We start from the raw sequence: 106,564 nt of genomic DNA, 5'->3' as shown, positions 1-106,564 counted from the left end.
GAAGGAAGGAAGGAAGGAAGGAAGGAAGGAAGGAAGGAAGGAAGGAAGGAAGGAAGGAAGGAAGGAAGGAAGGAATTTTGGCTTAGGGATGGGAGAGCAGTGTGGAGGGGCCATGCCTGTCTCAGGAAGCCTCTGGCATGGCATGATCTTTGTTCTTTGGCCTCTTTACCTGCTCTTTTTACTCAGTCACTCAGTAGAGGCCCAGGGCTCTGTGGAGGGTTAAGACACGAACACAGACCGATACTGCACAATCCATTTCTGTGAGAAACACAGACTAATTCATAGACAGGAGGCACAGAGAGGTGTCCGGGGCCTGGGAGGAGGGGGGCTGGAGTGAAGCTAGCAGACTTGGGGCTTCTTTGGGGGGTGCTGAAAATGTCTAGCGGGTAGAGTTTCAGTGCTGAGAATGTTCTGGAAATGGATGGTGGTGACAGTTGCGCAACAACGTGAATGTATTCAATGCCATAGAATTTTGCCCTGAAAAATGGCTAAAATGGTAAATTCTTTTGCTGTACTTTAGCACACACAAAAAAGGCAATAAAAAAAATGAACAGAGATTACCACATGCTCAGAATCGTGGGCTGCAGAAGGAATCAGATGAGTCCGGAAGGCACTGTGGCTGGTGTGACCGGGGGCAACTTTGTGGAGCGGGGGATATTTGGGATGGGCCTTGAAGGACGGGGAGAAGGAGGGTGGGAAGATCTGGCAGAGGACGCAGGTGGGGGTGGGGAAGAGGACGGCCAGGAGGTAAGTCTGGCCCTGTGTATGTGTGCTTGGCTGGGGGTACACGCGGCCCCACACGGGGGACCCTGAAGCCCCGTCGCCTCCCCCCGCCCCCTGGCAGCCTGGACCTGAGCTCCTGGAAAGGCTCACGGGGAGGCTTCTGTCCAGGAAATAGGGGGCAGCCCACGGTACCCAGGGAATCCTAGCTCCTCGGGCCTGCTGAGTGGCGGGGTGAGGACGCCCCCACAAACGCAGGGTTCAGGGCTTCTTCACCCGGCCAGGCTGGACTACCCTGCAAGACTCTGGGCCTTGGGCCCAGACTCCCCCCGTTAGTGCCGGGGCCACGACGTCTGCAAGGTCAGGGCCGAACGCCCTGTGGGCACTAGAGTCCACATGACAAAGCAGAGTCTCCTGCAACCGCTGCCCTTTCCAGGCTCAGGCCCAGGGGAGCTAATCACAGCCACCTACCGAGTCCCTTCTCTGCCGGCACCGCACGGGGGTCTTCATGGGTATTACTTTATAATCCCGAGGGACGGACAAGTACTGGTACCCTCCCCATTTCACAGGCAAGGAAAATAGGGCTCAGAGAGGCTACATGGCCTGCCCAAAGCCAGAGCACTCAGGTTGGCATGTGACTGACTCTCAGTCCCTGAGCTCTGGGCTGGCTTCAGACCAGGGCTCGAGGGATGGCTTGGCCACTGTCCCTGTGTCCCACTCTCCTCCTGGGGCAGCGCCTCCCCCCAGCTCTGGAAAGCTTCCCTCTTCCTAGGCCTAGATGGTTTTGTCGCCCGTCCCTGCCAGCTCCTGGGGGGCACGGTCTCCAAGGCCCCAGCCCTCCCTGAGGTGAGGGGAGGCAGGGCTGCCCTGGACGGAAGCTGCCGCAGGAGGCTCCCATTGGTGCCACTCTCAGCACCTGTGCCAGCATTTTGGCCCAAAGAGGACAGGTTTCCCCTCCCATTGAGGACAGGAGTTCCTCCCACGTCTGTTCCCCACGAGTGGTTATGAGGTACTTCACTGCGTGCTTGCCCCAGGCCGGGCTCGGTGCTCACAACGCTGCAGGGGCAGCACCGGCACAGATGAGGAAACCGAGGCCCAGGGAGAAGTCGCACAGGTGCAGGTTGCAGAGCGATGCCCGGAACCCGGACTGCCCCACTACCAGAGCTGTGCAAGGAACCACAGACTGCTAGACTGGGGCCCTTAGAGGCCGTCTGGTCCAGTTACCGGGGTGGGGCCTGCGGCTCGTGGGTGATGATGCATCCAGTTTTCCTAGGACTTCTGTTCTACATACATGCTGACACGTTGCCACAAATCTTGTTAGTTCCAAGATAAACAAAAGTCATGTGTAAGTTTATGGTATGCTTTAAAAAACTGTTTAATCGAGGGGCACCTGGGTGGCTCAGTCGGTTAAGCGTCCAACTTCAGCTCAGGTCACGATCTCGCGGTTTGTGAGTTTGAGCCCCATTGGGGGTTCTGTGCTGCCAGCTCAGAGCCTGGAACCTGCTTCAGATTCTGTGAATCCCTCTCTCTGCCCCTCCCCCAACTCACACTCTGTCTCTCTCAAAAATAAATATTAAATAAAAAAATTTTTTTAAATGTTTGAGGCAAGTACCTTCTACTACGGTAGCCGTCACAATGCCACCGACACAGGAAGGTGAGCCTGCCCTCCGAGAGTGTGCCTGGCCCCCAACAGCTCACTCTATGTGGACATTGGCTGGCGCCTGGGGCAGCACGCTCAGTGTAACCGTGTCCTCTCAAAGATGGGGCAGGCAGAGGGTTTCCTGGCTGCCCCTGTGGCAACTTCTCATTTGTTTAGCTCTGGTCTGGACTTTGTGTTTACACCAGGGTGACCCTTCCGGCAAAAGCTGGCTGACCTCAAATTCCTCCACCCCGTTGAGCTCCAATGTACCCACCTGCAAAATGGGCTAAAAGTAATGTCACTAGAGAATCAGCATCCCCGACGGGGCAGGGAGAGCCCCTGGTATCTATGCTGACTCAAATGACGGCGGAGAAGGGGACAGAACGGGGATGGTGCGAGCCTTAGGCGCATACGGCGAGGGACACCCTTAGTGAACAAAAGGAGGCACTCCTGACCTCGCTGACACCGTCCACCGCTCAAGTGCCTGTCCCTCCTGGCACTGGGCACCAGTGGAAATGTCACAGGCTTTGGGGACAGACTTGGGCTTGAATTTGGGTTTAGCCGCTTCCTGAATGTCTCTCACTGAGCACGACAGCCACTAGCCACATACAACTATTTAAAATGTAGGGGCGCCGGCGTGGCTCAGTCAGTTCAGCGTCAGACTCCTGATTTCAGCTCAGATCGTGATCTCACCATTCGTTGTGAGATCGAGCACCACACGGAGCCTGTTTGGGATTCTCTCTCTGCCCCTCCCCTGCTCACAGGCACGTGCTCTCTCTCTCTCTCTCAAAATAAATAAGTATGTTTAAGACATAAATTAAAATAGAAAATTCGGTTTCTCGGTCACACTAGCCACATCTCAGGGGGTCAAAGCCACATCTGACCAATGACTCCCACACCAGGCAGCACAGAGCAGACCGTTTCCCTCATCACAGGGAATCCTACCGGGCAGGGCTCATCTGGTGACCCGAACGGGATGCGATGTCTGCGCTGGGGACGACGCGCACACAGCCCGGCCCGAGGCAGAGGGCAACGAATGGAAGTGCTCAGCCCGCCCCGGCCGCAAGGACTGAGCAGTGCCTTTCCCTGCAAAGTGCACGTAATGCTGGGTCGGGCTGCTCGGATCGCCGTCCTGCTGCGGACTTACTGGGTGACCAGGTGGGGTCGCCTCCCGGAGCCTCAATTTCCTCATTTGCAAAATAACGATTCATGCTCTTTTAGCCCCAGAGCACTGCTGCCAGAGCCGAGCAAGCACATGATTCCAAATGCTCTGAAGTATGGGGGCCACAGTGACAAAAGGGACAGCAGCCCAGTGGAGCGGGAAAAGCCCACGTCTGGTGCCAGACACCTGGACGGCAACTCCACCTCTGACCAGCTGAGGACGCTGGAGCCCAGAGAGGAGGCCGCGTCTGAGCTCCTTCGCTGCAAAAGGAGTAACGACGACGAGACTTAACCTTCCGTGTTGCCGTGAGGCCGGATAACGACCTGAGGACGGCAGAGCGCCACGAAGAGTAGGGCCTTATGGGCCTGCTGTTACCCGTGCAGGGAGGCCAAACACTAGGGAGGCCACGCCGGGCCAGGCGTTTGCCACCTGGTCTCCTCGCTGCGCTCCGCCTGCCCGAGTCCCGCTCCACCGGCCGGGAGCCCTCCCGCTGCTCCAAGCCGGCACACCCGCGGGGGACAGAACTGGAGGCACCAAACGGACCAAGACACCCTGTTCTGCTGATGCCAGAACAAGGGGCCACAGGGCCAGGACCTCGGGGTGTGCTCCAAGCTGAGAAGTCGGCCTGCAGTTGGTGGCACGCCCCTGGGCTGCAGGCTGTAGCTCCAGGCGGCTCGGCGGTGCAGCAGGAAGCAGCAGCAGGAGCGTGGCTCCCGGGCATCCAGACCCCAGCTCTGCTTCTGGTTTTGCTGCTCACCTAGTCACTCAGGCGTTTCCTGAGCCCCGGCCATGCACGACTCCAGGGGAATGGGGCATAGAGAGGCGGCTGAGGAGGCCCTGCCTTCCGGACACTCTGTCCAGCTCGCCCTCTCTTCCCTCTTCCTCCCCCACCCAGAAGCCCACCTTGCCTGAGCTTCAGAAGTACCAGTGGGGTCTCTGCATCGGGGCAGGGACCACTCCAGAGCTCTGGGGCCCCTGTTAGCATGAGTTGAATTTTTTTTTTAAGTTTATTTATCTTTGAGAAAGAGAGAGAGAGAGAGAGAGAGAAGCAGGCAGAGAGAGAGGGAGAGAAAGAATCTCAAGTAGGCTCTGCACTGTCAGCGCAGAGCCTGATGTGGGGCTCAAACTCATGAACCATGAGATCACAACCTGAGCTGTAATCAAGAGTCGGATGGATGTTTAACTGACTAAGCCACCTGGGTGCCCCACGAGTGGTATTTTTTTATTGAGCACTTTCTACATGCAATAACCTATACCAAAGCATTATATGTATTACCTTTAATCTCCACGATTACCCTAAGAGTTTTTATTACCTCCATTTACAGACAAGAAAAAAAAAAAAAAGAAGAAGAATCAAGGTAAAGAGAAGCTAATACCCAGGGTCACACATCTAACAAGGGACACAGCAGGGTATTGAATTTAGATCTGAATAGCTCGGAAGGGTGGCTCTGAACCACATTTCATATAGTGTTCTAATGAAATACTTTCCAATAACTTTGGCTGCCGTTCTGGAAAACATTTATCTTTTAGGAGCCCAGGATTAGGGGAGAGGTGGGGAAGTCAGAGAGGCCAACATGCTTCCCGGAGCTGTGTGGGTCCAGGAACCACCCTCGCATACCTGTGCCAGGCTGTGTAGGCCTCTGCTGCTCCTGTGGGGCTCAGGCTGGTCAGGTGACTGTCCTTCCACGCTCCAGGGACTGGAGTGAGCCTGGACTGAGGTGGCAAGTATTGACTGAGGGCTGGTGAAGCCGGGGTGGGCCCTTGGCCACAGACCAGCTAGTCCCAAAGCCAAGGCAAAGGGCATGACACCACATTTCTAGCGGATAAAAGCAGAGGTTTAGGCCTGACTGGCCATCTCGGGAGGGATGGGGGGAAGGGAAGGGAAAGGAGACAGCAGGCAGGGAGCCTTGCTAGGCCCTCTGACAACAGTCCGGGTACGGCAGGCCGGGCTGTCAGGGACTGGTAGTATAGCTGACTAGATATTTTCTGGCCGACTAGGTATTAAGCAAGAAATGCTTGGCAATTTCTTTTTTTTTAAAGGTTTTATTTTGAAGTAATCTCTACACCCAACGTGGGGCTCGAACTCACAACGCTGAGGGTCAAGAGTCACACGCTCTCCCGACGGAGCCAGCCAGGCGTCCCAGGCGAGAAATGCTTGGATATAGCGTCCACGTAAGAAAAAGCTCTGGAGTCAGAGTGCCTGTGTTCGAATCCCTGCTCACCAGCTCTGTCACTCATTAAGTGACTTCTCTGGTGTTGGTTTCCTCACCTGTAACACAGGTTAACAGCAGCGACGTCACAGCGCCGGGGAAGTAAAATTACACAAAGCTCTGTGTCCCAAGCGATTATTATGAGAATATTTCAAAAAAATATTAACCACTCCTATGTAAAAGAAAACAGAGACAGAGAGAGAGAGAGAGAGAGAGAGAGAGAGAGAGAGAAACACAGCATTTATAGGTACTTTAGGTCTCAGTCTGGACCGGCATGGATGCTTTTGGTTCTCGTTTCTCATAAATAATCTTTGGGCAACATGACTATCGATCCCCAGCACGACCCGACCTCTACAGCATCTGGCGTGGGACGGACGCCACAACAGGACCTCAGAGAGCCCAGAACTCCAGGGAGAACAGACCTTTTGCCATCAGGCACCAGAGGTGCCTGGTTAACTGTGTGCACGTGTGCGTCTCTGTGTGTTAACAGGAACGATGATGTACGGTTCTTGCCCTTGAAGGGGTCACGTTTCAGTGAGGGAGGATCTTAAGTCACCCTGTGACAGCCTGATAACCCCATACTCCCAAACCCACCCTCGCTCCTGCCTGACATGTCTCAGCCCATGGCGTGCGCGTGCACAGCCGCCCTGTTCCCCGTCTTACCTCCGCTCCCTGGGCTCACAGGCAGCTCCAGCCCCGGCCTCTCTGCAAGCGCTGGCTTTGGTCTGGACCCTGTGTCGAGCACAGAGGTTCCGACCTTAAAAGGAATGAAAAGCTGTTCGGTCGTGCGCCAGCCCCGTGGGCCCTCTTCCCACCCCCTGCCCATTTTTATCAGACCCTCCTGATGGCAGGTCTATGAAATCTTCCCTGGAGGGGGCTATGGGTCCCTGGACTGACCTTGTCCTGATGTGTTTGATCAGCTGTTTCTGGCCTACGCTGGGGGAACCAGTGCGGGAAGAGTGGCAGGAGTGGTGTTTGATCAGAGCAGCTGGGGAGCTCTGGGCCTGGCTAGCTGCTCTGAGCCTTCTGCTAATCTCTCCTCGTGAGGACAAAGGAAGGAGGGTGGCCTGGGGAACAGCCTCGCTGGCGGGGGGGGGGGGGGGGGGGGGGCGGGGGTTTCTCCCCGAGGGGCACGAGGGCAAGCCAGACAAGCAGCATCTACCAAGCACTTGAGTGCACCGTCTGGTGCGCTAAGTGTGCAAACAGACGCAGGTGTCTTAGTGGGCACGCGCTGACTGACAGGGCAGAAGATGGCACCGGGGCACAAGAATAAAGCCTAAAGAACGTTCACAAGAAGAAATAAACCTCCTTGTGGGTTTTTAAAGGTTTTATTTTTAAGTAATCTCTACACCCAACATGGGGCTCGAACTCACAACCCTGAGGTCGAGAGTTGCGTGTTCTACCGACCAAGCCAGCCAGGCACCCCCGAACCTGGTTTCTATGCCCATGTCCTAGACCCTCTATTCTAGGTGAAGCCTTGGGTACTGGAGTATTTCTCAGTGAAGGGTGAAGCCCTTTGGTCTAGGACAAGTTCACACAGAGGCAGCCAGAAGCTACATTTCTCTTTATACCCAAACACATCCCTGAGCACAAGCGTGGAGGGTAAGAGAAACAATGAACAGGAACACTCCAGAGGCAGGGTGGGAAGACCAGACATCATTACATACTCCGTGTTCCAACTCCCTGGTTCTCACCGGGTGCTGCCCCCACCTGTACTCAGACAAGACTCCTCGGCTGTGCTGCTGAGGGGCTCCGACAGTCCCTGCTCCACTTGGGATGTCCTGTCCCCCTCTAATCCCCATTCACTTGGGTCTGGGACAGAGGCCCCAGGATTACACGGTATGGCCCAGAGAGGGGAGTCTTACCTTGGTCTTGGGCACCCGGCACTCTATTCCAGGCCCTCTACCTTAAGGATGTGTTGGACGTACTCCTTCTTGCCCTTCTCTGCCCTCTCCCCCCAGGCTCTTTAAACGTGTTGCAAACATCATTTCCAAAGCATCTATATGCTGGTAGAAGTTTAGGAAGGCTTTGCCCAAGGTCATTCGTCTAGTTAGTCCACGCCCTTCCCACTGTGCTGCTTAGCCTCCTACAGCAGCCCCCAGGCCCAGGGCGGAGATAACTGGATTGTCAAGGGATCACTCGGCCCCATTTCCCACCTCTGCACACATTCACCTTCATGGCTGGAGCCCAGGGGTATGTTGACATCATCCAGAGCCACCCAGCACCCTGTAAGGATTATTGCTTACAACGGAGGGCTCCAGCCTCTCTCCAAAGACGGCTTAGGCAGGGGCACTCCTTCATAAAGGCCCTGTGGGGTCTGGACAGGGATCCATTCGAGCCACTCCAGGACTGTCCCAGGAGACGTGAGCACAGAGCCACCCTGCCCGCCTGCCTTTCCCCAGCCTCAGGGCTGACCTGACCTTAGAGGACCCCTGGATAGAACGCGCCTCCCCTTGCCTCTCACGCTGATTCTTCCCGCAGAAATGAGGTACATCCTGCCCGTGTGCGGCCTCTCGGTTTCCTCGTTGGCTGCCAGCAACGTGACATTTTCAGCTATTTACCACAAAAGGTTTCTGCTTATTTTATACTCATCCGCTCAGCACTTTGTGCTTTGGGGCAGTTGAGATTCAAGAGATAAATGAAAAGTGGTGGGTGTTAGAAGGTTCCCCGAGGGTTCAGAGAGAGAGAGAGAGAGAGAGAGAGAGAGGGAGGGAGGCAGGGGGAGGGAGGGAGAAGAGAAACATGAAGGTGCAGGAATGGACACCCGCCTCAGTGCCAGCCATCGCAGGGACCGGCTGACCGCCACGTGAAAGACTTCGCGAACAATTACCATCTCAACGCTAAACTCATTAAAGGCAGACCTGGAACCTCCCTACACTCCCTACAGTTCTGTGCGGCAGTAGCCCCCATTATAGATGGGAGTGGGGAGGGGGGAGGCTGAGAGGGTGTCTCCCCCAAGGTCACACAGTCAGAAAGTGGCACAGCTCGGACATACCCAGGTGGCGCACCTACGCCCATCCCTGAAACACTGCAGCACACTTGCTCCCTGGGAAGAGGGCTTCGGAAAGAGCCTCCACGTGACAGGACGGCATCCGTCCACCCCCCCCCCCCCCCCCCCGCAGGCCAGGCCGTGCTCGTGTGGCCTGAAGGCACAAGAGCCCTGAGGACACCAGGCCTATCAAGCCGGTGCCCATCTGACAGCTGGCCAGAACCAAAGAGGAAACAGGTCTGTAACATCACAGTCCATTTGAAACTCAGGCAGCACAAGATTTTCAAAGTACGTATTTTATTTATACAGAATAGTGCAAGTTAAATGAAAATAATGGTTTGTAATCTAATTTACACAGCACCAGGTGCTGGCTAGTTGTCCTGACCGTGGTGGGAGGTGTGGCTGGCCTTGGGAAGAGAAACGACGAACATTTCCACGGCTGGGACGCAATGTGAATTAGCCCAGGAAATAATTTTTCTCAACGTGATCCCCAGAACACAGGCGGCTTCCCTCGTCCTTAGAGGCACAGCTGTATGCGCAGGAAGTTTCTAAGTTCTGGCTGTGCTTTGAGCCTTTGGCCCAAGTCCTACCAGCCCCAAGGTTTTCCATGACAACAAAACAATCATCATCAACTTGCTTCCGATACCCTCTTCGACCCACAAATCTTCCTGTTAATCCCATTTCTTCCCTACGACTCAAGGGACCCTGGGATACACTGGACCAAGCGGAGCAGGGCTGAGGCTGCTGCTCTTTCTTTGGGAGGGATAATTAAAACATCCCAGCAATTTCTCTGTCACTGTCCAGCTTTCCAGTCCCGATTTAATAGAAATGCTGCTTGTCCCCTACAACCGGTCTATGCGAGGTTACCAGTTTCTTCCATCCCTTAGGCAATTCATAGATCTCAGGCACATTGAGATTTAAAGGCACAGCCCTCCCATCTCATTAATATGTCATCAGCCTGTGGAGACCGCGACATCACCTGCAGTGAGAAACTCTTAGGGCCCATCTCATCTTTCTCGATTCTGAGAGTACACCTGATTTACTGAAAACCATGAACAGAGTAGGCCACTTCCCCCACCCCCCCAACCCATTCACCCTGTCGGACTGGACCTCATTTTGTCCCTCAGCACCTGACCATCAGAGCTCTTCCCTGGGGCATGTGGCCAACGCCCGTGGTTGCTGGGAGAGGAGGGTCAGTGTTTCCGCACAGAAGCCCTGGACGGATCACGAGGATTCATCACGGAACCCAGGATTCACAGCATAGACCCTGGCACTCGCCGGGCTCAAAGGCTTCTAAGCATAAAGCTTCTGAGACAGAAGAGACAGGCTCTTTGCCTCAGCCCCTCTGCTGCCCTGCCGGCCCCAGGTGCTGCTCAGGTACTTGGGACGGTCCCATCTTCTTCGGGCAACCCTTGCTCTTGAATCTCCTATTTGTCGTCTCACTTACCTGGGATGGCAAATCCCGTTCCATACATGATCCCCATTATTCCCACAGAAGCAGACTCCAGCTTGGAATCTGACTGCCTTTCCACTCCTCACGGGCTGCTCCACGAGCTCTGGAAGCAGAGAAAGTCTGCGGTCCTACTGAACGTAGCCGGGAAGCCCACAGGCTCCTCCATTCCACCGCAAATGCGCCAGGGTTCAGCCTGGAGGCCAGCAGGGCGCACCCCTGGCAGACACCTCTGCCATGAGAAAGCAAGTGACGGGGGCCGAGGAGAGCACAATGACAATGTCCTCTGTGGCAGACATTCAGAAGGTCTCTTGGGCAGCAGTGGGAGCAAAGAACAAAAACAGCAGAGCTAGAAAAAGTCTTCCTACAATTAAAATCCACGCTTAGGCATCTCTGGGGAGGGACACTGTAAAATCACCGCCACGCAGTGCCCTGCAGAGGTCCACTCGGAGCAATGAGACTAAACTCAGGACGCACCTTTCCTCACTGTCGACTAGAAGCGGCACAGGGTCCGTGCCTCCTGCCGAACGGGCCACGGGGCAGGCGCACACCTAGCACAGGTCCGACCCCTCTGTTTGCTCCCAGCCAGTGAGCTGCGGGTCTGACGATTCTGGAGGAAATGTGTGGCTGTGCCACAATGTGGGGCTCCACCGGAGACCTGAGAAAGGATTTCTCGGTACTTGAAAAGATCTGGAACTTGGTTTAAAAACTTCAGCTTTCCTTCATCAGGAGACTTTTTTAAAAAGAAAAATCACTTTTCCCTACAGGCCCTTAGCAATTAAGTTTCTATTTGTTTTTCGACTAGAAGGGATTCTGACGGCGCTGCAATCCCCAGCCACCGCCGAGGCTCGTGAGGAGCGGCACTCTTGCCCGCCGGGCTGGCCCCCGTGGCCCTGTAGGCACGGGCCACTCCATTCTCTTCCGGAGGGTTTCGTCTGGTCCCAAGGGGCGATTCGGTGCCACTCTGCCAGTTGCAGATCAAGAGCTCTCCCGGTCTGACAGCTCACAGGACCGAAGAACCTTCAGAAGAGACCGCCGTGGCAGGAGCAGTGAGGCTTCATGTGGAGGCCACGTCTTAAGGGTCTGAGCACCATCTTCTGGTCAGGTTTTGGCTTTTGAGGACTTGCCTTTGAAAACTTCATTTACTCCACAATGGGAAGATCCCTGAGCCGACAAGCTCAAGGGACTTGCATATCAAAACGAGGACACGAGTGGAGGCAGGAGCAGTTAGCTGCCTGGTGTGCACAGGCCTGCGCTGGAGCTCACCACCCGCGCTCGGCCAGATGGCCGCAGCGAACGCCCTGGTCAGCGGCAAGGCTCCGCCTTCCGCCCTTCCAGCGGGGCGCGGAGGCGGTGAGGTCCTCACCAGGTCCCAAATTGACCCCCTGCCCCTGCTTGTACGGGATGACGCGAAATGTGCTCGGCAAGGAGGCGTGGGCTTGCGGGGGGCCGACGCAACCGGGCACTAGCTCCGCGGGGGGTCAAGCCCCTCGCCGTGGCAGGGAGCCCTGCCTGCTGTGTAAACACTGCACTAGCAGACTGAGACCTCCTGGCATCGAGGAAAGGAAGACAAATGCTAGTCGTTCCCTCCAAACGGCGGGAACCTACATCCATCTAATTGCACTTCATAATGGATTCCACAAACCATTAATTATCAGATTATATTTTAGGAACCGCACATAAAAAACTTGGTGAAATTCAGACCCCAAAGGCTCACGACCCTGTGGTAACAGCGGCAGCCTGGAGAGTCAGACGACAGGCCCCTCGCAAGGCAGGGGGCGCGTGGCCGGAGGAAGAGCCAGGGGCAATCACGGGCACCACCGCACCCGGCCCGGCACTGGTTCATTGGCCGTAACACCAGCTCCAGAGTGAGGGAGCCAGGCTTGCAGGCCACGTAGGCATTTCCCGCTCTGACTGGAAATAGGGGTGAGGGGAATGCAGGAAGGCTGCGGGAACCAGCCTTCAGGTACAGAACACCACGGAAAACATCCTGGAAAGGCAGGGATTGTCTTTGCGGCGGGACGGCCCCACACCGACTGCTTCCCGCAGAAACATGGCAAGGCCTCGTCTGGGGAAGGGCTGACGGTCCTGACGAGGTGGGACTCGGCATGGAAGAGAGGCCTTCCCGCGTTAACACGCCGCTCCCCATCCACCGGGAGTGGGCTGGGCCTCCCGAGCAGATGGAAGGATGACAGGGTGAGGAAGAGGCCAGTGTGCACCAGCCTGGGGGTCTCTGGATGGTCCGTTGTGCTTTGCTCTCATTTTTAGACGGCCAGAAGGCACCGGAAGCCCCGATCTGTGGGCCGCTGTCCCCCACACCCCTGCCATTCTGCACAGGGAAGGCTGCCCCCGATACGTGACCGCCGTCCCACAGGCACCTGCCATTCTGCAGGGAAGGCTGCCGGCACACAGCCCCTCTCTGGTGCCCTGGCCACCAGCTCCCGTCCCACTGCTCATCACAGAGGCCACTGCAGTAGGCCCGTCCCCTCTGAAGGGCAGTGGTGTCGGTGCCGATGACTCCAACACTGTTGGTTCTATGAGACCGAAGTGAGAGTGTTCCGGTTGGTGGAGGCTAAGATGCCCACTACTCGGGCCAGCCGGGGGCGGAGGGCAAAGGGCAAAGCTGCGGACCGTTCTCTCTGTGGCAAACGCAGGGCCCTCCCCTGGATGGGCAGCCGCTCACTTGGCCTCACCACAGATGAGGGTCACGGTACCATCTAGCAAATCCTCCACGGTCACCGCCACAAGCTCAGAGCTGGTCTGAGATGTCTGTGAATCCGGCAAGGTCACAAACACCTGTGACCCAGCAAGCTGGGTCTCCTCCAAGGTGATCACCTGCTCCGTCGGGGCCGCCGGCTCTGGGGTTTGGATCACCTGAAAGGGAAAGACCGCGAGACCGCTCTGGGCAGTGTCCACAGTGGGCTCCCCAGAATTTACGTGGTTTTCGTCTCATGCTGTAATGATGATATTTATGTTTTCACCTGAGGAGAGCAAGTCTAACACAGCAGCGATGCAAAAGAGAAGGCAGGCAAACAATTTAAATAACTCCGTGAGCTAAATTGCTATAATTTAGCTCAGTACGCCATCTCAGGGTGCCCGGACTCTATGATTACCCACCGGTGAACACGGGCTCAGTTTCTTACACTGGGTTTTCCTGCCTCGAGGATCACGCTGCAGAGGGGAGCGCCACTGAAAGGAATGCTACTGAAGGTGGCCGGTCTCAGGCTTGACCACAGAAACGCAAAGACTTATCGGAAGCCTTGGCTTGCCAAAGGCGGTGTCTCTGGCCCTCAGTCAGGCAAAGAGCCTTCCTTGGAGGCTGTGTGGCTATAGAACTTGGGAGCAGGGACGAGTGGAGGAAATGTGACTTCCGTCAGCTCCCTTGTGTGGCTCCCCAGGCTGGCAGCCCCCCTCCAAGGCCACACGGACTTCTTCCAAATCCGGGTCACCTGTTCCAGACGGCCTTCCCATCCCAGGGAGAGCCAGTCTGTGGGGAAACACCCATTTCCCGCCCGGACCTCCACGCTGATGCTCGTGGCCTGTGGAGCTCGGGACAGCTTGGTGCCCCCTGATACTCTGAAACCAGAGAGCCCGTAGTGGGCACAGCCGCCCTGGCCCTTGAGAATCAGCCCAGAGTGAGGAGCAGAGCGCTAGACCTGAGGGGGCAGAAGGGGGGAGGCCAAGCTCAGTCACCTGTCTGTGCTGTGGGGGTGAGGGGACTAATTCTGAGGTCTAATAAAAAATCACCCGGGATAGGAGTTTTCAAACTGTTTCTCCTTATTCTTTAGCATCAGAAACCTTTTTCTTCGCCCTCTTCATAAGACATCATAACTTACCAAGAATCCTAATATATAAAAAAGATCAAAGCAGAGCCATCCTGGGTGACACAGCAGCAGGGACTTCCCTGGAGCCTGCCCACCCGTCTTGCTCTCTGCTCGCACAGAGGCCCGTAAGAACACGGCTCACAAAGGACTCATCTGTGGGGCTGGACAGCAGGACGTTGAAGCAGTTAACGCTTCCGTTCCAGTCCACCCACAGACGATCGACAGAACTGGGTTTCTTTTCCTCCTCTACCCACCCTCGCTGGAGAAGACAGGAAGAGCAGGAAGAGGACCAGGGACACAGACAGGGGCTGGAGCAAGCTTAGTTTTGAAACATCAGAAGAGGCGAGCTTCCCCCCCGGAAAGGTGAATGGCCCTGACACACCCAATGTGTTTCGAAGGTGTCTCTGGCCCTGAAGGTGGTTGGTCTCAGGCTTCAACGGCCGGGGTCCCGACAGAGAGCTCACCCCCTCTTCTCTGAGGCCTCCCGCAGCTCCTGCCGTACCCCAGGGTGTTTTGCAGAAGATGGGGAGTGTGTGAATGAGGAGAAACCAAGCTTGTTGTGCTTTTGGAAATTCTCGTTCCAGGATCCCTCTACCCAGGGGCCATCTGCATGTGTTCGCCAGGAGACTAGAATTTTCTGTTTTGTTTGGTTAAGAGGTCCAGAGAGACTCTTCTACAAAGCCCTCTTGGTCGTGAATATAATTACTCAGGGGACCCTCTGGGAGCCTGAGAGAAAGGCCAGGTGGCGTGACAGAGCTGCCTCTAGAGAAGCCTTAGGAACCCCGTGTTAGCACCCTCGTATCCGAAGGCCCCAGCATCACCTGCCCCACCTGTGAGGCTGCTGCTTGAGTCTCAGAGCCCGTCACCTTTGGGTGTTCAGATTCCAAGTGGCCATCAAGCTGGGCCTGCGAGGTGAAGAGCTCCCCGCAGAGCTCACAGGGGAAGGTGCTCTCTGACTGCTTGAAGTGCTCCGTGGTGACGTGGTGTTGCAGTGCTCCCGGGAAGCGGAAAGTAGCCGCACAGTACAAGCACCTGAACGGCTGCGACCCTGGAAGAGGGGGACACAAAGGACGGGCTGGGGGTGGAACGACTGAGAGAAGGAAGAACAGGGACAGGGGAGAGGCCGCGCGGCCGGGATCAAGGTGTAGACGCAGATGTAGGTTCTGAGGGGCCTGAAGCTTGTAGCTTTGGGGATCCTCTTTAGGAAAAGCAACGCAACGTGAAAGATACAGGAATGGGCCCCCCGCAGGTGAGAGGCTCTGCAGCACAGCACCAGCACCAGATTCAGGCTCCAAGTGCCTCTGCTGAAGCCCATTCTTCACTTAACTGCAGGTAAGGGCTGCTGATACTACACTTCATCAGGTTCCAGAGGCACATTTTAACATCCCTGACGCGGAGCCAACGGCATCTCATGACTGCTGCGGGCCAGGCGGCGGGCGACGTACAATTACCAAAGGCTGCACGGGGACGGACATCTAAGGTGGCGGCACCAAGCCCTGCGGAGTGTGCGTCCAGGGCTTCGAAGGAAACCCCCGAGACGGGAGCAGCGCACGTTGCTAGCTCACAGGAACCAAATGGCTGAGGAGGGACGCGGTAAGCGGTGGATGCTCAGCTACCTCCCCAGAGCAGGACAAAGGGGGCTAGTTTTCCCTAACGCTCAGGGGACCAACACCGACGGCCTGCGTGTGCCCGTCCCCAGTGCTGCTGATGCAGAGCAGACATCACGCACGACGACACACGCCCTGGCGGTCAAACTGAGAGCTACTCTGAGAAGCGGCTGCTCACCGTGATTTCTGTCTACCTTCCTCCCGACGTGCACACACAGGAGTGGGTACAGCCTATATCACATTAAGTCCCAAACGGCACTGAGAATGGCCTGCAAATTCTAAGTGACAACTAAGTATAGTTTAATTGGCAGCAGTGTTTCTTTCTTAATGGCTCATTAAAAACTAGCATTTCAGGTTTCATGAGACACAGCCCTGACTACGATAATCACAGTGGCGCTTGAGGGATGCTCACTGGGGTCGCACCTCCCGTGTTCTCTGGGTACGAACACATTCAGTTTGCAGTGACGCCGTGAGGAAGGAGGCACTACGATTGTCCCCGTTTAATAGATGAGGAAACTGAGGCACACGTTAAGGGTCCTGGACCGCACACTGCACAGCCGTGGACGGTGGAGAAGAGCATCCCCGGGGCGGCGGGGCCCAGGAACATCGTGGAAGGGGCACTGACCTGAATGCTGGCACTTGATATGAACCTGCAGCAAGGCCGGTGTGGGGAAGAGCTCCTTACACTGGTCACACTCGTGGAACTTCGTATCTGCGGGGCACACAAGGAAAGAGGTGCTGGGAACGAACAAGAAGACGGCCCTCTCGGGCTGGAGAGGCACAGGGCTGGGGGTGGCGGTGATGGCGAACACTTAGCCAGCGTCTCCCCGGGGCCGGGAACCTCGTGCCTACGACCTGTTAGTGCGGTCTAGTGTAAAGAGCACCAGATCAGAACGGGCCGCCCGAGGAAAGTAGGGCTGCCGTGAGAGGGGAAGGAGAAGGCACCCACCAGAGCTCAGCGTGCACCTCGCACACAGGAGATGCTTCAAGCCCGCAGTGATTACCCCGCAGGCTGACCTGCGAGGTAGATATTAAGAACTTTCTGAAGAGAAGGAATCTGGCTCAGAAGAGAGCGGTCACCGGCCGAGGTCACGCAGCCGATCAGTGCCGGAGTCAGGAGTCCACCCAAGCCCGTCTGCCACTTCCCGGGTACCATCATGAACCACTGTCGCTCAGGGGCCCGTAGGAGCTTACGGTGCTCCAGGCCTCTGGGTCTGAGAACCACAGCCACTCAAGCTGCTGCTTACCGTTACCGACGGGCCAGTGCGGTGGTGTGCTGGGGCAGAATGAAGGCAGTTGCCACACCACACCACAGCCCCGGAAGTTGGGGTTGTGGACAGAGCTCAGGATGCTGTCATCTAGCCACTCCACCCGTCAGCTCCCACCCCATCTACAGGCACCCGAACTTCACCTGCATGCTCTGCTTTGATGTGCTTCTTGTGTTCAACGGTGTTGGAAAAGGTCTTGTCACAGGAGCCGCACTGGAGCGATGAAAATTTGGAAGATCGATGATTCTGAGCGGCAAACACATCAGGGTGGTGGGTCCGGTTGTGGTACCACAAACCAGACAATTGCTGCAAGGAATACGGCACATATTAAGTCTTGGAACGTTCCAACAAGCTGGAGAGTTCACCAGGCCCTCGTGAGACAAATGAGCTTATGGGTCTAGACCCACACTCTTACCTGTCACACTGAGAGCCCACGTGAGAGGAAAGGCTGGGGAACAAGGCACCTGTGTATTTGCCAAGAGGCTACTATGGGGCAGGGCTCAGCCTGGCCCTTCAGAAACTTTTCACCCCTCACAACAAACCTATGAGAGAGGGGCCAGACCTTTCTAGCGAGGTGGAAGCTGAGGCACAGAGGGGCTAAATGATTTGCCCAACATCATATGATTTAGTACAGAGCAGGGCCAGGATTCAAACCCTGGCCTTCCACCTGGAGTGTGTGGGCTGTATCCCACTGCCTCCCAGAGGCCCAGGGAAGCAGCAGAGACCCTCCTGGAGCAGGAGCATTTGTCGTCCCTGCTCCATAAGCAACTGCTACTCCTTTCTGGGCTCCAGAACAGCCCCGAGACACTGTGCCTACAGTTCCGCTTTCCTAGAGGCCAAGCCCAGGCCTTACTCAGCTCTGTAACCCTGACGTCACAGCACCAGCTCGGCACAAAGTTAGCGCTCCATTTCTGTTGAGCTGAAATTAGCTGCTGTGCTTCTCTCCGTATACCCAAATCTTACAGTTGTCACAAGAACCACTGTTTTCTCTGTAGTTTTAGAGTTGAGTTTCTCGTATGTGGTTTATTTTTAGTTCCATATGGGGTTTCCCTTCAATCATATACCAAATTCGAAGGTGAAAAAGCAGACCCCCTTCCCTGGGAGTTACACAACAACCACCACCCAGAAATTGTGCTAGATAAGGGAGTTCCAGGCAGTGTTACGCAGCCATCGTCACTCTCACATCCCTTAACACACAGGGTCAATGGGTTCCACAGAGTGTGAATGTCCGCAGGGAAAAGCAGCATTCAGTTCGTGACAAGGCTGAGACCTGAAAGGAGAGGTGTAGGAATTCTCGGCAATTAAAGCTCCCAACAGCATTACTCTGACCAGATCACCCTAGAGAGTCTGAGTAATTACAAGCTGCATCCTTCACGGGAAGCGGCCACATCAGCGTCTCCAGGGCTCCCAGCAGATCGAGGGGAGGGCAGCCTGGGGACAGGGGGAGGCGCTCCTGGCAGAGCCTGAGGTCACCTGGTAGGCCTTGTTGCAGATCCCGCAGCTGAAGGGCTTCCCCCCGACGTGGGTCACCATGTGCCGCTCCAGCATGGAAGGGGCGCTGAAGATCTTCCCGCACGTGGGGCAGGGGTGGTACTCCTTGGAGTGGACCTCGTGGATGTGCTTGCGATGGTCCTGCAGGGTGGGGAAGCTCATGCGGCATTTCTTGCAGTCGTAGGGATCTTCTATGTCTGGTGCCACAGGCCATCGTGAGAAGAGACGGAGGGGAAAAGATAGGACAGGCAGCAGTCAGTGAGACGCGGGCCGTGTGCAGCTCCAGGTGCCAGACTCCGTTCAGACGTCAGGCACGGCCGCAGACTCTGAGGACCAGCTGCGAGTGCGGTGGTCACCTGACTGCCCCCTACCTTCGTCCCGGGAGGAGGGACTCCCCCGAGGCCTCTGTACTAACCACCTCTGCGGCATCAAGCGGTTCATCCCGATTCCTCACGTTACACCCTACAAGTTAAATTCCGCGTAAGTACTTTGCACGGAGTAGTGCCCTTGCTCTTTCCCTGCTCGCGGTGGGCATTTCTGAGTTTTCTCGTTTTCTACAGAGATTTCCAGCAAACTCGCCGGAGCATGCTATCTCCTTAATTGTCAGCACATGACTGACAGGAAGAAGGCTTCCTCGCTCCTCGCCTTAGACTCAAGAAAAAAAACATTTTCAATGTTTAATGAGTGCCATGCAACAGGCATGTTTTAAGTGCCTTACACATATTAACTCCCTTTATCCTTCCAATAATCCTACGAGTGGGATCTATTATCATCCTGCTTTAGAGATTAGGAAAAGCAAGGCTTACAGACTGCCTGCGCAGTGACACAAGTGGGAATGGCTGAACTGGGTGACAGTCCCAGCTCTCATTCCCGTGGCCCTGCTCCGAGCCACCTGCTTAACTGGACATGCCAACCCTGCAGTGAGGCCTCACAAACAAGAACCAGCACCGATGCAGGAAACGTGTGCTGTCCCTTTGGCAGGAAACTTCAGTTTATTTTTTCTGAAAGCAACAGAAAGCAGAATGTTTTAATCCTTTGCCCACGAGCCAATACTACACGTGCACCAAGTCAGATTAATTCAAGAATCTGGACACGCAGCAGCACTCGGTGTCATCAACTAGTTTCCCTGTGGACACGAGCTCTTGAAATCTCAGTTTACGCTGCTGTCAGGGCGCTCTGAAGCGGTTCTCCGCAAGCCACGATGCGGGCCTGTGACACAGGTCAGGAACAGTTCAGGAGAGGGGCCTGGATGCTGGCCTGCCACCCGGGACGCTTCCTAACACCCAGAAGTCTTTGGGGTCCTCTGCGTCCTGACGATTGACCGGTCCCGCCCTCACCCCTCTCCCCGGTAATGCTACCAGGAAAAGGAGACCAGAGGAGCATGGCATTCAAAAAGGCTGAAAGGACATAAAATGATGGCACTAGATCCAAGCCAGATCTCACTCATCTGGGAGCCTCACGAGCTGGACGTGGGGACCCAGGAACACCTCGGGGGGAGGGGGCAGCCCTGTGTATACCTCCTGCATCGTCCACAGTGTCCAGCCCCGGGCTGGGCACAGAGGAGCCCCAACAATGTCCTTTGCCAGCTGGCAGATAACAGATTTGCATGGGTCGACATTAAGTACATGTTTGCGAGGCCCTGTGTTTGCCGACAGCTAGAAACTGGTGTGTGGGAAACAGAGGCGGGGAGGGGAGAGGAGAGGGGAGAAGGGAAACAGAGGTGGGGAGGGGAGAAGGGAGAAGGGTATGCAGGGTGCATGACGTGCTAGAGAGACCGGCTTTGACGGTGACAAATGGCATCTGGGAGGGCTGCTTTCATCCAGTAATAACATCTGGCATTTAGTGAGCATTTCTGTGTCACGCTTTACACGGGATACCTCACTAACTCTCACAGCGATCCAAGGTGGCGGCATCACTTTCTCTCATGTACAGAAGGGGTACGGGAGGCTTAGAAAGGTAAAGAAATCTGCTTAAGGTCTCAAGGAAGAAAACGGCAGGGTCAAGATTTAAGTCCAGGCCCGTGTGATTTCAGAGCCCAAGCTCCTCCTAACTCCCGGGGACACGGTGTTGATCACACGCCTGCTGCTGGAGAAGACGCAATGTGGCCAGCCACACACCACACTGGCCATCTCCCGAGGCCGGAATGAGGACGGAGTTTTCTTTACCTTCCCATGTGTGTGTCGAACAGTAGCACATCTTTGTATCAGTGCCAGTAGAAGGGGACAAAAATGGGGGCAGACCCCACTGACCAAGTGGCCAGGGGAGCCCTGGAGAGAGAACGCGGGGCAGAAGGCTTTCAGGGCGGTGTGAGCAGGGACCACGTACAACGGTGTGCATGAGCTCAGACAGTGTCCGGCCGCTCCTATGGGGAAGGCGGGTAGGGCTATGAGATGAGTGGGGGCGGGAGGGGGCGTGGAAAGAGAAGCTCGGTGGACTAATGGGAATATTCTGGTGCTCTGCAGCCTGTTATCAAGGATCTCCTTCGAGCATAATTCGCCTTTGTCAGCCAAGCAGTACCAGGTGGTCTAAAAAGGAAGACAAGGAAACAGCCTGGACGTTACACGATGACACGTTAAAATGGGATTTTTCTTGGAATAGGAACAAGGGACTCGGTTTTGCAGGAGAATAGGGGAGGGGAAGACAGCAAACGGGGCTGGCTCTGGTGGAGTGTCACTTTCTGTCATGATTGCTACGAGCCCTCTCAGAGCCAGAGCCTGACATCCACTCCACAATCTCGGTACGTACTGTGAAAGGTGTGCAGGTGGATGGACAGGCCATTGGCTTGCCGGAAGCCCTTGCCACAGTCCCTGCAGACATATGGCTTGTCCCCGGTGTGGGTCCTCACGTGGCGGGACAGCTCAATGGACTGGGCGAACACAGCATCACAATACTGGCAGGCATACATTTTCCCTGGAAACATACACGAGTTTACCCATTAGAAACAGCACCAAACATTTACGGCATTCCTAAAACAAGCTCACGCTGCAAGGCACGTGGTGGGGAATATGATCTGGGAGAGGACATTAAACCATAAGCAATTTGCAACACACCGGGTGAGAGGTCTGAGCCCCTCTATCAGACGGCGGCACACACACAGCTGATGGCACGGTGTGGTCTCTCTCCCCTGAGGAATGAGGACAGAGTTCTCATCACACAGACCACCCATCTGCTAACCAGGCCACCCCAAGTATGGAAGAGCTCATTCCACTCCCAGGAAACAGATACATCCTCATGCCCAGAAATTCTCATGCCCAGATACAACCTCATGCCCAGGGTCTGGATCCCTTGCCACAGCCACAGTGCAGAATTGCGACTTCACGTAAAGGTAACAGACGGAGACTCAGAGAATGGAAGCCTTCTCCCGCTGACTTGCTATAAAGTTATTATAAATCATTTGGCTTCTCTATTTCCTCACGCACATTATGAGAATACAATAACCAGACTGCCAAAGACTGTTAGAAAATACAGGTACAGAGCAAGGCTCAGATGCCGGCATCTGTAAGCCACTCGACCAGCTGTGCCTCCAACGTTCATTATGGGCCAACAGAGAAGTGGAGAAATCAGTGAGGCAAGGGTCCAGGTCCCCCAAACCCTAGGGCCTGCTTCAACGAGAGCAATCAATGCCATTTTCATTGTGCACATGTTGGGCTTTGAAATAAGATTCGTTAGGGAAAAAAGGGTTTCTTCAATCAAGAGTGGAATTATTAAGAAGCCCAGGACTCAGCCCTTGGCCTTCCTTATTCACACTTTGTAGAGAACCTTATCTCAGAGCTCAGATGCCACCTGTACCCTGACGACGCCCACGTTTTTGTCTCCGGCTCCCAGCTTTCCCCAGAACTGCGGGCCTGCACATCCAACCGCCCATCACCCTCCTTCTCCGCCTGGAGGTCTAACCGATACTGCAGACACAGCTCCCAATTCCCTGTCCCCAGCAACCCCAGCAACCCCAGCACCCCCCACCCCCACGCGCTCCAGGTTCCTCACCACAGTGAACGGCAGCACCATCTAGTACTCAGTTGCTCAAGCCAGAAACTCCAGGCCGCCCTAAACTCCCCCCTCACATCGGCACCCAGCCCAGCGTGGGTCCTGTACTTCTGTGTCAACAACGCATTCTCAAACATGAACGTTTTACAACCGCTCCTAGCACAGCTCCAGCTGAGCGCCTCATCACCTCCACACCAGATGACTGGCCCACCTCGCCTCCCTGGGCACACTCTTGCCCTATTACAGCTGACAGGCTAGAGTCGCCAGAATTAACTCCAAAACCCCTAAGTCACATCCTAGGGATCTTCTGCTCACAACTGTCCTATGGCTTCCTGCTGTAGAATCATGGCCCTCAAGGACGTCCGCGTCCTAGCCCCTGAAACTTGGGAATGTGTCCCCTCACATGACAAAGGGGGCTTTGCAGATATGATTAAGTTAAGGATCTTCAGATGACAGGATTATCCTGGATTATACCAGCAGGCCCAACATAATCACCAGGGTCCTTGGAAGAGGGAGACAAGGAGGGTCAGAGGAGGAGGCGGGATGAGGGACACAGAGGTTGCAGCGCCACGGCCACGAGCTGGGGAAGGCAGACAACCTCTAGAAGCTGGGAAAATAAGGAACGAGTTCTGCCCCGAGCCTCCAGAAGGAACACACCTGCCAAATTTTGACTCTACACTCGTTAAAACTTCTTTTGGCCCCCTTACCTCTAAAATGGCAAGATAATACATTTGCATTGTTTTAAGCCACTGTGTGTGGTAATTTGTTACAGCAGCAATAGAAACTAGCACTTTCTGCATAACAACCAGTCCCGACCTTGACTTACAAGACCCTTACAGGCACCTGGGTGGCTCAGTTGGTTAAGCGTCCGACCCTTGGTTTTAGCTCAGGTCGTGATCTTGCTATTCGTGAGTTCGAGCCCCACATCAGGCTCTATGTTGACCGTGCAGAGCCTGCGGGGGGGGGGGGGGGGTCCTCCATTTTCCCTCTCTCTTGCCCCTCCCCTACTCGTGTGTGTGCGCACACGCGTGCTCTCTCTCTCTCTCTCTCTCTCTCTCAGAATAGACAAATAAACTTAAAAAAAAACAACTTAGAAAACAAAACAAAACAAGACCCTTACGAGACCTGGCCTCTGGCAACCTCTCCGGCCTTACCTCTCACCCTTTTGTCTCGTTTACGCTGCTTTGGCCCCTTCTAGTTTCCTGTGGTCTCTCAAACAGGCAAGGCTCATCCCCACTTGGAGAGGGGATTCTGCGCCTGTGAGGCTTTTCTAGATCTGCCACCGGTTCCGGCTCTCACTTCACTCGGGTTTCCACAAAAACCTCATTTCATCGAGGCCTTCTCTGACGACACAGAGGGCGCCCCACCCCAGCCCTGCCGCCCTCCTGCCGCTCACCCTGCTTTACTTCTCGTCAGGGCAAGTACTACTATCTGACTGTATATTACACCTTTGTTCATGGTGTCTCTTACCCAGTGGGATGTAAACTCCACGAGAGCAGGCTGTGTATAGTGACTCTGCCCCTGCTACCCGGAATCGTGCTCAGGAAAGTCATTCAGTCAGTAAGTGTTTACTGAGTGTCTATCTACTCTTGCTAAGTACTATTCTAAGTTCCAATAATACGAAGTGGTGGGGGGAAAGACTAACAGCCCTACCCTCAGGGAGCTGGCATTCTGACAGGAGGAGACTCACTAGAAACACAGTAAATTAATGAAGCAGATAAGATAGCCGGTGACAAGTACTGTGGAGACAAGCTACGCAGGGGAACGGGGGCTGGGGCTGAGATTTCACACGGGGCGGTCAGGAAAGGACTCACGGGAAGAAGTGTGAATAAAGAGCCCAAGGAGGTGGGGAGGGATGAAAAGCATTCCAAGCAGCGGGAAGGACAAGAATGCAGGGCCCACAGCAGGTATAGCGGAGAGAACAGGGTGTGGGCAGGGGAGAGGTCCCAGGGGACCTGGTCACACGGAGCCTGGCAGGCTATCGTAAGGCCTTCAGATTTTCCACCAAGCGAGGCGAACAGGCTTCGCACACAGGTTTTGAGCAGAGAAGGGGGAGGATATGGTTTAGTTTTGAAAGGATCCCTGGGGCCTGTGGACCGAGAACACAGTCCAGGGAGAAGGGGAGAGCCAGGACGCCAGTTGGGTGGCTATTCCCGCAGTCCGGGTGAGAGGACGGTGGGACCGTCACTTCCACAGAAATGTGCCGAACGATGCAGAGAATCTCCCAAGAAGCCTTCTCTGACAACACACCTCCCCTCTGACTGGACTAGAAACCCCTCCCTCATTCCTCCATCTCCCTGGTAGTGTTACTCCCTGTTCCAACGGCACCTGTCTCTTTCCCAGACACACCCTAGACCGTCAGCTCTGTGAGCACAAGGCGTCCAGCTTCATCACTCAGCCCCTGCCGCTGCGAGCGCCACAGCAGGTGCTAAACCAAGGTTCTTCTGAAGCTTGAATTCCACCTCGAAGCCCAAGGAACCCCTGGCTTTATGTAGATTCCAACTATGAAGTCACCAGCCCAGGTGAGCCAGCCTCTCTTCACAAACTCTCACCGGAGCATTTTGCACACCTGTGCACCTATGTACTCCTGGTCATCCGTGTGCCCACAGGCTGCACGGTCGCTGTTTGTAAGCTACCTGAGATCTTTATCATGCCTAGATCCACGGGTTTTTAAGCAATTCATACAGTTAAAGTTGGCGGGGAAAATGAAGAAATTCTCCACGCCTTGCCTTCCGAGTGCTTCTTCTTGGTGTGGTAGGCCAGGGCAGAGGCCTGGGTAAAGGTCATGAGGCAGTGCTTGCACATGAACGGACGGTCCCCAGTGTGAAGGCGAAGGTGGTTCTTCAGGGTAGAATTGGCCGCAAACTTTGCTCCACACTCTTCACAGGAGAAAGGCTTCTCATCAAAGTGCTCTGTCAGTTTGTGGTACTGCATGCCTAGGGACCAGAGGGACACCAGTAAGCAACGTGATGAAGCCACCAGGAGGACACGAGAGCACTGTCTGAGACCGGGCCCCGAGAGGAAGCCCAGCACGAACCACAGGACAGCAGGCCACGCTCCCTCCAACCTCACACAGCCATGCTGCTCACCCACCCACCGCCCAGCACTCCAGAGGTCACCTTGGTCCCACCCGTTTGGTTCAGGCACGAAGTGTTCTGGGTTTATCTTTCCCATCCCCTCTTTCTCTTAAATAGGACCTGCCACAGAGGAACAAAAACTCACTTTACGTTTCATTAGGTTTCCCTGACATCTGGGATAAGGGTAAACAATTTTGGCTATACACCCCACGGTTTCTGTGACTTACTTATTATCGAGAAACAAGTAACAGCATGGAAACCTAGGAGTCGAGTGTTAAGTAGCTGGCTGTTATTCTGAATAATAATGGCCACAGTTCACGAAGTCCTAACTCTGTCGTAGGCACTGCACATCAGGTGTGTAACCGTATTATCTTAAATCTTGACAACAATTCAAAAAAACGGGTGCTATCAGGGCGCCTACTTAACAGGTGGGGAAGTTAACAGAGCTGACGCCAAAGCTCATGCTCTTCTCAAAACATGACCCTGCGTCTGTAGGAACCCGCTCCGTTCCCCAGGCCAGTCCACGGCCCTCACTGCATACGAGACACAAGGCCTGGAATCCACACTGTGATGTCCAGAATTATCACCCTCTTAAGTTACCTCGCCCGCCTCAAAGTACCTGAGGCGTGGGCAAATTCTCTCCCACAAAGGTCACATGTCACTGGAAGCCTCTTCTTCTTCTTCTTCGGGGCATCGGGCTCTCCTCCTCCACCGTGGGCCTCCAGCTGATGTTTTTCCAGCTCCTTCTTAGACTCCTTGGTCTCACTGCACTCCTTACACTGCACCTGTTTGCTCTTGGCCACCCGGCAGCGCTTCATGTGCACCTTCAGACGGCAGTAGAAATGGAAGCTTTTGTCACAGGCCTTACAGACGAAGCTCTTCTTGGCAGGGTCGGGGGAGGCAGACGTGTTTTTCGCTTGTGGCTCTGGCAAGGAGCCGGTCTCTCCTTGACTGCTCTGCTTCCCAGACCGGCAGCCTTCCTCCGCTGGCTCGGGTACCTTCTCATCTGTTCTGTCGTTGGCTGCGTGGGGAAATTTACTGCTCACTTTCCACCTTTCCTTCTCTCCACCTTCCTGAGTTTCAAGGAAGCCTGCATGTAAGAGAAATCACATGGCTCTGGAAATTCTCCTGTGTTTCTACTTTGCTTCCCAACTTTTCTTCTTAGGATACACTGGAGACCCTCCTCAGACTCTCAAGTGATACCCTTGTCATCCTGACTCGCCGATACACGTAAAGAGCATCGCTTCACACATAGCCTAGGACTCCTCCAGGTACCGAGAGCATACAGAAGGAGTAAGGCAGCAATGGATGAACTCTTGTGCAAACTACTGCCTCTTCTCTCTAATAGGGGAACCACCCGCGGGCCTGACAGGACCCCCACCCCACTCTGTTCCTTACCAGTGTATGCCAACTCATGCATGACAGGCTGCAGGCCTGGGAAAGATCTGTGGACACTGCACAGGAGGGAACATATTTCAACGGCCGCGACAGATTTTTCCGTGGCTCTGCTCAGCACTGCTTTCAGGGAAGCTTCAGGGCTGGCTGTCTCAGGGGAAATGCTCAGAATCTAAATGAATACCAGGAGACAAAGGTTTGTGGTTAGTATCAGCAGTTTTCTCCATGGTTTTCAACTTAAGGGAAAAAAGCTGATTTCAGGAAGGCACTGCTCTCTCTGTAACAAGTTTACATTTCTTGTGATAAATGTGGAGAACCCTCTTTTCCCCAAGAACAGGGAAATTGGCAAAATTAAAAAAAAAAAAAAAGAGACAGATGTCAAGACAAATGTGCAAATACAAAGAAGGCACAAGCAAGGAAGCATTAAGCATTTTCTATGAGAAATATCTTCTCAGAAACCAGGAGTCTCCAAAAGAACTTTTCTAGATCTTAATATTAAACGCTTGGAAAGCTGTAGGATTTAGTAGCTGGTGGTTCTGTCTTGAAGATCAAGATCATTTTTCATAATATATAATTGTCTCAACGTCTGGAAGTGATTCTGCATGATCAGTGGCCTCACATTTTTAGACACTTAGATGTACCCTTTTAAACACTTTCTTTCATGAAAAAACTCAGCTTTTTAAAGAAGGTTCAAATAGGGGCTTTAAAGAGGCCAAGAATATGATTTCAAAGCCATCCTCTTTCAGAATGTTACAGCTATCAGCAGAAAGAGTCAGTACACTGAGAAAATAAAGCTAAAACCATCCACAGATGGCCAAATGGAATTTTCATTCGGGAAGACATTTTATTTCTGCTCTTTTCAAGCCTATCTAAATAAACCTGATGTCCCTGGAGGCAGGCCTGAGATTCATTAGCAAGGCTCAAACTCATCAACTGCAGGAGCCCCATTCCTGAAGCACGAGGCGAGTTGGAGAGAGCCTAGTGGTACGTCTTTCCTCTGAAGCCCCGAAGAAATACGCACCACCTTCGTCACATCTGAGAGTCAGGCCAAGGTGGGGCTGTCACCTGTGTGGACAGAGCTAGAAACCAGCCCTTCGGCACACCATCCACGCCTACTTGGATTAAAAAGCACTACAGGTGAACCTGTAGTTGAATTTCAGTCCCTTTAGAATTCTTCCCCCCCTGGAGAAGCACACGATCCTGGGCTGGACAGCCATGAATCCCCCCCAGTCCCCACCTGGTTTTTCTGGGATGCGGGCCACACCGAGAAGCCTTACAGAAAATGAGCTGGCGCTATTTGCTACCCCATATGGGCAAAAGCTTTGTTCTATCTATGTTTATCTTGGCTCTTCCTAGACGCCAGAACAGAGTATGTAATAAGACCAATTTTACTCTCCTCCCTTTGAAAGCAGTTGCGTCTTAGAACGTGTTGGGGAATAGTCTCATGGTTCCCTTTGAGTTTACCTAAGTTTAGACAAATGAAATACAGCTAGGTTTGAGTCACATGAGCCTGGGTTCAAATCCTGGCTTCAACTCTGACCAGCCAGAGCATCCCAGACATGCTACGGAACCCTTTGGAGCCCGGGTTCCCTTATCTATAAAATGTGGATGACATCACCTGCCACACAGAGTTGGGAGAATAAAAAAACAAAGAGGTGCTGCGAAGGGTTGGCTCAGCAGGCAACAGGCACTCTGCGGAATTTGGTGTCTCTCTTAGGAACAAGAGCATCCCAGGCCTGGTAGAATTCTCCGGAAAAATGTTTGTCATTCCCCCCCCCACCCCCAGCCCCCTCGCACCTCCTTCACAGCCTCTGCCAGCTGCTCCTCCTCTGCGGTAAAGCACTTGAGTCCAGTCCCTTGTTGGATGGCCTCTAGAATCAGTCTGCGATGCCTCAGCATGGCTTCTAAGGCCGCACTTTCTGGGTTGGTCGCTGAAAGAAAGGAGGATTAAAAACTCATGACTGGAACGATGAACACCATTTTTCCTTCACTCCTTCTCAGCTCCACTCTTCATAGTGAGAATACACTTCACTGATCTTCTTCCTGGGGCTGGGAGTGGGGAAAATGGCAAACATCACTGCAATTACAGCATAATTAATATCAGCTTAGATTTCTGCATATTTTCAAAGGTTCACAACCCCCCATGTCCTTGAACAAAATTTCCAGTCCTTACTAAGTTCCAATGGTGGGGATGTGGAGGATGACCATAGAGAGCTCTTTCTAGTTTCCGGCAAGGCTGACGATAATCTCTACCAGGGGCAAAGCTAGGACAGAGATCAGGTAGCCTACCTGCCCGGAAGAAAGCATCGGCACCAGGCTCCCTTCGTATTTCCTCCATGAGCAGGTTCAACGGGCAGGTCTTTGTCTCCTGAGCCACCAGCAGCAGTTGCCAAATGGCTGTTGCAGAGACAGTCTGCTTTTCTAGAACTGCTGACATCAGAGAACTGAAACCACCCGAGCCAGAGTCCTGTTTCACAAGCTTCTCCATGACCTTCAAAATGTGGCACAAAAATACAGTGAGGGACTTTCTAGCCACCAGACAAGTGGCAAAGCTGCAAGTCGGGGTCCTGGGTTACAGTGGACGTATTTCTGGGAGGGGTTTTTCAACATTCTTCACCTCCCAACCTGAGAGACTTTTATACAAGACCAAGTTCTTCACACTTCCTTCTGAATGCCTTTCTTATTACTGCAGAAGTTACAACTTCCAACTTATCGCTGTGCCCTAGAAATTAAATCATCTTGTTTTCTTTCTCCTCTACTGACTCCTTAGCATTTCTCAATATGGCTGTGTGTATATTTATGTAATATAAATATATTTTTAAAGTATGCATATAAGTTCATCTTTTTTCCTTCTCTCATTTTACCCACCCTCCCTCCCTCCCCCCTTCTTTTTCTCTTACCTCTCTCTCTCCAGGGGCTAAACCCTTCATGTGTGGGATCATTTTTAGTAATGTCTGGTTGTCTGTGAAAATCTCCAAAAGGTTTTCGTGATACCGTCTCAACAGCTCAGTCCCATAATCATCAGGGCTTGCTTGGACTGCAGGGATATTAGCAAAACAATAATGTTTGTGACAACGAAACACCCCTACAGGTTTCTCCTACACAAGGTTAGGGGAGCTGACAGAGGAAGAGAGCTGAAATGCCAGCGCTCTGTCTCCTCTAGAAGGCAAATTTGGCTCCCAGCTTGGGGCCTCATACACATGTGTTCAGATCTCCTTTGGTCTACCCTTAAGCGCTTGGTGCTTCAGGGTCGCAAAACCACTAATGCTTTAAAAGTCAGCACTCAGTGGCAGAAGCTAGTGATTGCTCAACAGGGAGGTAATTAGAAGGCACACTTGTAAGAGAGATCCAGAGGTACAGATTGAAGGGGTGTTACTCCTCGAGCGTGAGGTTAAGGATCCATGCGGCAATCCAAAACACTAGCAGGCATGACTCAAGACTCTGGTAGTGAAGCTATACTTAAGTTTTGTGTATATGCCCTTTGAGCCAATCTGTAACTCTCTCTTAAACGGTTATATTTAATTTAAAAGAAAACTAAAAACCATCAGGCATTTCCTTTAGCTTTACAAATATTCTCCTCTTTGGCCCAGTAACTCCACTTCTGGGAATCATGCCTTAAGAAGGGGGTGCCTGGCTGGCTCAGTCGGTAGAACACCAGACTCTCGATCTTGGGACTGTGAGTTCAAGCTACAGGTTGGATGCAGAGATTACTTAAAAATAAAATCTTAAAAAAAAAAAAAAATTCAAAACACTTTTAAAAAGGGAGGTGGGGAGGCACCTCGGTGGCTCAGTGAGTTAAGCTTAGTGGGTTGACTCTTGGTTTCAGCTCAGGTCATGATCCTAGGGTCACGGGATCGAGCCCTGCATCAGGCTCTGTGCTGAAATGTGGAGCCTGCTTAAGATTCTCTCTCTCCCTCTCCCTCTGCCCTTCGCCCCATTCATGCACGTATGCACTTTCTTTCTCTAAAAAACAATAAAAAATAAAAATTAAAAAAAGAAATGCTCTGAAGGGAAAAAGTCTGCGTACAAAAGTTATCTGTCACTATATAATTTGTGATGATGATGAACAGAACACTTAATATTTACTGAGTGTCTATGATGTGCTAATATCATAAATATCACTCATTTACTGAATGTCTATGATGTGCTAATAAACGTGCTAAGTATCGTACATATATTATCTCACAGTGGCCACAAAAATTAATGTAATGGGTACCATTCTTACCCCCATCTGAGAGAGGAGAAAATGAGGTTCAGAGAAGTTAAATCGTTGGCTCAGGGTCACACAGCTACAAAGTAAGTCAGGATAACAAACTCAGGTAGTCTTTTTTTTTTTTTTTTTTTAAGTTTATTTATTTATTTTTAAAATTCATTTTGAGAGAAAGTGAGCATGGGCAGGGGAGAGGCAGACAGAGAATCCCGAGCAGGCTCTGTGCTGCCAGTGCAGAGCCCAACGTGGGGCTCGATCCCACGAACCGTGCAATCATGACCTGAGCCAAAATCAAGAGTCAGAAGCTTAATCAACCAAGCCACCCAGGTGCCCCACGAACCCAGGTAGTCTTGATAGCCCTAACCATTACGCTACACGTAACCCTAACAGGGCATGAGTAATACATGATATATACACCCTTATGATGGAAAACTACATAGCCTTCAAAAAATAGGGTTACAGGGAGTTTTTCGAAAAGTGGGGGAGAGTGCTTACGGTACACTGGAGGAAATGATAAAATTATAAAATATGATAGAATATCTCAATGTTGTAAAAATAATGTGACAAAATAGGTCAATGTCTTAACACTAAAATAATCAAGTGGTAGGGTCCGAGGTTGTTTTCTTCTTTATTTTTTAAATTGTTCAAGTCTGTAAGTATTCATTATTTCTGTAAGCTAGAAAAAAGTTCTCTCATTTTCCAACTACCCTTTCTCTGAAAGCCCTGTCAGTTTCAAGTGCTCTGGGACAGGGGAGAACTGGCTAGACTTGGCCCATTATCCTAAGGGCTGGGACACGGACTCACTTCCCCCAGACAGAAGGTACATGAGGGGCTTAAGGTTAATCCGGGGGACTGCCAGAGCCAAACAGCACTCAAACGGGAGTGGGAAAATCAAGATCTGAGTCTTTGCTGCTTGTATTTATCAACACAGCTTGTCAAAACCATGCGCTCTGTGAGCCCGTCTGCTCCTCAGGCATTCACGGGTGCCATGTGAGGCAACCCTGGAAAAACCACACCTTAACAAACCCCGAACCACAGGAACATCATGAGGGAAACGTGATGGAGAAGAGCAATTCTCAGATTCCAGATCTCCACTCCAGAACTATGGAGGATCACTGACCTCTGACAGCTAGTTTCTGTTTCACGAGGGCATCTCTTACCATTATCTCATCTCCCCAGCATGGAGCCAAAAGGGTGTTTAAGCTCTAATTTTCTGGGAGAGGTTCCAGTCCAGAGAGCCGACAATTAACTAATACCTGTGGTGCTTGGCGAAGTGGCTAATTTCTGCAAATTCTCCAGCAGAAGGCCCAAGTTTGGGGACGTCGGTTTCACAGCCTGAAGGAGTTTTACCAAACTCTCTGCAGTCAGAGTCTTGTCTTCAGACATTCTGTGCAGCAGCTTTTCTATGGTCTCCTTGGGGGTCCCGCCCTCGCAGCAATTCAGGATCACCTGCAGCGGCAAGCAATCAGGCAGACACTGGTTACTAGCGATTCACGGTGCATCTAACACACCGCTGGCGAGCCCAGCAAAACGGGAGGACGAGGCGCCTGTCCCCGGTCCTCCTCTGCCGTCTCTAGTGCCACTGTTCCCACAGTCTCTTCTTTGTGTTGTGTCAGTACAAATCCCGAGCATTCTCCAAACAAATAGCTCTGTGAGAATCCTTCCTTCTCAAACGCAGGTCTGTGTACGTTCTTTGTCCCCCAATGGTTTGCATTTTGTGAGAAGATTCCTGCACGAGGCCTATATGGCAGAGCAGGTAGCTTACCTCTCACGTTGTTCTTCAGATCTGATTTGTTCAGACACAGACACAGACACTGAGAAACAGACTGGAAATTAATGAGTACATTACAGTTACAGTGGTTTTCAGCCTCTGTTCAGTACAGTTCATGACCATGGTAAGAGGCTGCAATTTCAGAGCAATCCTATTATTTTACTTCCTTTTACTTTATTTGCATAGCAATTTGAATGCCCAGATAAGTTACACGTTAGTCTGTGGCCTCCGAAATGATGGATTTAAAGTGCACTTCTGGATGGTTTTTCTCATGGATTCTGCATTCTCGATCTCTCTTATCAGCTCTGCACATACATCAGCTCCAGTCGTCAGCCCCCACCTCTGCCCCCTTTTCTTCCTCGGTGTGCTAGAGGATTTACTGAGTCAAAAGGACACGGGGTTCCAGCAAAAGGTTGAAAGGTAAAACAGATGACTGTTATTTTACAGCTGTTTTCCTATTAAAATAGTCCTAACGGACTACGACTCACTATGTGGAACTAGGCTCTTCTGGAACTGATAGATAATGTGGGAGATTATTTCAACACATGTCATCTACAGATTCCCAGTAACCAAATTTTGAGCTTTCCTTTGGGAAAATGCTAGCTTTCAGGAGAAACAGTGGAGCAGGTCAGTCACAGTTGCATGCCAGAGGATGCCATTGTCAAATTAACTCCCATTTAAAAGTAAATGTAGTTATAAAACCAAGTTGGTTTCACGTATACGAAAGGAACACCTATATACATACGAAAGGCGTGCATACATTATAAATTAAGCGGTCATGTTCCTCGTCAGTACAGAACACAGTCATTCTCTTTGTTTAATGTCTAATATGTACTAGATATCTACTAAATGAATCATAATTTAAAGTGAAAGCGTCTCTATCTAAAACCCATACTGATTTCACTGCTATGTCTTAGTTCCTAAGTAATTCTCTGATACATAATGAGGCAGCCAGAAACTGTCAAGAGTGGGTACAGGCTTTAAAGCCAGACAGGCCTAGTAGGAACCCCAGTCGTAAAATTTATTGCCTGTGTGACCCTGGGTGAGTTATTTAATTCTTTGAACCTTATCTTCCTATCTGTGGAAGAAGAGAATAACAACAGCCCTTGCACAGCAGTTATGAGGAGTCTATAAAGTGAAGTCGCTATTTGTAGAGCCTGACATAACTTCTAGGACACATGTGATCTTTAAACGATAGTGGCTATTGGTATTATTAGGAAGCACTATGCCCAGCGGTTAAGAGAACTGTGCTTTGCTTAGAGTTCCTGAGTTCCAGGACTGGCACCCAGCAGCTGTGTCTTGGGGTGAGCTGCCTAACCTTCTCAAGTGTCTGTTTCTTCACCTTTATTTTATTATCTTTTTAAATGTTTATTTATCTTTGAGAAAGCGCAAGTGGGGGAGGGGCAGGGAGAGGGAAACAGAGGATCCGAAGCAGGCTCTGTGTGACAGCAGCGAGCCCAATGCGGGTCTAGAACTCACGAACCGTGAGATCGTGACCTGAGCCGAAATCGGGTGCTCAACTGACTGAGCCACCCAGGTGGCTCCTGTTTCGTCATCTCTAACATTAGAGTAACATCCATGACGGCATGGAATTGCTGCGAGGGCAGACCTGAGGAATGTTTCAAAGGTCCTCAGCACACAGTAAGCAGTAAGTTAAAGACAACTGTAGGGTTACCCTCCTTGTGACTGTTTCCAATCCTGAAGTAAAGACATTTCTATTCACCATTTCTTACAGAACCCAGGGTATGGATAGATAAGGGCCATGGTGCCTTGATTAGCATCATCCCGTAACAGGGAAAAGTTCTAAAAGGGCTGAGTGAACGCTCCACACCATGTCAAAACACGGCGGCGATTCGAATCAACATTCACCTCTACGCTCCTGCTTTATTATTTTGCTTCAATTTTCATGAGAAGAAGTAGCTTAATGAAGCTCTGGTAGAACCCCGATTCTAAGAAGTGTTTTTGCGATTTAGAACTAATTTAAGTTCTTCTCCTTCAGTCCTTTCTGTCAAGTAAACTGAAAGTGACAGAAGAAAATGATAGCGTGGTCTGTCTTGGTGCAGGGAATGCGGCTCCGTTTGGGCTCTTCCTATAAATGCTATTTCACCGAGATAATGAAACAGTTCAAAGGACACATTCAATCCAGCTAATAACGAAAAGGTCTGAATGAGTAATCGAATGAAATCCCTAAACAGGGAATCAGGTACTTCTCAAGCTATCAGCAACTTACTTAAACTGAGTGCCTGAAATTACATTTAATTTTAAGTCTCAGGAGAAACCAGAGGTTTAACCTTTTTTGTATATTGTCTTTCTCTAAGAAATTCAAAGGAGTTGTAATTTTGGAAACATAATTTATAGAACATAATTTTGAGATTATAGATTGCTCCCATTTTGTATGAAAAAACTCCAGTTTCAGATCACTGAAAACAGAGAATCTAGGTAGGAGCCAGTCTTCACTACTAATCCAGTGCTCAGCCATTCTACCACTACTTTCTAAACACTTTTTCTCCCCAACATACAAGCCACTTCCCATAGTTTTAAGAACTGATGCCACAGAAGTGCTCTGTCCCTATTCCTTCCTTCCAGATATAAAACTATTTTTAGCACAAAGTTGAAATCAATAACACCAACAAATACAGTTATCTAGTTGACTTGAGAAGTCATGCTAGCAGTTTTATGAGGATTTTAGTAGCTGGCTGGTGGGAGAGTAAATTGGCACAACCTTTCTGAAGGGCAATTTGGCAAAAGAGAGCAAACACCTGAACATTTTGACACTCTCTGTTCCAAAATCTTACTTCTTAGAAATTACTCGAAGGAAAGAATTTGAGAGGTATGCAAAGATGTGTATGCAAGGATGTTCTCTGCCACCTCATTTATCATGGCAAAAAAAAAAAAATCGGAAACAGATCTGCCGCAACAAACAACTAATGAATTATGGTGTGTCCATTAAACAGAATACCATGCAGCTACCAAAATCCAGCTTACGGGGACGAAGTGTAGTCGCAGTACAGTAAGTAGAAACACCAGGTTATCCTGGCTACTAAGCCTGTCTCTGGGTGATTCAAACGAGAACACGTAGGGGCACGTGCTCCAAAATGTCAGCAGTGGTCACCGTGGAGTGCGAGACGGTGACAGATTTGAATTCTTTTGTTTTTGCTGGTTTCCCCACTTTTTTCTACCGATGAACAGTGTACCCTTTCTATAAAGAAGGAAAGTGTCATAATAATTACAAATGCGCCTGGACGTTTTGACCTCTGAGGCAACTTTTATATTAAAAACTCACCGAGTCGGAGCAGGACTGTGCACCCACCCACACATCTAAGCGTTTAATTGTACGCCATGACGTGCGAGGCCCTCAGCAAGCTGCTGCAGGGGGTACAAAGAGACGCGGATCAAGAACGTGAACCTCAGGGTGCTTTCTATGCAGCGGGCATAGAAACACGGCAAGGGAGAAAATGCTACGTGCCACAGAGAGGTTAAAAACTGTGCTACGCAGATTCAGGAGGGAGGAAGAAATGCTTGACACGGTTACCCTTCTCTCAGCGCCAGTTAGGAATTCCTCCTTGGCTGTTTCCAGGAACTCCAGGATGGGTCTCAGCTGTGTGACACACAGGATCAGGTCCTCTTTGTGTTCCAGTAACAGAGCAGACAAGGTCTTTCCCTCCTCTGTGCTCCCTGGGGGAGAGAGAGTTAGAGACACACACACCAGAGAAGCTAGTCGATTTGAAGAAAATGACAGCATGGTTTGTCAAGAGAGATCTAACGGAATAGGAAAGTGATTCTCAGCCTATTTTGAGCACCCGAATGCAGAATCTCTTTTTGGAGAGGAAAATACTTTATTATTCTGTTTAAACTCTATGAAAGGAAAAATGTTTCATTTATCTGTCGAAACACAAAGCTGCAGAGCCAGCCAGAGGTTAACTTCTGGTTGGCAAGACCACTGCTTTGTACCTAACCCAAGCGGGAGAAACTTCAGCGGCAAGTGCTGCTGGCAAACCAGTTCACGTGACCTGGGCAGTCAGAACACTGACTGGGATGTGTGGCTTTTTGAAGGGCAGGAGAACACGGACCGTCTGCTCCAACTTCAAGGTGTCGGACTAGTTAACTAGGGGATAGAAATGGAGGCTCAAGTTTAGGTTGTATACATTTAACAGGCAGCTTCTGGAATTACAGGCAGAATTGATGTGGAAAATCACTTCATGGCAACTAAGCCACTGGAGCAAACTTGACAGCATCTTCCCAGAATAAAACTCGAGCCACTTGGGTGGACAGGGTTTTCTCCTACCTTCTGGCTGTGCTGCTTGTACGTCTTCTGGCTTTCTGTGTAACAACGCTGCCTTTACTGCAGGATTGGAATCTTGGTATAGCCTCAACAGAGACACAACAGTCTGAACATCCAGGCTCTCATCTCTTACTTTATCCAGGATTCTCTGGAATGCTGAACGTCCTTCTTCACCCTCAAGACACCCCATTATAGTCTGTGAACACAAGTAACCAACAAGAGAGATCAGCCGGCCACAAGAACCCTGAGCTCTTTGGATTTGGAGAGTGAGGCCCTAACCAATTTGATCCCTGCCTGTTTGGCCTTTCTGTGGTATATGGCATTTCTGTGTCCCTTGCATGAGACAACATTGAGTGGGGGAGACGGGGAGAGAGGAAGGGGGAGGAGAGAGGGGTGCGGGGAGAAAATTAATCTTAAGCAGGCTCCATGCTCAGCACAGAGCCCGACACGGGGCTTGATCCAATGACTCTGGGATTGTGATCCGAACCAAAATCAAGAGTAGGATGCCACCCAGGGGCCCCGGGCTCCTCTGACTTTGTAACACTGAAGCATTTGGTGTGGATAAGCACCAGCCTTTCTGACCCCTCCTTCTCAGCCTTCCTCACTGGCTTTCCTTCCAAATCTCTACCTATCAGCAGTACCAAAAACTGGTCTCAACTCTGTCCTTTTTCTTCCATTATGCTCTCCCTTTGGAAAAGCTCTCACACATATACTTTTTATATCACCTCTAGGCAGATCCCCCTGAAAGCTAGCTCTCTAATCCGAAGCTTTCCGTTTAAGTCTAGAGCCACACAATTTCCCCCAGAAATGCCTTATCCTCCAGAGGTCTTGGCACCAAATGCCACCATCTGGACTCTTCTAACCCTGGAGTACTAAAATATCAGCAACTCTGGTGGTGAAATAAAACAAAATTAGCGGGAGGAAGGCCAACTGGAAAGAAGGGTTAATATTTCTATTTTAGCAATAACGGGTTTACTTTTAAAAATAAGGAACCGAATGTTAATTTCACGTGCATAGCCTTTGTATTTCCAGTTGGCAAAACTACAACCTACCTTTGATCATTTTTAGTGTCGATACTATAAAAGAAGAGTTTTTGCACAAGAAAGCAAAAAGTTATGGTTTTCTACACACACAGACAACATGAAAGGATCTCATGAAAATCTACACTTGCAAAATTCATCTAGATAGTTCTTATCAATTCTGGTAGTAATTACAGGTTTAAAATTTTTGTTGAGAGAGATTTTTATCCTTTTCTCCTCCTCCCAAATAAACAGGAATTAGGAACGAGTTAGGCTTTGTGTTTCTTGGCTTTGCTTGAGCTTGCTTTCTGATCACAGAATGGCTGTAGAAAGCCAAGTTAAACCTGGTTCCTAGGATTTTTAGTCAGGTACAAAAGTAAATTCAGATAAAACCCAGTTTAGGAATCCATATTAAGTGAACTAAGTAACTTCCAAGAACCTGAAGTCACTCATCTTGTCTCTATTTTAAAAACAATAGACAAATGAGATACCCACTCAGTTGAATGCTCAATCCCCTTCAGTCACATTTATTCAGCCTTCTGTACCTTTGTTGGTCCACCTAAAACCTCTTCAGAGAATGCCTTTTCTCTGATGGCAGTAGGAGGCAGGCAGCCCCCGTCACCAGGTATTCGTGCCCTCAGGCTGAGACCGATGACATGCTTCTAAGGCAAAGAATATGGCAGGAGTCACGGGAAGGCACTTCTGAGGCGAAGTTACTAGGACTTCCGTCTCGTCTGTGTGGGCGTGGCCCGTCTTGGCTCTCGAGGTGAGCTGCCCTACGGAGAGGCCCACGTGGCGGGAACTATGTCTCTGGCCAACACTCAGCGAGTGGGCTTGGAAGTCAGTCTTCAGAACCCTGCCAACAGTCACGTGGGTGTACTTAGAACGACACACTCCCCACCCCCACTCCAACCCAGCCCAGGCAGGGGCTGTCTGCGGCCTTGGCTGATGCACCCTGACACAGACCTCCTAGGCACCTTGAGCCAGGGGCTCGGCTAGGCACACCTAGATTCCTGACCAACAGAAACGGCGAGGTCATAAATGTGTGCTCTTTTAAACTGCTAAATGTTAATCTGTTACAGGGCAACAAATAACTAACACAGACCCAGTCAGTGCTAATGCCCTTAGTAACTAACGGGTTTCTCCCTCTTCATTTTCACTTTCCTTCCACTCTTTCTTCGATGCATCTTAACCGATACAGCATTTAGCCGTCCTCCTCTATCCGAAGCTGGCGTTCTTTCACCCGGAGCTCTCTGAATATCCCGAATCCACCTCTCTCCAATATCCAATTTGTCGGGCATTATCACATGAGCCGGTGGGGAAGAAAAGCTTTCATCAATGGTGGCATCTGATGTGCTTCTCATTATCCTCTCCACTGTCTCCTCCTCGGCAGAACTGCTCAGCAGTGAAATTAAAACATTTGTTAACTTCATTGCTCAGCAGTGACGCTAGGGTGTGACCATCTGGGAAGATGAGCAGGGGTGGGCTGATGAAAGGGCCAGGAGGGAGCAGTCAGTTGCCTGGACAGCCCTGCTCTTTGCTCTTTCTTCCAGAACCTACTGGGGACCTGGCACCAGAGCCAGCATTTTAACTGTTACTCCATCAGCCTCCGAAGCTGCCTGGGGCTCCGCCGTGCGGTGAGCCCTTTTCTGAAATAGCGTATCTGCCTGAACAGAGGGTGTCACATATTGCGGCAGACTGAGGTTCACTTATGGCGATCGTGTGCCAGAACTCTGAGAGATGAACCCAAAACCGAGTTTTGCTCTTTAACCATACACTCGGAATTCCTTGGATTCTTAGAGTTAAAGGTACTTCAATAAATTCGTATCAATTTATGGTCACACATGTATTCACAGAGTACTTTGATTTATGAACGAATTACAGGTCAGCAGATTTAAAGATGGGACAGTTTCCTTTTAAAAATTTAATCTTTGCCTTGTACGAAGGTGTTTTAATTGAATTTACTTATTTTTCCCAACTGTCTGCCTACTGCCTTTGGGTCTGTTTGAGCTATGCTGTATTCCTGTTCACTCACTCCTCCCTTGAATGCCGAGCCAGATGATGGCACTAATGATACAGACCACACGAGCTCAACACCATCCCAGACACTGTGCATATATGCCGTCTCCTTAACCCCTCACATCAGTCCTAGGGGGCATTACTTCTACAACTACCTCAATGAGTCAAAGAGGTGAGGTAACCTGCCCAAGTCTGCATGGCCAGGAAGAAGAGTTCCCTGGAGGAAACACTGAGCTGATTCCATTGACCTGGAACCCTTTTCATAGTTCCAACTCCCAGATTTTGAGTATAACCAAATTCGTTTATACTGCATTGTAATGGACTTACTAGAATCAACATCACTTTGAACACTGGGTCATATCTTGACCATCTGTAGCATTCCTCCTGGTACCGATGATTTGTACATAGACTGGTACACAGTAGGTGCTTAATAAATACTTGTTTAACTGCATGAAATTCCCTTGCCATAAAACCAATAGCCCTTCTACCTATGGCTGCATATCTTAGACTTAATAATTTGCAGAGAGAAGCTTTGGAAAAACAACAACTTATTTTCATTTCTCATAGGCCTTTAAAATGAATCCTATTAACTTCTCAACAGGGTCACCCTACAATGTCAGTGAACACAGTCCACAAGACACAGACCTGCACTTCTTGACAAACCTCCAAAGTAGTGACGTGTTTGAAAACATCACATTCACATGGGAGACTTGTTTGCCTTTGAAACAACGTTGAAGGAGAAAAAAATGCTACTAGATCTTAAGCTTTGGGAGTCTTTCTAGAACTTTAGGAGAAAAGGGGATCAAACAGCAAGGAAATCAATAGTAGAAGTTATCTCCTTATTCTAGTCATAGATTCACTCTGCTATATACACAACTAATTAAAAGCAGGGACATGGCTAGGAATAAAGAAAAAAGACAATTAAAAGTTCCTGCATTACAGCTGAAAAAAAATATGAGCTTGCCTTTAAACAGAGGTTTTGCTCAGCTCAGCCAGAAAGCCTGTTAAGGTCAGGATCTGCTTTTTCTAATGGGCAGCAATATTACACTGAGATAAAGACAGGCAGAAGCCACTTTCCCATCCCAGCACCCAAGAGATTTCTCCTTAATCAGTTTTGGCTTTGGTTGCACACAACCCAAGCAGCCCGGCCTCCTCTCATGTTGCCGCAATCACCGCTCGGGGAATGGCTTTGCCACCTTTCATCATATATCTCAGGAAAGAGAATAATCAGGACACTAGTTGATGGTGTCTTCCTGAAACCCAGTCCAGGCCAGGTGCACACCCTATATCTGTGTTTCAGAAAAGGAACAGGCTGGTCCATCTCAACAGAATGCTCACAAGCCTTAACAAGCCTCAAAATTACACATCCAAGCACAGATTATTTTTAATGTTAAGCTGTCTTTTTAATGTTATGCTGATTAACCAAATAACAACAGCAAAAAGCATTCAAAGCTCCTTGGGAGCTAAAAATGTTTAAACAGAAAAATAACAAACAAGCTCCCAACCTTTACGATTGTAGCTGAAATGCAGACTGATGTTTCAAGTGAACAGTTTGCAGATGCTTTCAATACTGAGGCCTTCTGGGGATTCCCATAGTTTGGGGACTTCCAAAAAATAATTACATGTGTGGCAGGACTTCTTTGCTATAAGGATAGGGATCCAGTCTTATTTCCTTTTCTTTTCCTAGCAACCAGCTCAATGCCTGGCACTTACCAGCTGCTCAGTAAATATTTGCTGAATCAAGGGTAAGCAAAGAGTAACACTTGGGAACAATGTTGCTTGGTGGCCCCTCAAATCACTGAGAGGCAGCAGCACACTGTGACATCTGCCATCATACATGAAGAATTGTGTGAGCCATGAACTTCTCTGACAGTGCTTCTGAGAAATGTGGTCTACAGATACCAAAGCAGCAAAACGGGAAGACTGTTAAAGACGTAGATTCCCCAAACTCTACCACAACCTAAGAATCAGACCCTCTGGAAATGAGGTTTGGAGGTGTAAGTTTTAACAAGTACACCGGATAATTTTTATATACACTGAACCCATCGTCCTAGAGACCGATGGCTTTGTATAAGACGCTACACCTGCAGTTCGGGAAGGTACTTCCAGGCGGGTAATGGTACCTGTTTAAAAGCATGACTTGCAAATTAAGCTTAAAGAAACAGCAATCCATCTCATGTATCAGAGAAAACGACCATGGAACGAGGATATTATAAGGCATTAAGTAAAAAACGCATTTCAAAGTCAACTAGGCCTAAAAATAGAGAGTTGATGTAAAAACAAACAACAGCAGTCACCACCAACTGAGCTCTTTCTATGTGCCTGACATTTTAGTGTGAGTTTTACATCAATAATCTTTATTAATTTGACAACGATCCTGTAATGTAGGTGATAACATTCCTGTTTTACAAATTAAGAAATTAACGTTTATACAGATTAAGCTGTTTGAGAGCACAACACTAGCAAACGGGAGAGCTGAATAAAATAATTGTATATCCAAGGAATAAACATACAATGACATGGATAGATCCCAGAAGAATTATACTGAATGCAAGAAGCCAGACCAAAAAATATATATTGACTATATGACTCCATTTGTATATAATACTCTAGAAAATACAAGTTCACTTACAGAGAGAAAGCAGGTCACTATCACCCAGGGATGGGTAAGTTGAAAGGGGGGAGGGGGGGGAGAAGGGAGAAGGGATTACCAAGGGCATAAGTAAACTTAAGGGTGATGGATATGTTCAATATCTTGCTTGTGGTGATGGTTTCAGGTTTTAAAACTTATCAAACTGCACACTTTAAATACATACATCTTGCTGTATGTCAATCATACCTTAATAAACCTGTCTAAAGGGAAGTTAAAAAGTGACAGATGGGGCACCTGGGTGGCTCAGTCGGTTAAGCGTCCGGCTTCGGCTCAGGTCATGATCTCTGGTTCGCGGGTTCGAGCCCCGTGTCGGGCTCTGTGCTGACAGCTCAGAGCCTGGAGCCTGCTTCGGATTCTGTGTCTCCCTCTCTCTCTGCCCTTCCCCCACTCACACTCTCTATCTCTCAAAAACAAACAAACATTAAAAAAGTGAGACAGAAGTACAGGGCCTAAGTACAAAGCAGCACTTCACCAACTCTATATGTTAATTTAATCTGATGCTCTTTAGCCGTTTTTCTTTTTCTTTCTGTAACTGAAAGGTTTATTATGGACTATAACAGACTCCGTTTTAAATACAGCCACCAAGTGATTTGTAGAGCTCTTACTCTCATCTCTAAAACTGAGAAAAAATAACATAAGCCTATAATGATCCCCAACAGTGAATCAGTGTTCTTTCAAAGTATTATTAATGTTACTGCCATCAAAAGATTAGGACAAGAATCAGGAGGGGAAAAAATGTTGAATGAAACCATGTACAGCAAAAATTTCTTGAGCATTTGTTATTTGCCGCACATTTTAGGTACCAGTGTTAGAAAAAAATGCTTAACACACAGTTCAAGCAAGTCCGTCCACAGGCAACACTAAAAATTTGGGTGTCGCTGGTCTAAGGGATGCTCTTGCTCCTCCATAACCAAAATTAAGTGGAGAGGAAGTCCTAAGAGAACAAATGAAGAGATGTGTCTATAAGCTATCAAGGTAACAAACTAGTGACAAAAATGATACACCGAACAGTTAGGAGAACATCCAAGTGCAAAAATATAAAATCATAATGTCCTTCAACATAATCGGTACAAAGAATACCAAGGATTTGTACCAAGATACCAACCTGTAACCTCCCTACCAGAGTCATCAGGGTTAACCCAGTCTTATAAAAAGCTTCTCTCTCAAGAAAATAATTTACAGCCAACTACTGATTAACCACGGTCAAAATAAATACTTGACCTTGAATTTTTTTTTTTTTTTTTAAGTAACTTGCTATGAATCGGGGAAATACTTAAATAGTAGAAGACATTTACTGCTTGGATTATGGTAACTAACAGCCACATGGGAGGCCTCCCCCACCCCACTCCACCCCTCAGATGGGCCTGCAGGCACAGTGCCCGCTGGCTGTGCCAGCCCCTCTCAGCACGGGAGGCACGGCTGGGTGAAGAGAGAAGCACAAGGAGTTCTAAAGTGGCCGTGGAATCAATCCTGTAGGTTCAAGATCTGAGGAATCAGGTAGTGGGAAGCCCACAGGTGGAGATGCGTCTTACCAAGATACTGAAAAGGAGAAAGGGTCAGCTAAGAAAAAGAGCATGATAAGCCATTGGGCGGTTTTCTGTCGGGCAATTCTTAAACATTTATACATACATGACAAATGTGTATCATTTTTACCCTATTGGCAGTAAAACCCAGTGTGCAAAGGAACAGCTAGCTCTAAAGTCAAAGTGGTTTGGTCTGAATTACTGCTCAGTCCTACGAGCTCTGTGACCTTGGCCACGTTATATTACCTCCTTGAGACAGTTTTCTCTTCCACAGAATAGGGCTAGAAAAGAGTAAAATCCACCCTGGTGATTTCTGTCAGAATTAAATGTGATAACATGTGTCCCAAGTGTAGCATATTAAGTACTCAATAAATGTTCACCATTACTGTTTTGTGTCTGAAAATGGCTACTGTATTCCTAAACACTGACTACAGTTCACTATGTAAGGTTTGTATTAAATCCTTGACGTGCCACATTTTGAATATTTCTTGTTGTTCTGCTTTGGTTTTTATCATTTGATCTTGATTTGGGGTTATCCATGACTACCCTCTGCTTCATTTTACCCTTGATTAATCAGGAGGAAATGGTATGATCAGTTAAGCATCCTGGATCAAAACCGGTTGAAAGCTGGGATTCAGGATTTGAAAGCACATTGCCTAGTACTGTTGAAAGACGGCTCTTTAGAGACTAAATGTCAAAAAAATTTAAGTTTGAAAAAATTGAGACCTGAGGTATTTTGCATTTTCATTGTTCTGCCCCATATGGAAGGCTGTCTACACCAGCAAACAAACAAAACTCACAGGACCTACCTCCTCCTGTGCACCTTTAATTTCTGAACATTCTTCTAGTCTTTTTAAAACATCCTGGGTAACCAAGAGTGCATCAGAGAAGATACTTTCATTTTCTAGAAGAAAATTCAGCTGACGGCGTTTCCTCTCATACTCTGAGTGCAAAACAAAACATAATAAAAAAAAAAAATCAGTGATTCATTATTTGAAGTGATTTTTAAAAGTTTAAGCTGATGACCTTTAGGGCATATACTGCATCTATAACTGACACCTGACACATCAGTTATGGGTAACAAAGAACAGTGTCTCCTACAGCTTCTTCCTTGGTGCCAGCCTCATCCCGGTTAGAATAATGGGTAAGCATCAAAACTGATACATCACTATTTCAGTATTGCTTTTCTGCTCTGTAGTTCATCTTCAGACTTCCAACACTCAAAAACACAAACACTTTTAAAAGAAGAATGCCCCAGGAGGAGTTTTGCTTCAGATTTTGTGTGGGACTGGACTGGATTTTGGGTGCCTATCTAGCAGTGGTCTTCAGTAAATTCATCACTGAAACAAAAGAATTCATGGGGCGCCTGGGTGGCTCCGTGGGTTGAGCGTCCGGTTCTTGGTTTCACGCAGGTCACGATCTCACATTTCCTGAATTCGAGCCCCGGGTTCACTATGCACTGGCAGCCCGGAGCCTGCGTGGGATTCTCTCTGTCTCCTTCTGCCCCTCCCCTTCTCTCTCTCTCTCTCTCTCTCTCTCTCTCTCTCTCAAAAATAAACAAACAAACTTTAAAAAAAAGAAACAAAAAATCCACAAGAGTCACTGAACATAGTAACTGACAACAGAAGGAGGATCCCAAAACAACTATTATGTGAATGTTACCTGGTTCCGTGCTCGCCTCCTTCGCCGCACTAAAGGCTTGTCCGGCAGGGGAGGGGGAACAAACTTCAGCTGGACGAGGAGTCTCCACTGGGGCGTCTGCATTCCCCGGAATCTCCTGGGCAGTGGAAGGACCCACATTCATCTCCTGTGCAGCCGTATGGACCGCCTCCTCGGTCTCGGCTTTCACCGGGCCCCCCGGAGGGGCAGAATCCTCCAGGGAACAACGAGGCTCTCCGGCACCCTCAGGGGAAAGGATTTCCACCTCGGGCTTCTCGGGCTCCTTCCTGAATGACTCTGAGGACGGTGCGGAGACATCCCTCGCCACCTGGCCCTGAACGGAGCAGCTTACGAGGTCGGTCAGAAGGTTTTTACAACTAACGGCCACGTCAAACATCTGCAGGCTGTCGGCTAAAGAGATGATTTTGGAGAAGTTGTGCTTGCCCACAGGCAGCTTGCCAGTGTACATCATTTCCAGCAAGAGGGCAAACTCCTCGGGGCTCACCACAGACGCGTCGATGGAGATGGTGTCGGTGTTGTCCAGCAGGGTTTTGAACAGGAGGCTGGCCGCGGCCAGGACGAGCTTGTGGGCCCGGAAGTAAATGGTGCCAATGGAAATGGTGCAGTCACAGAACTGCTGCTCCTTGCACAGGGTGTAGAGCTGCTGCAGCAGCTGCCGGCTATAGTTGGGGAGCTCCATCGCATCAACTCTGCCCCGAGGACGTCTCCCCCTCTCTTCTTCCGGAATCCGCTTTCTGCGGATCGGCGCTACATCCCAGGGAAACCCAGAAAGCGCTACGTTAATACCTCACCGGCACAAAGGGAGACGCCACGAACGAAACAGACCAACAGGCAACTCACTCGTGCGTTTGACAAACGTTTCTCAACAGGGAGGGGCGCTGCGCCAGGTACGCTAAATCATGACGGTAACCGCCACGCGTTTAATACATGGAAGCGACCACGCTTAGCGCTTCATCGGGAAGCTCTCACGGGATCCTCACAATGACTCAATGGAAACCGTCCCCATTTGACAGATGAGACTGGAGCTCAGAGGTAGTGAGAGAACCAGCCTGAGGAAAACAGCTGTTCAACAGCATATGCGTACCACCCGTGTCAGAGCGGTACGCGCCCCTGCTTCCGGTGAGTTCTCAGCCAAACGAAGAAGGCTCATACAGTTACATAAACGGACTTTCAATACGCTGTCCTCACCTCATCTGACCTATGTGCAACACAGGACACGGGTCATCACTCCCTCCCGCTGCAAACACCTGTTTCACTTGCTCTTGCTCTCTCTGGTTCTCCTGTGACCTCACCACCCAGCATCCTTTGCTGGGTCCTCTGGGTCACACTGGCCTCTACAGTTTGGAATATTCCAGGACTCAGTCATCTCTCCTCCTGTCTTCTGTCCCATCTAATTCCACACTTTTGAAATATCAACAAATCCTGGGGCACCTGGGTGGCTCAGTCGGTTGAGCGGCCGACTTCCGCTCAGGTCATGATCTTGTGGTCCGTGAGTGAGTTCGAGCCCCGTGTTGGGCTCTGTGCTGACAGCTCGGAGTCTGGAGCCCGTTTCAGATTCTGTGTCTCCCTCTCTCTCTCTAGCCCTCCCCCGTTTGCGCTCTGTCTCTCTCTGTCTTTCAAAAATGAATAAATGTTAAAAAAATAAAATAAAAAAAAAAAGAAATGTCAACAAATCCTGACTATGCAGTTTCTCCTTATCCTGTCAGCTTGCAGGGTGACATCTCGAGCTCAGTCCTGTCCTCTGGAGTCCAGATGCACACCTCCAGCTACCTACTCAGCATCTCCAATCGGAGGCCTGATAGGTTGTTTCAACTTGTATCTGAAACTCTCCTGCCACCTTCCCATTTTATAGCAATTTTGTCTTTCTAGCTGTTCAGAACAAAACTCAAAAGTCAACCTTGATTCCCGTCTTTTCCTCCTACTCCGTATGGAATCTGTTATAAATCCTGTTGGCTCTACCTTCAACACACATCCAAAACCCAATCACTTCCTGCTGCCTCCACTGGCTCTCTCTGATCAGTCCAAGCCCCCGTCCCCTATTACCTGGACTACGACAGCGATCCCTTCTAACCGTCTCCATGCCTCTGCCTTTCCAGCACTACCCCCAGGAGTCAGAGGGGTCTTCCTAGCACACAGCCACATCCTGTCCCTTCTTCGCACAAAGGCCTCCTGGGCTTCTGGTCTCAGAGTAAACGCCAAAAGCCAAAGTCCTCCTAATGGCCTACATTCCTCCTCATAACCTGGTTGGCATTAACTCTCTGATGTCACCTTCCACCCGCTCTCCCTCACTCATTCCACCTTAAGCACACTGCCTTCCTCACCGATCACGGAACACACTAAGCATGTTCATCTGCAGGTGTCTCCACACGTGTGCATGGCTCACTCTCACTTCCATCAGGTCTCTGCTCTAAGGCCCCATCACCACTGAAGGCTTCCCTATGTCCTTTAAATAGGAGCCTCTTCTCCATTCCATTCCTCTTACTCTATTTATCAGCATAGCATTATCACCTATGACATGTATTTTTACTCATCATTGTGTATCTCCCTTCACTGGAATGTAAGCTCCTTTAGGGAAGGAACTTGTTAAAATCGTCTGCTATATCCCAGAGCTTAAAATTCTGCCTCACACGATGTTGTTGATTAGATGGTGGCATGAATAAACGAATGGAAGAAAAGCTAATGGCAGAGATTTGCACCCAGAAACCCAGCTTCGGAACAGGGGGGTCAGGCAGTTAGAGGAGCTGACCGGCCTGAATAAATGAGTAGGCACTGACAAGGGGAAGACAGTGAAAGACAACAGGCGCTCGAAGCAGGGAGCCTGCGTGAGGCACATGAACAAGAAAACATCCCCAGCAGTGGTGAGGAAGGGGAGGAGGGGGAGGGATGTCAGTGATACTGGACAGGGAGTATCAGGGGCTAAATCTGGCAGGGGGTGTGGCCACAGATACATGGGCCATGCTTAGGAGCTTGGATTTATCTGAAAGGGAAGGAGGAACACTGAAGGGTTTCAAAGGCTTTAAGTAGGGAAGTTGCATGGTCAGAGAGGCATCTTAAATGTATCATCTAAGTGACATTTGCACAGAATTGAGGGAGATAATGCTGGAGACAGGCTCTATTATTGCATGAGTTCAGAGATAAATCAATGAAGGCTTTGACCCGGAAAAGTGGCAAGAGAAGAGAGAGAAAGAGACAACCAAAAATATTCAGAAAATGTAACTGTCATGATTTAAGAGTCTGAGCGGATGCGAGGGAAGAGAGACAGCTCCCAGGTCCTGGTATGGTACGTGAAGGTGGATGCTGAGATGATCCAGACAACATAAGAAAACTTTAGGGAAGAGGACATCCAGTTCAGTTTTGAGTTTGATGAGCTTATCATCACAGCCAAACTGTATAATCTCACTCGGATAAGGAAAAGAAAGTGCACTGACAAGGGGGTGGGGTGGGGGGGACAAATGTCAGAATAACACTGGTTGCCTTTGTTAGCAAGATTGTGGATGATCCCCTTCTAGTCCACCACCATTTCTTTAATTCCCCACATTTGAAGCTGACAGATAAAAATACAAATATTTCCAAGTTCTGGTTTCTGGTCTGGCATGGAAGGAGCTTAGGAAGTCACCATTCCATCCTGACAACAAGTAAAAAGCTGAAAAAAAATGGAAAGGTCAACAACTCTTTTTAGATCTGTCAGAGAACCGAGGTCACAGGGCAAAACTGCTATCCCCCAAATTGGAGAGAAAGACAGGCAGATTCGGAGAACTGCAACTTCTCAGAACAGAAACCCACCAACAGACACACGGTGGGAACCACACCAGGAACAAAACAAAAAATGAAATTGACAAACTGCCTCAGGCTCAGGGTGGACAAGTCTGAGTTAAAAACTCCAGAGGGACCAAGTCATAATTTTGTGAGTTCTACCTGCAGGAGCTCTAAGGGGTGAATATAGGAGAAAAACCTCCTCCTGCTTCAGGCAGAGGAAGGGAGGGAACTAACCATTTTTAAATATACCAGAGCACTCTGTTCTTAACAAGGCCTAGTTTCAGGAGAAACTATTTTACCAGATTCATACCTAACTGGGGGAAGGAAAATACACTTCACCCCACTTTTAGCCATCCTGCCCCAAGATGTATGTTGGGGGGGTGGGGGGGGGTTCTGAAAAACACTGGTGAAGTTCACAGACCAGGGGCACAGGCTCACCAAACCACTGAGACCTAATCATCAGTCTATAAAACACTTCCTCCCCTGTACCTTACCATCCCATCAACTATAGGCTTATTTACCACAATTTCTTTCTTTGTATGTATGTATGTACATATATATGTGTGCATATATATATATACACACATACACACACATGTATTTTTTATATTTACGTAAATATAAATGCTCACTCATTATATATTTATATATATACATATACATATATACACGTATATACATATATATATTTACTTATTTACTTATTTTTAACGTTTATTCATTTTCTGAGAGACAGAGTGTGAATGGAGGAAGGGCAGAGAGAGAGAGGGAGACACAGCATCGGAAGCAGGCTCCAGGCTCTGAGCTAACAGCACAGAGCCCAACACGGGGCTTGAACCCACGGACCGTGAGATCATGACCTAAGCCAAAGTCAGACACTCAACCGACTGAGCCACCCAGGCACCCCTACCACAATTCCTTTTACCCGGTACTTTATGTCTACCTTTCAAGAAAAACTTTCAAGGGGCACCTGGGTGGCTCAGTCGGTTAATTGTCCAACTTCAGCTCAGGTCATGATCTCACAGTCCGTGAGTTTGAGCCCCGTGTCAGGCTGTGTGCTGACAGCCTGGAGCCCGCTTCAGATTCTGTGTCTCCCTCTCTCTCTGCCCCTCCCCTGCTCATGTTCTGTCTCTCTCTGTCTCAAAAATAAATAAAAACATTAAAAAAATTAAAAAAGAAAAAAGAAAAACTTTCAAGACATACTGAAAGGCAAAAATTACAGCTTTAAGGACTGAAGAAGCATCAGAACTACACTCAACTATGTCAGGAGTTATCTGATCAAGAAGTGTTTGGTTGTTTCTTTTTTTTTTTTAAGTTTATTTATTTATTTTGAGAGTGGGTGGGGAGGGCAGAGAGGGGGAGAATCCCAAACAGGCTCCGTGCTGTCAGTGCAGAGCCCAACGAAGGGCTCAAACTCAAAAAAAATGTGAGATCGTGGCCTGAGCCAAAATCAAAAGTTTGATGCTTAACCAACTGAGCCACCTACGCACCACTCTGACCAAAAATTTTTAAACACGACAATTAATATTCCAAGGACATTAATGGAAAAAGTAGACAACACACAAGAAAGGATGAACAATAGAAGAAAGATGGAAATAAGAAAAAATGAAAAAAATGCTACAAGTCAAAAACAACAGAAATTAGGAATGCCTCTGATATGTTCATTGGAAAACTGGAAAAAACTGAGGGAAGAATCTCTGAGTTTGGGGGTGCCTGGGTAACTCAGTCAGTTGAGTGTCCGACTTTGGCTCAGGTCATGATCTCACGGTCTGTGAGTTCGAGCCCCATGTCGGGCTCTGTGCTGACAGCTCGGAGCCTGGAGCCCGTTTCAGATTCTGTGTCTCCCTCTCTCTCTGACCCTCCCCCACCCACACTCTGTCTCTCTCTCAAAAATAAATAAAACATAAAAAAAAATTTTAAAGAATTCTGAGTTTGAGGATTGATATAACAATAGAAACGTCCCAAACTGAAAAGCAAAGTGAAAAGATCAGGACAGAGTATCTAAGAACTGCAAGACAACTGCAAAAGGTAAAACATATGTTCAGTGGGGATATTTGATGGAGCCGACAGTAAAAGGAACACAAGCAATATTTGAATAATAATGACTGAGCATTTCCCCAAATCAATGTCAGACACCACACCACAGGTTGAGGGTGCTCAGAGAACACCAAGCAGGGTAAGCAGCAAATGTTACATTTAGGCATATCATATTCAAACTACAGAAAATTAATACTTAAAAAAGAAATCTCCAAATAAAGGGGGGGGGGTGGGGAAGAAGACCACTCTACTTCTAGAGGATCAAAGATAAGAATCACCTCTGATTCCTCCTCAGAAACCACGCAAACAGGAAGAAGGTAGAATAAAATATCTGAAGTGTAAGGGAAAAAACCAACTTAGAATTCTGTACCCTGCAAAATTACCCTTCAAAAGTGAGGGGGGGAATAAAGCCTTTCTCAGACAAGCAAAACTGAGAGACTCGGTTGCCATTAGACCTGCCTTGCAAGGAATGTTAAAGAAGTTCTTCAGAGAGAAGGAAAACGATAAAGTACAGAAATCTGAATCTACATAAAGAAATGAAAAGCATTGGAGAATGAATAGGTGAAGGTAAAATAAAACATTTATTTCTCAATTCTTAATTGATATAACGGATAACTGTTCAAAATAACAGCAATTTATTTGATTATGTATGTTTATGTCTTGATATACTTACATATATAGAAGTCAAATAAATGACAGCAATGATACAAGGGATGGGAGGGGAAAATTGGGATTATTTTATTAGTATATATGGTACTTGCAGTACCTGTGAAATAGTATAGTGTCATTTGAAAGTGGACTTGAATTAGATATAAATGTATACTGCAAACTACAGAGCAACCACTAAAACAAGTCTGAAAAGGAGTATAACCGATATGTTAGGAAAGAAGTGAAAACGGACTCAGGTCAAATACTCAATTAAAAACCATGAAAGAATGAAAAAAACTCGGAAGACAAAAATAGGAACAAAGAACAAGGGCAACATCAACAAATATGGCAGATATAAATCAACTATATCAATAATCACTTCAAACATCAATGGTCTAAGTACACCTATTAAAAGGCAGATATCAGAACAGACTGAAAAACAGGACCCAAACTCTATGTTATCTGTAAGAAACCCACTTCAAATATAAAGACATATAGATTTAAAGTAAATCCACAGAGAAAGATATATCATGCTAGTACTAATCAAAAGAAAGCAGGAGTAGCTATATTAATTTCAGACAGAATACACTTCAAAGTAAAAAAAAAAAAAAAAACGATCAGGGATAAAGAGGGGCATTACAAAATAGAAAAGGGGTCAATACTTCAAAAAGACATAATCTTTTACATGCATATGCCTAACAACAGAGTATCAAAACAAGGCAAAGTGAAAGAACTGCAAAGAGAAATAGACAAATCTACTATTATAGTTGGAGACTTTAAGCATCCCTCTATCAAAAATGGACAGGTCCAGCAGGCAGAACTTCAGTAAGGACACGGTTGAAGTCAACAGTACTATCAGTCAACGGGGTATAATGGGCATTGATAGACTTTCCATCTAACGACAGCAGATTAGACATTCTTCTCAAGATCACATGAACATTCACCCAACTAGACCAATTCTGGGCCATAAAACTCCCTTAACAAACTAAAAAGAATAGAAATACAATCTCTGCTCTCAGACCACAATAGAATTAAACTAGAAATCAATGACAAAGAGATAGCTGGAAAATCCCAAATACTTGGAGATTAAACAACACACATTTTTCTAAAATTTTTTAATCTTTATTTATTTTTGAGAGAGAGAGACAGAGCATGAGCAGGGGAGGAACAGAGAGAGAAGGAGACACAGAATCCGAAGCAGGCTCCAGGCTCTGAGCTGTCAGCACAGAGCCTGACGTGGGGCTTGAACTCATGAACCGTGAGATCATGACCTGAGCTGAAGTTGGGACCCTTAACCGACTGAGCCACCCAGGCACCCCAAACAACACACATTTTTCTAAATAACACATCGGTCAAGAAAGAAATCGCAAGAGGAATTTAACTAGGGGGCGCCTGGCTGGTTCAGTAGATGGAGCAGGTGACTCTTGACTTCAGGGTCATGAGTTTAAACCCCATGTTGGATGTAGAAATTTAAAAATATATATGTCCTAAACTAAATGAAAATGTAAATACAACTCATCAAAATTTGTAGAATGCAGCAAAAGTAGTGCTTAGAAGAACAGCTATAGCACTGAATGCATTTTCAGAAAAGAAGATCTAAAACCAATAATTTAAGCCTCCACCTTGGCATAGAACAAGAACAAAGTAAATCCAATTAAACAGTAGAAAAAAATTAGCAAAGAAATAAATGAAATTGAAAAGAGTAAATGTATAAAGAAAAATCAATGAAACCAAAAGCTCTTTCTTTGAAAAGATCAATAAGATAAGTATGTCTCTAACCAGACTGAGGAAAAAACAAAAAACAAAAAAGGAAACAAAACAAAAAACACAAGTTACTCATACAGAAATGAAAAAAGGGACATTACTATAGATTTCACATAAAATAAAAGGAAAACACCAAAGGCATGATCCCTAAAAGAAATAACTGAGAAGCCAGATTTCAAATTATAAAAAAAAAAACAAAAAAACACTTTTGTTCTGTGAAAGGTAATGTCAAAAAAATGAGAAGACAAGCCACAGACTAGAATAAAATATTTGCAAAAGACACATCTATTAAAGGACTACTACCCAAAGAACTCTTAAAACTCAACAATAGGAAAACACACAACCTGACTAGAAAATGCACCAAACCTTAACAGACCTCTCACCAAAGAGATACAGATAGCAAGTATAAGAAGCAAATATGAAAACAATGTTCAATATACGTCATAAGAGAATTGCAAATTAAAGCAACCTATTACAATGGCCCAAATCCACAACATTGACAATACCAAATGCAGTGAGGATGCATAGTAACAAGAACTCCTATTTATTGCTAACGAGATTGTAAAATAGTACAGCTGCTTTGGAAGACAGCTTAGCAGTTTCTTAGAAAAGGAAGCATACCCTTACCATATGATCCAACAATTGTGCTCCCTGGTGTTTACCCAAATGAACTGCCCACACAGAAAGGTGCACGCAGATATTTATAGCAGCTCTATTAAGAACTGCCAAAACTTGGAAGCAATCAAAATGACTTTCAGTAGGTAAATGGATAAATAAACTGTGGCACATCCTGCTAATAAAACATTATTCTACACTAAAAAGAAATGAGGAACAAGCCATAGAAAGACATGGAGGAAACTTAAATGCATATTGCTCAGTGAAAGAAGCCAATTTGAAAAGGCTATATACTGTATGAATCCAACTATTGTATTCTAGAAAAAGGCAAAATTCTAGAAAAGGCAAAACTATTGAGGCAGTCAAAAGATCAGTGGTTGCCGGTGGTTGAAGGAAGGCAGGGATAAATAGGTGAAGAACAGAGGATTTTTAGGGCAGTGAAATTATTCTTTATGATACCACAATGATAGATTCATGTATTATACATCTGTCAAAATCCACTGAGTGGACAATGCCAAAAGAGTACCCTAATGAAACTATGGGCTTTGGGTGATAATAAGTCCACGTAGGTTCACTGATTGTAACAAATGTATCACTGTGTTGTGAGACAGTGGGGAGCCTGTGGGGGAGGCAGGGTTACGTGGGAACTCAACTGTACTCTGTACTCTCAATCTTGCTGTAAACCTAAAACTTCTCTAAGAATTAAAGTTCATTTATTTAAAAAACTTCATAAAACGAATGTAAATTTTCGGTTCCCATCACCCCAAACCTTATCTATATACCGTGGTATTGAACATTGTGGAACATTCATGAATTCATAGAATTTTTTTAGCTTACTCACAGTATCTTTAAGAATATCTAGCCCTACTGTTTGAATACAATTTGTCTTAATATCTGGATTATAAAAATGCATACTTTTTTTAAACAAATAAAGTGCAGACTGGGAGCTGACATGTGACACTAGTAGCCAGCCGCAGGGGCAGGACTGGAATCCGTATCTCCTGGTTTTCTAGTGGAAAACAAAACAAAACAAAACAAAACAAAACAAAACAAAACAAAACAAAACAGATGCTGTAAGATTTTAACGAGGCAAAAGTAGGAGCTATATTTTTTTTAAAAAGGAGATAGTTCTTGAAATTTGTAAATTAACTTCTTTTAATAACTGAGAACAAAATCAGAACAAGAATTCAGTGTGCAGACAGCACAAAGTATAAACTACTAAACAGGCACTAAAGTTTTTCTAAAAAATGAATTATATCAACAGAATGTGCCTTTTTTCCCCTAAGAGCAAACATAGGCCTTGCGGATTCAGTAAATCAAAAGACTTATCTGGATGTACATTAGATCTTTTTAAACATTCTTATTAATATGAAATAAGTGACTGAGATTTTATTTTCAGGAAAAACTAAAACATACTTAAAATGTCATTTCTGGGGGGCGCCTGGGTGGCTCAGTCAGTTGAGCTTCCGACTTCGGCTCAGGTCATGATCTCACGGTCTGTGAGTTCAAGCCTCGTGTCGGGCTCTGTGCTGACAGCTCAGAGCCTGGAGCCTGCTTCAGATTCTGTGTCTCCCTCTCTCTCTGACCCTCTCCTGTTCATGCTCTGTCTCTGTCTCAAAAATAAATAAACATTAAAAAAAATTTTTTTTTAAATGTCGTTTTGGTAATTTTTTCTAGGGAAGTTATCCACATCTTCCATCAGATTAAAAAACAAAAGATCTACCAATGATCCAGAGGGAGGTATTTTAAGCATTAACTACAGAATCTTGTAGTCAGAGCTATTTCATATTTTTGTCAACAACTAGATTAGATGAGAAAATAATAGAATAACTGTAGCAGAATAAGCAACTGAGCAAAGTTAAAAAAAAATTGAACTGAACTATATGGTTTACCAATATACAGACACTAAAACATAGTTATTAACCTGCAATAAAGGGAGAATGGAGGTAGTTAAGGCAGAAAACATTCAAGGGTGATCAAGGGCTACTTAATGAATGTAAGCTGGCAATGTTGAAAGTTGCAAATTACTGAGATTAATAGGAATACTAATTAAAGAGCGCACTTTTGGCAAAATGGCACACTGAGCTGGTGTAAATGGACCTTTTCTCCCACTTCATACACACAGAAATGCTGGATAAAACATTTTAAAAGTGCTTTTAAAATATATAGTCAAGCTTAAAAAAAAAAGAAAAAAAAGGAAATCCCCAAGCACCTAAAATGAAAGAGACATCAAAATCAAAGCTGGAACAGTAAGTGGATGTTGAGACCACGGTGACCCACAGGGGTTTCAAACTCCAATCCGGGCCCTGGGCTTGGAGGAGAAAGCCTTAATCCTCACATGGAGACTAGAAATACAGCTTCAGGCAGGTAGAAGGTGGGTGAGTTGAAACTGAGACCCTTGTGTAAAGCCCAGAGACTCAAATATCTATCCCTCCTTGATACAGTCTGAAAAAAACCTCTGCTCACTGACTCAGGGAAGCAGCAATAAAAGTTGTTAATTATCTATGCCTTAAAAGGAAAAGGCACCCACAAGAAATCTAAAATGTAGGCCTATGCCATACAGAGGCATGTGTAGGTATGCAAATCTGTATCATACAGGAATCCTGAGCTGAGAAATTAACATCCAAACTGGTCTTTGACGTGCAGCGGAAAAAACCCAGAATACTTTCACAACCCAAGGCACAGAGACACAGGGAAGAAGAAAAACACAGAACAGAACTCACTATTACAAACCATATGAGGAAGACCCAAACGTGAAAGGTAAATCTATAAAGGCTAACAGTAGAAAATGTCAGAGGGTGTCTTTGAAGCAGGGGTAGGGAAACTTTGTAATGCCCCAAATGCCAAAAAAAAAAAAAAAAAAGGGGGGGGGTAATGATGAATTTCACTGCATTGATGGTAAAGATTTCTATCAAAAACATGATTAACAGACAATGGACAAATGGTAAATCAGGAGATGATATTTGCAGAGTTTAAAGTCAACAAGGAGTTAGTATGAGATTTAAGTAATTCCTGCAAATCTTAGGAAAAAAAATTAAAATTCAAGTAGGGGTAAAAGGAGCAAATGATATAACCAGGCAATTAAGAGAAGGAAAAGCTTACTTTTGATTAACTGACAAGTAGTAATTGTAGTGGTTATAACAGCAGTAATAAGAACTGGCATTTATTTGATGCTTATTATATTCAGGAAGAGTTTATTATATTCAGGAATATGCTTTACATATATTAATTCATTCTGTCCTCTCAACAACCTGATGAGACAGATTCTGTAATTATCCCCTTTTACTGATGAAGAGCCTAAGGCCCAGAGAGGTTGAGTAATTTCTCTAAGGTCTCACAGTAACACATGGTAGAACTTGAATTTGAATCTAGGGTGCCACTGGTGAGTATATAAATTGATACAGCTATTCTGGAAAAACATTCTGGTAATATTTAGTGAAATTTTCTCTGCATATATGCCTTGCCACCCAGTAATCATACTCCTGCATACATACCCTAGAAGAGTTCTTACCTGGGTCCATAAGGAAACATGGCCAGAAAGATTACTGGGGCATTGTTTGGGTAGCAGGGAGATGAGAGGCAATTTAGATGTCTACCACTAAAAGACAGTAAGGAAATGCACCGGATGCATACTATGGAAAAGAGTGCGTTAGAAAGAAACAACAACTAGCTACTCAGACAGAACGTGGATAGATACCCAGTGTTGAGTGAAAAACTAACAGCCAGAACGAGATCTAGAGCATAATAAGCATTTATATGAACTAAAAACACATAATCTAAATAGTACTATATGTTAGATAAAGCTACATATGTAGCTAAAGACATTTTATCCAATACATTAGAGTGGGTACCTGTAGCAGGGGAGGGCGATGACGGTAGGTGTTGAAGGTGAGAAAGAAAAATAAAATCAAACAAGAGGGGCCTTGCCCAGATAAGAGAAACGCTACAGTGTCACAGGAGGAGGCTCCCTACACCATCCCCAAAAGGCAAAAATAAAACTAAAAAGTCACATGAGATGGATCATGAGAAGGAAAGACATTAACTGCAATAACCAGCACAAATAGCAGCCCCCAGAACTGAAAATCATAAAAATAATAGAATACTATGAAAAATGCTATAACTTGTGTTTCATTTTAATAAACAGGCAAAATGAAGAGAAGTCATAATCCAGGAACAAGATAACATGGAAAAAGGATAATCAGATATGAAGAAGAACCGAAAGAACTCCTAGGAATAAAAACTGAAATCACTGCATTCATCCATTGATAAAGTAAATAGACTGGATACAGTTAGAGATAAAATCAGTAATTAAGAAGAGAAGTCTGAGAAAATTACTCAGAAGATGGCAGAGTTTATAAAAACAGAAACATGAAAAGGAAGCTAAAGGATACAGAAGACAGAATGAGAAGGCAGCGCATGCATCTAATAGGTGTTCCAGATGGGGGCGCCTGGGTGGCTCTGTCGGTTGAGCCTCCAACTTTGGCTCAGGTCATGACCTCACAGTTCCTGAGTTCGAGCCCCAAACTGGGGTCACTGCTGTCCCCACAGAGTCTGTGGTGACAGGCTCTTTCTCTGCCCCTACCCAGAGCTTACGCTCTCTCTCAAAAATAAATAAACCTTAAGAATTTATATAGAAGTGTTCCAGATGGAAACAATGGAGAATATGTAGAAGCAATCTGAAGATATCATTGCGGAGCTATTTCTAGAATTAAAGACGAACATGAGTCTTCAGAATGGAAACTTCAAAATATTAACAACAGTGAGAAAAAGAAGTTGTAAAAAAACAACAACAACAAGAGAAAAGACACTACTTACAAAAGACTGACAACTGGACAGATACAGACTTTTCATTTAATAACAGATGCCAGAGGAAAATGGAGTAACAGTTTTTGAATATTAAGGGAAATAACAATCAAGTTTCAACATCCAGGTCACAATAAAATTATCTTCAAACAAACAGATACAGATGGTCACGGGAAGAATTACTTTAAGAAGGAAACTGAACCAAAAAAGGTGGGGTGGGGGGGATAGAATGCAAGAAAAAATAGCAAGTGGCAAGCAAAGAAACAGCTAAACAAATAAACTGGAAAAGTTAAAATCAGGAAGACTAATAACACCAATGTTGGAGATGCCGAGTGACCACACTCTCCTATGTTGTTGGTTGAAGTGTAAAATAGGACAACCACCTGGGAGTGCGGAGGTTTCTTACAATAAAGAATAAACTACTAATAAATGCAACAACATGGATAAACCTCACAACGATTACGTTAAGGAGCATCTGGGTGGCTCTGTTGGTTAAGCATCTGACTCTTGTCAGGTCATGATCTCGGAGTCGTGGGATTGAGTCCTATGTCAGGCTCCACACTAAGAGGGGACCCTGCTTAATAGTCTCTCTCTGCCCCTCCCCCATGTGTGTGCACTCTTTCTCTCAAAATAAGTAAACATTTAAAACAAAATGAACTATTATGTAAGTCAAAGAAGTCAGGCACAAAAGAGTACATACATAGGACTCAACTTATAGGAAACAGAATTACAGGTAGAACTAATTTACAGTGATAAAAATGAGGAGTGTGGAGGCTGTGGGGATGGTGTAGGGAAGGGAATGGAAAGAGACACAAAAGAACTTTCTGGGGAATGGAAATGTTCTACATCTTATCTTGGGTGGTGTTTAAAGAATAGCTATTTGTCAAAACTCTTCAAATTTAATACCTAAGCTCAGTTGTTAATTATATTTCAATAAAAAAGAAATTAAGAAATGTGTTAGGATACCGAAAACACACTGACTGTTTAAAAATGGGTACTGGAAGGAGAGGTTAAAAACAAGGTAGAAAAATGACAACCCAAGTAGCTAGCATTTACTGAATGCTTACTATGTGCCAGGCATTGTTCGAAATACTGTGCATAAATTAACTCATTTAATTCTTTGAATAATTTATGAAGCAGGTACTCTTATCCACATTTTACAGATTAAAAAAAAAAAAAAACTGGCACAAAGAGGTTACATTACTTAACCAGGGTTTACACTAATGTGTGGCAGAGCTAAGGTCCAAACTCTCGTAGCCTGGCTCTCAGGTCCCGCCTTCTTAGAAACCCACTGCCTCTCCGAAATTAACAGTCAACAACAACACGGGAAGAGCAGAGGAGAACAGAGTCAGGGTGTTCCAAGGGTCAAGAGGGTGACTGATTGACTTTAGCCTTTGGCCTAAGTGAAGTGTTAACAAGTAAGGATGTAGGGGAATAGAAGCAAGATTAATATTTGCAAACAAGGGATACAAAAGAGAATAATGGATATGGGATTAATCAACAGCAAGTGAGAAAAGGGAGAAAGAAAGGCAAGAGAAAATCGTATTAAGTAGATAACAACTGAAGATGGCAGAAAGAAGTCCAAATGTATTAGTAATCACAACAGAAACGGACTGAACTTTCTTGTTAAAAGGCAGAGAGATTCTCTGATTGGGTTTTTAAAAAATCAGCTATGTGTTACTTGTAAGAGAATTAATGTGTGGGCATGTTTACACTTGAAATGGTGCCTAGCACATAGAAATACTCCATGTGTTAGTGGTTATGACTATTAGAAAGAGACTGTGGGTCGTCCTCATTAGTTTTCCAAGTAGCCATCTGACAGGACAGCTGAAATATCTATCTACAAATAATTAAACTGTATCATCTCTGTAGACTACTTTCAGGTACAGAATACTGTTATTAAATAAATCTAATATATAATCATGAGGGATACACTGGTGATTTGGGGGCTACTGAGTACTACAGAGGCTAAACTATACTTTGCTGATCTCACAAAGATCGTAAGACGTAAGAGCCTCTAACATATATTTTACTGTTTCCCCTAATTCCCTTTGTAAAGATGTGAAACCGAACAGAGAGAATACAGCACTAGGTACGATGTTGTGAAAGCGTATCTTTCAGAGTTAGAACACTGCATGTTGGACCCTTAAGTGAAGTCCTGTAGATTCTTGGATAGAGGCAAACCTAATTTATGTTATTAAGCACTTACTGAAATTGCTGGGCTTGGGAAAATTGTCAAAGGTCCCAAGGGAAGAACATGTAAGCAACAAAAGAGCACCAGAAAGATGGCTGTTCCTCAAAGGAACAATATTAAAGCCTCAAGAAAAGACTATACTGATATAGAATAAAGATACTTAGAAAAAACTTAATTGGCTGAACCGAGTGCTACGTAACGACCCAAAACCCAAATGGGAATTCAACACAAAGTGGAAACTAGGCCAGCTTTCTAAAAGGAGCACAAGGAATATTTATTTACTTATTCATCCATCCATTCATTCATTCATTCACTTATATTTTTATTCTGTCTACTTCCAAAAAGGATTTAGGGGCACGTGGGTGGCTCAGCTGGTGAGTGTCTGACTTCAGCTCAGGTCATGATCTCATGGTTCGTGACTTCAAAGCCCCACATTGGCTTGCTGCTGTCAGTGCAGAGACCACTTCAGGTCCTCTGTCCCCTCTCTCTGCCCCTCCCCCACTCGCACATGTGTGCGTGCTCTCTCTCTCTCTCTCTCAAAAATAAGTAAACATTAAAAATAAAGGGATTCTTGGGGCACCTGGGTGGCTCAGTCGGTTGGGCATCTGACTTGGGCTCAGGTCATGATCTCACCGTTCGTGAGTTCAGGTCCCGTGTCAGGCTCTGTGCTGACAGCTTGGAGCATGAAGCCTGCTTCGGATTCTGTGTCTCCCCTCTTTCTCTGCCCCTCCCCCTCTCGTGCTCGCGTGCGGGCTCTCTCTCTCTCTCTCTCTCTAAATAAATAAATATTTAAAAAAATTTTTTTAAATAAAGGGATTCCTTCACTTAAAAGAAAATGAGAAAAACCAGAAAAAGCAAAGGTGAGAACTAAGTCATAGTTCATAGAAAACACAAAATCCCTTCAATGAACAAGGAAGAATACAACAACACTAAAGCTTATTCTCGATATGCACTGCTTACTTTTAATAACGTAGATGTTCTGAAATCCACAATTGCTGGCAATGTCCTTATAGCAAAAAAGCACTCAAAGGCCTTTCTTTGCTGCTACTGCTAGAGAGCAGTCGGAGGCTCTTTTCGGTCCGTCAGGAACCGGACCTCCCCTTCCCCGATTTACTACACTCACTTCCCGTCCGTCTTCAGCCCGCCACACGCCCGTGTCATCTAGTAACTAACTGTGGGTCATCTGCCTTTTGTTTACTCAGCACACTGCTAGGTGCTGTGTGGGAACCCAATGAAATATAAAACAAGATCTTTGTCCACAGGGAGTTGGTAATAAAGCTGACCCCGTGCTGGAATGCTTAAAAACAGAACTCTTAAAAAGACTCAATCCATAACAGACCAGAAGAAGGAAAGGAAGAAGAGGAAACAAACAAAACAGACCGATCCCAGTGAGCGGCAAGGAAAAGGAAAGGAGCTAGAGCTGGTAAACGCAAGTTAGGTGCGTGGCAGACACAATTTCAACAGGCCAGGGTGAAAGGAAAAGAACTCCAGACAGAGGAAGAACCACGATCAGTTCCGGAAGAGGCACGCTTAGCATGTATGCTAGAAACAGTGCATGTGTTCAGGCAACTGGCACTGCACTTGGCTTTGGAAAGACATCTAGTAACTAGCTGCCATCAATCATTACTACAGACCCCAGGCTGGCTAGGGTGGGTCTCCAAAAGCACTGGTGGAAGAGAAGTATGGAGCACAAGGGTATGCAGGGTTAGAGAGCCCAGAAAATAAGCAGAGGAACTTATACCTGCTTTGAGGGAGGAGCTTCTGAAATAGGAATAACACAATTAAAGCAGAGCTTTACCAGTGACAGGAGGGATGGACTGATCAGGAAAATGTTTAGCAATGGAAAGAAAGAACAGGCTCCTATATTGTCTATATTGGTTGTCTACATAGGTTTGTTGCCTTAGACATCCTGTATCATAGAATTCCCTGGAGCAGAAGTTGGACCCACCTCTGCCTGGAATTGTGTTCCAATATCCAAGAGAGAAAAGCCACTCTGTGACTTAATCAAGGGTCCTCCATTCTGGTTCCCCTAACAATTCTGCACTCCCCTTTGGCATACCTATCTCATGGTCTGAGATATCTCTCTTATGGTCTGGCTCAATGCAACCTTATCCGCTTAAAGTCCCCCCCCCACCCCTCACTGTTGACAACCCCTTTCTCCTGAATAAAATCTTTACCTCTACCTTGATGCCTACGCTCTGCTGGAACCACAGAGCTGGAAGAGACCTTGGAGAGCCCTATTCATCGCTTTCAGCAAACAGAAGTTCATTACTTTATCTATCACGTACTCTTGTCGCATGACCAAATGACCTTAGTCCAATCTCTTCCCTTTTTAAGGGAGGAAACTGAGGTCCTGAGAGGCTGAGTTGCTCTTTGATCCAAGTCGGCTTCAACCCCATGGCTATTTAGTCTCACAAACAACCAGAGTCAGGTGAAATAACAGGCACTCTCAACATAATTAGAGCAAAGATCACACATTTAGAGACAAGAAATGGGGCATTTGCTTCACACAAAAAGATGATTTAAAATGTAAGGTATCTAAGGAATCAGCTAAGTTAAAAGAGAACCACTAGCAATTATTTCTGAGAATACAAGGTGGATGGGTGAGGTCAAAGAAGGGTGACTGCAGCTTTTCGCGGGCCCAGATTTCTCAAGTTCAAAAGCAGCTGTCATTTGGTCTTGTCTCTTACACAGAAGGCCTGAAAGGCAGTAATGTGTAGTGTGAGGGATGGAGGTTTCTGCATTTGGCACTCCTGGATTCATGCTAGTGTCTCCTTGTATGTATTGCCATTGTTGTTTCTAATGGTATCACCACCATCATCATTCCATTCCAAATGCTAGTCTACCACAACTATTCCCGTCCTTGAGACTTATAGCAATACACGAATGGCCTGTGTGCTTTCCTAAGATACATCCTGGTCGCTGGGAACTCCAAGTAGCCTGAACAGCTCTGAAGAACGCCAGGAGTGAGCATTCCAAAGTGGCCGGCTGCGCCAGGCATAAAATTCACCTGCGGGGATTTGAATGCTGTCCAGTGAGCAACGTGGCAGACGCAAAGCAAGCATGATCTGGACATGCTATCTTGCTTGTGTACTGGGAGTTATACCAAACTCCATTTAATCTCGTTTACAGGTGAAGACTAAGGCTCAGACATGTTAAATGCCTTGTTAAGGATCATGAGTTAACGAGGCAAAGAAGTGAGTGCAGGTCTCAATTCTCAAACCATGGTTCTGTCCTCTAAAATGTGAAGGCCTTGCTGGATGCCACGACCTAGCTACCCCTTCTGCGGATAATTCTCCCTTCCAAGAGCTCAGAAGCCATTAAGAAGCACAGCTGTCAACTCTTGGTTACTTAACAAGTATACTTACAGTCTCACCCTGAGGGAACGGGTTAGTGAGGAACCACATCCACTGCCCCACCAGCTCAAGAGACCCTATTTTTCTCAATTATCAACTCATGTCTCATGACAGAGTTAGCCCTAATGATATCCTCCTGCTCGTTCTTTTCATAGTCTGTCAAACTACATAGGAGTATTATTTATCAAATAACCCCTAATAAGAGCTACTAATAATTAAGTACTTTACTTATGTTTCTGAGCACTTTTTATGTCACCTCCTTTAACACTAACAATCCAGCAAGATAATTAAACCCAATTTACAATAAGTCCTGATAGTGGAAAGGTTAAGGAACCGGCCCAATTTCACACAGTAAATCAGTAAAGGAAATGAGATTTTAATCCAGTCTGCCTGACCTAAAGTTCTTGCCTTCTACCCACAGAAAGATTTCTTACCTGGGATCCTGTCAAAGAGAAGATTCTGATCCCGAATTTCTGGGGTGGGGCCTGAATTCTGCATTTCTAATAAGCTCCAGGTGATATGGATACTGTTGGTTCAGGAACCCACTCTGAGGAACAAAGCACTATATACACGAGACTCCCTGTTCTCCACTTTTTCCCTATCAAATTATTGTGTTTTAAGCAACTCTTCATCTTTTTTTTTTAAATGTTTTTTTAACATTTATTTATTTTTGAGACAGGGAGAGACAGAGCATAAAGAGGGGAGGGTCAGAGAGAGGGAGACACAGAATCTGAAACAGGATCCAGGCTCTGAGCTGTCAGCACAAAGCCCAACGTGGGGATCGAACTCACGGACCGCGAGATCATGACCTGAGCCGAAGTCGGGTGCTTAACCGACTGAGCCACCCAGGCGCCCCACAACTCTTCATCTTTAAAAAGTCTCAAGTCACCTTCCAATCCTTCCCTTTTGCACCTGCCTTTGGCTCCAATCAGAAAAACAGACACCATAATCGCTCTAGGAATACAACCTACCAAATATGGAGGACTCCAATTACAAGGCCTGCGGTGATTAGATCTATGGCCCCGGCACCAACTCCAGTTCCTACAGAACACATTCCAGTGATCTGGTCTACAAAGCTAGTGCGGCCTTCCTGGCTGCTGCCCAAGTAACTGGGGGTCAAACTGCCCCTGATCTAGAGTGGTCAACTGAACCTGGTTAAGCGCTGGGAGGGCCTAGGATGGCACAGCCAATCGATGAATGTATGCTGAACCGAATACAATGAAGAGATCTCTGCTTAGGACACTCTGTATGGGTTACTGTGATACTTCCTTTCTGGCCACTATGCCATTTATCTTTCCCCACAAAATCAGACAACTCTATTTATCTTCCATAGCCTTCTACCCAGATCCCCTGAAAACTGTAGTAAACAGCATTTCAAGGCCTGTGTTCTCTTCTGTGACACAGAGTCTAAAATCGAGACTCAATATTATGTGCTGTCCTGACACCTGGTAAAATCAGGAGAGCCTCAAATGGCCCAAGCACAAATTCTGCTACCCATTCTGCTCTGGTAGACAAGGTCCCTGAGCCAAACAATCCTCCTTATCAAAGAGACTAAGGTTCAGTTCCTGTTCATCCCTGAGTAGTGGGTTTCAGTTCCTTCTCAGCACCCCCCCCCCAATTATTCCAGCAAGCCAATGACATCCTCTAGCAGAAACCAGGGGGCGCCCCACCCTCTTGATACCACAAAGCCTGCCTCCCACAGCCCCTGGTTGTTTACTCTGCTCCCGAGGGCAACCCCATATGGTCCTGAGTAGCAGACTATGTATGTCCTCCTCTGGGGCTGTGAGTACACATGAGTAAAATTCCGTCAGTCTCATTTGCCAGAGTCCAGTGTTGTGCACTCCCCCATAACCCTGGGGCGGGGATCCTTCCCTCATCAACAGGATGAATAAGAGGTGATTAAAACATCTGTTTTGCTCAATCCACTGGTGTCGGCTCTTTTGATACGCTTGAATCTTTTGAATGCCTTTGGCAAGGTCATCAACTGCTGCAAGATGGCAATAATGTCCAGCATCGTGCTAAGCACTGTCCATACACTTTCCATTCAATTCCCCTAACATCCTATGAGATAGATACATTATCCCTAACGTACAGATGAGGAAACTAACGTCTAACAGCCTATGCCCAAGACCATATAGCTAAGAAGTCTGGGTACAGTTCAAATGCAGATGTGCTGACTCTCTGTTCTTCATCACTACCTTAGCCTTGACAGCATTTCGGGGCTCAGCAGCAGCATTCCTCAGTGCCGCTCACAGATAGAGACGTGCTGCTAGCTGGCCCGACAGCAGCACCTGCATTTGAGGTGCCTTGTTTCTTTTGCTGGTCTCTACTGAAAGATGGATGGAGATGCGTATCTGGAAAGAGTGCTATGGGAACAGGCCGGCTGGCTGGCTGCCAAGAGAATTCCCTTGATGGCTTGAACTTGATTTACCAAAAGGTCTAGTTTGGTTGTCAACCTTGCAGATACAAACCACCTATCCTATAAAAGCCTCATAGTTCATCGGACTTCGGAAGGCTGGATGACACGGTCCAAACTCATATAAGAGAAGAGATATAAATCAGAAAGTAAATTTATTAGTTCATTTGTTAGTGAAATAGGCCTACTCTTTACAGTCACCTGTGAAAAAGATTCAAGCAGCAAGGTCAAGTATCATCAGAAGAGACTGTATGCTACCAACATGTAATGAAAACAGGGTTCATCTGTCTTCGCCATGCGAGTAAGTGCCTGGCGCCACACTGGGCAGGTAAGAGTCTGAGGGCCAAGGTACACTACACAGGCACCGCCAACTGACATTGTCTTGTCCCTTCTATCACCGAGTTCCTGGATCCTTCTGTGGCTCCAGTTTCTCTTTTCATAGAGCCGGACTCAGCTTTGTCTCTGAGGTAACCTTGAGCACGTATTTAATAGCACTGACCACGGGCTAATTTTTCAGTCTCTCTCAGAACGTGAGCAGTGCGCCCCTGGTGCTCCTGCCCACAGGTTTTCCATTCTGTGCTCCGAACATCTATCAGATCAGAACTGGCTCCTCCAACAAGCTTCACCCTATGAAGCTCTCAATTCACTTCAAACTTATCCACCTTCTAACTTCTATCTGGCTCAACCACCTGACATGGCCTATCCCTGATTCAGTCCTCACTCCTTCCCTTTCCCTCTGTCCCTCACCTACTCCCTACTCTGCACTTCTGTCACTCTGCCCTCCTCTAGCCACTCCACCACACATCCCTAATTAAAACTTTTTTTAAAAAAGTATCTATTGGGGCGCCTGGGTGGCGCAGTCGGTTAAGCGTCCGACTTCAGCCAGGTCACGATCTCGCGCTCCGTGAGTTCGAGCCCCGCGTCGGGCTCTGGGCTGATGGCTCAGAGCCTGGAGCCTGTTTCCGATTCTGTGTCTCCCTCTCTCTCTGCCCCTCCCCTGTTCATGCTCTGTCTCTCTCTGTCCCAAAAATAAATAAATGTTGAAAAAAAAAATTTTTAAAAAGTATCTATCAATACCAAGTGTACGTGAAATGACTCCTGATGAGAAGGATAATAAAAATCAAGAGAATTGTGCAACTCTAAATTATCCTTAGATAGTTAAGCTCAAAGGTCATGATCCCATGGTCAGTGGGTTTGAGCCCCACATCGGGCTCTGTCTTGACAGTTCACAGAGCCTGGAGCCTCCTTCAGATTCTGTGTCTCCCTTTCTCTCACTCTGCCCCTCTCCTGCTTGTGCCTTCTCTCTCTCTCTCTCTCTCTCTCTCTCTCTCTCTCTCTCTCAAAAAATAAACTAATTAACATTAAAAAATTTATCCTCAGAGACTACGTAATCCAGGCCTATCATTCCATAGATGAAAAGACTGACAGAAATTAAGGGACCTGCCAAGTCATGTACCCTGGTAATGGCAGGGCCAAACCCAGGACCCGAGTTCTGGGCTTTCAAGCCAATACTTGAACCAAAACACCAAACTCCTAAATATACACATCAGGTGAGGGGTTCCGTGGGGAGGGCTTCCTAGGTATCTCACAGACTGGTGGTCACAAACACTAGGTGTTGTCATACAGCACATTTACTATTTTTCTTTGAGTGTTAAGTACCAACCACTGATATCTCTTTCAATGAAAAAGTAATTACCCTCAAGCCAGAAAACTGCCGCAAAGTGTCTCAGGGAATATATGATTGCAAATTCCCCAATCCACTGTCACCAGTAAGACTGTAAGTTGGATCTGTGACTTAACAACAACAAAAAGAAAAACCACATTTCTACCATGACTATTTAAGATACTTAAAAGATAACATTTAATGAATATGTAATTGAGATCATGATGGAGAAGGCCTTTTTATGCATAGAGGAAACAGAAGAAATTCACAAATAACCAACAGATGTGATTACATAAAAACATAAACTTCCAAAACCCAGCATCAATAAAACTAAAAGATAAATGATATGTTACATGAAATGAAAAACAGTTAATATTAAATAGAAAGATCACAGGGGCGCCTGGGTGGCGCAGTCGGTTAAGTGTCCGACTTCAGCCAGGTCACGATCTCGCGGTCCGGGAGTTCGAGCCCCGCGTCGGACTCTGGGCTGATGGCTCGGAGCCTGGAGCCTGTTTCCGATTCTGTGTCTCCCTCTCTCTCTGCCCCTCCCCCGTTCATGCTCTGTCTCTCTCTGTCGCAAAAATAAATAAATGTTGAAAAAAAAATTAAAAAAAAAAAAATAAATAGAAAGATCACACAAATCAGTAAGGAAAACTAACATTTAAAATTTTAAAGATGGACAAAGAAAAACAATTTACAAAAGAAATAAAAAGTTGATTTTAAAAGTTGGTCCTTCTGAATAATTAAAGAAATGCACATTAAAACATCCATACTATTTTGGGGCAAATTAGAAAAGTTTTGCAATGATAATATTTAATTGAGAAGCAGTAGTTTTAGTTTTATTCATTTATTTTTAAATGTTTATTTTTGAGAGAGAGAGAGATAGCAGCGAGCATACATGTGTGGGGGAGAGCAGGAGTGCGGGGGGACAGAAGATCCCAAGCAGGCTCTCTGCTGACAGCAGAGAGCCCGATGTGGGGCTCAAACTCACAAACCATGAGATCATGACCTGGGCAGAAGTTGGACACTTAACCAACTGAGCCACCCAGGTGCCCTAAGAAGTAGTTTTGGACCATGCACTCTTGATCTGGTTCAAAGCCTAACTTAAACACTTACTCAGTGACTTTGGGCAAGTCACTTTAATCACTGTGAGCCTGAACATCTTTACAGTTTTGTTGTGAAGATGAAGTGAGACAATGCATCTGAGGTGTTTTAGCAAAGTTCCTATCAACAGTAGATGCTCAGTGTTAGCTGCTATTATCATATTACTTGCATTAATAACTCAAGGAAGGGAGCACTGAGACAGGTACCCACATGGTACGGATGGAAGCATAAACTGGTAAAAATCCTTCAGGGAACTAATGCGACAAGTAATCTGCTCATCTAAAGCTATAAGAAATGTCTTTGCTCTGGAAAACAGTATGGAGGTTCCTCAGAAAATTAAGAAGAGAACTACCCTACGACCCAGCAATTGCACTACTAGGCATTGACCCACGGGATATAGGTGTGCTCTTTCAAAGGGACACATGCACCCCCATGTTTACAGCAGCGCTATCAACAATAGCCGAAGTATGGAAAGAGCCCAAATGTCTATTGATGGATGAATGGATAAAGAAGCTGTGTGTGTGTGTGTGTGTGTGTACACACACACACACACACACACACACACACAATGTAGTATTACCCAGCAATCAAAAAGAATGAAATCTTGCCATTTGCAACTACGTGGATGGAACTAGACGGTATTATGCTAAGTGAAATTAGTCAGTCAGAGAAAGACAAATACCACATGACTTCATTCATGTGATCATTAAGATACAAAACAGATGAACATAAGGGAAGGGAGGCAAAAATAATATAAAGACAGGGAGGGGGACAAAACAGAAGAGACTCTTAAATACAGAGAACAAATTGAGGGTTGCAGGAAGGGTTGTGGGTGGGGGATGGGCTAAATGGGCAAGGGGTATTAAGGAGACACTTGTTGGATGAACACTGGGTGTTATACATAGGGGATGAATCACTGGATTCTACTCCTAAAATCATTATTGCACTATATGCTAACTAACCTGGATGTAAATTTTTTAAAAAAGTGTCTTTGGAGAGAGACACGAGAATCTGGGTGCTAAGGATGGTCATGTGCCCTGTCTGAATGCTTTTACCAGAAAGTTTACACGGCAGTTGTATAATTATAGATAAATAAAAAATAATGAGAAGCCCATGACAGAAGACAAAAAGATTGTTTTAAATACGTATGCCTTTAGACACTTATAGGAATCTATCTATACACAAATAATCAGAGATATAATGAAATATTTATGTACACTGAACTCAGAACAATAGCATCCCTAGTAAAAAACTGAAAATGTAGATGTATAATATGAGGAGTGTGTGTGTGTGTGAGTGTGTGTGTGTGTGTGTGTGTGTTGTTTTTTTGTTTCTTTGGAGAGAGGGCAGGGGGGAGGACAAGAGGGGTGGGGGAGAGGGAGGGGGAGGGAGAGAGAGAATGAATCCCAAGCAGGTTCCATGCTCAGCACAGAGCCCAACACAGGGCTGGATCCCACGACCCTGGGATCATGACCTGAACCAAAATCAAGAGTTGGATGCTCAACCGAGCCACCCAAGTGCCCCTACAATACAAAGTTTTTAAGTAAATAGGGTATACAGCCATATTATAAAATATTATGCAGCCATGAAAAATTAGGCTGTCTATAGAATACCTATAGCACAAGCAACCAAAAATAAATAAATAGGACTTGATCAAATTTAAAACTTTTGTGTATCAAAGGATACTATTACGGAAATGAAAAGATAACCCCAGAATGGGAACAAATACTCTCAAGTAACTTATCTGATAAGGGTCCAGCATCCAGAATATATAAACATAGCATATCAGAGTACAGCATCCAGAACTCTTACAACTCACCAGTAAAAGGACAAATAAGCCAATTAAAATCAGCAAAGGATTTGAATAAACATCTCTCAAAAGAAGGTATACAAAATGGCCAATAAGCACGCGAAAAGATACTCAGCATCAGCTGTCATTAGGGAAATCAAGATGGAGACCACCGCGATACCACCCCGTACCCACTAGGATGCTGCAACAAGACAAGCACACACAGACCAAAAGTACAAGGGCTCCTGAGGAGGCAGAGAAACCGGAACCCTCATACATTGCTGGTGGGAACGTAAAACGGTGCAGCCACTGTGGAAAACAGTTTGCAAGTTCCTCAGAAAGTTAAACAGAGATACTACATGACCCAGCCAATTCCAACCCTAGATCTAACCCGAGAAAAATGAAAACATACATCCACACAAAAACTTGTACACCAATGTTCACTGGCACATTATACGTAACAGCCCAAAATTGGAAACCCAAACGTCCACCGACTGATAAATGAACAAACAAAATGTTGTCTATCCACACAATGGAATATTATTCACCCATAAAAAGGAATGGAATACAGAATACTGTTACAGTAGGGGTGAAACTTGAAAACATTATGTTCTGTGAAAGAAGCCAGGCACAAAAGGCCACACACTGTAGGATTCCATTTATAGGAACTGTCCAGATTAGACAGATTCGTAGAGACAGACAGTGGATTCGTGGATGCCAGCTGGGAGGAGGGGGAGTTGGGGAGAGAATGCTAATGGGTACGGAGTTTGGGGATTTTTTTTTTTTTTTTGGAGGGATGAAAATCTTCTAGAATTAGAAAGTGGTGATGGTTACACAGACTTTTAAATTGTACACTTTAAAACAGTAAATTATACGGTATGTGAATTATATCTAAATACATTTTTTTAAATTAGGCTCTTGAAGATTTTTAATAACATGAGGAAATGCTCTCAACATACTAAAAGGAAAAAAAAAAACCCAGCATGCAACTGTATGTATAATTCCAATTTGATTTAAAAATATATGTACATGCATATACACATTTGCATTTAAAAAGACAGAAAATATATCAAAATGCTAACAGTGGGTTCCTAGGTAGTGTCATTATGGGGGACTTATTTTCTTCTTCATACTTTTTTTAATGTTTGTTTATTTGAGATAGAGCAAACGCAGGAGGGGCAGAGAGAGGGAGACAGAGCATTCCATGCAGGCTCCACCCTGTCAGCCCAGAGCCCAATGAGGGGATCGATCCCACGAACCCTGAGATCATGACCTGAGCCGAAATCAAGAGCTGGATGCTTAACCAACTGAGCCACCCAGGCGCCCCTCTTCTCCATACATTTCAATTTTTTTTATAGTAAATACGTACTATTTTTATAAGAAGGAAGTTGTAAAACAGAAACCCAGGTAGGTCAGTCTGGCTTCAAAGCTGGTGTCATTTCCAACATGCTGTTCGTTCATTGAACACGTATTTAGTTCCTGCTCCGTTCCAAGCAAAGTTAAGGAAGATATAATCTCTGCCTGCAGGGCATTTACATAAGTCCAGGGTGGGGTTTGAACCTGAGACCGCCCACTGGGAAAGAGTCCGTATCCTCCTTAAATGACAGGCAGCGCTGCCCACCTGCACACCTTCTGGGGCAGAGGGCCCACGGCTGCGAGAGCAGTGTAGCTTAGTGGTTAAAGGATGGAGCGGGAGCCGGACTACCTGGTGCGAAGCTCGGCGGTCTGATCACAAAGTGTGTGATCTCACGGGGCACCGGGGTGGTTCAGTCGATCAAGCGACCAACTAACTTGGTTTCGGCTCAGGTCACAATTTCGTGGTTCATGGGTTTGAGCCCCACATCGGGCTGTGTACTGATGATGTGGAGGCTGCTTGTGATTCTCTCTCTCCTTCTGCTTCTCCCCTGCTTCTGTTCTCTCTCTCTCTCTCTCTCTCTCTCTCTCTCTCAAAATAAATAAATAAACTTTAAAAAAAAAAAAACAACAAAAAAACCAAGGTGTGTGATCTTAGGAAAATTACTTAACCTGCCAGGGACACAGCTTCTAGGGGCACTAACGGTTCTCTCACTGGGTGGTTAGAAGATTAAAGTGAACATACCTAAAGCACTGGCATCATGCATGAGGACACAGCAAGTGCTCAATAGATTAGCGGCTAGCCACTATCGTCACCATCCCTGCCACCACCCCACCACCCATCGCTCAAGGGGGTAGAAACAGAATGGATTAAAAACCACGAGAAAGCTTGTTTTCCACATCTCAAAACTACCATCATCTGATTCTTGATAAGCCTATAATAACCATTACATTAAACCAATTTCTTTTTCCACATTCTCTCAACGTCTAACGAAAACTCTTCTTTTGAGGCATTCTACAAAATACAATGAGCTAGAACATCAAAATGTCCAGTGCTGACAAACTGCTTGTGTCCTCTTATCTTTGAACTCATAAAAACAAGCGATTTTTTCAAGGCTATTATAACGGAAGGTGGCTTTGAGAGGCTTTTGTCTTTCCTCTGCCTTTCCAGCCACGCTGCTCTGAGTCAGGAGTTCACCCAGGATGACTCTTCGCGGGCCAAATGCAAAATCTCTGGAGCAATACGACCACCTAACGAGTGACTGGGGACAGTGACTGCATTCCACCTACTGCGACTCTTCCAGCCGGCAGAGAGTCTCAACAAGCAATCATCACTCCGATGCTTTCCTATCCAATCTCTTAGATGTTTAAAAAAAAAAAAAAAAAAAAGGCCCTTGGCTTTGTCACTGGTACTGATAGCAGTCTGTAGTGACCTGAAGACGTGGGTAAGTTCCGAGTTTTCACCAACTTGATTGCAGGAGTATGCTTTTCTTCAGCAGGGAGTAAGAAATCTGGACACACAGTATAACACAGTACCAAGGCTCAAATTCAAAGACACCCATTTAATGGAAAGACTAAAGAGCTCAGGCAACTACACGATACCAAGCCAGGCCTTGTGGCTCCAGAGGCCGTGTGCCTAACAGTAAGTAAGGGCTGGAGGCTCTAGGGCCGGCCCGCCCACCCAGGGGGTGGGTCACAGCACTGCCACTCTCACCAACTGCGTGACTCTAGGCACGAGACTTAACTCTCTAGTCCTCCGTTTTCTCACAGGTAAAATGGACGTTTTAGTGCTTATCAATGGGGGAGCTGTAAGCACTAATAAGCCACTGCATGTATATGAGTCAATACACGTACAGGACATTTCCTATAATATGGGAAACATTCATTAAATGTCAGAAGGAAGCATAAAAACCCACCTACCAAAATATTTAGTTTTCTAGTTCTTAGGGTGGATAATCAGTTCACAGATGTACTTTTTTTTTCAAAGTTTATTTATTTTTGAGGGGCGGAGGGTGGACAGAGGATCCCAAGCGGGTTCCACACCGACAGAGGAGAGTCTGATGCAGGGCTCGAACTCACACACTGCGAGATCAAGACCTGAGCCGAAGCAGGACACTTAACCGACTTGAGCCACCCCGGCGCCCCCACAGATGTACTTTTTGGAACTCACTCTGCTTCATTACTTATATAAGTTACAAATCTACCTTCTATATGTCAAATATTGCATAATTCTTTTTTTTTAAATAATGGACTTTATAGACAACCATGCTGCTGGTTTCAAACAGCCTGTCTAGGATGGGAGGCAGCTAGGAAAGCAAGATTAAAATGGGGTGGGTTAGGTCTCTCATACCAAAGAGTGTTGGGCTATAATCTGAGAGAATTCAAAGTCTTAAACTCATTGGAAGTTAGCAAGAGATACAGGAATTTTTGAAATCACCTGGTCCAACTCCACATTTTGTAGATGAGGAAACGGAGACGCTGACAAGTGTTTTAAGATCTTCCAGTTCACTAATGACAGAAATGAGACTCTTCCTGTTACCTGTGTTTTAGGTACATACTCTAAATGGAAAGCGATGAGAAAAACATTTTGGAAAGGGAAAAAGACACAGTTTGGAAGGGTTAAGGTAGTGATCTAACAATAGGAGGTAACACTGCGAAGGTGTATCATATCCCAGGCACTGTGCCAATCACTTCGCATGGTAGCCTTACATAAATTTTTGCACAACCTGTGAGGTAGCCACTATTATTAACTAACTCCGCTTTCCAGAAAGTAGAGGCCTATCGAAAGTAAACGGCATGCCCCACATCACAAAGCCGGTGAAGTGTAGAGTCTGTAAATGAACCCACACTGTCTGACTCCAGAGCCAGAACCTCCACCCCTGGATATTGCCCACGCGTGAGAATTGAAAAAGCAGTGGAATTCTTCATGCCTCAGTCCTTCTACTTTTTGGGTAACTTCTCTGTTCAGACACAGTGCAGATGCACAGTAAATTAAGTGGGGTTTTTGTTGTTGCGTGATTAATTTCAGGATAGTTAACGTATTGTTATCTGAGTACAACACAGAGATTTAACAATTCTATATATTACTCAGTGCTCATCGTAAGTGTACATAAATAAGGTGCTTTTAAACTAAGAGGAGATAACAATAATTTAGAGCCTACTTGTTGTGTGCTATGCGAGGCACCACACACAGACTCAAGGGCCCCAACCTGTCCAAGGCCACAAAGCCGGTGATAGTGCTGCTGGGGGAGGTGGAGCCCACGCAGCCCTAGCGGGGCTCCATGGCCCCATTTCCCAGCCTATTCAGTGGACAGCGTGCGCCTGTCCATCCAGCAGCTCTTTACTGAGCTCAGCCAAATGCCCTTAACTAAGGCTTGTCCTTACATAGAGAAGAAATTCAGCAAAACCCTGCTCTCACAGAATGCACAGCAGCGGTAAGAGAACGGACCGCTTTCAGCCTGGAACCCTACTTTCCTTGTACCTCAGCAGTCGAGTGGCAGACGCAGGAAGGACTCTGGAGCCCCCGCCTCCCCCATCACTGTCCTAGGAGACCACACACATCGGCCAGCCTTCGCTGCACCTCTGTGCACACTTCACAGATGAACTCCATTCTCCTCTCCTCCTAACGCTGGAAGCTTTTTGTCTTCAAAGTGGGAATTATGTTCATCTCTAGCTTTCTCTCATTTACCGCCAGGTAGTATGACAAAAGGGTTAACTTGAGGAGCTAACAACAACAAAAATGCAAAAGAGGATAACTCCTCTACTGCCTCTACCTTTGGGAAAGGGCCTATGGGATTCCACAGTATGTGCTCAAAAATGTCCAAGGAAGACATGGAAGATTCTATCCTCAACACTTCGCTGCCTGAGAAAAAAAATCCAGAACCCTAGGGGCCAATTATTCTGCTGCCTTGGACTCTGACCTTAGGAAGTCTCCTTCTGGTCTGAACCTGACTGGAACTGAGGGCAGCTGACAGCAGAATGGCAGCTATGTGCGCAGCCGGTAGGAGGGCGGTCAAAGCCAATGACAGCCAGCTTCAGAGCACCATTCACGAGCTCCCACACCAAACCCATGGGATAAATGAAGAGTGGCAAGTCTTACTGTGATTTAAATTCGTAAGTTCCTACTCCGTTCCCAATATCATGCCTGGAGCTGGGGACTCAAAACACCGGCGGGCTTTTAAAAATCAAGTAACACTGGGGGCGCCTGGGGGGCGTAGTCAGTTAAGCGTCCGACTCTGGTTCTCGGTTCAGGTCATGATCTCACAGTTCATGAGTCTGAGCCCCGCATCAGGCTCTGCACGGATGGCGTGGAGCCTGCTTGGGATTCTGTCTCTCCGTGTCTCTGCCGCTCCCCCACTTGTGTGCACATGCACGTGCGCTCTCTCAAAATAAAAGAAAATTTAAATTAGAATTAAAATCAAGTAAAGGCGAACTGCACTAATAAAAGTAGACCAAGAGAAGGCAAGGAAGAGCAGAGCATGAAGAGAAGTAGGAGGGAGAGGGAGATAAGAGGACTTACTGTTTGCAAACAGAAGTGAGGGAAATCTTTGTGACACGAATTAGAAGGGAAAACTCATGTAGAAGTACCAGCTGGAGTTTAGAATGGAGTGGCTCTTGACTGTCTCCCCTGCTTCTGCTTTTCCCTGGCCAGCTGGGAGTTTAAAATTTGAAAAACAACCTTAATAGGGAGCTAAAAAGAGCTGGGTTCTAAACCGGATTTTAAACTTTGTAACCTTGAGTCACCTTAATCTTTCTTTCAAAACCTGTTTCCTCAACTGTAAAAGGGAGGTAACACCTATACAGGAGCTCATAAAGCTATTCACACTTTTGTATGTTTGAAACTTCCATATTTCAACGGAGATACTCATACCTATTGCTTAGTTGCTATGAGGATTACAAGAAGTAATTACAGAAAATACGTAGCCAGTGCCGGGGACTTTGTAGTATTCAATGGTAACTATCATTATCAACATGGTATTTTTTAAAGTTCTGTGATGAGGGTACGGAAACCAAAACACTATGAACCAGTGAATTCACTGCTGCAGAGTGTAGACTAGGAATGTCTGGATGTCTATACAAGGACAATCTTCCCATATATCGGTCTTACAGGCTCACTCTGTCACCCACTTTCGTCTTCCCCTTCCTGCTTTATTCATTCACTCAACAAATATGCATTGACTGCCTGCTGTATGTAGGACACAGAGCTGCATACCGAGAATGGGAACCGGAGGAAGAAAGGAGGAGACAGTAACAGGACAGGATGACGGGGACACCTATGAACCGTTTGAAACGATAAAACGTTTTGAGTATGTCGGTGTGTACACTCCTCTGAGAAGTTCTGGAGAGATTCTAAAAGGAATTTTTTTGTTTTAAGTTAAGAAAATCTAATAAACTTAACGGAAAACATACAAAACGTACACAGGGAAAAACATAACACTCGTGAAAAATCACAAAAGTAGCCTTGAGCAAATGGAAACACAGGCCACGATCTTGGATATGAAGACTCAATATCATGAGGATGTCAGTTCTCTCTCAGCTAAATTTAACATAATCTCAACAGAAACACCATCCAGTTGTTGCTGCCTGAAACTAGACAAACTGATTATAAAGTTTATATGGCAGAATAAGCAAGCAAAAGCAGCCAGGAAAACATTAAAAAAGAGCAATATGAAAAAACTGGCCCTTCTGGATGTTAAAACAAATTATAAAGCCTCTAAAATTAAGATGGTTTTGTAACGGCATGTGAATTGGCGATCAAACCAATGGAACGTAACAGAAAATCCAGTAAGAAACCCAAACGTATACAAGAACTTAGTATCCAGTAAAAACAAGATCTCAAACCAATGGAGAAAAGATAAGAACTTTTCATAAGTAGTGTTGGAATACCCGGCTGGCTAATGGGGAAAAGATAAAATTGGATCCTTCGTCAAACCAAACTAAATGTCAAGATAAATTCCAAATGTATAGGAGCCTTTGATGTGTTTTAAAAAAAAGGGGGGGGGGAGGGGGTGAAACCATACATACACTGGAAGAAAACATTAACAAATTCCCCATAAATTAAAAGCAGGGCAAACTTCCTGGGACTCAAATTCTAAAGCAATACACTGTAAGACCCATAAATATAACTATATAAAGATGAAAAACCTTTGTACAGCAATAAAACAACATATGCAAAGTTAGGCATATGACAAATTGAAAAAAATATTTTTGCAACTTATGGCACAGACTTTGGGCAGATACCCTGTATCTCATTAAAGGAGAAAACAAATTTAAACTATAGTGAAACATTTCTTACCTAACAGATGGGCAAAACTCCCCCAGAACTTTGGTAGCAAGACTCCAGAGAAACAGAGAAGAGGGATCAGGCATCAAATAAATACTTCTGTGAGGGGCGCCTGGGTGGCTCAGTCGGTTGGGTGTCCGACTTCGGCTCAGGTCATGATCTCGCGGTCTGTGGGTTCAAGCCCCGCGACGGACTCTGTGCTGACAGCTCGGAGCCTGGAGCCTGTTTCCAATCCTGTGTCTCCCTCTCTCTCTGCCCCTCCCCCACTCTCACTTTGTCTCACTCTATCTCTCAAAAATAAATAAATATATATAAAAAATTTTTATTAAAAAAAAACTGTGAATGAACATAGTTTTGATTTTGAACCCACATAAATGGTTTACACAGTTAAAGAACGAAATTGGATTTTTAAAAGCAATTCTTAAAGTTTAAACCAAATGAGCCTGTTGATAAAGCTTATCAAATTGGTGGCATAAGCACACAGAGAAATAAATACATCAACTGACCTCAGGGCAGAATCTGACAACACATTTGAAGTAGCAGATAGTCTAAGGACAAGGGAACCAACAGAAAACTCACACAACATTCAGTGATCTAATGATCAGTGCAGTTAGTGGCATTGCTACTGGGCTGGTTAGTAACGTGGCCAGGAAAATCCAGCAGCCTTCAAAGCCCCAGAGTGTGACCCACTTGTCCAGGGAACGATAAAGTTCTGTGGCCCATTTGAGTGTTACTGGCTAGTGCCCAAGTAGAAGAGTGAGAGGGAAGGGAAGAGAGTAAAGTGAGATTTGAACACACCCAACCAGAGCTTGAGGGCAGCACAGGCCAAGCCACTAACTGCATTTACCCTGAGGGCAAGCAAGCCACTTGGACTTTTAAGGAAGGGGGTAACAGAGTAACATGTGATCTGTGCTTCGTAAAGATCACTGGCATCGGTATACAAAATGGATTAGAGAGGAACAAAGGAAGAAGCCAGCTGGACAGCTAGGAGGCTGCTGTAGTCATCCAGGACAAGAGATTACAGTAGCTTTAAACCAAAAGAGAAAGGGGACATAAGTAGACTTGTAGCCTAAATAAATACGTGCTAACTGCAGGTAGGGAGTGGAAGGAGGGTGGGAGGCTGACAGAAGGGGAAGAATCTGCCTTTTGCAACTTCGTGGTGCCATCCGAAGAGACTTGGAACTGAAGGTAAGTACCAGGTGGAAGAAAAATGGCAAGTTCACTGCTGCCAGAGCCCCTGACATCATCCTTCAGAGCTGGTGGGGACAAGGAGTTAAGAAGGAAGATCCAATAACCAGGCTGCAGTGTTAGAAAGCTGAGAAACAGATCTAACAAGCAGGTCAGATAACCTCTTGCAGTATTTTCTCAAAATCAGAAATAGAACCACATACCGTTCACTTTGTTTTTTCTTTTAATGTTTACTTTTGAGGGAGAGAGACAGACTGCATGGGGGGGGGGGGTGGCGAGGGGGGGCAGGGAATAGGGAGACACAGAATCTGAACCAGGCTCCAGGCTCTGAGGTGTCAGCACAGAGCCTGACGCGGGGCTAGAACTCAGGAACCGTGAGACCATGACCTGAGCTGAAGTCAGATGCTTAACCGACTGAGCCACCCAGGTGCCCCTCGCTTTGTTTTTATATTTTAAAAAAAAATGTCACGTAACCAATATCTGGAGGCTGAAAAGCTAGTAATCCTTTGTTTCTAATCTCCTCTTCCTTCTTGGGCCCTTTCCTTCATAAAAACTGACTTCGTAAAACATCTAGAGTCTCAGAATCAGACTCTCAGGCGGATAACAGAGGTCACTCACACAAATACCTCCAGGGACCGGAAAGACATAAAGTCTCTTTAAATGTAAGCAACTCGCTGTTAAACACTATATGGGCCAAACAAACTGGCCCACGGCAGTTTTCTACTGGGGTCCCATGTTTACAAAATGTCCTAAGAAAATGACTTAAAACAGTTCCTTCCTTTTCTTTCCATTTGAGTACTAATAAATAAAACCAGAAACTACACCAACGAATTACTTTTTCAGAGGTCTTAGTTTAGATAAGAAAGAGAAGTTTGGCCTCAAAAAGAGCTCTTTCTTTCCCTCCATAGATACACAGGGCTGCCAGGGCAGATACAGGGGCAGCCTCCCTCCTCCTTTGCTCCTCGGTCTCTGCCTCCGTGAATCCCTCTCCTCTTCCTCTCTCTCCTAACCTTACTTTCCTGTGGTCCTGAGGAACCGCGTCCATTAGCAAGAAGTGGATTCCTAGAGCCAGAGTATTAGGCTCCTACCACTGTTCCTTTCACGGGTCAGAGGAAACCAGCAGGGCAATGGCTACCAAGGTTGCCAAGACAACGCACTGCCATTTCAACGGTCTCCTATAAAATAAGGACGATGATCTCTGAGGCATTTCCAAGTACCTCACTGGGTAAATATCCCTATGAGACAGGAACACCCAACTCTGCTTGGCCACTTTAGAGAAGAAACAAGGCCTGGAAAGATACTTTCAAAACTGAAGTCAAGACCACACGGCAGTAAGAAGTAACTGGTTTCAGGCGGGACTCATCACCACTTTGGTTCACTGGTTTTTATTACATGTGACGTTTCATTGTTGGCTCTGCACCTTTAGAGGGTCAAGGATCCCTCTGAGACCTGATTAAAGAATGGGCTCACTCCCCACAAAAACGACAGACAAATCTGCAGGCAAATTCAAAGGATTCGAGAATCCCCCGCAGCTCAACCACTGACCCCAGTTTAACAATCTGGGATCAGCTAGAATGTATGTACGTCATCTAAGGACAGGAAAAACTTGGGTGTCATGAATTTGAGGATTTGGAGTTAAATAACAACATCAGGGAAATACAAGGAAAGCCGGCGTTCTTTCCTTACCCTTCTCTCCCTTGAGGGCTGCAGACGTCTCAAAACTGCAAAGGTCTCTGCAAACGACACACCACACCCTCTGCAGGACTTCAAGACAGTGACAATCTCATCTCCGAATTTAAATGCCCTTAATATTTAATTCTTTCCTCTACATGGTTACAGCTTGCTTTTTTCACATTATCGGGATGATGGCTTTCGGAGGCAGCCTATTGGAGAGCCAGAAAACCATAAATTCCAATTCAATTTCCTTGTGAAAATCAAAGAGCTCACTCGCTTTAAGAGTTGAAAGCGTCTGAGGGGTCACTGCCTTCCTCCAGGGTGCTGGTACAGGCAGTGTTCCAGAAGGGTAATGTAAACACTCAGTATGAGGCAACAGGGCATACCAATTTGTTTTCCAATCTATTTTATTTCAGTTCAGAGCTTCTTTGCAGACAGATAGTCCACAAAAACAACCACACTTTGGTTGTACTCAGTCTTCTTCAATCTCCAAAAGCAGTTGAGTATGCCAAAGCGTGGCTCGTTTCCCTGCGCTGCCCGTCTGCAATGAGGCTTTGAACTGAAATAAAATAGATTGAAAAACAAATTGGTATGCCCTCGCTCTCCCTGCAGTTTTATATTATCCTTCAAAACTAGTGTTACCACCTTCTCTTTACTGGAACCCAACAGACCCAAATAACAGAGTAAAACTGCAACACTTTAAATGTGCAGGTCCCACCCAAACCTAAAATAGCAACTTAATGCTGGGCTTATTGTTTAACATTGCATTAACATGCCCCTCTCCGTCCTGTTCCTTGCTCTGTTCCTTGCTCCATTTGCCCGGCTGGATTACACCTTCTAAGGACACGTGCAATCGGGTTACTAGACGCAGTTTAAAGCAAAACCTGACACTGCCGATCCTCTTACACGGTCTGCTTGATTTCTCATTGCCTCTGCAATTTTTCACGTTCATGACCCCAAATACCTTCCTATTTTTACCAATTCAAAAAGTCTGTTACTTGCTTTAAAGCGTCCAATGCCCTGCTTCAAGTATGCAACATTATTTTGAAAACTTTCAGAGGAAACCAAAAATCATTTGCAAACAAACTTTGAAATGACCACCAACTAGAAGAAACCTGTCATTTTCTTACACTGCCTTAAGAAAACGCACATGCCTTCAATGGAGGAACACACTAAAATAATGAAAAGTACTCTGAATAGATAGTTGTATAATTTGGTTGAAAAAAACTTAAAACTCGTTTGGAGGAGTTCCTCTCTCAACAAGCACAATGAGAAAAAATAAGAGCTGTTCCTGTCGCCCCCAAAGATAGAAGCATACACACACACACCCTCAGCTTTGTTGGTAACATAATCCTAGACTTTTGTTATTATTTAGCACTTTAAATACATTTCCATTTGGGGCCCAATTTGGTTTTCTCTGATTGGAACTCAGCAACATGTGTAACAACAACAAAAAGGAAACAGCAAACCTGTTATTACACTTTTTCTTATTTAATCCACACAACAACCCTTTTCAGGAGGTACCACTATCGGCATTTCACATGCTAGACCATCTGTAACCGGCCCACGGCACGCAGCTCTCCCAGCAGTAAAGCTGGCTTGAGGGCGGCGACTCAGAGCACAGGACTGAATCACGGCACCACTACTCACTTCTTTCAATCCTTCCAACACCCCACATTCTTGCCACCTCACAATCTCTGATCCTACTAAAAAGTTCTTCCTTCCCAGTTCTCTCCCTTCTCCCTTCTTGCCTGGACTGGATTCTCGTCACTCAAACAGGTTTGGTTTAAACTACCTTTCTCAAGGGCCTTGCTGGGCCAGGCCGGTAAGAGGGGTCCTCTGGGTCAGCACTGTTTTATCACCTTTATCACAGTTGCCACTATTTGCCTTAGACACGAGGCGTTAGGTCCATCTTGCTCACGGTAATCATAAGGCCCAGCACAGTGGGGTCTGGTACATAGCAGGCACTCAAATATTTGATCAACAAATGGCCTGAATTGTTTATTTAATACCTACCAGACTACAGGCTGTGGGCACTGGCTAGCAGCTGATACAAAAATAGGTAAGGTGTGGTCCTGCCCTGGAGAGCCTCCCAAGAAAAGGTAATTAACAGACGGAATAATACAGACTGGTGTGATCAGTTGAGGTTCAGAACCCAGCTCCCTCGTACATTAACTATGTAACCTTGGACATTGCTCTGAATCTCAATTTTCTCATCTTTACAACAGGAATATTAATACTACCTTCGTCACAGTGTTGGTGAGAGAGCCGAATGATATTCCATGTAAACAGAGCACACAGTGCTTTGCAGAAATCATTTAATAAATATGAACTAGTGACTTTATTATGATGCTATGACAGCTGTAGTTGAAATTAGCTTTGTTTACAGGCATACCATCTGTCCAAGACCCTGCTGAATTTAAATCCTGTGAAAGGGCAAAGAGCTTGTTGATCTTGTCCACCACTTTTCTTCCAGGGATTTGAATCATCCTTAGCACGTAGTAGGTGCTAAAAAAACACTGAAAGATTCATGAATGCATTCGTGCAGGCAAGGGGTGTTCTGAAATCGTTTGTTAGTTCAACTAGGGATGAACAGCTAAGTTTGGGAACTACTGCCATAAAAGAAATGCATCTAAATTAGAAAGTAGGGTGTGGTATAAATTTGATGATTTGGCTAAGAAAAACTTCACTTTGAGGTTGTAATTAGATCTCCATAAGCCATACAAAGATTTGGAATACGATTTCAGGGAAGAACCAAAGAGCCCCAGGTTGAGACTTCAAAGAAGTTCCAGCAGTGTGAGGCGGGTCACAAAGCAGAGGGCTCCCTGGAATAAGCTCCATCTGCCAGACCTATAATCTAGTACACCCTTAGGAAGCTTAACCTCAGAATCTGGTATTCCTGTCTTAAGCGGAAACATGGATACTTACTTAGGAAATGTTGTTAGCAAAAAACCGCTGGGTATGAATAGAAACGAAGCACCTTATTGTAGGCGCTGGGTGGATGGTACTGTTACTAAAAACAGTGGGAAACAATTCCCACATTGATTAACAGATCAGATCAAGGTGCATGGGGTAGTTTTAACTCGAGTTTCCCTTTCCGTGAGAAATGATCAGAAGAATCGCCGGACAACGCTGACCAGTCTACTTGTGTCTAGGGCAGGGGCTGGCACACTTCTGGGAAGGGCCGCACCTTAGGTATTTTTGGCCTTGTGGGCCATGCCCTCAAAGCCATGCCATGTCTGTCGCAACAACTCAACGTAGCCCTCGTAGCAAGAAACGAGCCACAGATGATATAAAACAATGAACATGGCTATGTTCCAACAAAATTTCACTTGGGGACACTGAAATCTGATTTCATATGCATTTCATAAATTACAAGAAAGTCTTCTTTTTTCCCTCCCAAGAATTTAAAAATGTAAAAACCACTGTTAGTCCCCCACAGACCAAAACGGGGTGGGGTGGGGGACCGGGGATTTGGCCCCAGGCCGAAGTTTGCCGAAGCCTGGCGCAGACTTGGCAGGAGGGGGTAAAGACTCGAAGAGCAGCAGCGAGGAGGCCTCGGATCGCGCCGAGGAGCAGGCGGTGACGAGCGAGGGCAGGCCCCAGGCGGGGGCCAAGCCGGGTGCACCCCGACAGGGCCCCGCGGCCTCTCCCCACCGGAGACTTACAGCCGAGCCTGCGCTCGGGGTGGGAGCCTCCCCAGGGGGTCCGCGTCCGGGGCAGGAGGAGGCGGCTGCGACTTGGCAGAGCCCCACGGAGTTCGCCACGCCGAAGGGTCTCAGCGCGCCCCTCATTTGGGGCGCCTCTCGGGCCTCAACAGCTAAAGGGGTCTCCACGCTGAGTCCCAGCCCCGTTTCTATGGTTACCTGTTCAGCACCGATTCAAACTGCCGTTCTTTATTGACAGCGCCATAGAGGACACGAACACTCCTGCCCGAAGGGAACAATAAAGCTTTCTCCATTCAACAGCGGCAGAGACGCCAGAAGGCGGCCATTTTGAGGCCGGCGCGTAAGGAGTAGAGCGGCGAGGGGGCGGCCCGGCCTGCCCCGCGCGCCGTGGTCACGTGCCGGGGGGCGGGGCCTGCGTCGAGCGCGCCCTCCACCAATGCTAGGGCGCGGGGGCTAACCGGTTGTTAGCCTGTTCTCTGACCTATGACCTTAGCCACTCCCTCCCCTCCCCACACTCTCTTATGAAAGTTTTGATGGGGTTCCACGGACTCTCGCTTGGGCAGTACTAGAGCGGGGATCTTGTTTCAAGAATGGCACAGAAGTAGACACAAAAAGGTTTCTCTACATTTTTCCAAAACATGTTCACGTGCAAGGCAGAGACGTGACCTGAGCCGCGTCCCCAGACGCATCCTCATAGGTGGAGAGTCTTGGCACCGCTCGGACGGGATAGGCTACCAGGGTCGTATCAGCCAATCGAGGTGCCCGGAAGGCGTTTTGATCCCGCCTTTCCCTCCTCCCGCTCAGGAATTTAGGGTGCGTGTTGCGGGGGGGGGGGGGGGGGCTCATAGCTTTTCTTCTGCTCAGTTTCTTTCACACGCTTTGTTGCGCAGTGAGCGTTCCACGTTGGAGCTCCTGTTGCCACCCTCATACAGCCAAAGAGATTAAGTCAGATCCAGACAGTATCAGACAAATTAAGTCACATCAGTGCTGGCCCACTGAACCTCACACTGTCACTCCGTCACTGACGCGCAGCCAATTTTTCTGTCACTGCCAGTCATGCCACCCAAATCCAGCAGTCTCAGTACAATGCCGAGTTCCCTCTGTGGTTACAGCTGTTACATCCACAGTGTCAATATTCGGTCGTTCTGAGAGCTGACACTGTCAGGCTGACTCCCACTCCATCACCGTTTTTAATCACAAATTCAATCTGCTGGGCAGAACTGTCACTTGCATTGTTGCTGTCGTTGGGTTCATTATTGTTTACTGTCACTGTCCGACCACAGGCGACCACTGTCAAGGACCACAAACTTCAAACAGTTCTGTACAGTATAGCAATTTTACTCTGTGCCCAGCTGTCACCCTTTCGGTTGTTTTCACTGTCATTGTCACTCAGCTACTTTCACTGCCCCATAGTCAAGCCAATATCCAGCAGGCCCCTACTGGGTACACAGCTGTCCTTGTTACTGCCCGATTAGTCACTTTGACTATTATACTCTCATGTCACTGTCACGTTCAGGGTCAGATTTACTATAGCTGACATCCAGTCACTCTTGTAGTCACTAGAGCCGCGCCACAGCTGTTGTGCCCCCTAATCACTCATTTCCACCACCTCTGCCTTGTCCCTTAACAGGAGCCCCCAATACACAGGGTTGCCACATTTAGCAAACAAACCACAACTACCTAAAATGGTACTTGGCACGTAGTAGGTGCTCAAAATGTATTTCCCAAATTAATGGATTTTTTATTTTTTTTAAGGTTTACTTATTTTTGAGACAGAGAGAGACAGAGCATGAACGGGGGAGGGTCAGAGAGAGAGGGAGACCCAGAATCCAAAGCAGGCTCCAGGCTCTGAGCTGTCAGCACAGAGCTCAGTGGGGGCCTTGAACCCACAAACCGCAATATCATGACCTGACCCGAAGTTGGACGCTCAACCAACTGAGCCACTCAGGCACCCCAAAATGGATTTCTTTTAATAAAAAAAACCAAAAACAACATTATTGGCAATGTGCTGTTTGTAAATGTGAATGGCTTGAGGTTCAAACATCTCAAACAGTAGGCTGTCCTCACTGTTCCACTTAACAACACTCTGCATCCTACAGGCACTAGGAGAAAACATGAGAAATGTGCCTACCAGGTACATGAATCCTGGGACCATGGTTACAAAGAATAGGATTCCTTAACTTTGGATTTCTTATTTTAAAAGGAATGCATGTTGGGGTGCCAGGGTGGCTAAGTTGGTTAAGTGTCCAACTCTTGATCTCATCGCAGTTTGTGGTCTCACAGTTCATGAGATCAAGCCCTGTGTCGGGCTCTGCACTGAGTGTAGAGACTGCTTGAGATTCTCTCTCTCTCTCTCTCTCTCTCTCTCTCTCTCTCTCCCCCGTCTCTCTGCCCTTCCCCCACCCTCTCTCTCTCAAAATAAATGGGTATTTTTAAAAAATGAAAGGAATGCATGTTTATTGTAGAGTGTTTATAAAATATGGGAAAGACTCTTTTGCCTCTGAAGGATTGTTTTAGGATGTCAAAGAATACCCTCCCCCAGCACCCTCACACACAGTCATGGCTACAGTTTTCTCTGTAATTGTTCACTTAAGGTTTGCGTTATTGGAAATTTTCAGGGGAATTTCTTGCCTATAGCTGGCCCAGCACATGGGAGAAGAAGAAAACAATGACGGGAACCTCTAAGGACCTCATCTCTCCAGAGAGCCTGAAGGATTTGGAGGAAATAACTTGTGCTTCCCAGTTGCCAGATGGACCAATCCTTGAGCCTAAAGGAGGAAGGTACTTGAAAACTTTTCCCCCCTTTCTTCTACCTTGACAGAGAATGTTCCCAGGCTCTGCCTGAGGTGGCTCCAGCTAAACTACCGGCTGTTTCTGGAATGGCTACCACATGCCAAGGACATTGAGGTCAATGGAACACGGTCACTGCCATAAGAAATAGTACAGCCTTCACCACTTCTACTCCTAATAGCCTCACTCTCATTCTCTGCCAGGTACAATGCCAAGCTCTACCTAGATATCTCATTTAATTCTCCTAACCCCTGGCAGAGGTAAGTGATATTATTACCTTTATTATTATTATTATTATTATTATTATTCAAGAGAAAACAGATTCAGGTGTGCCTGGGTGGCTGGGCTGGTTGAGCGTCCGACTCTTAACTTCGGCTCAGGTCATGATCTCGGGGTCGTGGGAAGGAGCCTTGTGTTGGGCTCTGCACTGAGAGTGAAGCCTGCTTAAGATTGTCTCTCTCCCTCTGCCCCTCTTCATCTCTCCCCCCTCATGCTCTCTTTCTCTCTTAAATAAATAAATTAATTAATTAATTAAAATAAAAACCGATTCAGTGATGGTGACGCAGCTCCTAGGCAATGGAGTTGGGGTTTAAACCTAGGAAGTCTGACTCTAGAATCTTCACTTTTTCCCCTCAGAATGACTTGAGGGTTTTACGAAATATATGTGTCTGTTATAAAGAGTTCAAGGATTACGGGGGGGGGGGGGGGGAAATGGAGAAGAGATTTAAAAACAGAATCACTCTAAATCCTAGCACTTAACAATAACGTATCATTATAGCTGAGCATTTCTCCATCTCTGGCATGTATATGTAGGTGGGTAGATGGAGGGGTAATAATGATAATGATGAGCTTCCCTCCAGTATGCACTATGCACTGGACACTGTTCCAAACACTTTCCATGAATTAACACATTTAATTTACTCAGAGAGAGGTGGAGAGACATAATTTTATTAAAATGAACTCATTTAACATACTCAGGGTTCACAGCAGCAGCCAACCACCCGGTGATGTTTTTCCCCAAATCTGGTTCTTTTCCTCAGTCTTTGCTCTCTTCTCTCCGCCTCCTAATCAAATCCTAAGCCCAGAGTCCTTGGGCTGCAAACGCTGAGTCTTTAAATAGCACCCTCTGCACAGCTGCTGCCCGGTCAAATGTCTCTGCTGTTCCCTAAGGCGGTGGCGGTATTTGTAGAAGTGAAATTTGCTAGATGCTCAGCATACGCTTTTTATTTGTTAGGGTAGGTATCTGGGCTTTGGCTTTCTTTTTCCCTGGCTTTTTAAGTGTTCAAATTCACTCCCCTTTTCTCAAATCCAAATGAAGCTTGGTCTTCAGATCTTGCCCAGTGGAGACCAGCTAGTCTCAGATGAGAAAGCTGTTGGAATTTGCCGAATGACTCAGAAAGGTCAGCCGCCTGCTCATCCATCCGACATGACAGAAGACGTGGAGGAGGGAGACTTTCTCGCTGCAAAGGGGCTGCCCCGGCCAATGGAATCTGGGGCCCTTCTGTGGGTCTGGCCCTACCAACATCTTACACTGTGAATGAATCCCTTGCCTTGGTTTCCCCCCAAACAAAAGGCACTCTTGCATTCAGGATGACGAAATGAAATTGACATCTCCATGGAGATGGGCCATCCACAGAAGCTATGGTTTTCCAGCCAAATCTGCTTCTCCTCTTCAGCTCCTTAGCTCAGAGAGGACAACCCACCCACCATTCTCTGCCCAATTGCGGGTCAGACACATGGAGGTTGTCCCTGACACTTCTGTTGCTCACACTCAATCAGTCCCCCAGTCTTATTGATTTTACCTCTAAATATATACTCTCCATTTCCACGGACAAAATCCAGTCAACCTTTACCTCTCACCTATTGTAATGTCCTCATCCTCCAGCCTTTACTTCACTCTGCACATGCAAGCCAGCCTAGTTTTTCATGTCAACTTTATCAAGAACATTTTACATAAAAGAAAATGTACTCCGTTAAAGCGGAGTTTGGGCAAATATATACACCTGTGTAACCACCACTATATCAAGATATAGGACATTTTTTATTTTTTTAGGGCGGTTTTAGATTCATAGCAAAAATGAGAGGTAAGTACACAGATGTCCAATATTCCCCCGGCCTATACACAGTGCATAGCCTCCCCTCTACCACCAGCATGGTGTATCACCAGATACCAGAGTGATACATTTGTTACAGTTGGTGGACCGACATTGACACATCATTATCGCCTGAAGTCCACAGTTTACATGACCGTTCACTCTTGGTGTTGTGGATTCTGTGGGTTTGGCCAAATGTAGAAGGGCATGTATCCGCCATTATCAAATCATACAGGAGAATTTCACTGCTCTAAAGATCCTCTGTGCTCCACATATTCATCCTCCCCCGTCTGAGCACTGACCATTCACTTTTGGACTAGCTCCATAGTTTTGTCTTTTCCAGGATGTCATATAATGGGAATCATACGGTATGTGGCCTTTTCAGATTGGCTTCTTTCACTTGGTAATATGCATTGAAGTTTTCACCATGTCTTTTCATAGCTGGATAGCTCATTTCTTTTTAGCACTGAATAATATGCCATCGTTAGTTGAGTAGTGTCAGTCCTCCTGCTTCACAGCTGGGTTGTCTAATCTGGGTCTTTTGCCTTTCCATATAAACTCTGGAATCAGTTTGATCCCTTAGATATCAGTGGTATGGGACATCTAGAGTGGGTTGGAGTGGGGTATTTCCTTTCCTCCTGACAAAAGCACCAAGGGGGTTTTCTCTCATATTCACTAGTAGAGCTCCAGGAGGTAAAGTAACAAAAACGAGTATGACTAACCTCCCCCCATGACTGGTCCCTCTGGAGTTTTTAACTCTTAATTAGACTTGCCCACACTGAGCCTCTGGCTTTTTGTCAACTATAGTTCAGGTTTCCCTGTCCCTACGCTGGTTCCCGCCAAGGTTTCTGTTCCTGGGTTTCTGCTCGGGTAGGTTGGGATTCTCTGTGTCCACCGGTCTGTCTCTCAACTTGGGGAGCAGCAGTTTTCCCTGTGACCTCACTTCTCTGATGAATCTAAAAAGAATTGTTGATTTTTCAACTTATTCAGCTTTTTATTTGTTAGGACAGAGTAGCTATTTCCAAGTTTCTTTCATGCCAGGCTAGAAACCAGAGTCTTAAGACATTTCCATCACCTGAAAAAGTGCACTGTTCCCTTGTGTCCCTTCCCTGTTCAGCTGCCCTGCCGCAGCCCCCCAGCAACCACCGATCTAAGTCGCTGTCAGTATAGGTGACTCTTGTCTGTTCTAGAATGTCAAATAATCAGATTACATAGTATGTAGTATCTTGTGCCTCACTTCTTTCACTCAGCATAACTTAGGTGAGCTTCATCCATGTTGCTGAGTTTATCAATGCTTTATTCCTTTTAATTGCTGGGCCCTTTGGTTTTGATAGACCACCATTTGTATAGTCATTCACCTATTAACTTGGGTGTTTCCAGCTTTAGGGTATTATGAATAATGCTGCTGTGAATATTTGTCTACAAGTCTCTGTAGGTGTGTGTTTTTGTTTGTCCTAGGCAAACACCTAGGAATGGAATGGCCAGATTATATAGTAACTATTTATCTTTATAAGAAGGGACCAAAGAGTTCCCGAAAGTGGCTATAACATCTGTGTTCCCAACATCAATGCTGAGAGTTCCAATTAATCCACCTCCTCGTCATCTATTGTCAGTTATTTTAAATGTAGTCATTGTAATGCCTGTGAAGTGGGTATCTGCTTTTGGTTTTCATTTTCATTTCCTTTTGCATATTGTTTTTTTAAAATTATTATTGAGTTATAGAAATTCTCTATATATTTTGGATACAAGGATATAAGTTCTTTATCAGATATAGATATTGGGAATATTTCAGTCCTGGCTTCCCTTTTCATTTTTTTTTTTTTTTTTTTTGATGGTGTCCTTCAAGGAGCAAAAGCTTTGGGTTTTGATGAAATCCAATTTATCAATTTTTCTTTTTAAAAAGAAAACCGTTGGGGCGCCTGGGTGGCTCAGTCGGTTAAGCGTCCGACTTCAGCCAGGTCACGATCTCGCGGTCCGTGAGTTCGAGCCCCGCGTCAGGCTCTGGGCTGATGGCTCAGAGCCTGGAGCCTGTTTCCGATTGTGTGTCTCCCTCTCTCTCTCTGACCCTCCTCCATTCATGCTCTGTCTCTGTCTCAAAAATAAATAAACGTTAAAAAAATTTAAAAAAAAAAATAAAAGGAAAACTGTTAACACAGTGCAACCACTTAAAGGGGGGAACCCTGGGGCATTCTGCTAAAAGTTAGGAACAACACGGATGGCTACCATCACCATTATTATTATTTTTTTTAAGATTACTTTGGATGTATGACTCAACACAATTGGATAAGAGAAAAGAGAGATAATAGGATTATAGATCTGGAAACCCCCAAAGAATCACCTGAATAACCTATTCTAAGAAAAAGAATGAGAGAAGGGAGGGAAAGCTAGAGAGGATGGGGGAAGGGAGAGGGAGGAGAAGGTGTAAAGTAAGTAAGCTGATGATGTGTGAAACAAACATGCAGAAACCAACTAGAAGACAAAGGCCCTCTGCCTTGGACTGGGAATTCTACCATCGGCCTCAGTTCTCAGGCCTTTGGCCGTGGACTGAATTATACCACTAGACTTCCTGGTTCCTCAGTTTGCAGATGGTATATCGTGGCATATCTCAGCCTCTGTAATTGTGAGAGCCAATTCCCCAAATAAATCTCCTCTTATATATTCCTATCCCTATCTTGATCTCTATGCTATTGGTTCTTTTTCTCTGGAGAACCATGACTGATGCATTAATGTGTAAACTTTACACAGAACCCAGTTATAAGAGGTAATGGAAGAAAAGAGTGTATTTACAATAGCAACAAAAGATAAAAATACCAATGTATAAACTTAAAATATTAGTGAAGGACACAACAGAAAACTTGAGCAGAAAGACAGACCATTTCCTAAATAGCAAGAGGACTAAATATGGTAAAAATGTTGATTCCCAGCAAAACACACCAACAGGGCTTTGGGTTGTTTTTTGGTTGTTTGTTTTTTTCCTGCCAAGAAGCTGATTATAACATTTAAGTGGAAAAATAGACAACAAAGAATATGGAGAACCAGCCCTACCAGATATTAATCTACATTCTAAAGTTTCAGCAATTGGGGCGCCTGAGTGCTCATTTAGTTAAGCAGCCGACTTCAGCTCAGGTCATGATCTCGTGGTTCGTGAGTTCGAGCCCCGTGTCAGGCTCTGGGCTGACAGCTCGGAGCCTGGAGCCCGCTTCGGATTCTGCGTCTCCCTCTGTCTGCCCCTCCGCTGCTTGCACTCTGTCTCTTGCATTGTCTCAAAAATAAATAAACATTTTTTAAAAATTAAAAAAAAAACTGTCAGTAATTAAAATAGTGGGCACACAAATAGACAAACAAAACCAATAGAACAAATTAACAAGTCCAGGAACAGACCAAAATCACATAGAGGAATTTAGCATATGCTAAAAGTGTAAGAGAAAAGGTAAATTTTATAATTAATGGTGTGGGGATAATTGGGTAATCATTTGAAAAAGATGTTTTATCTATATCTCACATCTTATGCTAGGGTAACTAAAAATAGATCAAAGATTTGAAGCTAAAAAATTGTACACATTAAAGTACTAGAAAAAAGTGGACAAATTTCTTTAAAACTGTGAGGTGGTAAAATTCTTTTTAATTGACTCAAAATCCAAAAACCAAATAAGAAAAGACTGATCAACTTAACCACATTTAAAAATCACGAACAAAGACTGATCGATTAACCACATTTAAGGATCACGAACAAAGTCTAAATATAAATGACATCCTGGGAAGGGCATCTGGGTGGCTCAGTGGTTAAGTGTCTGACTTTGGCTTAGGTCATGATCTCGTGGTTTGTAAGTTTGAGCCCCACTTTGGGCATACTGCTGTCAGCATGGAGCCCAGTGCAGATCTTCTCTGCCCCTCCCTTGTTCATGTTCCCCCCCCCACCCTCTCTTTTTCTTTCAAAACAAATACATGAACTTAAAAAAAAATGACATCCTGGGAAAATATATTTGCAACTCATATTACAAAGGCTAATACAAAGGCTCTAATACATGAAGAGCTTCTTCATAAGAACAAGAACAAAACTCTCTCCAAAATCTTAGAAAAACGGGCAAAGATGTGAAAAGACGTATCACACACACACAAGAAGACACACAGACAGCCTATAAATACACAAAAAGATGCTCAACCCATTCATAATATGAGCAGTACAAATTAAAACTCCCTTGGAGTATCTTTTTTTAACACATAAAATTGGAAAAAATTCTGGAAATGTGACCATGTGATAGTAAACAGACACTCTCATACACTGCAGGTTGGAATATAAATTAGTACAGTTCCTATGTAGATTAACAATACTTATCGCAATTTTAAAATGCATTTTCCCTTTGACCCAATAATTTGACTTCTGGGTATTCATTTTATATATGCACCTGCCTGTGTACAAAATGGCACATATACAAGGTTACTTACTGAAATAGTTCATGAAATAGGAAGAAAATGGAATTTAAACCAAAACCAAAATGGCTTAAGTATATTGTGATGCATTTATTCAATGGAATACTATGCAGCTTAAAAAAAAAAGTGAGGAAGCTCTAGAATTCTTGTAAGGAAAGAACTCCAAATATATTGCTAAAATGAAAAAGCAAGCTACAGAACAGCAATCAACAAGCGTTTTTTTGTAAAGGGCCAGACGCTAAGTGGTTTCGGCTTTTCGGGCCATGTAATCTGTGTTGCATCTACTCAACTTGCTAACCTGTCATTGTAGCAGGAAAGCGTTCAGACATATATAACTAAACAGGTGTGGCCAGATTTGGCTGGATTTGGCCTGCTGCAGTGGATGTATTGTCAGACCTCTGCCCTGGATGTATGGCTTGTTATTTTTGTGTAAATGAGTGTGTGTGTGTGTAGATGAGAATCTATATTTGTATTTGTTTATATTTGCATAGAAACATTGAAAAGATACATATGAAAAATGGAGTGTGTATCAGTTAGGGGCCAATAGGGAGACAGAAACCAGGGAAATCTGAACAGAGAAACTTTAATATAAAGAATTATTAGGGGCGCCTGGGTGGCTCAGTCGGTTAAAGCCTCCGACTTCGGCTCAGGTCATGATCTTAACGGTTCGTGAGTTCGAGCCCCGCATCGGGCTCTGTGCTGACAGCTCAGAGCCTGGAGCCTGCTTCAGATTCTGTGTTTCCCTCTCTCTCTGCCCCTCCCCTGTTCATGTTCTGTCTCTCTCTGTCTCAAAAATAAATAAAACATTAAAAATAAAAATAAAACATTAAAAATTAAAAATTAAAAAAAAATTATTAGCTAGTCATGTAACTCATATAATATTAACTAATATGATGTCAAGAATTATTAACTGATAAAGGAGATTAAGTCCTCAAAGGGATAGAGAGACCTCTGAAGCCGTGAGTCCAACAGAATGGTCTGAAATACTGGGTGGGTTCTGTCTGTACTGCCCAGCGTGGTAGTCATTAGCCACATGTGGCTATTAAACACTTGAAATGTAGCTACTGTGATTGAGGAATGGGGTTTTTAATTTGATTTTATTTTAATTAATGTTAAAAATTTGTTTTTCATGTTTCTTTATTTTTGAGAAAGAGAGAGCATATGAGCAGGGGAGGGGCAGAGAGAGAGGGAGACGCAGAATCTGAGGCAGGCTCCGGGCTCTGAGCTGTCAGGACAGAGCCTGACACAGGGCTCAGACCCAAGAACTGCGAGATCATGACCTGAGCCAAAATTGGACGCTTAACGGACTGAGCCACCCAGGAGCCCCTAATTAATTTATGTTTAAACCTAAGTAGCCACACTGGACTAGTGGCTACCACATGAGCAGAGGTGTGGGGAGTTGCTGCCAGCTCTCAGCTGAGGAATGTACTCAGGGAGAAACAAACTTGGAAGAGCCCCTCACCTCCCCCCCCCAAAACTGAGATTTGCACCTCATTGGAGAGGGTATAGCTGTAGCCCACGGGATACTGGTATGTACTTGCCACTGGGTTTCCGGCATACCTTTGACAGAGAAGTGCCTGCTAATAAGGAAGCCGCCACATGATAGAAGCCAGAAAGGAAAGCACCAGAACTGGAAGAACAGTACCTTCATCAAGACATCAAAGCCAAGCTTCTTTTCATCCTACTTTTCCATCCTCAGTGCAGCAGACTCATCCACAGACCAGCTCCCCTCCTAGACACAAGAGAGCTCATCAGCTCCAGGCTTCCCATTTCTCAGAGAAAGATATCTTTCCCCAAAGCCCCTCATCCTCTACATATCCGGTTAACCCCTGGACAAGGCGGGTGTTAGGAATGCCAGCCCTGTGCAGTTAGAAATCTGTGTATAACTTTGAACCCCCCAGATTGTAACAACTAATAGCCCACTGTTGATGGGAAGCCTTGCTGATAACATAAACAGTCAATTAGCACATATTTTGTATATTTATGAATTATACAAAAAAGTAAGCTGTAGAAAAGAAAGTATCATTAGGAAAATCCTAAGGAAGAGTACATTTACAGTACTGTATTGCAAAGACTCCTTGTATAAGTGGACCCGTGCGGTTCAGACCCGTGTTGGTCAAGGGTGAACTGTACTTTTCTGCCTCACTGCATCATATACTCACATCTGAGCTAATCGCTGACAAGGAACAGGGAACCACCGTGTTTGGCATCGGCCAGATCTGGGTCACTGTCCAAATGGCTCTCTAAGGCTGCAGGAGGCTACGCTCTCTTGAAATATGTGACCAAGTGGAGAAAAATGGGGGTATAAGGGAGATGATGGCTGGCGAGGCTGTCAACATGTCTGCTCTTGCTATGAAAAACTTGATGCCAAAAAATTTGGAAAGCTTAAGCAAAATGCGTAAGGGCTTGGAAAAATATGAGATGCCCAAAATAGCACAACAAGAAAAATAATACAGTGTATATTTGTATAAAATATCCATTCACCCATTCATTCAATAAATACTTATTATTTGTTAAGTGCTAGGCACTCTTGATAAATGTGATTAGTAAGCACTACCACTCCCCCTCTGCCACGCCTCCTGACCCTCCCACACCTCCCCTCCCTACCCCCCTCACCCCTCCAAGGAAAAAAAAAAAATCACCAGACCAGAATCATTTTGCAGGTAAATTCTACCAAACTTTTAGAGGACAGCTAGTTCCTACATCATTCAAGTTTTCGCAGAGAAGCAGGGGGAGGCGGGAGAGGGGGTGTCATGCAACCAATTTATGAATCTAGTTAAACCTTGATATTATAGAAGATAGGAACAGTAATTTTAAGCTGTTTTTACTTATAGTTACAGATGCAAAATTCCTAACTGAAAAAAAACCCAAGTGGGATTTAGTTTAGAAATGTAAGGATGACTTAACAACAGATAAATCTATCAAGGTGTTTCAGGTTAAAGAAGAAAATACAGTATTTCAATAGATACAAGAAAGAGATCTATTTGTGATTAAAGTAGCTTTCTTAACCTCCGAAAAAATTCTTTATTAGAAACTTACAACACACAACATATTTGATGAAAAGCAATGTCGATTTCTAGCTAACATGGAAACCAGAGAAGCATATGTCCCACTAACACTACTGTCTAATGTAGTATTGGGAGCTGATATATGAGAGACATGGCATCACAACCCAGCAAGGAAAGAACGAATTATTTTAATATGTGGTAGTGGGAGAATTGATTCAAAATGTAAAGAAAGTGAACTTGGGCTCCTATCATACACTATTTAAAAAAAAAAAAGTCAAAATACTTCCAGATGGATTAAAGACCGAATGTGAGAAAGCAAAGCTATAGAAGAAAAAGGTAGGCAAATGTCATTGTGACTTTGGAATTGGTAAGAATTTTTTTAAAGAGGAAAACCAAAGGATTAGACTATTTCAAGATGAAAGACTTTTGCTCCTATCATTTAGATTTAAGGTTCAGCTCTGAGAGAAGTAAGCAGTCCAGAAATAAGTGGTCCATGCCAGGCATCAGGGACCCAGTCCTTCTATTGTAGTTTCCCTATCCTTAGCACAGGGCTCCCTACTCATGACCCAACATGCCAACCAGTGAGGAAAAAAGAGGAAAGAAGGGAGTGGTTTCTCCATAAGACTATCTCCTGCAAATTTCCCATAATGCCTTTTCTTACATCCTATTGGCCAGAAATTAGTCACATGGTCACACCTTGCAAGGTATGCTGGGAAATATAGTGTTTATGCCAGAAAGCCTTGTATCCAGTTAAAAAACAGTTTGTCTTTAAAAAAAATTTTTTTTTAATGTTTATTTTTGAGAGAGAGAGAGAGAGAGAGAGAGAGTGAGCAGGGGAGGGGCAGAGAGAGAGAGAGGGAGACACAGAGTCCAAATCAGGCTCCAGGCTCCTAGCTATCAGCACAGAGCCCCACGCCGGGCTTGAACTCATGAACTGTGAGATCATGACCTGAGCTCAAGTCAGATGCTTAACTGACTGAGCCACCCAGGCACCTCCAGTTTGTCTATTTTAATAAACAAAGAAAAGGAGTTATTGACGATAGCTAATACCTATATAAAACAAAACAAAATAAAACGAAAATGAAAAAACACCACAGAGTTAACCAGCAATTGAAAAACTTGGGTGCCTGGGTGGCTCTGTCGGTTAAGCATACAACTTTGACTCAGGTCATGATCTCGTGGTTTGTGGGTCCGAGCCCTGCATAGGGCTCTGTGCTGACAGCTCAGAGCCTGGATCCTGCTTCAGATTCTATATCTCTCTCTCTCTCTGCCCCTCCCTGCTCATGTTCTGTCTCTCTCTCTCTCTCTCAAAAATAAATAAACATTAAAAAAAATTTTTTTTAAAAACCCTGGGTGAATATATATTCAATACATATGACTGTCAGTGCCTGAGACCACCAAATCAGAAAAAAAAAAAATTCTATGTAAAAATGTGGAAATAAAAACAAGCAATTCACTGAAGAGGAACTCAGAAATCTAAGTGGCTAATAAACAGATAAAGAGATGTTTAACCTTAATAATCATAGAAATGCAAAATAAAGTGAGAAATAGATACTGCTTTGCATTCAAAGATAAAATATGTGATACTATCAAACTGTCAAAGATGTGGGGAAAATGCAACTTGTAGGCACTACCAGAGGGAAAATGGTACAATCATTTTGAAGGGCAATTTGGAGGTATTTAGTGATATGGACAAAATGCACATCACTTTACACTGGAGATCCTGGCTCGTGTATAAACCCCAGAAAAATTCTTGCCTAAGCCCACAAAGGGATATGTTCAAGGATGTTTATTAGTTTATATAGCATTAATTTATAATAACAGAGTTGGAACTAGCTTCAATGTTCTTCAATAAGGAAATACTAACGAAATATAATAAGTGTAAATGATGGAATATGATGCAACAGTCAAAAAAAAAGGACTAGGTCTACGTTAATCGGCATGAACAGATCTCAAAGAAGCAGAATGAGATAAATAGCAACATAGCCCTTGTGTACATGAAATATGCACACATACTAATACCGTATGTTGTATTACGTAAATAGATATATATGTATCTAAAATGTGAATGCATTTAAAGGTGTAAATAAAATGGACAGAGAACCTGAGAACAGTGCCTATGGGGAAGGGGGAATGGAAGACGAACAGAAAAAAATTAAATTGAAGAAGAAAATAATAATAGATAAAAATAAATAATAAATATGTGCCAACGTGGAGCAGGATTAAAGCTCCTTAAGTGTAGATCTGGGCTCAATTCATCTTTCAAGCCACAAAACACCCAGTTTTACAAATAACCGAGTGCTCCACAATGTTTCTTGAATGAATGGATGACTATTCCCCAAGCATAAAATCGCTGTGTCTGATGTGCTACAACATGGGATTTGTGCAATGATTCATAGGAATATTTTCCTCTTTGGGGCTTGCATCATTTGCCTCCAACTGTTTAATCTCATCAAGCAGCGCGCCCACAATTTCGAGTTATTTCTTGTGAGGCCATTATCATTGCTGGGGTTTTTTGTTTTTCATTTGGAATTGTGTTTCGAAAGTATCTCTTTCCCTGCAGGTTTCGAGCCATCTGCGATAAAGAAGGTACTTAAGATTTCAATAACAACAAAAACAGATTAACTAAAGGTTTGCCTTTCATGTTGAGTGTGTTTCTGTTCAACTTTCAGGCGAGACACTACAAAGAGTCTTTATTTTGTTTCAGTCGATTGAAAATGAGGCCTATGTCCTGGATGAAATGCATTTGCGCTCTTTTCAACTGTTTCCAAGTGTGGCAATCTCTTCCCTCAGATATTCACATGGCTTCGCTCACATATCTGCTCAAATGTCATTTTTTTTAGGGGAGGCTTTCCCTGTTTATCACAGCATCTCCGTTACTCCCTGGTTTTTTACTCTTGTTTTATGTTTCTTCAGGGCACTTATTATTATATTGTACTATATGTTCATTCATTTATTAGATGTCCCCTCCCAAGAATGTGAGCTCCATGAGAACAGAGACCTTATCTCCTTTGTTCACTACTCTGTCCCCCCATTGGGAAAAGTGCCTGGAACAGAGAAAGCGCTCACTAAATGTGCAGGGACGGCATGAATGAGGAATTTTCTGAAGGGTTTTGTAAAAATGTCTCCCTTATACTCCAGTTCAGTACATTTTTTTATAATTAACCCAAAAAGCATTTCTCCCTTTTTTAAAAAAAAAAAATTAATGTTTATTTATTATTGGGAGACTGAGTGTAAGCAGGGGAGAGAGAGGGAGACACAGAATCCGAAGCAGGTTCCAGGCTCTCAGCTGTCAGCACAGAGCCCGACGCGGGGCTTGAACTCACAAACTGGGAGATTGTGACCTGAGCCTAAGTCGGATGCTTAACCGACTGAGCCACTCAGGCACCCCCACATTTCTTCCCTTTGCTGTTAATCTTTCAGCTCTGTCTTTATGATTCACCTAAGATTGATTGAGCGCCTACCATGTGCCAGGTCCTGTGCTCAGTGCTGGGGGTTCTGCGGACCCTGCCTCATAATTTTTGTTTCTGCTTTCACAAATGACACCGACCTCACCTTTCTAAAATTGGTATACGGGTATTAAAAGTTTACTCTGTGCTAAGCACAGACTGAATCTCGTTAACATCCATTATCTTTTTCAAACCTCCCAACAATACTATGAAGTTGATATTATGAGAGTGTTCCAAAATTTCTTTCCTGGAAGCATGCAGTTTGTGAGCAATAAATAAAACAACAGAATTATCTTGTCAAAGCCAGATGGAGGCTTCCAGAGAGCGGCATCCAGGGCACAACTACGTGGAACAGGTGCAGAGCCCCTGCAGAGCCTCCCCGCTCTCCCCCCACCTCTTCCCCAGGGGCTCTCGATGCTCTTTTCCCATCAAGCACACCTTTGCCTTCAACTTCACAGGTTTATTTAGCAACTGTCTTATCACTCAAGGCTTTTGTACAGAAGGAATACAGACATGCAGGGTCACAGGGGCTTTAAGACATATTTGAAAGTGATGCCAAACTGTTTACACGCAGTCGCCTTTTCCATTCTATGCTCGACACTGCCCCTTCACGAGAAAGGACTTTTGATACACCTTAGTAATTTCGACATCATTTTAGAGACAAGGAAATTGATGGCCAGAGAGGTTAAGAAACTTACTCAAGGTGAATAAGTGGCTGATTCAAGATTTATACCCAGGCCTGTCTCCCAGACCTCTGTTCTCATCCACCAAGCTGTGCCCTCTCCAATGGGACCATTTTTGCCCATTGAGGCCTCTGCCAAGTCCCTTTTTATACTTCTCTCTGAGGGCAGGGCTGCTAACCCGGGAGACCAGAGATTTGGACTCTAGTCCTGACTCTGTCTGTAATTTACTGTGACCCTGGGCTGTGTATCTTCCCCTCTCTGACCTTCAGTTGCCTCATCTGCAAAATAAGAGGGGGGCGAGCCTGGGTGGCTCAGTCAGTTAAGCTATCGACTTTGGCTCAGGTCATGATCTCAAGTTTCATGGGTTTGAGCCCCGGGTCAGGGCTGTGCTGACAGCTCAGAGCTTGGAACCTGCCTCAGATTCTGTGTCTCCCTCTCTCTCTGCCGCTCCCCCACTCGTTCTCTGTCTCTTTCTGTCTCTCAGAAAGAAATAAACATTCGAAGAATTTTAAACGATGAGAAGGGAAAGATGGGCGTTTTTCATATTTAAAAAAAAGCCTTTCTTTAAATGAAATCACATATAGAAATACAATGTCCAGATATGTCAGACAGGTGAACATGCAGCTTCTCTCATTGAACCTGGAGCCGGAAGTTTCCAAGCTCTGTCCATGTGGCCCTCCCCCACCACTGAGGACTGGTTTCAGGGACTCTATGAACCTCTGAAATTGTGTGCTGAGATGTGCGTGTACATGTGCACATTTTTCGTCGGTCTCAGAGGGGTCCGTGATCCCCATTAAAAGGTGTGGACGATGATCCCAATCACGGCTGACATGTACCAGCAGCCATGCTGAAGCACTTTATATGCATTAGCTAATTTCGTCCTTACGACAACCCGATGAATAGATACTGATGATAGAATTTCCATTTTACAGATGAGAAAACAGAGGAACAGAGTGGCTAAGTCATTGGCTCCAGGCTGTACAGCTAATAAGCGTTTTTCTAAACAGCTAGCTTTTTGTAAAGATGACCAATCTCTCTTTTGCGAAGTTTTATATACTCACAAAACTTTATACTGTTTCCTTTGGGATATCGTTTTTCATCAACTATGATATTTTGCACTCAAATAGTTGCACTTTTTATTATTATTATTATTATTATTTAAAAAAATTTTTTTTCAACGTTTTTTATTTATTTTTGGGACAGAGAGAGACAGAGCATGAACGGGGGAGGGGCAGAGAGAGAGGGAGACACAGAATCGGAAACAGGCTCCAGGCTCCGAGCCATCAGCCCAGAGCCTGACGCGGGGCTCGAACTCACAGACCGCGAGATCGTGACCTGGCTGAAGTCGGACGCTTAACCGACTGCGCCACCCAGGCGCCCCAGTTGCACTTTTTACCTAGACTTTGCCTAGAACCCATCTTGGACAGCTCTTATTTTTCCTGGGCTCTTCGGCTTGCTCTCTGCCTGAGTGCTCCAGGACGGTGCTTTTCCAAATTTAATCTGGAACCCTCGGCCTGGAATCACCTGGAAAGATGTAGATCAGCTCTGATCTGAACTAGGGTCTTTGGTGTGTGTGTGTGTGTGTGTGTGTGTGTGTGTGTGTGTGTGCATTTTTTTTTTTTTTTTTAAACAAGAAAGGGTGTATGGAGGTTGGAAGATTCTGGTAATGAAATCCCACCACCTGACTTCCCTGCCCCAGGGATGCCTTTGTGGAGAGCGTGTGCCTATGAACAGAGGAGTAAGAGTTACAGGATGGGAGGGAGGTCATATTATCCAGTTCCACGTCAAGCTTTGTCTTTTTTTTTTTTTTTTTTTTTACCGTTTATTTATGTTTGAGACAGAGACAGACAGAGCATGAATGGGGGAAGGTCAGAGAGAGAGGGAGACACAGAATCCGAAGCAGGCTCCAGGCTCCTAGCTGTCAGCACAGAGCCCGATGCGGGGCTTGAACTCACGGACCGCGAGATCAAGACCTGAGCCAAAGTCGGACACTCAACCGACGGAGACACCCAGGCGCCCCTCAAGCTTTGTCTTAAGCACAGTGTTTGCCATTTTTAAAGCTTCACAATAATCAGAGGTGGGTGATATTGCCCCCATCTTACAGAGGAGGAAACCGAGGCTCAGGGAGGTGATGGACTGTCCCCAGGTTCACACAATTGGTCAGCAGAGGGGGTACAGCTTGATTTTTTCCTACCATTAAGTCATGAGAATAAATATTCCTATATTATCTTCTGTAATTTTTATTCTCTTGTCTTTCACATTAAGATCTATAACCCACTTGGATTTAGGTGGGGGGGGGGGGGGAGGGAGGGAAAGAAAGGAGATAAATTTTTTTCTGTATAGGTATTCACTTTTCCCCAAGCCATTCATCAAAAGAGACCATCATCCACCCTTTTGTTATAAACCCAATCTCCAGGCAGGTGAGGGTGTGTTTCTGGGTTCTCTATTCTATTCTACGTTTCTCTTTGTCTTTGTACCCACACTCCACTCTCTCAGTTTTTAGCACTTTATAACACGTTTTGATGTACAGTAGGGCAAGTATTTTCACATGTTCTCCAAGATTCCACGTCTCTGCCTGGCCAGATACTTCATTGAGGTATCTACTCAAATGGTCCTCAGAGGGCCCTTCCCCCACCGCCCTTAGAAAATGGCCGTCCTCTCCATCATTCCCTGTCTGCTCTGCTTTATTGTTCTTCCTATCACATGTTGAGTTGTGTATTTCCTGACACTCGTGCACTAGAAGGCAAATGCTATGAGGGCTGTGAAGGCAGGGGCTTTGTTTTGATGTACTCCTAATGGCATAATCAGTAATGTTTGGCACACGGTAGGCCAAACACTAGTTATTGAAGAAGTGACTGACTGACTGACTGACTGACTGAATTAATGAATGACTGGGAGGGTCTTAAACAGGGAGACCACATTCTAATTAAAATTTTTTTTTAACTTTTTTTATTCATTTTTTGATAGAGAGACAGGGTGTGAGTGGGGGAGCGGCAGAGAGTGAGGGAGACACAGAATCTGAAGCAGGCTCCAGGCTCCGAGCCGTCAGCCCAGAGCCCGGCGCGGGGCTCAAACCCAGGCTGCGAGATCATGACCTGAGCTGAAGTCGGGCGCTCAACCCACTGAGCCACCCAGGCGCCCCGACCACATTCTAATTGTAGAACAATCCCTCTAGTTGTAGAATTGCAAAGGGATCACACAGGGTACAATTGGAGGCTGTTGGACAGGCTGCTAGGTTGGCTAACGCAGTGCCCAGACTTGAGGTGATGTGGCTTTGACCAGGGTGGTAGTGAGGGGTGGTGGAGAAAGTGGACAGAGAGGCTTGGTAGGGGAGTAGCTCTAGGACCTGAAGCCCAGGGGGGCTGAAGGACAGACAGAAGGCAGAGATGGTCTCCATAGCTTTGACTTGACCAACTGGCTGGTTATGGTGCCATTTACAGCCTCAAGTCCATGAGAATGGTGTTGGGGTGACTCTGGTGGCTAAACACTTATGTCCCCCTTAAATCCACCTCCATCTTCTTCTAGGGAGTAGAGGTGGGGGGTGGGGAATAACTCCCAGGAGAAGAGGGCATAGCACCTGCAGTGGAGGGAGTAGCTGGGCAGGGATGACATCCACAATTTCGGCCATGCGGGCATTTCAGACTTCCTGCCATTCGCACAACTGAGGCTCCCTTAGGTTGCCGGAAGAAATGTCATCCAGGGGCGCCTGGGTGGCGCAGTCGGTTAAGCGTCCGACTTCAGCCGGGTCACGATCTCGTGGTCCGTGAGTTCGAGCCCCACGTCGGGCTCTGGGCTGATGGCTCGGAGCCTGGAGCCTGTTTCCGAT

At 46.1% G+C, this 106,564-nt stretch overlaps 1 protein-coding gene and 1 long non-coding RNA gene across 5 annotated transcripts; one reads left to right on the top strand and one right to left on the bottom strand.

Annotated features, from left to right (window-relative positions):
• Window positions 1-8,997: 8,997 nt before the first annotated feature.
• ZBTB40 (zinc finger and BTB domain containing 40) lies at window positions 8,998-86,645 on the bottom strand. 4 transcript variants are annotated; one of them, XM_040464384.1, is made up of 18 exons: window positions 86,483-86,645; window positions 45,956-46,720; window positions 45,103-45,236; window positions 37,083-37,275; window positions 36,330-36,472; window positions 32,283-32,475; window positions 29,717-29,853; window positions 29,106-29,307; window positions 28,614-28,747; window positions 26,820-26,988; window positions 26,041-26,511; window positions 25,074-25,280; window positions 21,106-21,270; window positions 18,343-18,557; window positions 17,013-17,175; window positions 16,227-16,313; window positions 14,825-15,042; window positions 8,998-13,044 (listed from the first exon to the last, which is right to left on the bottom strand). In XM_040464384.1, exons 2-18 carry the CDS (start codon window positions 46,650-46,652, stop codon window positions 12,850-12,852), a joined length of 3,723 nt encoding a protein of 1,240 aa, XP_040320318.1. In that variant the 5' UTR covers window positions 46,653-46,720; window positions 86,483-86,645; the 3' UTR covers window positions 8,998-12,849. The 4 variants fall into 4 exon arrangements, with proteins under 4 accessions (XP_040320318.1, XP_040320327.1, XP_040320338.1 ...); XM_040464393.1 differs by lacking the exon at window positions 86,483-86,645 and adding an exon at window positions 86,285-86,431; XM_040464404.1 differs by lacking the exon at window positions 86,483-86,645 and adding an exon at window positions 82,629-83,088.
• On the top strand, window positions 80,732-84,960 carry LOC121022866 (uncharacterized). Its single transcript, XR_005787137.1, has 2 exons — window positions 80,732-80,942; window positions 81,851-84,960. It is a non-coding gene; the product is annotated as an uncharacterized LOC121022866 (long non-coding RNA).
• Window positions 86,646-106,564: the final 19,919 nt, after the last annotated feature.

This window comes from Herpailurus yagouaroundi, unplaced genomic scaffold (assembly GCF_014898765.1).
Source record: "Herpailurus yagouaroundi ecotype Mexico unplaced genomic scaffold, PumYag 77, whole genome shotgun sequence".
NCBI lineage: Eukaryota > Metazoa > Chordata > Mammalia > Carnivora > Felidae > Herpailurus > Herpailurus yagouaroundi.
The sequence above is the reverse complement of the archived record's forward strand: the minus strand, read 5'-3'. Positions and strand labels throughout refer to the sequence as shown.

Bases quoted from the DNA above. Each gene is read 5' to 3' on its own strand.
- ZBTB40 (XM_040464376.1), bottom strand. From the start codon at position 48,053: ATGGAGACGGTTAGAAGGGATCGCTGTCGTAGTCCAG. The intron at 36,473-37,082 runs GTAGGAGAAAAC...TCTCTCCCCCAG, and splicing joins ACAAGCAGCACAGCCAGAAG to GGAGCACAGAGGAGGGAAAG. The intron at 29,854-32,282 runs GTATTAGTTAAT...ATATCCCTGCAG, and splicing joins CACTTCGCCAAGCACCACAG to TCCAAGCAAGCCCTGATGAT.